The sequence below is a fragment of the Pelobates fuscus genome, chromosome 7 (genome assembly GCF_036172605.1).
Source record: "Pelobates fuscus isolate aPelFus1 chromosome 7, aPelFus1.pri, whole genome shotgun sequence".
NCBI lineage: Eukaryota > Metazoa > Chordata > Amphibia > Anura > Pelobatidae > Pelobates > Pelobates fuscus.
This window is the reverse complement of record NC_086323.1, coordinates 163,049,419-163,193,597: the sequence shown is the minus strand read 5'-3', so window position 1 is coordinate 163,193,597 and position 144,179 is coordinate 163,049,419. Positions and strand designations below refer to the sequence as shown.

At 41.4% G+C, this 144,179-nt stretch overlaps 2 protein-coding genes across 2 annotated transcripts; one reads left to right on the top strand and one right to left on the bottom strand.

The window, feature by feature from the left end:
• Positions 1 to 4,025: 4,025 nt before the first annotated feature.
• Positions 4,026 to 6,522, bottom strand: HESX1 (HESX homeobox 1). The gene is made up of 4 exons (XM_063427564.1): positions 6,223 to 6,522; positions 5,050 to 5,258; positions 4,662 to 4,763; positions 4,026 to 4,244 (listed from the first exon to the last, which is right to left on the bottom strand). Exons 1-4 carry the CDS (start codon positions 6,416 to 6,418, stop codon positions 4,146 to 4,148), a joined length of 606 nt encoding a protein of 201 aa, XP_063283634.1. The 5' UTR covers positions 6,419 to 6,522; the 3' UTR covers positions 4,026 to 4,145.
• A 72,469-nt stretch (positions 6,523 to 78,991) lies between these two features.
• APPL1 (adaptor protein, phosphotyrosine interacting with PH domain and leucine zipper 1) lies at positions 78,992 to 134,072 on the top strand. Its single transcript, XM_063426883.1, has 22 exons — positions 78,992 to 79,111; positions 80,542 to 80,640; positions 87,580 to 87,639; positions 104,136 to 104,207; positions 106,606 to 106,693; positions 109,497 to 109,538; positions 115,245 to 115,303; positions 117,028 to 117,174; positions 118,718 to 118,800; positions 119,402 to 119,560; positions 120,436 to 120,624; positions 121,816 to 121,858; positions 122,827 to 122,883; positions 124,117 to 124,208; positions 126,958 to 127,134; positions 127,304 to 127,353; positions 129,424 to 129,598; positions 129,769 to 129,805; positions 131,579 to 131,725; positions 132,422 to 132,472; positions 132,693 to 132,782; positions 133,480 to 134,072. Exons 1-22 carry the CDS (start codon positions 79,058 to 79,060, stop codon positions 133,627 to 133,629), a joined length of 2,121 nt encoding a protein of 706 aa, XP_063282953.1. The 5' UTR covers positions 78,992 to 79,057; the 3' UTR covers positions 133,630 to 134,072.
• Positions 134,073 to 144,179: the final 10,107 nt, after the last annotated feature.

The window sequence follows — 144,179 nt, the reverse complement described above, 5'->3', positions numbered from 1 at the left end:
GTCAGTAGAAGCTTACATTTTAATTGTAGAATATTGTGCAATGTCAATGTAACAATAGCAGGAGAATATGGATTTTCCAAGTGGAATGTTATTTTTATTAAAGGGTATCTATGAGGGGATTGTGCACTATTATTCTGACAAAAAAGAGGGCTTAATTAAAAGAGTAAGCTGAGCACTGTAACCACTACCGCTCACTACAGTGGTTATAGTGATGCAAGTCTATAGGTACCATCAACCAGTTTCTGTCAGACTGGTTTGTGGACCAGTTTGACAAACAGTGGTGCTTTCCACAGCACCCATAGCCTTCCCCATCTAAAGATGCACTGATAATACAGAAATTATACTTCATACTGGCTTCCAATATTCCAATACATTTCATCCTCATCAAAGTAAAAATATATATTGCATATATTTATAATAATATATTTAAGTTATCTGTAATTATATAAAATACCTTTTAATAGTTTTCATAGCTAATATAAAATTATATTTATCTCATGTTGATTATAGTGGAGAAATATGTCCACAGATTGCCAAAGTTGATAAAATAATTATTAGGAAATGGGAAGGAGTAAGAGAGCGTCAAAAACCTACCCACCTGCCCAAACCCGCAGGAGGGAATCAAATGTTGCTCCCTTAGGCATTTTAATGGGTTTTCATTGTTAGGAACAGATACAAGATATTGATCAAGCCTCAGGTAACTGCCCAAAATAATTTGTTTACAATAACAACACTGCTTTCCCCAGAGCAATGGATATCACTCTGACACTGGGATGTGGGACACTTATAAAGGTGTTTTGTTTACAAGTTCAATTATAGTTATGCATAGAGCGCCAACATATTCTGCAGCGCTGTACAATAGGTAAACAATAAGCACTTAATTCCAACAAAACGTGTTTGACATATAGGAATAGTAGGTGAATAGGGCCCTGCCCAAATAAGCTCACAATCTAATTTGTTTTTTTAACAATAAGCTCACAATCAAATTATTTTTTTCAAGAACTGGTCGCTAAACTAATACCACATACAGTATACAATTTTAACTCATGTAAAAAAAAGTTAAGAATATAATATCATTGAGTTTGTTTTTTCTCTTGTGGTGAATTTAAAACCAATTGTGAAAGGTAGACCAATATGGCTAAAGTGAAAACTTGTTCACCGTTTACTAAATAAACCCTTTCGTTTTACATCCTATGCACTAAACAGTGAAATTACTCAAGCTTAAAGAACAATCTTTTATTTTACAGAAAGACTAAAGCAAACACGACAAAGCAGTGGGAAAAATTGCAGGAAACACATTTTTCCTTTTTTTGAAAATTTATTTGTTGGAGAAACCTGCAGTATGCTGGGAGACAAGGAGTATATATTGCCAAACGAGTATGTTCAGTTCCTGGCAAGCCTTTATTGTTTCCATCTACGTAATTTAATCCATGTATTAACTGTCCAAACTCCACTGAAAGCCACATAGTCCATCCAACATTGGTCCAGTGTAAATGTTCTGACACATTCATTATTGTTTGGCTCTGCAATGTTACAATGTTACATTATTATAGTTACATACATTAGTCCTCAGAATCGGTACATTTATTTTAAGATATGACATTTTTGGGAGATTAATGCTATGGGTGAAACTTCTAAAACTGTACAGATGTCTTCAGATGTACAGGATTACAGTAGTATTTCTTGATAACAGAAACCGTTATCACATATCTGATTGATCCAGTTAATGAACTGATTTTGCTATCTGAAGATTGAGGGTTTATTTTCCTAAAAAGTAAGCTTTTTGTACCACTTGATAGCGAACCTCCGAAAAGTTTTCAATTTTAAAAATGTTGTTTATGCATGAACCACTTCAGCAGCACTTTAATAGAATTCACCGGAGTGAAGGCTTGAGGAGCTTTTAGTTCAGAGAAGTGACTGTTACCCTTTTTCAGACACGTTTTCATTCAGTTGTGGAGAATTGACGGATTTGTAAAATTTAGAGCAATGTATTTAGATTGGAAAAATTCTAATTCTGCTTTTTTTTGTGGCAATTTCTTGATCAGTTATCTGCAGGTATCAGTTTAATGAAAAACTTTTCATCTGTTTAGTGAATAATTTCAATTTGATCAAGTTTGGGAAAAAAACATTTCAAGTTTAAAGTGTATCTGTCATGGTACACACAACTTGGTCTTATATTAAAGAGTATTAATATTCACCAATACATTGTGCTAGCAGAAATGCTAGTAAACATATAGATTTTTATTTCATGCCTTTTAATGTTTTGGGCTCTCCTTACTTTCAATCTCCTTACGTCAATTAAATCAGTAGGCTGGCTGCCAACAGGGTATAATGCTGTGGATTAAGTGAAAGGGAGAGCAAGTGATTCTCTAGCTCCCTGTCACTAAGTTATTCCCCAGCAGGTGTTCTTCATGGTTCCTGGGTAGTGTGGGACACACTGACAATAGCACACCGAAGCCAGCACGTTAGCTTCTGAACGGAGGATGGCCCAGCTTGCAGGGCAGGATTATCATACGGGTTTATGGAGCTGCAGCTCCAGGCCAGTCGCATGGAATAATGTCCAAAACAAATACACACACACACATACGTTCTTGCTCTAAAATGTTGTGTAAAAGGAATTGAATATGGAAACTTAGCAGAAACATCTGACTTTGATTCCCTGGCAGACTGAAAGTCTATGCCGGGGGGAAGAGCAGTGGGTTTGAAAAGGCTACTCTGGAGGTATGGCTGTTATAATGTTTTCTGTCTGTAAGACTCTGTAGTCAGGTCCATCATAATCGGCAGCCCCAGACCCAATAGGCTCTTAATCCAGCACTGCCTGCTTGGAGAGGTGTCCACAAACAGGGTCAATCAGACAGTGGGTTTTATGGTACTGGAGTGAAGAGCTGCAGATAGGTAATTCTATAACAGCTCCAAAAGCAACTAAATGCTCTATAAGAAATGATTTATTTAGTACTGTTATGGGACTGTTATAGCTCTAGGCAAGGTGAACCTTCTGTGGGTGGGCATCATTCAAGGCCTGTCCATCTGTTCCGAATCCATAAATTACAACATAATGTTGGGAAGTATGTAAGGACTTATTTGAGAATGGAAACCTAATTAAAGAGTATTGTTTCCTTGTTCTGGGGATACTGTTGGTTAAAAATAAACCTTCCAGTAGTGGCAGATTTTTAATTAGATTTTGATAGATAGATAGACAGACAGATAGATGTGTGTGTGACACATTGGTGTGATATAGTTTGGGGTTTTGGGAGCCCTTTGTTTTATTGCCACCTAGCAATACCCCTGGTTATTACATTTAGAATATGGTAGGGTAGAAACTGGTTTAATTTAAGGGTTTCAGAAAGAGAGGATATATTTCGTCACAAGTGATGTGGAATTAGATAGTACACGCATAGGCTGGAGAGATTAAATTCTATTAAAAAAATATGTATTTATTGAAATTTAATTAGGAAAAATATTTACAAAAAAGTGCATGAAAACTTGACAATTATATTATAGAATACAAATATTTACAGATTTGTTTAGCTTTCAGAGAACTCTAATATTTAACAATTAAAAGCAACATTAAATATGTTAGGAAATGGAAATGTTTGTTTTATTAAAAGGGAACTATAATATCTCCTGAAATCTCACCTTTAAATGAAACGTTAAAAATCACATATAACTTGTGTTCACCAATTGTACATGATATGCTCTGTATTCTTTTAAATCTATATTACAGATTTAGCAAATTACATCACTGTCCAAGTCAGACAAGGCAAAGGCATGGCAAACATTGAAAAATAAGAAAAATACAAACATCGTTTCAATTCTCCTCTGCTCTGTATCTTTCTCTCTGCTGACTGCCATGCACAAAGGACAGGGCTTATAACAGTGACAGACAGCTAAGGTGGAGGCGCCCAGTTGTAAGAGAAAGAGGTGTGAATTGCTAGATTTTATTTCATATTTCACACCTCTCAAAAACATATTTGTTAAATATAGAAGACATGTAAACATAATATTAAAAGTCCTGGGAAGTGACAGTACTCTTTTAAGCATATTGGATGATTCCGAAATATTAGATTAGGTTTTTTCTATATACATATATTTAATAAATCCATTGGTTTACAGTTTGGCAAAGTAAAACGTGCAAGGGAATGTTCTTATTCTTGAATGTTAGCTGGTAACGTGTCTTTAACCATTAGGAACTGTGACTCGCGATGAGATCTTTTAAGCTTTGCACGGCGATTTTGAAACCAGATCTGGCATTGGAGGAAATAAAAAAGAAAACTCGTTACAAAAAAAGCAATAAAGCTTAGAAAATGACATACTGTAACTAACAATAACAAAGGTGTCTATAAGTTGCATAGCCCATACTCCTTTCCTCCAAACCATTTTTAAATGTGTTCATTAATATTTATCTGTCTTATCTAGCTTAGGATGTTATTATGTTATTTCACCATCTGAAATAATGGGAAATTGAACAGGGAAATAAAAGTTATAGTCAAAATAGCTAAACAATTTTCCTATTTTCCCTGAAATTTACAATTACTTTTTCAAGTCGTAATTTGGTAAATAAAAACTTGTCTTCATATAGTTGCGCACAGTGCGGTGGAGCGTTTATATATGAATATAGATATATATATATATACATGGGTTAGAAGGTAATATTATTATACCTGTATTCTGTCTTCATCCAATGATAATTTATTGGCAAGTTCTTCTCTAACATCAATTCCTGGGTAGGAGTTTACTCTGAAGACGTTCTCAAGAATTTCGATCTGAAAGAGTACAGATACATATATTTACATGATGTTCCCAATGCCCAACAAATAAAGCTTCATAGAAACCCAACTCAAGAGAATCTTAAATGATTTAGATGTGATGATTTAGAAACACTTGGAGCAAAATCATTGCAAAGAAGTATAAACATTGCAAAGAAGTATAAACAGGCATTCTTGTATTTAATCTCAGTATAAGCAAAGCAAAGTATAGCAAAGTTGCCATGTTTAAAAAACGGATGAAAAGCAGGGGGGGGGCTTATTCGCATTTGTATTCAGAACTTACTTGGTTTCTAGTAAAAGCAGTTCTTGGTCTTCTGCCCCTGTACCAACTCAGTTCTCTCTTGTACGTCAGCCGTTCGCCGCCATTACAGCATTTATCGTATATGGCAGCACTTTCTTTTTCCAGTAAATGACGTACTGTGCCAACTTGTATTGGTAGATTGTAGGACATCACAGGGAGTTTCCAGCATTGGTTATCAGCAGCCACTGGAGCTAAAATGGCAAAAGTACATCTTGTTAATTGTTACGTGCCAGGAGAAGGTTCCAACAATGTGACCTACAATTTATCATATTAATTTAACATACATCAAAATGAGACCAAGGGAAAAAGACACTTTATTTATATATGCTGACCCTAGTTATCTTTGCGGTATACATATAATACATCAGTGTGAGCTCCAACTGCCGCCACGTCTCCCTGTATTCAGAGTATGTCAAGCAGTTGGCATAATAATTACATGACACTTGTTAGATTCCATTACTATCTGGTATTTATTTTATATTTATTTAAATATGTATTTGTTATTATGTGTTGTGATTGAGAGTGTGTATATTTTGTTGTTTTCTTTTATATATAAATATAAATAAACACACACACACACACACACACCTACATTATATTTAGCACATTCAAATACCAAAACAATTAATAAATGTGGCTTCTCTGCTCCTGAACCTATAGCCAAATTCAACATTCACCATATATCATATAATTTAAAAAGAGAGTAATAATTTGTTATGTTATAACAGAATGCATATAAACATCATACACACTAATATAACGGTGTGCGAGTGTGTGTGTAATAATTGAAATAAGTAGCAATCACTGGAATTTAACATTTTTAGAAAAAGTTAACATTTATTGATTCATTGTCTTGGCCTAGATTGGTGGGAAATGATCTAATTTGAAAGTCATTTAAGTTTATTTGGGGTTTTCTATTAAAAGCCATAGTGGATTTAAATCCATGTGACAATTTGAGCTATACATTCTCTATATGTTTATTTTTATATTGTAGAGAATTGTCTGGTAATGAAAAGGAAATTCATGCTACTTACTTTACAGCTTGCATGTAACAGTATATCCTTGTCTTTAAAATCTGAACATACTACAGTCCGATTTAGAGCCCTAAAATAATTCTTCTATACATGTTAATGTACCAGGAATAACGTTACATACCTCTAATGTTGCTTTGATCCATCCAAGGCCTATGATGTTTACCGAGGCTTGAAGTAAAAGTCTTTTTAGTTTCCAAACCTAAAATGCGTTCGATGGAAAAAGAACATTTTGCTGGTTTAGACTCCACTAAATGTGATCCTTTCTGCAGGTTTGGAGACATCATTGGGCCAGCCTTGCATAAGGTAGTGCTTGCCATGATCTTCACCTTGTTTGTATCTTGCACAGTGATTGTGGTAAAGTTCTGTGACCCTCCTTATAGCTGTGTGTTGACAAGGGGGTTGGATTTACAACGTCATTAATTAAAATCTTTCATTAGGAAGTTTTAGCATGTGAATGAACATTCCCCCCACCAAGAAGCAAGGGGAGTTAATTGTTTATTTGTTTGGCAAGTAATTAGCCTCTAATGGGGACACTCTGGGAAGTCACCAAGTGAGACAAACTCTTATCTCTACTAACCAGAACATCTACTTAACTTTCTCTAAAGAAACACCACTCAAGCATCTAACTCCTCTTTTATTCGAAACCATTAATGTATAAAATCAACCTCTTTTATTTTAGAATTTAATAGGCACTCTTTATTGGAACTTGAAAGCATTCGAAAGAAAATCAAGAAATTAATAACCTTTCTCAATTATTTTTATTTTTATAGACAGTCCCCACCGCCCCCCCACCTCCAAGGAAAATAAATAAATAAAATAATCTCTTAATGCTATTAGGATAATCCTAATGAAAATGCCTCCATTTAGTTCATATGCATATGTAGTGGGTAATGTGTCCAATAACAAAACAATAGCTCTTAGCATCAGATTCACTGTGGTGGGTTGGTAATGTTGTTAAAATCCAGTGTAATTGTTTTCTGAGGGTCACAATTAGCTGACATGGTAGGCTGCACCCACCCAGTACTTTAAATCTTAATGTGCTCGTTTATTTACCAATTACTACTTAACTACTTGGATGTGAGTGACTTGCATACCGTGATATTTACAATAAATCAAACTGTTATGAAACCAAGTGTGATAATTTGTGTGTTTTTTTTTTCTTTTAACTGGTGTACTATCCACAAAATGGTATTTCATGTACAGGTTGTATAGAATGAAATCTTCTAATCTCCTGACATTATGAATGAATAACATGCACATAAGATATGTTGTTACATTTACAAATCGACGCATAGAATGTATATGGATCATTAGCAGTAAAAGGTAAACTTGTATGTACGCAGTTGATGAAGATAAACAGGCATATATACATATATGAAATCTCCTGTGTGCACAAGGTTTGGAGTTATGGTTAAAGTAATCAGGTAGATATAACTGGCACTTCCTCCTAGGGCATAGAGAATTAAGCCAACATAGATGGATGGGAATTGTATAGGTTATTTATGGGGGTTCCCATCTATCAGTGTATAGCTAAAGCTCATGTATGCAAGATAATAGGTATTAGCACTGCATGTTGGACACAATTTGCAGTTGATTTGGCAGTAAATCTACATTTTTTAATCTCTAATGAAAGTTATGAAATAAGGTAAGCTGTGGAGCCTTAAGGTTGTAGCTGACTAGCCATGTCTTTCCACCCATTTCTCTCTGAACTGGGGTGTTGTTTTTGATTTGTAAACAGAACATTATGCAAGATTTATAAAAGAAATGTTCTAAAATGTAGTGTAAATTAATAAAAGTGGAGCAATCACTATTTTCAAGTTTCATTACTCTCTCCTCCTCTGACGAGGACTCAAGATGGTTCCAAGAAGCCACCATTTCCGGTCGGAGGAGCTAACTTCTGCCCATAACTCCCTCGTGGACACAATGGAAGCTAAACTTCTTAAACTAGAGGACAAGGTGGCGGATCATGAAGATTGCGGCGCAATAACATACATATTAGAAGGATTCCATTGACATTGGGCCACAGGAGTTGTCCAATTATGTCACTCACCTACTCCAATCTCTTGTTCCAGATCTGCTATAGAAAGAGCTACTTCTGGACCAAACACACAGATTGCCCAGGCCCAAAAAGCTGCCACTTTACAAATATTCGTAGACCTCTCATCCCACATAATTCTCAAAAATAAAGTATTTGCTCCCATTCTCAGAGCCTTACGTGAGGCACATTTGATCTACATATAAGGTGAAACGTATTTTCAAGAAGAACAGCGTGGAGAAGATTATTTCAACCCCAGAAGAAGGCCATAAGTTGTCACGGTAATGGAATATTCTGATGGATTCTGAAGCCCCAACTTCCACCTCACCAAACAAGGCACTGAATAAGATGCACCAGGACTGGCAAAGAGTGGCTGCATCCAATAGACAGTATAGGACTTCCTGGTTTGGTATCATACTGCTCTGGTAAATACCCCTATTTCTTATAGCCAGAACACTACAATTAATTTACTATGTGGTTCCTTTGAGAGTTGTGTATTGTACAAATCATTATTGGAATGTGTTCTATACACAGCTTCTAGGGGTAATTTTCCAACTTCAACCTATTCGGTGGGGGGGAGGGGGTTTGTTCTCCAGACGTGCACCAAGGAGATAGGGGTATATTGTAGAGGGGTAACCTGGGTGGAGCACTTTATAGCAGAGGGGTCAATCCTACCATTCCCTCAATGACCCCATAGCTTTTTTTCCCCATACCTATAGATTAAGAGCATTATTAATTCAAGTCATCACAAGAGCACACCTTAACTTTCCATCAGGAACAGCATTCCTCTCTGTGTGTTACAGAATTTTGAAAGACAGGAGTCCAAACACTAGATTCACCTTTATGAAATACTTGGCCTTGGAGTAAGGTTCCCAACTGTCAGAAGGGAGTGGGTTGCCTCTATTAATGCCTTAAAAGGCATAACTAAGTGTTATTACCATATTGACACCTCTCAAATTGGTGTATTACTGGTATTGGAAATCTAGCAGCCTACACAAGATTAACATCTATATCTCTCCTGTGTTGGAGATATGGGAGAGGACAGGGCATCATGACTCACATCTGGTGGTCGCGCACAATGTTGCAACCATTCTGGAACTTGCCCCTCAACTACCATTTGCCCCTTCATGTTAGCTACTACTGCTGATCCCAACAACCTTCACCAAGTAATCTGAAATTATTGGCAGCAAGAAAATTAATGTTGCTTAAATGGAAACAATCCAGCAGATCTACCCTCTCAAACCTAACTGAAAAAAAATAACCTTTAACCTATCATATGAAAAACTGTGTGTTGTTTCTGTAGCTACGAGAATACAATTTGAGAGAATCTGGCAGCCTTTGTGTCATGCTTACCTGTTTCAGCACTTCCTCTCGCCATTCCTACATCGAGTTGGATGCTGCACGCTGCTTGTGTGCGTCTGTTTATATTGATTCAGGTAAGAACGAAATCGCGAATTTAGCAATTCGACAGACTCCCATCATCTGGCGCACTGATATGACGAGATCCTATCAAATTAAAATCACGGCTATCTAATTCTGAGGCACTTCTCGTCCAAATCACCCTGTTGTTGGTCTTGTGTCCGCTAGTAAATTTAAATTGTTGTTCCGCACTGACGTCACCGGAGTTGTTGCCTCGGAACTTGTACAGACAAGTAGTTCCTCCTTACACTAGAATCGGCTGCAAAAGCTCTCTGTGACAGCGTTTAGATGCCAAACAAGCTAGCAGTACCTACTGAAAAGGTAGTCCATGTTAATATTTCTAAAGTTTCAAATTGCACCCCTTGGCTGTAAAAGTATATGCTATAAGGATTAATTGCGTTCATGCTGCTAACCTAAAGATAAGTTGTATATTATTCAATGTTTGTATATGAAGCACTGTAGCTCGGAACTCTGTACATATAAGTTGTATTCCATTAAGGTGATTTGATGTAATTTCGCTGTGTATGCAAGTAACTGAACTCCACTGTATAACTCTGTTTATAATCCTTTCGGTGAAACTCTGTAAGCAAATGTATTTTGTATTCTATGACATTTATATTTTTCACTGTGCTAAAGATATTGACGTGGTGGTGTTCAGAGCATTCCTGCACACTTCAATGCAAAGAATAAAATACTGCACCTGTCAGAAGCTCTCTTCTCCCTTCTTTATTGATGCCAAAGTTCTGCTACAGGCTTGTTTACCGTTCATTCTATTTCCTATGTTCCTGATATTTGGATTGTCTAACGTTTACTCTGTTTTCTCCTGCCCTTGGCTATCTCTCGGACTATTCTTAAGTTAAGCACAACCACTCTAAGGTCTGGTAATACAGTATTGATATATTCTGTTGTAGATTAGGGTACGTGTGTTCCCTTGCACATGCAGTGACATCTGGACTCTCCAACTGACCATTAGCTACAAAGATTAATTCCACTGGCGTAAGACGGGATTCTCGTACCCATAGGGCTCTATTAGGAGATACGTATATATTCAAAAAGAACACGTCATTTTATTTATGATTTTTATTTATGTTCTTGTATAGCTGTACTATTATTTTGTCTTTAAAGAAATAATGGTAAAACCTGTATGCATGTAAAATGTAAAACACAATAGAATCCATATTGGAAAAAAAAGTCAAGGTTGGCTGTACCTCAACCTTGTTGAAGATTTATTAATTGCTTTACTCAGTAGTACATTTTGGATAACTACAGTAAAGATTATATTAGCAGGCCAATTTGTCACCCTTGGTTAATGTTTTATTAATGTATTTTTTTGGTTTGTTTCAAAATGCATTTTTTTTTTGACAAGTTTGACAAGAGAGGCACTACAGCTATCACACAACAGTATCAAATGTTGCATTACACATATATGACTGAAATAATAATAGGGGTTCTCTGTTACAAAACATGTTTTGTTTTAAAGATGTTGGTAACTCATGTCAGTTTTGACTGATAATTCAACAAATAACTAGGGTCGTCTGGAAGGGAAAGCAGGGGGGATACCCACTGCGATTATAACTATGAAATGTGATCCTGCTTCCTATTACAGGGGTGTTACATAGTCACTCCATGGTGCCCATACTTTTTCAAAGGAGGGGATGTTGTTGTGGACTAATGCCATTAAGCGGTCCATTAGGGCACTTTTTCTTGGATTTTGGTCTTTGCGTCACTAACCGGTGGAACCGAGGTTACCAACCAAGATGCCACAAGTGCTCTCCTTGCAACTTGAGTTATCTTATAGAGGAGTTTCTGTGCTCTTTCTTGGAAACCTTCTATGGGGAGAGGCAGAAGGGATAACCAGAGGTCCAGATTAAATTATCTCAGAAAGATTGCTCCTAATAACTCTCCCACCTCTGTGCACCACATGCTATAATCAATTTCTTTCTGGCCACACGTTCTCCAGCAAGCATTAGAGCCCACCTGGTCCATATGATATAATTCCACTAAAGTTATGTGCCAACAAAATAGGATTTTGTTTATTTAGTTAAGTAGAATTTTCCCTTGACTTGGTTCCAAATTGTGAGGGTTGCCAGAATAGCTGGACAATTAGTTCGTTGGAATGCCCTCTGGGTTATTTTCTAAAATGTAAGACATGGGTAGATCTGAACCTGTAATATTGCACTCCAGATCCACCCACCTCCTATTCCCTAGTGGCGCGTACTACATCATCATTTGTGCTACCAAGTAGTACATAAGGAGGTGGGGAAGTTCAAGTCCCCCTCTCCCCTTGGGTCTGTATAGGATGTTTCTCGCTTACCTATGTCTTTCATTATTGCATATTTATGTATCTATTGTTATCTGTATCCCTTCTAAGTCATTATTAGTGATGTATACTGGGAGGGCTTGGAAAAGAAACAGCAATTGTGGGAGTACATTCATCTTTACACAGTGGACCCTACTGTCAGGGTCATACCTGGAGATGGGAGTCCGAAGTGCAAAGATGTACACTTACCCTTGCAGATAAACACAACCCACGGTAACCAGGTAAGAAGTTACCTGGGCTGTGAATCTGTGCATGGGGGCTTAGACAGGAACAATAACCTGGTACAAAGAAACAGACAAGGGCAAATCCAGAAGAGTAGTCAGGCACAGTTCCAAAGGTCAGGGCAGGCAGCGAACAGGCAATAACGAATAATCCAAAAAGCAAGGGTCACAAGCCAAGTCAGTCTGGGAATCAAGGAAACAGAAAACAGGAAACAACGAACTGACACTGCCCTCAGGGAGATGCAGTATTATATACCTGGATAACAAACAGGCTGCCTCAGGTGGATTTAGAGTGACAGACAGCAACCACAGGTGAAGTCCAGCTCGCTAGTGCTGCAGACAAGGCAAGGATAACAGGTCTAGAACCACACTAAATGAATAGGTTCAGCTTGGCTCAGAGGCAAGAAAGCAGGCCCAGGACACCGAAGGATCCAGGAACAAATCCCCTGTTTGGCACCTGTGAGGCTGCCACGCCTAGCCGTCTGGATAGCACGGGAAGAACCCTGACACCTACTATATTATAAGGCTTAAAGTAAAAATCCTGAATTTTGAAATTCAATTTTTATATTAGTACCTAAACTATAACACATCCATAATACTGTAAAATAATTTAGACAATATTCCACAAAAATAGTTTTATTTCTGATGATTCTACCATCATTAACACACAGACAATCAACGATGTATGTGGGTTTTCATTTTGAGGTTTTGTTTTGATGCCCTCGGCCTACGGTACCCCACCCTACAGGGATGTCTGGGAAAGGCCTCACCCTGTGACGTCTATCTGTAGTCAGGAGCTGTGAGTTCTTGGCGTGGTGCAGAGTGATGTGAGGAAGCATGCGGTTGTACAAGATCTCCCAGACTCCCACACACAATCGTTCAAATTCATGGAGAAGCGCCTCCTCTGCTTCAAGTATGTCAGCAGGTCGCAGTGGTGTACAAAACAGCCTATGCCTGCAGGAACCTGACAGTAGCGAACTCAACAATCCGCTGAGTGTTCTGTCAGTGAGTAGTCAAGTTTTGTGCCTTTCGCTGAGTAAGTGCAGTAAGTATTTGGCTTAATAATTAGATTTTTTAAGGAGCTCCAGCCACATGCGACTAGCTTGGTTGGCTGTCAGGCTCCGCGCACAAGTGTTTTGTTTTTTTAACACCTGCATTGACATTCCGTGTATAAGACGACCCCCAATTTTAGACTAGCCTTATACATGGAAAAATTCCATATCATTCGAACTGTACAGAATTTTAATTATACACTCCCCGCACAGGCGTAGCAAGGACATAAAAGGGATTATTCACTAAACTGAGAATTCAAAGTATATTTTATATTTGATGTCAAAATAGCCAAACTGAATAAATTCTATAACTCCGCTTTGCTTCCAGCTTGGCTACTCTGGCCTTAAATTTGAAATTCACTTTGCATTTTCACTTTAGTGAATATAACTTTTTTAAGAAGATCTGGGGTTAAAGATCCAGTTTTTAAAACTAACTCTGCCATCAAGCTAACATTTATATATGTAGTAATAAGAGCAAAAACTTTCTAAAATAAACCATTTTCACGTACACAGGACTACTATATAACAATAAAAGTCCTAATTATAACCATATTCCCTCCATTCCATTTAAATTTGATGTATACATAATTCTACAGCGAAATCTGGTTAATTAACAGTAAAATATATATTTTTTTCTTTTAATTATTTGCTCCTACCTTTAACACTTGGAGAACTTACTAAGAATACTTACTATTTTCAGTCATTAGTCCATATTCTACTCTAAATTGAATTCTTTCCCAAAGCATTTTGCATTAAAGGCATTTGAAGAAATACACAGTTTAGTTTGACACTTGTAGTTATATATCAAACACATTTTAATACAAATAAATAAAAATAAAGAGAGGCTTTGGTTTTTATCTAATGTTGGCATTTCCACTCTATATGAAATAAAATAGAAATACTAGAATTGTGTTGCCCTCCCTGTACTTATGCTCCCAACTGCTAAGAAGATTATTTAAAAGGAAACAACCTAACTAATGGATAACTCTTTGCTAGCTTTGTGTTGGTCTATAGCAGGGGTAGGAAGCATTTAGTAGTACTTTGCCAATACAAGATTTTGAATTCCCTATGGGTCCTATTTTATTTCAATTGAGGTGCGTATGTTGCTGTAATCTGCTTGTCTTATTTATGGGTGCTGCACTTGCTTTGTAGCATTGCATGTGTGTTGTTGTTATATTGTGTATGTTCATGAGTAATTTGTAGTCAAAGGCGTGCGCACGGGGTGTGGCGGGTGTGCCTGGGCACACCCTAATCACACCTCCGTGCGGCACTGCCTTAGGGCAGACTAACATGTCGGGTCCTCGGTCATTTACCGAGGACCCGACACAGGAGGGGGCCCGGCGGTTTGCCCACAATGCCATCAGGTGCGAGGCCCCTCCTGCCAGTCACTGCCCCTCTACCCCCCACCCCCTGACCCTACCCCTCTACCCCCCTAACCTCTGTCACTGCCCCTCCACCCTCTGTCACTGCCCCTCTACCCCAACCCCTGTCACTACCCTACTAACCCCTGTCACTACCCCCCAACCCCTGTCACTGCCCCTCTACCCCCTAACCCCTGTCACTAACCGTCTACCCCCACTACCCCATCACTGCCCCTCCACCCCCCTACCCCCTGTCCCTCTACCCTCCCTAACCCCTGTCGCTGCCCCTCCACCTCCTTACCCCCTGTCTCTGCCCCTCCACTCCCCTACCCCCTGTCGCGGCCCCGCAACCCCCTTACCCCTGTCGCCCACACAGTGCACCCCTCACAATCATACACACTGTACCCCACACACTGCATCCCTCACATTCACACACACACACACACACACACACACTGTACCCCTTACAATTACACACACTGTACCCCCACATACTGCACCCCTCACAATCATACACACTGTACCCCACACACACTGCATCCCTCACAATTACACACACTGCACCCCTTACACGCTGCACCGCTCACAATCACACACACACACACTGTACCCTTCACAATCACACACACTGCACCCTTCACAATTACACCACACTGTACCTTTCACAATTACACACACACACACACACTGTACCCCTCGCAATCACACACACTGCACTCCTTACACGCTGCACCGCTCACAATCACACACACACACTGCACCGCTCACAATCACACACACTGCACCTATGTATATTTGTATTTGTATATATATTTGTGTGTATGTATGTATGTATATATATGTATGTGTGTATGTATGTGTATATAAACATACATATACACGCGGCGTGTGTGTTTGTGCTTTAGGGTGCACACCCTAATGCAACAGGCTGCACACGCCTATGTTTGTAGTATTGTGTACGATGCCTATGAATGTGAGTTTTGTATGGGGGCTGCTTGTGGAATTGTGTGTGTGTGTGTATGTCACATTATGTGTTTGGTGGTGTTTGTTTGTGTGGGGCTGCTTGTAGTATTGTATTTGAGAGGCTTCTTGTGTGCGTGTATGTGGATTGTCAGTGGTGTTGTGTTTGTGGGGACTGTGAGTGTTTGTGTGTGGGCTGTTTGTATTATTTGTATGAAGGGGAGGCTTTTTTTGCAGCTCTGTGTATATCTTGAAGTGTGGGTCCTGTGAGGAATGGGCTGTGGTTCAATAGGAAACAGGCTGGCCAGATACAGGTCAAGGGCTGGAGCTGTAATAGCTGCTGTGGGCTGCTATACTCCATTGCGGATTCCCCTTCACAAGTGCTGGGAGGAAGTGATCTGAGTTCACTTCCTCTAAATGCTGCAATGAGTTAATTAAGGATTGTCCCTCACCATCTGCAATCACTGCTCAGTTTGCACTAGCAGATATTTGAAGTCCGAAATTTTTTTTTTGAAAATCATTAAAAACATACTTTTTTCACAAAAGCATATCAATTATACCGTTAATGGTTCCAAAAAAACCCACACTAAGTCTTCATTGAATACTATTCTACTAATCTACTTCCCTAATACTTACCTTACCATTTGTGTCACTTTACCCCACTCCCTCTAGCATGTAAGCTCATTGAGCAGGGCCCTCAATCCCTCTGTTTCTGGGCATCAAACTTGTCTGGTTACAATTACATGTTTGTCAGTCCACCCATTGTCAAACGCTATGGAATTTATTGGCGCTATATAAATATAATAATAATAATAAACTGCTTTATACTTCAAGGGAGGCTAATTTAGCAGTTAAATGCCAGTCATAACATATGATTAATTTGACATAGTTAAAACCAAAATCTAGAGGAGGTCTGTGTTCTCTGAAAATAATAATTTTGGTTTTGAATGTGGAAAAGAGTTTCTTGTTTGTGTGGCAAATTGTCAGTTGTTTCCATGGAATATGTTCTATTTTAAATCGTTGAGCATCCAGTGGAGGCCACCGGTCTATTGTGATTTGGAAATGTTTTTAATAGCAGATACTGTTTGGTAGACATGTGCAAATTCGGACGAATTTCGGCAATTCATTGGATAAACACACCAGCTGAGCCAATCAGCCAATGTTTTGCATTAAAATAGGTATGGAATTAAAATTGCAAATATTGAAATTATACTTTTGCACTAGATATTTCGGAGAGTAAGCACCAGACTCAGGTGTCCCAGTGACTGCTATTTTTGGACGAACTGCTCACAAATGGTTTGCCCAAAAACTGGGGACAATGCTTATTGCCCAATGGCTCCATAACCACTACACATGCATCAACCTCTAGTTCCTGAATCGTTTTGTAAATTAATTGTTAAAAGACCCCAGATGGTGACAGAGCCGCTTTAAATTATACTATTGTTTTTATCTTTTAATAAATACTTGAATTTTCAAGGTTAAGCATATATTCGTCAATAAGCCAGATATTTTCCAGAACTCGCACATTTTTAGCGGGTAATCATTCTGCTACTTGGATTAGTTAGTGTAACAACTCAATTTTGGGATCTGTTTTTGCAATCAGTTTTCAAGAAATGATAATTACAGTGCCAGGTAACCATGCTCTCAATCTCCTAGTAAATAAAAAAAAAGGAGCTGATATAGGGATTTATTTTGTCCACCCTCTTAAAGAGGAAGCAATATTAAGTTTTCCATTGACTGACGTGGGATTCGAACTGAATAAACTTGGATATATTTTTTTTCTCTGAGTGTCCAAAGATAGGAAGCAGGACAAAGCTTTATTGCAGCAATTACATTTCTCAGTGGACACTAAAATGACAAATATCATGTCTGCTGCTGTAAAATGTACTAGAATAACGCACTCAATGCTGGATATGTACCCAACCGCTGCAGAACTGTGCAATCATCGGTCTACTCGCTCAATCTATAGAAAGGGTAGTGACTGACTGCTTTGCTAACTAGCAGGTATTTTACAAGCCATAGTATTTACAGCATAAATCCCCCATAATAGGCAAGTTACCTCCCGTGGAGGTTCAGACAATGCACACCAGCCAGAGGGACAATTATATCCCTTAACCAAACAGTCCAGTCAGTGGCTTCATAATAATTAGTTTAACCCCTAGTGTAATATTATTATAATTCCTGAGATTTATAATTAATCATTGTTGATAATTATTCCAACCTTTCTTGATCATCACTGACCAGCGGTTCCATATCTCCCAACATTTCAAATGTTCAAAAAGGGATACTTTAATTTTAGGGGTGTAAGTGGGAGAGTGGCCAGGTGCAGGACTGTTATGAGAAATCTTATGGTATAAAGTCAAAAACACCAAGAATGCTGAACTCCTTCAAAAGAGAAGTATTAGGATAGAAAAGAGGGACAGAGGGATTTGGGTTCAAAGTAGGGACTGCCTCTCCTACAGAGGGCCACATGTAATGTATGTGGTTCACAAACCAACACTACTAGATTTAGGTTTACACACTGCCAACTCTCATCTGCAGGATATTTCAAGCGATGCACTGTTTCTTTAAAATTCATTACCCTGTTCTATCGGACTCTCCCCTAGTCTCCAGTCCTTCAAAAAGTCACAGAGAACATACCATCTTCCTGGGTGACGTTTCTCTCATTTTACTGCCCTCACCACTTCCCTTCCCTCTGTATCCCAGCTCACCCTCTCTCCTGCCACTGTTTGGTCCTTCCACATTTGCTAGCTTATTTCATCGCAAACATCTTATCCATCAATCCATAATCCCTGCTTCTCTTGTGTGTCTTTACCCCTTCCGCATGGCCTTCTCTACCTCTTGTTTCTGTTATATTATGTATATAATATTATTTGTTGTCATATATACACATTTTATAATTCTAAAGCATTGCAGAATATGTTTACTCTATATAAATGATCATATAATACATCAGCATCCCATGGTCCATTGGATTGCTGATTTGAGAGTCCGTATAGTAGACATTAAGATCTTGGAACAGGATCCCCCATATAAATGTAGCGTGATTAACTGATCCATTTTTTTTTCCATATTATATCTTTAAATATCATGGGAGCCCTAGGTGTGTGTAAGGGGTTTACCTGGTGTGGCCAGGCACTCCCTAATGTAATGCTGATTTATACCACATAGCCTACTTAGATTACTGTCAGACTTTTTGTATGCATTTTTGGTTGTTTATTCTCTGGTTGAAGATAAGCATTAAAATCGTGACTTTTGATTCTATTATTCTAAATACCTTATTATCAACCGAACCATGGCTAGTATTTGAGATTCATTTTTAAACTTTGTGCTATTCGTTACAATTCAGCTGGTATCTATTTGAGTAATACCTTGATAATACTGCCAGTTAATGTTTGTTCTTAATTGGCATGGTATTTGTAATACATCATATTTTGTAGCATCATGGGTTGAGTTCCTGTTTATCTATGTGCTTTCTACTATCCTCAGAGCTATAACTCTGTTGAATACATAATGTGTTTGAGGATCTTGCTAAGTAACAAAAAAATAAAAAATCCGCTGGCATCTTTTTGTAAAAAAAATAAATAATAAAAATAAATATTTCAGAAATCAAAAATAAATGTTCTGAGTAATTAATAAATATTCAACTTTAAATAAAATTAAAAAAAATCCTGGACACACACTACAATCAAACACACCTATGGATAGAGCCATCATAGTGCACGTTTTCACCAAGGTTTATTGTAAATATACAAACCAAGCTTCCAACATTTGTTTTGGCCTTTGTCTGCATTTATCATCACATCCTGGGTTAAAGGCAATTAATCTCATTCATTAGTTTTATTAAACATCTATGGTACTCTGAACTTATATAACCAGGTACATTATTTTGGGATTAGTTAGCAAAATGACTTACTGCTAACAAAAGATACTATTAGCCCCAATTACTATAATAAATTAGAATTGCATGCATTGCTCAGTGGGTTTGTTTTGTTTTTTTGCTCCAAAGGGGGTTTATTTGTTAACCCCTTAAGGACAGAGGCAATTGTACACGGTCTAATAAAAACAAAATGTAAACAAATGCTAGAATTTGAGCTATATGTCTGTAATTGCACCGACACTTATTATATGTCATTTTGTTCAGGAGAAACAGGACATTCATTTCAAATTTAATTATTTCAATATTTCAATATTTAAATATGGTGAATAATTAGATTTAACTAAAAAAGTTAGAGAAATTAAGAAAGTGCATGGCATTTTAACTGTAAATGTCATAATACTGTTAGCTTTTACTGCAATAAAATACACATATTTGTATTCAGAGATGTCTCATGAGTACAACAGTAGCCCATAAGTACATGTTTTATGGTGTTTTGGAAAGTTACAGGGTTAAATATAGTGCTTGCAAATTAAATTCTCTGGATTTTCTGCCTTGATTGCCAGGCAGGACCTTCAAATTTTAATTAATAAAATAACTTAATTAAGTAAAAATAAAAGATAAATATACATGCAGAATATATATATATATTTACATTTTTATTTTTTATTTAATATATATAATTGTATTTAATATATATATATATATTAAAAATATATATATATAATTGTATTTATTATATATATTTATATATCATACTAAGTGCATTTTGATATCAATATATACATTATATATATATATATATATATATATTAATAGCAAAATATGCTTAGAATGAAATCACACACATATATTTTTTTATACATATTTTTTATTTTGTAATATATTATAAAATAATTAAATAATTTAATTATTATATATTAATATATTATCCATTATATTATTATACATTAATATAGTTTAATTCTAAGTGTATTTTGATATTAATATATATTAATATAAAAAAATACAGTTACAATGAAATTATATATGAATAATATATGGTGTATAAGGCCTGGGGGACAACCGACCCAGACAGTCCCCCATGATTGGGATCGCAGCGTAACGCCACTGAAAGTAAGTGTATAAGGCCTGGGGGCTTTTGATCGTTAGGGTGTACCATGCTGCTCTATCGGCCTTTAAGCCCATTGCATGGTACACCCTAAAGGCGGTGAGGGGTTAAGCAACCAAAATTAAGCACAATTTAAATCTAAATCTGTCCACCTGGAAGAATTCTACAATTTGACTAAATGTATTATACTGAAAAGAAATGCAGTTTGCAACATTTGGGCCAGTTAGGGGATTTGGATAGTCACAGCTCAGCTATATTAACAACATGGATTTTGTAATTACATTTTCCACCCACTTTTTAGTTAATAAACTCACTTATCAAGCTACTATAATAGGACAATAAACTGATGTTAACGATATTGGAAAATGAATACCTCCACTTACAAGGACAAGATAACATAAAATTGCAATATATTACATGGTTTTTGCTCTGTATGGATGGGGGTGGTAATTAGGGGGGATTTTGACAAAGTAACACGTTTGCCTAATGACTGCAGCACATTAGCAGAGACCATTTAGCTCCTCACTCAGGCCTGGGAAAATGACATTATACCAATCTTTTTTTAATACCATAATGAGTGCCCTTACACTAAGCTGCTAATGTTAATGGTACAAAGTGGAACAAATGTAGGCATTGTGCAGCTACGAGGAGCCAGGCAGCAGACTTGTTTACAGAGGACAGTTTATAATGAATCCCATAAAATGCAGGGATTTAAAGTGTATTCAGACTCATGGGAATTTACAGTGAGCTTTAGCCTTTACCTCCTTCAATGTCTAATCTTGTCTTCGTTCCTGAAGTGTCCATTTATACATTCTGTATTTTCAGGACTAGTTTTACCTGTGCTGATTATTTATGTTTTCATACTTAGAGGAACACTTTAGTGTTAGGAATACATAGATGTATTCCCAACACTAACATGTTCCTCTGCGCACACATCCCAGTGTGATGTAAAGGGTTAAATCACTCTTTATTCATTTACCAGATTCCAGCGCCGATGTCACTTTGCGCTGGTCTGGCTCTGCCTCCTCTGATGTCAGCCGATAAAGGGACCTAATGCGCATGGTCGCTAAACATTAGACTTTTCCCATAGGAAAATATTGACTCATTGCTTTCCTACTAAATTTTTCTGGATGCTGGATGTCCTCCTGAGTGAGGACGTACAGCATTGTTTCATGGAGTCAAACTTCGTGAATCTCCAAAAAGCGCCTCTAAAACTGCAATGTTTTACATTGAGGGACTAAGGGGGACAGGTACACCGAACCCAGATCACTTCATTGATGTAAGTCACCTTGTATGTACTTTAGCGGACCGCGCTCCCTTGCAGCATGAGGCTTCAGTCAACATCATGGACGCCGGTCGCTGTGCTCCTGCCCCATTTTATAAAGTGGCACACTCGTGCCAGCGTCATGATGTCAGAGGAGCTCTAATCAATAGAGCTCAGCACACCCGCACCTTTTGGGGGTGTGGTTATGCTAACCACACACCCCAACCATATAAAATCTTAGTCTGCCCAAGGCACAGTGGCCTATTGTGGATCGTAGTGTCACTAGTATTCCAATAGCACGTTCTTTATCTGTTTTCTCTACATTTGGTATTGACCCAGTTTGCGGCTGACTACTGTTTTCTGCATCGCCTGACTCGGCTTTGTCTTTTGTATTGGTGTATTTCTGGCTCCCCTAACTCGATTTTGTTTCTCGTATCTGTGCATTTCTGGCTTCCCTTAACCTTGGCTTGTTCTGACGTTCCTTTTATCTATCTGACCATTCCAAGGACCAGTTTAGGGACCTTTTCATCTGTCTCTATTTCTTCTGGTGGATTTGCATTCTACGTGTTGGGTTATAACATTACATTTGAGATTAAGTGGCCTACATACCTATAGTGTCCCGTTGATAGTCTTCATGGAGTCTTCAACTCTGTGGGTCTTTCTCAACCTTTCAATTATTTTACAATTTAGAATGGTAGGACGTATGGTGTTCTAATTTCTTAATTCTCCCAATGATTACTCTTTGATGAAGCTGTCCTTGTCACTAACTTCACACCAGCCCAACAAGATAAATTGTGCAGGCACAATTGACTGATTGTTAGCCTCCACTGTTTTTCTGCACTGATGCTCATGAACTTTGGCACGACAAGTCCCCTTCTTCACTTATGCTCCAACAGATGACATTAAATAAATTGGCCTCCTTGACTTGCATTTTCTGTTGATGTAATGATGGTTAAACAAGGTTAAGACGATCATCTGGGGTTGCTGTATTTCTTGTACAGAGAGAGCCGGCCTGGCATGCGTTTTGGATCTGTTCTGCCATTTTGGGTGGAATCAGTCTGATATGCAAATGGCCCCGTTCTTGCTGCAATGGAACAAGATGAGCTAAAACCAGCTTGAGATCTAAGCGGGGACCCACCGAAGGGCAGGCTATTTGAGCTGTTGCCCATTCTCAGTACTCTTTTGCGACTTATGTTTTTGCTCTCCCTAATGATGGTTAAATGAAGAATATATAGAATATGTGTAAAATTGGCCTGCATGGTTTTTGGAGTTATTCACTAAACAGTTGTGATGAATCGTGTTTAGACATCAGAAATTTATAGAAACATTGTAGAACAAATATCTGCCCTAAATTCTGGAAATCAATTGTCACCACTAGCTGTTGAATAAGCCTCAGAGTTCATGCTAAAAGTATGCTCATTCAAAAATAGAAATGTAAATGTTTTTTTATGTATGCTTTTGCCATAATTATTGGAGATGGATTTAGATTTTTATAAATACATAAGCAGTGTTTTAAAAGTAATTTTGAATACTTTAAATGCTAAGTGGTAAGTCTGTACTTATCAGCTTAAAGATTCCATTAGTTGCCATAGAAATAGTTCCAAGTATACAACTACTCCTGTTTAGCCTTGATAAATATGGTCCCAAGTGTATATATATATATGTGTCACATACACAGCACAGAAATACATGCATCATGCCAGCAATTTATTTTATTCAATGATTAATGACTGTGCTGTTCAAAAAATTAAAGATTCAGATTTAGCTGTTGTTGAAATGAAACCCTCGGCTGGCTGCTAATCTCAAAAGATGTAGTAGAATAACAGTTAAAGATCTAGACAGGGAGTCGGAGCCTAGCGTTCAAACGGAATGGCCGCAACAGACTAAAGCTCCAGCTAAGGAGAGCAAAAGACGAAATAAAACAACACTCTAAATACCCCACTGAAGGCGCAAACCACACACCTCGATACACCCGGAGGGGGGCTACAACTAGATGCCTTTTTTATTCCCGCAATCTAGTAGGAAAGCCCGATGGAGGCCTGGTGCCTACCCCGAGCAACACACGGGCAACGTGGGAATCACCGGAGTGGCCAGAGGCATACCTATACTCCCCTCCACTTTCCACAGGCCACCGAAGCCATGGGCAGAAAAACCCAAAAGACATCACTGAGCACAAACAAGGACACTCAGGATATAGGCGCAATGCTACAGCGCCCAACTGCCACAAAGATGGCCTCTGAGGGACCCGAGGGCCCAAGTGACTATGAGGGACCTGCCCACAGACACCACACATACTAAACCACACACAGCGGAACAGGCGACAGGACCCAACCTAACCCCAGCCACAAAACAGGACATAGCAGACCTGCTACATGAAATGAGGCAGCTACACGCCGCAGACTTGGACCTCCTAAAGACCGAAATCTTGGCGATTACGGCACGCACACAGGCCTCCGAAGAAAACATCCTGGTTCTAAGAAAAAGCCCTACACCAACTACAAGCCTGAAAGCCCTACACCAACTACAAGCCTCCCAGACTATGCTTCTAACTAGAGCGGACCAGGCGGAAGACCGCCACAGGCGGGTAAATATTAAGATAAGGGGCATCCCTGACTCTGTAGGCCTAACGGAACTACCCCATTACATCAGGCGGCTCACCTCTTCCATCATGCCACACGCACACAAGCAAAGAAGCTCACATTTAAAGGTGTGTTCCGTATCCCGATACCGCGGCAAGCACCATCAGGAGCTCCGCAGGATGTTATAGTCCGTTGCCACTCGACTACTGATAAGATCCAAGTGATGACCGCGGTCCGAGGCAAAACCCTGCTCAACTTCGAAGCAGCACAACTAACATTCTACCAAGATATTACCCGTACCACAATGCTATGGCGCAGATCGATGGGCCCTGTGACTAACCAACTACACAATGTGGGCATTGAATACCGGTGGGCACTGCCGCGCACTCTGCTAGTTATCAAAGATGGGAGCACGAAGAGACTATCCACACTGAAAGACGCAACCGTTTACCTACAAGCTCTGGGACTTCCCGCAACGGATGCGGAGACAGCGACTACCTCAAGCTCACACGCTTGGGACCCAGCGAGAACGGTGCCCTTTACCCCGAGAAGTAACGAACACCCAACGGCTCCAACCTTAACGAACTATGTTCACCAATTTGCAGATGTTCAACAACTTTAAGTTATAAGCACACCGCTTACAAGTTATCGATTTATCTATTTTGTTTTGTTTCAATATGCCTTATTATGTGTTAGCTTGGCTCAATTCTTGACCCACAAAGTTATAATATGATCTGCTCCACGACACATATAGATCAAATGCATGCCTGCACACTCTTAGGATCCACACACAAGGGCACTGGAGCAACTCCAGGGACACACTCCATACACCCTTACAGGGCCCCGACAGGAGAGGGGTACCCCCGAGTAGACACCCCCCCACACACTAGACACTTCCAACCGAGTACACTCTCAAACAAATGACACAGACACTCGATTCCTACCCAAACGGCAAACACATATATCCTTTAAAACAGAAAGAAAGGGTGCGCCTAACTTACATAAAAATATACATAAAAGTCCAAAGTCTTACAGTGAGTCCGAAGTAATAAGTTCCACAAAATATGGAAGGTGCTTGAAGATGAAGATAGTCTTTACGAATTGACACTTGTAATTCGGTGATGATATGTGGAGATAAAACAGAAAGACAAAGTATTTCAGCAGAATAAAAGGATAAAATGGTGATAGTGAATATTACTCACACTTTTCAGAGCTAAAATCCAGCTCTGATATTGAATACGTGAAGTGGAATGATCCCCACTCAAGGATGTATAGGGTAGCGCTGGTCAGCAGGTAGTGTGAATCAGAAGTCCAGCGGTGGTCCGGCTCAGCCGAAAATGAAAAGGAAATAAAATATAGTGCTGTCTGTATAGCGGATAAAATGGTAAAAAGATGAAAATATACTCACGGTATACAGAGCAGGCTATACTGCTCGATGTAAGCGTTTGGGTGGTATAATCTCCACCTATGGATTCTTTGTGCTTCTGTGTTGAATGCATATATCCTTTACTATGCTAAAATGAAGAGGACAAACAGCCTGGCTGGGCGCACGACACATAGACAGCACACACCACCATTTAGCATTTGATCAAACAACTAGTTTCACCCCAGAAATATAACATGCGTGCTAGGAATATTACCACTGCATAAAGTACCTACAACTGTCAATTTATCTGAATGATTATACGGAATGCAAAAGTTGCACCTTTTGTCAAAAGCAGCACGTGAAAAGTGAAAAAAAAAGAATAATAAAAAAAAAAAGATCTAGACAGTTGTAGATCCCTTCAATAACAGTGACTTTTCATGCTCACATCACAAGCTATAATGCCAGAACTTGCCTACTGTGTTACCACAAAAACCTTCCATTCACATTAACAGTCTACAACAGGCATTTTGCACAGCACTTCTCAGGAGTGCCCTGGCCCCATCAGTAAGTAAGTAGTCAAATTGTTTAAAGAACACTCCGGTCAACATAACAATTTCATCAATATGACGTTGTTATGGTGCCAGGGAGCCCCCTCGGGCGTTCTTTTACCTTAAGGGTTTAAGCTGTTCGAGAAAGTTGCATCCAGCGCTGGATCTCCATTTACTACAAAATTATAATGCAGGTTTTTATTTCTATTTAACAAGCTAACATAGAACTTTACTTAACTTTTTTAACTTAAAAAAGGGACAGAGAGTAACATTTGGCCTCTGCTTTAAGGTGTGCTGCGGCACAAATGGCACACTCACTCGTCATGCCTATTCTATTAAATATATATTTAAAGGAAGTCCAAACATCTTGAGGAGCACTTACACTAACCATAATTATAATCAAAACATTAAGCAGGATGCATTTCCATCTCTTAGGGTGATGCCCCTAGTGGGCATTATTCCTTAGGTTTCCCCCTAAACGCTGTTTTTGCTTAACTGATAAGTTGGGCAAAGCTTCTGATGCTGCTATCTACGCTGCCTCCTGATGTCATGCCTGCCGTTGCACAGTACAAGATTCCCCTTGCAGTGCAAGCTGACGACAAAATAAACTATACACAGAATTGACAGGTAACCTGGAACATGGGGGGGTAAGGACCATTAGGGGAGGGGGGGTGTAAAGACCATTAGGGAAGGGGGGGTAAGGACCATTAGGGGAGGGGGGGAGTAAGGACCACGAGGGGAGGAGGGAGTAAGGACCATTAGGGGAGGGGGGGTAAGGACCATTAGGGGAGGGGGGTAAGGACCATTAGGGGAGGGGAGTAAGGACCATTAGGGGAGGGGTGGGGGGTAAGAAACACTAGGGGAGGGGGGGAGTAAGGACCATTAGGGGAGGGGGGGAGTAAGGACCACTAGGGGAGGGGGGGAGTAAGGACCACTAGGGAAGGGGAGGGGAGGGGGGGTAAGGACCACTGGGGGAGGTGGGGGGGGGGGGAGTAAGGATCACTAAAAGGTTTGGGAGAGGGAGGACCACTAAGAAGGGGAAGGACCACCAAAGGGGGGTGAGGAGGGTGGACCACTAAGGAGAGGGGATGAGGGTAAGGATCAATAACGGGGGGGGGGGGGGGAGAGGCTAATGACCACTGAGGGGGGGAGGAGATTACCACTAAGGGGGTGGGGGGAGGAGGGGAAGGTCTACTAAGGGGTTTGGGAGAGGGAGGACCACTAAGGGGAGGGATGGAGGACCACTAAGGGGGGAGTGAGAAGACCACCAAGGGGGGACTGCAGAAGGACAGGGGGCCAAGGGAGAGCACTAAGGGACAGAAGGGGAGAACACGGAGGGACAGGAGGGAAGGGGAAATCAATAATTGACAGGAGGGGAGAGCACTATGAAAATGTGCTGAGCTGCTCCCCTCTCCCATCTCAGTCCCTATCCTACCCCACACTTGGGGCCATCAGGGCTGCCAAAGACAAGTTTGCTGGGGGTGTAACTAGCCCCTGGCACGCATAACTTTGCATGTAGAGTGTTCCAAGCAGAAACACTGCACATCCAGTTTCCTTCCTCCATGACCACTTCAAAAATCATAAGTGGTCATGGATGTTGTTGTGAGCCTTTAATACTACCTAGTAAAAGTTTAGACTAAGAGGTTGGAAAACATAACATAGTATAAAAATATTCGTAAACTAAGATGCATACATAAAATCCTATGTGAAATAGTAAAACAAAGTTAGTAGCCATTCACAACATTTATAGGAACCATGGATCACTGACCAAAACAATGGCTCTCGAACAACCAAGGTTGTCATATCAGACAGAAAGTTTAAGGACGTAAGGAAAAATGTTACACAAGAGATTCAAAAAATTTCTCTAGTTCTAGAGATTAGTTCTACAGTCTCCATTATAATGAACAAACAAAGATTTGAGGACTCTTGAATGTCTATGTTATGGTCTGGGGTTGCTCTGCTGATGACAGAGTGAGCAATCAGTACTAAGTTCATAGTATGACATAGTTCAATCCTAAGGCATGCAAGAACAAGTCAAGTTAGTGACCTGAATGTAGGAACTGCTGGTGGGCCCAAGCCCAATACAAGACAGGGCTCAGGGGTACCAAGGAAGATTCTATGAGTTTACTCTTGTATGGAAATAAAAACACCTTTATTATAGGGTACACGTTCCCCAAAAAAGATAAAGGAAACTTATAAATAATACTAACACATCTAATAAAATAAATCGAGAGAGGTAGTAATATATAAATGAGACAGGAGTGAGCAATAGGGTACCTAAGACCCTTTGACCAGGGTTAACTTATGTATCTGAGAGTTCTGTGTAAAATACAGACACGGCTTGTTGAGGGCAAAAAAAGCCCCTGAAAGAAATAGTATTATATGTAGAGCTATAACTTTGTCAACAGTGCGATAGATACAGTTAGGTAGTAAAACTTAGAACATTGTGTCAAGTGTATCCAGGACTGAAAAAGTCTTATTGGATCTAATACTCAATGCTTCTAGTTGCTGGGCTTCAACGTATGGCTACTTTATTAGGCTGTCCATAAAAAGAGTTTTAAATTACAGGATGGTATTGTGCCTATTGGAAAATAGTATAACCTTCATATGAGTTCCAAACAGTACATTATTCGTATAAGGGGTTTGGATGCCCCAAAACCATATATGAGTTGCTCAGCCCAAAGGTGAAGGGCTATTACTGTGGTATGCAACAGCATAGGCAGCAGAAAAAACACGCTATTACTCTTAACGGAGGGTTATTAGACCTATATCTCTGAGTCTGCGTTGAATTATCTACATACGGGGTAAAATGCCCCAAATGCTAACCACTGGAAATCTTATGCAGGCATCATTAAGCTAAAGTCTCTCCAGACAATTGCAGTACACCCTAGGCACAACAGTGATCACACTGGTACTCTTAATATGATGTAGTCTAGCCACTGGAAATTTTATACAGGCATCATTGAATTATAGTCTCTCCAGGAAATTGCAGCACACCCTAGGCATAATAGTGATCACACTAGTACTCCTGTAACAGAGGTGCTAACCTGAAGTTCTAAAACTGAGAATACACGGCCACAAAACTCGAAGAAGCCCAGAATCACTCTAAACTGATATGTCCATCAGACTCCTATATACTCATCTACCTCCCCCCACCTAGTGAACACACACAAAGTGCTCGGTGATAGTTTTAAAAAAGCATTAACCTAACGCACGTTTCGGCGCTATGCAAGCGCCTTTCTCAAAGGTAAAGAAGACACTGCCGTCGGCTCGTTTTTATAACACCTTCCTTTCGTCAGGTAGCCAATCAGAGGGCGCCCCTATTGGGATACTCTCGCGCCAGAATTGTAGTGGGCGGTCTATGTATCGTAGCTCCGCCCATCCACGTCATTGGGGGCGTGTGTGAGACTGCCGCCCATGTGATCCTGAATTTGCATGACCGAAAAAGGTTATGTGGGGACGAGATAATTGTGTTGCACATTATATCGATCTTGAAGATCGATCCTAGACACAGTTTACTCCCCTAACGGATTGTAGAGAGGGAGTATACATATATTGCTGTCCTATTGCCCTACTTTACCATAATTTATGTCTTCGAGATATCCCATATTCCAGGGAAACAAATTGCTTTGATGAATACAAGTATGATCAGAGGGCAAATTCCTCTGTTAGGAGTGTATAGACATCCTAAAGAAGATGCTGCTAGGGAAATATAGTGTGATGTGCCTAACCTAATTATGAAGGCTAATAGATGCTCACTTAAGGAGGATATGTTTTTTATTAGGCAGGGTCGAGGTGTATAGCGGTAACAGAGGTTATCACCACTTATGGTTTGAATAATTCTGTTATCCACATCTCAGACTCTTATTGCTTAAATAACATATCGCCATTTTCTGTGGTCTGTATCTATGTTATCCCTGGTGATCCTGTATGCTCAATATGAGTCACCATTGGGTTCATGTGCCTTCTTATTAAGTGATGGGAAGTAGATGTGCTGGGCTAGTGTCACATTATGAGTTAGCTTATGTTAAATAATGAAACCCTGTTGTATCTTAGGTGCTAAATGGGTCACGAGTAGACAAATTCTTATATACATATATACATATTTACAATAATGGATTTCTTAGGGTCAATAACTAATGAAGGGTGTAAATGTGAAGCCCTCATTGAGTCCATTAGGAGACAGGGTGTCCAATTTATGGATCCAGTAGCACTCCCTTCTTTTGAGTGCCTGGTCCAGATCACCCCCTCTCCTACCCATAAGAACCTTTTCAATGCCCGCAAATTTGATGCAGCGTGGTGTATCAATGTGGTGAGATCTCACATGTCTGGCTACTGGAGTGTCTCTATTTGTCGTCACTGAATGCACGTGTTCCATTATTCTTTTCTTGAATGGGCGTATGGTTTTGCCAACGTATTTCATCCCGCATTTGCATGTTAGCAGGTACACCATTCCTGACGTATTACAGTTAAAAAACTGTTTTATGGGGATAGTGGTGGTGTCAGTTGAGTCCATAATTGTTTTGGACCCCTTGGCAATAAAACTGCACGCAACACATCTCCCACACTGATATGTGCCCTGCACTGTCAGCCAATTTTTTGATGTGTGTCTGGATGTGGATAGATGACTAGGTACCAGTATGTCTTTTATATTTCTCCCCCTTCTGGCCGTGACCGATACTTTAGAGGGGATAATGTCCCTTAGGTGTGGGTCTTGTGTCAAGAGCGGCCAAAATCTGCTTAGGATCTTTTTCGCTTCCTCCCAGCCGGCATTATACGTGGCTATGCACCTAATTTGTTTGTCCGTATCCTTCTTATTTTTCTGTAGAAGGGTTTCCCGGTCACTTTCCAGTGCCTTTTGGTAGGCTTGTTTGAGGCATCTTATGGGGTACCCTCGTTCCCTGAATCTTTCCCTCAATACCTTGGCTTTCGTCTTGAAATCATCTGTTGATGAACAATTTCTCCTCAGCCTTAGGTATTGTCCCACTGGGATACCTCTTTTCAGAGGGATCGGATGATAGCTCTCCCATCTGAGCATGTTATTTGTTGAAGTGGGTTTACGGAAGAGGGTGGTATTAATTTTCAAAGATTCAGTTATCGTAAAAGTGCAGTCGAGGAAATTGAGGACTTGATCACCGAATTCCATAGTGAATTTCAAGTTTATTTTGTTTATATTTAGTGTTGTCACAAAATCCTCAAAACATTGCTTGGTACCTGTCCATATCACTAGGATATCATCTATGTACCGTTTCCATGCATAGATGAAGTCTGTGTATTGTGAGTTTTGTGCAGAGAATACCACCTCCTTTTCCCACCAACCCAGGTGCAGTTGGCATATGCGGGGGCACAAGATGTCCCCATAGCAGTCCCCTGCACCTGGTGGTAGTATTTCTCCTTGAAAATGAAAAAATTGTGAGTCAATATAAATTTCAAAAGGTTAAGTACAAACTTGGTATGGGTGTCATGTTCCGGACCCCTTTTTTCCAGGAAATAGCCTACATGGTCTAGCCCACTTGAGTGTGGGATAGATGAGTATAGACTCTCCACATCCAGACTGCAGAGTATAGATCCACTTGGTACCGTCAATGAATGCAGGTATTTCAAGGTATCCTTTGTGTCCTTGAGATAGGAGGGTAAGGTTTCTACATATGGTCGTAAGATTTTATCTACGTATATGCTTCCCTTACTGGTCAGATTGTTGGAGCCTGAAACGATAGGTCTAGCCGTAAGTGTTACATATTGTTTGTGAATTTTGGGAAGACCATAAAAGGTTGAAGTTGTTGGATACTTTATAAAGATACTACAGTGTTCTTCTTTTGTCAGGATACCATCATCATATGCTTGATCAAGGAGTTCCTTGTACTCCATTTGATATTTGGTTGATGGGTCATTGGCAAGCACTCTGTAGGTCTTATTGTCCAGGAGAATGTTTTCTATTGTCTGTATGTAATGTGGTTTATTCATTACCACAATATTGCCGCCTTTGTCCGCTGGCTTGATGATGATATTATCATTCTCTTTTAAGCTGCAGAGTGCCCTCCATTCTGTCCTGGATAGGTTTCCTTTGGGTTGCATCGTGAGCATATCTGTATTGATTGTTTTTATCAAATTGGTAGTGGATTCTACAAACATATCAATATTTTTATACTCCCTTAGGTTGGGGGTAAATTTGCTCCTGGGTCGCAGGTTTGTATAGGGGGTAGATATGGTGGTATCGTCATTTTCCTCTAAAAGAGTAACCAGTTCCTGTAGGCATTGGTACTCTCTTAGGTTGAAACCCAATTCTTTTGCCTTTTTTTCATCTTTGATTTTAAAGAATTTGTGTAGGGCTAGTCTTCTGCCAAACAGATTGACATCTTTGATCCATTCAAAATGATTGAATGGGGGGATGGGGACAAAAGACAGTCCTCTCATCAATACTTCTGTTTGGGTAGAGGTTAGAACGATATCTGATAGGTTAACTATTCTCATATCTTCTTTTAATATCTCCTGCGTGCCCTTCCCCTGTTCCTTGTTAGTCTGTAGTTTTGTGTTTCCCCCTCTCGGGGGGGCTGTCCTAAAAAAGTCACACCTTTTTTAAGAATTCCTTTATTGCCCTGTTGTCTCCTATTGCTACTGGTGGTGGGGGTTGGTTCGCTGTCGGTGTCAGACGTTTCATACTCAGATGTCTCATAGTTGTCAGAGTCCATCCTCATAGTTTTTTTGAAGCGTCTATACACATTACCTTTTTTGTAATCATCATTATCACGGATGAATTTCCCGTGTTTACGGCTTTTTATATTGCCCTGATATTTCTTCAGATTTTGTTCTAATCTCTGTTCCTGTGTACTGAAAGAGGGATCATCCTTGCAGCTTTGTATATCCTCTATTGCGGTCTTTACTTTTTCATTGACCGTTTTTAATCTAGCTGCCTCAAATCTTTGCAGGATATCCATAAATTTTTTTGAGCAGGTATCGGCCGCTTCCTCCCATTCTTTTAATAGGGCCGGGTCATCCATTTCTATATTCGGTGTGGTCTGGATTCTTAGTCCCCTCGGTATCATAGACTTACTTTGATATTTTTGTAAAGAGGTTATTTCCCACCCCAGCCTTATCTGTTGTTTACACATATTAGATAAATTCCTGAACTTTGAATTTATATTGTCATGTTCTGGTAGGTATGTTACATCTTTATCTGAAAAAACTGATTCCACATCTGTGCACCATTGATTCGGTTCTTTGAGTTGAGACAAGAAATTTGCCATTGTAAAATATTGTTATGAAAGAGTCATGTATTTAAGAGTTGACACACTGTGATTGGTATTGAAACCTCTATTGGATAGAACGAATAATTATAGTTATAAAGAGATAAGATCCCTGATAGAACAGGGTCTTATGGTGTGTCCATAGAATCTTAGATAGGGGATAACCCTTAATATCAAAATGAATGTAGGAACTGCTGGTGGGCCCAAGCCCAATACAAGACAGGGCTCAGGGGTACCAAGGAAGATTCTATGAGTTTACTCTTGTATGGAAATAAAAACACCTTTATTATAGGGTACACGTTCCCCAAAAAAACAAAGGACACAAAGGATACCTTGAAATACCTGCATTCATTGACGGTACCAAGTGGATCTATACTCTGCAGTCTGGATGTGGAGAGTCTATACTCATCTATCCCACACTCAAGTGGGCTAGACCATGTAGGCTATTTCCTGGAAAAAAGGGGTCCGGAACATGACACCCATACCAAGTTTGTACTTAACCTTTTGAAATTTATATTGACTCACAATTTTTTCATTTTCAAGGAGAAATACTACCACCAGGTGCAGGGGACTGCTATGGGGACATCTTGTGCCCCCGCATATGCCAACTGCACCTGGGTTGGTGGGAAAAGGAGGTGGTATTCTCTGCACAAAACTCACAATACACAGACTTCATCTATGCATGGAAACGGTACATAGATGATATCCTAGTGATATGGACAGGTACCAAGCAATGTTTTGAGGATTTTGTGACAACACTAAATATAAACAAAATAAACTTGAAATTCACTATGGAATTCGGTGATCAAGTCCTCAATTTCCTCGACTGCACTTTTACGATAACTGAATCTTTGAAAATTAATACCACCCTCTTCCGTAAACCCACTTCAACAAATAACATGCTCAGATGGGAGAGCTATCATCCGATCCCTCTGAAAAGAGGTATCCCAGTGGGACAATACCTAAGGCTGAGGAGAAATTGTTCATCAACAGATGATTTCAAGACGAAAGCCAAGGTATTGAGGGAAAGATTCAGGGAACGAGGGTACCCCATAAGATGCCTCAAACAAGCCTACCAAAAGGCACTGGAAAGTGACCGGGAAACCCTTCTACAGAAAAATAAGAAGGATACGGACAAACAAATTAGGTGCATAGCCACGTATGATGCCGGCTGGGAGGAAGCGAAAAAGATCCTAAGCAGATTTTGGCCGCTCTTGACACAAGACCCACACCTAAGGGACATTATCCCCTCTAAAGTATCGGTCACGGCCAGAAGGGGGAGAAATATAAAAGACATACTGGTACCTAGTCATCTATCCACATCCAGACACACATCAAAAAATTGGCTGACAGTGCAGGGCACATATCAGTGTGGGAGATGTGTTGCGTGCAGTTTTATTGCCAAGGGGTCCAAAACAATTATGGACTCAACTGACACCACCACTATCCCCATAAAACAGTTTTTTAACTGTAATACGTCAGGAATGGTGTACCTGCTAACATGCAAATGCGGGATGAAATACGTTGGCAAAACCATACGCCCATTCAAGAAAAGAATAATGGAACACGTGCATTCAGTGACGACAAATAGAGACACTCCAGTAGCCAGACATGTGAGATCTCACCACATTGATACACCCCGCTGCATCAAATTTGCGGGCATTGAAAAGGTTCTTATGGGTAGGAGAGGGGGTGATCTGGACCAGGCACTCAAAAGAAGGGAGTGCTACTGGATCCATAAATTGGACACCCTGTCTCCTAATGGACTCAATGAGGGCTTCACATTTACGCCCTTCATTAGTTAGTGACCCTAAGAAATCCATTATTGTAAATATGTATATATGTATATAAGAATTTGTCTACTCGTGACCCATTTAGCACCTAAGATACAACAGGGTTTCATTATTTAACATAAGCTAACTCATAATGTGACACTAGCCCAGCACATCTACTTCCCATCACTTAATAAGAAGGCACATGAACCCAATGGTGACTCATATTGAGCATACAGGATCACCAGGGATAACATAGATACAGACCACAGAAAATGGCGATATGTTATTTAAGCAATAAGAGTCTGAGATGTGGATAACAGAATTATTCAAACCATAAGTGGTGATAACCTCTGTTACCGCTATACACCTCGACCCTGCCTAATAAAAAACATATCCTCCTTAAGTGAGCATCTATTAGCCTTCATAATTAGGTTAGGCACATCACACTATATTTCCCTAGCAGCATCTTCTTTAGGATGTCTATACACTCCTAACAGAGGAATTTGCCCTCTGATCATACTTGTATTCGTCAAAGCAATTTGTTTCCCTGGAATATGGGATATCTCGAAGACATAAATTATGGTAAAGTAGGGCAATAGGACAGCAATATATGTATACTCCCTCTCTACAATCCGTTAGGGGAGTAAACTGTGTCTAGGATCGATCTTCAAGATCGATATAATGTGCAACACAATTATCTCGTCCCCACATAACCTTTTTCGGTCATGCAAATTCAGGATCACATGGGCGGCAGTCTCACACACGCCCCCAATGACGTGGATGGGCGGAGCTACGATACATAGACCGCCCACTACAATTCTGGCGCGAGAGTATCCCAATAGGGGCGCCCTCTGATTGGCTACCTGACGAAAGGAAGGTGTTATAAAAACGAGCCGACGGCAGTGTCTTCTTTACCTTTGAGAAAGGCGCTTGCATAGCGCCGAAACGTGCGTTAGGTTAATGCTTTTTTAAAACTATCACCGAGCACTTTGTGTGTGTTCTCTAGGTGGGGGGAGGTAGATGAGTATATAGGAGTCTGATGGACATATCAGTTTAGAGTGATTCTGGGCTTCTTCGAGTTTTGTGGCCGTGTATTCTCAGTTTTAGAACTTCAGGTTAGCACCTCTGTTACAGGAGTACTAGTGTGATCACTATTATGCCTAGGGTGTGCTGCAATTTCCTGGAGAGACTATAATTCAATGATGCCTGTATACAATTTCCAGTGGCTAGACTACATCATATTAAGAGTACCAGTGTGATCACTGTTGTGCCTAGGGTGTACTGCAATTGTCTGGAGAGACTTTAGCTTAATGATGCCTGCATAAGATTTCCAGTGGTTAGCATTTGGGGCATTTTACCCCGTATGTAGATAATTCAACGCAGACTCAGAGATATAGGTCTAATAACCCTCCGTTAAGAGTAATAGCGTGTTTTGTCTGCTGCCTATGCTGTTGCATACCACAGTAATAGCCCTTCACCTTTGGGCTGAGCAACTCATATATGGTTTTGGGGCATCCAAACCCCTTATACGAATAATGTACTGTTTGGAACTCATATGAAGGTTATACTATTTTCCAATAGGCACAATACCATCCTGTAATTTAAAACTCTTTTTATGGACAGCCTAATAAAGTAGCCATACGTTGAAGCCCAGCAACTAGAAGCATTGAGTATTAGATCCAATAAGACTTTTTCAGTCCTGGATACACTTGACACAATGTTCTAAGTTTTACTACCTAACTGTATCTATCGCACTGTTGACAAAGTTATAGCTCTACATATAATACTATTTCTTTCAGGGGCTTTTTTTGCCCTCAACAAGCCGTGTCTGTATTTTACACAGACCTCTCAGATACATAAGTTAACCCTGGTCAAAGGGTCTTAGGTACCCTATTGCTCACTCCTGTCTCATTTATATATTACTACCTCTCTCGATTTATTTTATTAGATGTGTTAGTATTATTTATAAGTTTCCTTTATCTTTTTTGGGGAACGTGTACCCTATAATAAAGGTGTTTTTATTTCCATACAAGAGTAAACTCATAGAATCTTCCTTGGTACCCCTGAGCCCTGTCTTGTATTGGGCTTGGGCCCACCAGCAGTTCCTACATTCATTTTGATATTAAGGGTTATCCCCTATCTAAGATTCTATGGACACACCATAAGACCCTGTTCTATCAGGGATCTTATCTCTTTATAACTAAAGTTAGTGACCTGGTCAGCTCACTTTCCAGATCTTAATCCTGTTTGATGGCATCAGATGGCATAAGATTAATCTAAAATGTGACTTTTTTTCTTTACAGTAAATTCCACCAGGTTTTGGAGAAATGTCCATTTCAGAAGATCACCAGATTGATAGTAGCGGGGAAATTCTACCACTTTTCTGTTGCAAAATGTGTCATAAATATTCATAAATCCATTGCAGTGAGGAAAAATGGCACAAATTAAAAAATGACTATTAGGACACGAAAAAAAATCCAACAGATTTAATAAAATGCACCAACAATTATTTGAAAAATAGGTAGAAAAGTTTCGGCAACACTTTGAAAAATCTCCCATTTATGTGTTATCTTGTAAATTGTAGAAAATAGAAGAAAGTCATAAAGCATAAACAATTGTTAATGAGGCGATAAATCTAAATTGTAGCAAGCATGCTTGCCATCTCTCGACTTATAGAAAGCCATTTCCCCCCCACTGACCATTTGTGATATTGGTGACATATCTGATTAGCTGGAGTCTAAGGATGGGTATAGTGAAAGGAGAGGTGTTGGCCCCCCAAAATAAAAACTTTGAGATTTATCACCTGTTTATTTTATTACTGCTTCAAAGGACTCTAATTGTCCTTCAAAGGGATATTCAAAGGGGGTGTTATAATGGTGGCAGGATATAATAATAACAAGGTATTTAACCAGGAAAGGTGCATTCAGATTACTCTGGTTTCCAAGTACGTCCTGGGGATGTTACCTTAGCCCAACATCCAGGGGTTGTTACTATCACCCAATTTAATGGTACTCCATGGTTACTATTACCCAATTTAATGATATCTCCCATGATTCTACTCGCATAAGCAACAGAAAAAGATTCAGGCAATCTGTACTTTTCTTTTCAAACCTATAGTAGATGCATAGACAGTGCATTTACACTTGCAGAACGGTCTATAATGTACACAGTTCTGCAATACTTTTTGGACTCGAAAATTTAGCAAAACCCTGAACTAAACAAGTTGGACAGCATGGATCTAGAGGAAAATTGAAAATGAATACAATACATCAACATGTATTAAATGCAGGCTTTAATAAAATACATTCTAAAGAGACATTTATTTAGTATAAATTATGTAACCCCGTAAGGTTTTTCAACAGCTCAAAACTATTTTATGTCATACTTACTTTCCAATCCAGAACAGACAAGACGACAATTCAAAACGCCTTGAGGGAGAAGACGCCACTCCAATTCGAAGGGATGACACTACACTTTTTCGCAGATCTATCGAGGGGTACCCTAGCATGGCGGCGATCCCTCCAATCACTTACCACGCTCCTCCGCCAAAGAGGCCTCAAATATCGTTGGCAAACGACCCACGTACTTACCGTACAGCAGGGAGTAGACTCCCACCAGATCAGGGAGTTGAACGATGCAACACCGCTATTACAAACACTGGGCTTACCGCCAGACTCCCTCACACAGACAGACCAGCAGAGTGCAACGTCACCTCAACACTCGGGGGACCCGGAGAGATCTGTACCGTTTGTACCGACGGGCCGAACACCCGACCTATACGTGGCGCTCACCACCTAATAGGCAGACTCAATGGCACCGAGATAATCTATAGGACAGAGGGGACATTCCTCAGTTGGAGACACAACGGATGAACACATGCATACAAGTACTCAACCTACACCGAACCTTGCAACGGTCAGGAGGTCCACTTCCTACCCGAAAGCACCTCCTAAATACCTGACTAATTGTCTCAAAGCACATGCCTTAACTCAACATGATGGCCACGGCAATAGGCTGAGGGGACACTTTTCACCCGGACTACGACTATACCTGGTATATACCTGGTACTAACCACTCATAGCTTGCTTCCTCAGATGATTACCCTGTAAAAATATGATTTAAATTTTTTTTATTTTTTTTTCATTATTTCAGTATTATTATTTCTTATTAGATGGCTACACGGCACCATATTTCCTTGTACACTAACACAGGTGAACGCAGTCTGCTATTCCGAGCCATAACACCTCTGCACACTAATAGCGACTGAAGCTATTAGGAGGTCCCAAGACCTCATCTGGTTTACGACTAACTAATCCCTGCGCTAGGATATGTATATGGGTTTGAATCCCAGCACTAAGCCACAATCCCACACGGTCCCGCACACAACACACTAACTTCTAGCTGGCAGACACATAGTTACGCAGCTGCTCAGCTACAAAACCCACTGTATCAAGGTCAAAGCAGCTACAGGGGCTCATATCTGAAAGCAGGCTTCATAACCTGCCTACCAAGCACCATAGCGTTTAACCCTCTCTCACACGAATACCACAAACGACATGTAACACTTACCACTAATATATCCGTTCATGCATTGTTTATTCTTTTTCTCAAAACTGTACTATATATCTACATGCCACAATATGTTGTAACGTGCCTGTTACTATTTTGCTTGCGACTGCTATTGGGGCTGAGCAGGCCTACTGTTATCGTTATTACTATACTATGCAAAACAGAAAATGCAAAAATAAAGAATTTAAAAAAAAAAAAAAAATTTATATATGTGAGTATATATATAGTTTGTATATTGTATTTTTGGAATATTGTAGCCTATTGTAACAATGCAATTTTGTGGACAAAGACCCAGGACATACGAGAGAGATCTCAATGTATCCATCCTGGTAAAATATTTTATAAATAAATAAATAGTGGAACGCCATTGAGCGAGCACTAAATGTGGTGTCTCTAGTAGTGACTGTAGTTTATTAAACTTGTACAATGGCTTATTTGGGATACTCAGAATGTTTTTAACTAATTAATAATGGTTGCAGTTATTGTACTTCTCTTAATCCATTGCCAGTGCATTCCTTTCTATTCTGCACATAGTGGGCAGTTCTGTTCAGGACAGAATAATCACAATGTCAAGGTTTTACAGATAAGCACCCAATTTTCAAATACTGAAAGTGTTGAATGAGAAAGCATTCTTTAAAATATGGAAAAGGAATGCCAAGAATTCCAGTAGTGGAACGTTTCATAAAGAAATCATGCCCTCTAGTGTTCATCCTATAAATATCATGCTGAGACTGATGACAATTAAAAGTGAAAACAATAGATAATTTAATCATGACATTCACTTTAATTACTCTGCAGCCAAAAAGCTACCAGGAAATGCCAGATGAAACTCATATATTGGTTTGGTTAGGCATAAAAAAGAGGTCTCTGCAGCAGCCACAGAGGTTAATGCTCCAATCACATTGGCAATGCAGACTTTACACAGTGAAAGGCTCAGACCAGTATTGAAGTGTTACACTTCAACATTCAACATTCAACGTTTCGGCCATGAGGCCTTCACCATGATTAAGGCCTCTTGGCCAAAACGTATCTCTGCCTTGTCCTTGATTCCACAATAAACCTCTCTGAATATTCACCCTACGCTGTGCAGCCTGTGGCTCTTCACTTTTAGCCGTAGAAGGCTGAGAGCATTGGGGAATGTTACCCCATTAAATTATGTGTTATAATTCTAATCTTACAAAGTTAATGTATTGCATAGTTTGCTATTTAAAAATATGATTACAAATGGCTATAGTTTGGAAACAAAACTAGATTTACTTTTTAATTGCAGACTCTTATAAAAATGCAGCATACAGACCTTATCTTTATGTAAATTACTTTTGTCATCAACATTTCCCCTTAAAGATGTCTCTGGTAACCCAGCAGGTTAATGCCTATATATGTATTTATTTTTTTATTTAATTTTTAAAACAAGCATTATATCCCTCCCTCCCTTATTACCTTTAGCCTGGGAGGGGGGACCGTGCTGCGATCCCTGGTGGTCCTAGTGATAACGCTCCGGATCTTGCGAAAATAACCCGGTGGAGCTGCAAGATAGAGCTCCTATGGGTCCTCTCCTGTGTCCCTCCCCTGCCGGCGGCCTCAATACACTGCCTGTGGGCCGATGAGGGAGATCTTTGATATCCCCACTGGACCGTCATTGGAACGCATAGGTGCCGGCGCTCGGATAGTGCGGGCTCGGCATGGACCGGCCGGGGAGATCCTGTGACCAGGGAATATGCCCAGTGTGCCCGATGACCAGTCCGGGCCTGCACTCCAGTTTTAAGCTACTCTCAGAGCTGAATGTGCATGCAAGGTAACATAGTCTCCAACATTCGTTCTGTAAAACTGGCAGACCCGCAGGACATACTGGTTCATTGCTTTCTGTATCTAATGATGAGCTTGTGCTATGGTTTATGTGGACGGTGGTACAGGAACTGACCAGCTTGTATCTGGACTGCTGGGAGGCTTGGGGTTGTCTCTGTACCGTTTACTTTGCTATGGCGGCTCTTGAGGGTGTGCGACCTGTATGATTGCCCAGCACAGGATACACACATAGAGTGGTTGCCACCTAGTGCACCAATACTGGCTGGTCGTGGGTTTGGAAAACTTCCCAATCAGGATGTAGCCTGGCTGCAGGGGAGGGCTGGCAGCCTTTGGCCTGGGGGGCAAATCCAGTCAAGTGGCCCATTGCACCAAGAGGAAAGTAAAAACACCTTTTCCATGTGATTGAAAGGGGGGGCGGGGGGGAGCAGTCACCTAAACAGACACTCAATGACAAGCATACACACACTTGCTGATTTGGCGCACACTAAAAAACACAAACTCACTGACAGGCACCCAGACACACACAGAAAGACACACTGTTACAGGCATACTGACTCAGACAGACAGACATACTGACACACACACACACACACAGGCATACTGGCTGACATACACACACACAAACTGGCACACACAGAGACATACTTGCACGCACACACAGACATATTGGCGCACACACACACACAGACATACTGACACACACATACACCCAAACTTTACACTTTTAAATCAGTAGACAGTGGCTGAGTAAAGGGACAGGGCTGTAGTGGGGGGACAGGGGCTGTAGTGGAGGGTATAAACTGTAATTGGGGGGTTTAGGCAATTTAGGGGGGATAGGGGCTTAAGTAGGTTGATGGCTACAATTTGGGAAAGGGGTTGTGGTGTGGGTGATATGGGTTGCAATTGGGGGAAGAGGAGCTGTAGTGGGGATGTTATGGGGCTGTAGTGGGAGGCATGGGGCTGAGAAAGGGGGCTGGAGCTGAGAGGGGGAAAAAGGAGCAGGGAAAGGGTGGGACAGAGCCTTACTAAGGGACCAGAGCCTGACTAAGGGACAGGGGATGGCTGAGGAAGGGGACAGGGATTGAGGAGGGGGGGAAGAGGCTGAGGAGGGGGGGATGGGGCTGAGGAGGGGGACAGGGGCTGAGGAGGGGGATGGGGCTGAGGAGGGGGGGATGGGGCTGAGGAGGGGGACAGGGGCTGAGGAGGGGGACAGGGGCTGAGGAGGGGGGTCAGGGCTGAGGAGGGGACAGGAGCTGAGGAGGGGACAGGGGCTGAGGAGGGGGGGCAGGGCTGAGGAGGGGGGGAAGAGAGGGGGCAGGGCTGAGGAGGGGACAGGGGCGAGGAGGGGACAGGGGCGAGGAGGGGGCAGGGCTGAGGAGGGGACAGGGGCTGAGGAGGGGACAGGGGCTGAGGAGGGGGGCAGGGCTGAGGAGGGGGGAAGAGAGGGGGCAGGGCTGAGGAGGGGGGCAGGGCTGAGGAGGGGGGAAGAGAGGGGGCAGGGCTGAGGAGGGGACAGGGGCTGAGGAGGGGGGAAGAGAGGGGGCAGGGCTGAGGAGGGGGGAGGTAGGGCTGAGGAGGGGGGAAGGGGGGGCAGGGCTGAGGAGGGGAATAAAAAAAAACTAAAGTGTATTTCACCCTCCCTGAGTCTTACCTTAGGCCAGGGAGGGGTGGGCAGCAGCCAGCAGCCAGCAGCCAGCAACAGTCAGTGAAGTCTGGAGCCTGCAGTCAGTGGAGTCGGCCGGCCTCTCCTGATGATGTCAGGAGGAGGGGGCGTGGCTTCCTCTGCTCTTCTCCCAGACTCCCCAGCGGTCCTGGGAGACAGGGCCGGACTGGGAACTAAAAGCAGCCCTGGAAAAAAATTCTAGACCAGCCCAATAATGCGTCGCGCCAGCATAGTGTGCTGATATAGAGGGTGAAAAAATAACCTAAAATTGAAAACTATTACTCCAGCGAAAGAACGCATATAGGGCTTTACGGATTACGTCTCCCCATAGGAAAGCATTGAAAAATCATTTCAATGCTTTCCTATGGGGTTTTGAGCGACGCTGGAGGTCCTCACACAGCGTGAGGACGTCCAGCGACGCTCTAGCACAGTAGACAGCCACTAGAGGTGGAGTTAATCCTGCATGGTAATTATTGCAGTTTATGAAAAACTGCAATAATTACACTTGCAGGGTTAAGAGTAGTGGGAGTTGGCACCCAGACCACTCCAATGAGCAGAAGTGGTCTGGGTGCCTGGAGTGTCCCTTTAAGTTATCTTGCTCATTTTGAAGTCCTATGGGTATGCTCTTCACTTTGAATATGTTATTGTGCATGAGTATGCAACTAGCAACAAGACTGGGCCAATACGTGCTCATTACAAATATGTATATATTAATGACATTTATGTGTGTATTATGCATATATAAATGTATATTAATATATTATAGGCATAATTATATATGTTGCTAATACACACATCAATATACATGCATATATAAATATATATATATATATGTGTGTGTGTATTACTGTCAGGATCACATCAATTACGTCTATTACGTTTACCTCGTTTAGTGTATCGTCTCCAATTGTCTCCTTTTTGTCTCTTACAGCGACCCTTGTGTTTCTTTTACTTCATCCCAGTCCCTGTGTGTTTCTTTTTACCCTTCTCCAGCCTCTGTATGTCTCTTTCCCCCAGCCCCTTTGTCTCTTTCTCCCTTTCCAAATCTCATCTGTGTGTCTCTTTCTAACTCCAGACTCTGTGTGCCTTTTTCTCTTCTCCCAACCACTCTGTGTCCCTTTTTCCCCCAGCCCAGTGTTTCCTCCCACAAATCTTGTGTTACTTTGTTCCCCTTCCCTTCTGTATGTCTTTGTTCCCCCAATAAAAACCTTCTGTGTCTCTTTCTCCCCTCTCCTCCATGTGTCTGTCTTCCCCCTCTCCTCCTTGTGTCTCTCTTCCTCATCTCCACCCGTGTCTCTCTCTCTTACCCCTCTGTCTCTTTGCCCCTTCCCCTGTCTCTATTACCCCTCTGTCTCTTTGTCCCTCCATCCCCTGTGTCTCTCTATTACCCCTCTGTCTCTTTTTACCCCCTTCCCTGGTGTCTCTCTATTACTCCTCTGTCTCTGTGTCCCCCCATCTCATGTGTCTCTCTATTACCCCTCTCTTCCCCCCCCCATATCCTGTGTCTCTCTATTACCCCTCTCTTTGTCCCCCATTCCCCTGTGTCTCTCCATTACCCCTCTCTTTGTCCCCCTTCCCCTGTCTCTCCATTACCCCTCTCTTTGTCCCCCTTCCCCTGTCTCTCCATTACCCCTCTCTTTGTCCCCCTTCCCCTGTCTCTCCATTACCCCTCTCTTTGTCCCCCTTCCCCTGTCTCTCCATTACCCCTCTCTTTGTCCCCCTTCCCCTGTCTCTCCATTACCCCTCTCTTTGTCCCCCTTCCCCTGTCTCTCCATTACCCCTCTCTTTGTCTCCATTACCCCTCTCTTTGTCCCCCTTCCCCTGTCTCTCCATTACCCCTCTCTTTGTCTCCATTACCCCTCTCTTTGTCCCCCTTCCCCTGTCTCTCCATTACCCCTCTCTGTGTCCCCCTTTCCCTGAGTTTTTACTTCTCTGTTTGTGTCCCTGCTGTCTGCCCCTTGTCACAGGAGGACTGAGGATGGGGGCGGAGCTAACTACCAAGCTCCCTCGCAGTTCCCATAATTCCCAGCACAGCCACATCATAGAGTAATCACTACTCTATGATGTGTAGATGCTGGGAATTATGGGAACCGCGAGGGAGCTTGGTAGTTAGCTCCGCCCCCTCCCTCAGTCCTCCTGTGCTGACAGCTATGATGCTGTCAGTATCAGTGAGTGTGCTGCTGGATCGCTTAGGCGGCCGCCCGGCACACTCACTGATACTGACAGCAGCATAGCTGTCAGCACAGGAGATGGGGCCGCCGGCCGCAAGGTGAGTAATCACCTCAGAGTGTGCCGCCGGACCGGCCACCCGGCGGCACTGACATGCGGCCGGCGGCCGCGATATTCTTAAAAAGGGCTGCAGGGCTCCCTCTCTATAGGGAGTAAGAGCTCTGCAGCCCCCAGGTGCCGCGGCCCACCGGGAAATTTCCCGGTATCCCGGTGGGCCAGTCCGGCCCTGCTGGGAGAAGAGCAGTGAAAGTCACGCCCCCTCCTCCTGACATCATCACTCCACTGGCTGCAGGCTCCAGGGAGAGTGAGGTAAGGTGAAAAATCTGAGTCCTCAGCCAGAGGCAGGGGATTCAGATTTTCCTTTTTTTGCTGGATGTGGGCAGCCCTGGCCCCTGGGTTTAGGGCTGCCTGGGGGGCAATTGCCTCCCTGCCCCCCTTCCCAGCCCGCCCCTGCCTGGCTGCACACCTTCATTCCCTGTGGCAAACCATGTGCATATCTGCAGTTTGTCCAAGTTATTAGCTTAATAGTTTAACCCCAGGCAATGAGTGGTAGTATGTGCTGAAAAAACTCGGCTTATACTCGAGTATATACGGTAACTGGAGGGTTTTGTGGTTTTGTGGTTTTTCATTCAGGTTGTCTAGCAGGGACTAGAAAGAGTGACGTAAAAAATAAATAGAGAATCTAATCTTAAACTGGAGGTGGTATAGGAAGAAGAGGGGTGGAACAGGATGGAAAAGCCTCAGAGATTCATCTGATTCTAGGCTTTCAGCTCGTCCTATTTGCCATAACAGTTGTCTCAGCTGGTCCAGACCTTGTTGACTTTCTATAGTGTGTCCTGGTTCCAATGTGCCATTTCTTCATATATCTTTGTAGATTTGAATGCTTGTATCACTAGGTCTGTTAAGGGAACCAGGGCCGGACTGGGGATACGAAGCAGCCCTGGAAAAAAAATCTATGCCAGCCCCATAAGTCAGCCTGTGGCTGCTCACTGTAAAAAAAAAAAATAAACGACGGGTGGGGGCCATAAAGATAATGAGGGGGGGGACCTACTGTCCTCCCCCCCGGCCCCCACCCCTGGGCGGCGGGTGGGGGCCATAATGGTAATAAAGGGGGGGGGGGACCTACTGTCCTCCCCCCCGGCCCCCACCCCTGGCCGGCGGGTGGGGGCCATAATGGTAATAAGAGGGGGGGGGAACCTACTGTCCTCCCCCCCCGGCCCCCACCCCTGGGCGGCTAGTGGGGGCCATAATGGTAATAAGAGGGGGGGGGACCTACTGTCCTCCCCCCCGGCCCCCACCCCTGGGCGGCGGGTGGGGGCCATAATAGTAGTAGGGGGGGGGACCTGCCGGCGGGTGGGGGCCATAATGGTAATAAGAGGGGGGGGACCTACTGTCCTTCCCCCCCCCGGCCCCCACCCTTGGGGGGCGGGTGGGGGCCATAATAGTAGTGGGGGGGGGACCTACTGTCCTCCCCCCCCGGCCCCCACCCCTGGGCGGCGGGTGGGGGCCATAATAGTAGTAGGGGGCGGGGGACCTACTGTCCTCCAGCCCCCGGCCCCCACCCCTGGCCGGCGGGTGGGGACCATAATGGTAATAAGAGGGGGAGGGACTTACTGTCCTCCCCCCCCGGCCCCCACCCCTGGACGGCCGGTGGGGGCCATCATAGTAATAAGGAGGGGGGGGCCTACTGCCCCCCCCCCGGCCCCTACCCCTGGGCGGCGGGTGGGGGCACTAAGAAAATTCCCCCCCCCCCATCAAGGTGACTAGGGGTGCCCAAGCCCCTAGTCACCCACCCCCCACCCAAATAAAAAATGCCCCTACCTACCCCCCTCACCCTAAAAAATAGTGAGGGGGGATAAAATTGCTAACCTGTAAAGTAAAATTAAACTTACCATTCGACGTCTTCTTTTTTCTAAAATCTTCCTTTTTCAGCCCCAAAAAAGGCCAAATAAAAAACCATCATAGCCGTCGAACTAAAAATAAAAAAATAAAAAACCCGAGCGCAAAAAAAATAAAAAAATGACGAAAAAGAAAAAACCCGAGCGCACATAAAAATAATCCATCTTCACCCATGGAGGGCCCCGCGCAGACTGAGCTCCGCAGGGCCGGGCAAGGCTTATAAAGAACTTCCAAAGAACTTTCCCACGCTTGTAAAATGACACAGAGCACTGTGATTGGATGGATTTCAAGCCATCCAATCACAGTGCTCTGTGTCATTTTACAAGTGTGGGAAAATTCCAAAGAACTTTCCCACGCTTGTAAAATGACACAGAGCACTGTGATTGGATGGCTTGAAATCCATCCAATCACAGTGCTCTGTGTCATTTTATAAGCGTGGGAAAATTCCAAAGAACTTTCCCACGCTTGTAAAATGACACAGAGCACTGTGATTGGATGGATTTCAAGCCATCCAATCACAGTGCTCTGTGTCATTTTACAAGCGTGGGAAAATTCCAAAGAACTTTCCCACGCTTGTAAAATGACACAGAGCACTATGATTGGATGGCTTGAAATCCATCCATTCACATTGCTCTGTGTCATTTTACAAGCGTGGGAAAATTCCAAAGAACTTTCCCACGCTTGTAAAATGACACAGAACACTGTGATTGGATGGATTTCAAGCCATCCAATCACAGTGCTCTGTGTCATTTTACAAGCGTGGGAAAATTCCAAAGAACTTTCCCACGCTTGTAAAATGACAAAGAGCACTCTGATTGGCTTAAACCCACCAATCAGAGTGTTCTTAGGCTAATTGCAGTGCGGGGCAAGGCTTTATAAGCTCAGTCTGTGCGGAGCCCTCCATGGGTGAAGATTATTTTTTTGTGCGCTCGGGTTTTTTCTTTTTCGTCGGGTTTTTTTTTTGCGCTCGATTTTTTATTTTATTTTTAGTTCGACGGCTATGATGGTTTTTTATTTGGCCTTTTTGGGGGCTGAAAATGAAGATTTTAGAAAAAAGAAGACGTCGAATGGTAAGTTTAATTTTACTTTACAGGTTAGCCATTTTATTCCCCCCTCACTATTTTTTAGGGTGAGGGGGGTAGGTAGGGGCATTTTTTATTTGGGTGGGGGGTGGGTGACTAGGGGCTTGGGCACCCCTAGTCACCTTGATGGGGGGAATTTACTTAGTGCCCCCACCTGCCGCCCAGGGGTGGGGGCGGGGGGAGGACAGTAGGTCTCCCCACCCTATTACTATTATGGCCCCCACCCGCCGCCCAGGGGTGGGGGCCGGGGGGGGGGAGGACAGTAGGTCCCCCCACCCTATTACTATTATGGCCCCCACCCGCCGCCCAGGGGTGGGGGCCGGGGGGTGGAGGACAGTAGGTCCCCCCCCCCTATTACTATTATGGCCCCCACCCGCCGCCCAGGGGTGGGGGCCGGGGGGTGGAGGACAGTAGGCCCCCCCCCCTTATTACTATTATGGCCCCCACCCGCCGCCCAGGGGTGGGGGCCGGGGGGGGAGGACAGTAGGTCCCCCCACCCTATTACTATTATGGCCCCCACCCGCCGCCCAGGGGTGGGGGCCGGGGGGTGGAGGACAGTAGGTCCCCCCCCCCCTATTACTATTATGGCCCCCACCCGCTGCCCAGGGGTGGGGGCCGGGGGGGGGAGGACAGTAGGTCCCCCCACCCTATTACTATTATGGCCCCCACCCGCCGCCCAGGGGTGGGGGCCGGGGGTGGAGGACAGTAGGTCGTCCCCCCCCTTATTACTATTATGGCCCCCACCCGCCGCCCAGGGGTGGGGGCCTGAGGGGAGGACAGTAGGTCCCCCCTCATTCCCATTATGGCCCCCACCCGCCGTCCAGGGGTGGGGGCCGGCGGGGGTGGACAGTAGGTCCCCCGTCCCCCCCTTATTACCCTTTTTTTTTTTTTTACAGTGAGCAGCCACAGGCTGCTCACTGTTTAGTGGACATGCCCCTACTCGCGGTATAGCGAGTAGGGGCATTGGGGAGATTTTAATCTCCCTTGTGCTATTATGGGGGTCATATTGAGGGGGGGCATAGGGGCATTTGGGGGTGACTAGGGGGTCGATTGGATGTAGTTGAGGCGGGAGGGGGGTTAAAAAAAAACCGGAATTCGGCATGACAGTGCCGCTTTAAGAAGACCTGTGAGTGCATTTTGATTTTTCATTTTTCTGTATATATTTGACGCCAGCAATTTGCACCCAGGCATATTAAGACACGTTTATTGTCTTTGAGGAGAGTGCCAAGCTTTCACTTGTACATATATATATATATATATATGTTATTGATACATTTCTTCTTCTAATTCAAAATATTAGTTCTTTCAGGGTAATTAAATTATACAGTAAAGTATACTCACACACACACACAGACAATCCTACTGATGCACACAAATAGGCTCATTGACAGACAATCTCAATGACACACACAGACAAAGTTACTGGCACACACACAAATTTAGTACAGACAAACTCTGATATACACACACTCTCCCTACAGACAAGCCCATTGACACACACATGCTCTCTACATACAAGCTCACTGACACAAACAAACTAACTAGCAGGCGCACACACACAGAGGCTCCCTCACTAGAAGATGCGCACACACACACACACACACAGAAGCTTGCTTGCTCACTCACTAGCAGATGCACACACACAAAGGCAGACAGTCACTGACAACGAGGCAAACATCCACACATACAGAGACAGGCAGACCACCACCCACACAGGCAGACCGTCACACACACAGGCAGACAGTCACACACACGCAGACAGTCACACATAAAGGCAGACAGTCACACACACAGGCAGACAGTCACACACACACACGCAGACAGTCACACACACACAGGCAGACAGTCACACACACAGGCAGACAGTCACACACACAGGCAGACAGTCACACACACACACACACACAGACAGTCACACACACACACACACACACACAGTCACACACACACAGTCACACACACAGAGTCAGACATTCACACACACAGTCACACACACACAGTCACACACACACACACACACAGGCAGACAGTCTCACACACACAGAGGCAGACAGTCACACACACACAGTCACACACTCACAGGTAGTCACACACAGACACACTGACCTGCTTCTTACCTCCACATCCCTTGGAGCTCCTGGAGGCTGGGTGTTGGGGAAGCAGGGACTCCTTCCTGCTTCCCATGCTGCATTAACCAGGCCCCCGCCGCACAGCAAGCTCCGCCCCTGCCGCAAATGTATTATTATTTTTTTAATGATCCCGGCCGGCCATGTGTGAGGTGTGCCGGCTGCCTGGCTCGCCCTGCTCCCATGGGGTCCTCTGTGGCTGCACAGCTCACACATGGCCGGCCGGGATCACAGGAGCCTAATCACTAAGCCTAAGCCCCATCCCCCCCGTCTACCCACTTGGTTAGGGGTATCTCACTCACTAAATTACGCGACTGGGCTCAACCACACTAGTGACGGTGCCACACAACAAATTAACCTGGCTTAATCACTGAGACTACGACACACGGTCAGCGCAGGAAGGTCAAATAACATCCTAACCCGATATGACACGCCAGTCACGCATGTGGTACCCACACCCAACAAGACTACATACTACCAAACACACAGCACACTCCCACAGCCACACACAAAGAAAAAAATTAAAATAAACGAGGCATACCGCAGTTGAATGTTTTAACCTGCAACAATCACATATATATGTTATATCTCAATTCATGATGTGAATATTTCATGTTTATTGCAAAATGTCTTAATAAAACAAAGATTGACAAAAAAAATAATATATCTTACCATAATTGGTCAGGAAGGAGAGGACTGCTGGGAGATATTCTGACAGGTTTGCGATGGAAGTAGGTCATTCGCAAAAAGGGTATGAGTTGCATGTCGATGCAGGAGGGGATTCCATTAAATCGAGGAGTCAGGCATCGTTCTAAGGCCATAATAAAAATTTGTGATGCGAGGGGACAGTCTTGCCTGGTCCCGTTGAACATGTCAAAGAGCTCAGAGAGACATCCTGAGTTAAATATTTTCGCTGAGGAGTTTGTATAAAGGACTGCTATAGAAAAGAAGAAGGAAGGCTGAATTTAAGGAGGACCGTTTTGAGACATTGCCATTTGAATCTGTCTAAGGCCTTTTGTTCTGATCTCTATCCAACACTTGGCATCCCGGTACGAACTCAGATTGTTCTGGGGATACCAGGCTAGAGAGACATTTGTTTAAGTGAGTAATGTTTTTTGTAAATGGTTTGGTGTCTCATTTAGCTAAGATTGACCTAAAGTTGGCACTGGTAATGGGTGACTTCCCTGATTATTTGGTGTGGGTTTAGAGGATACCACACAGCTGTTACAGTGTGTCACATTACACACTGGGATTTTGTATACAATTAATTTTACTAAAATGGCCCAAGCTTTGCCAATTTTTTTAGGTAGATTGGGAAGGTTCCACTATCTGGTAAGATTCTAAATGGAAGAGAAATTTGGTTTCATATAAGAGATATATCGACGACTTATTATTTATCTGGAAAGTCTCAGAAAATGACATTTTTATCTATCGTAAATAACAACAACAGAGGCATCATTTTAAGCTTAGATTTTAATCAAATGAACGTTAATTTTCTAGATTTGGAGATTTACATTGAAAATAACACTCTCAACACTAGAGCTCATTTTTAAAAAGTACATACTACTTCTTTTATTGCAACAAAAACAGAGAATATGAGAGCTCTGAGAACGGACAAACAAATTTGAGGAACTTAGTAGCTTGCCCTTCGGGAAATCCCCGCTCAGGTCTCAAAACAGTTTTTGCTCACTTGTGCCATTACAGAGAGAACCAGTTCCAAGGCATATCAGACTAATTTAAACATACCCAGTCCAGCATAGAACTCAGAGCTCCATCAGCTGTTCCATGGCCATTTAAAACAGTCTGATTTTTAAACATACCCAGTCCAGCATAGAACTCAGAGCTCCATCAGCTGTTCCATGGCCATTTGAAACAGTCTGATTTTTAAACATACCCAGTCCAGCATAGAACTCAGAGCTCCATCAGCTGTTCCATGGCCATTTGAAACAGGTAGCCTTCTGGAAGACTCACACTTCATTATATTTCTACATAACCTGTTAATTTGGTTGTATGTGTATGTTTTTATATTTAGTGACTATTATTTAGTTTTATAATTTTCAATGTATACATTGTCATGTCTTTGTAACTATAGCCTGTGCTAATCATGCAAAGTATTTTATCACCTTTGTCTTTGTCCATCATGCTAAAAGTTAGTTTAACCAGCTCAGGCCCATGTATCTTTCTTGTGCCTTGTTTAATGATTTTATTTCCCTACTTAAATACATCCATCTTATCTCTGTAATTCTCAATCTTAGCTTTTGTTTTTCCTTAAATTACCTTAAATCAAATGTCCATCTATGTAGCTCCCCCCCAATCTCTTAGCCCATCTGACCCTAATATACATCTCTCTCCCACAGTCTGATTTTTAAACATACCCAGTCCAGCATAGAACTCAGAGCTCCATCAGCTGTTCCATGGCCATTTGAAACAGGTAGCCTTCTGGAAGACTCGGTTCCCGCCCACCCACCCCATGCTTAACTCCACCCCATGCTTAACTCCACCCCATGCTTAACTCCACATTTATAGATAGTCTCCCACACAACTTTCAATCTCCTGAAATTGACAGGTGCAAACACTGATCAGCACACCCTTCCAATCTCTTAACCCTATAGAAAACATACCCTCTCTCCCTACAAATATATATATATCACACACCAATACTATATACTTTTTGTTTAATTTTTGTTTTTCACAATTTCTGTTTCAGTTTCATTTTCAACTACACACCTCATACCACTAACATGAATCCAAATATAACCATACTGATATTCTTAATAACCCTTTTTTCAATTCAATTTTGTTCACACCACTACCAGCATAATCACACACCTCAAATTGGAACACAAATTATCATACACCATGGCATGCTTTGTTCCTGTATCTTATCTGCTGAGTGCTGGTGGAGAGTTCTACAAAATAGCCCTCCTACCCACACCTCACAAAATTATAAAGTATCCCATTCACTATATGCCCGAACAAAAATGATGTCCAAATTCCTATTCCTTATGTTACTTGCCCTTGCAAATGATGTGGAGTCTAACCCTGGTCCCCCAGCTAATTCTAGTCCTAATCTCCCCACTAAAAAAGGCCTATTTTTTGTGCACTGCAACATCCGTAGTTTACTCCCTAAACTGCACTGCAAGCCCATTACAAACGAAAAATCATTGTGCTCTCAGAATCATGGTTAACGACTAAAATACCAGACACCGCCATTGCAATACAGGGGTATTAATGTTTTAGAAATGACAGAGCAAAGAGAGGAGGAGGTATTGTTATTTATGTTGACAATTCCATAAAGTTTACCCCTTTACAAAACCTTAGTCCTCCTGCCACCTTTGATTTCCTCTTGTCACGTTTAACATTTGTTATGAAGGAACACAACTGCAGATTTCTTAGAGCTTGAATATTTATTAGAACAATTATAAGATATTGTGACTTTAAGTCCAGAATTACAGGCACTGTAGCTTTAAATAATAAAAGGTTTCTTAAGTCCAAAATTACAGGCACTGTAGCTTTAAATAATAAACGGTTTCTTAAGTCCAGAATTACAGGCACTGTAGCATTAAATAATAAACGATTGCTTAAGTCCAGAATTACAGGCACTGTAGCTTTAAATAATAAACGGTTGCAATTAGCAGGTTCTGAATCCTTTAGAGTCTGTTTGTTGAGTTAACAAGTTAGGTGATAAGCAATTACAATAGTTTGTTCTGAAGCAAGACAGGTGCAGCTAACTTGAATAGTGGATAGGTTGAAGATAGCTGTAGCTGGGTTGATTGATAATAAGACTTTGGTAACAGGAAATAAAGGCTTTAGATATGTAACTCTTATCACAGAGGTTTAATGTTACTTAGCTTCCAGTAAAGAGAAAACAGGTTCCCAAGTTCTCCTCAGAGGCGGTTATATCCGATGATATGTGTGTAGAGAGTTCAGGCTTTAGTCGAGGATGAGGAGAGGAGAAGGGGAAGTGAGTAGTCTTCCAGTCCGGTAACAGATGGCTTTCACAGAGAAGTTTGTAGCCGGTTCGTGAGTGCGGTACGTAGTTCAATAATCCAGCGTCTATCAGCTGGTGCGGTCGCATTAAGTAAGGAGACCGTGTCATAAGGGGGTGTGGCTAAGCTCCGTGGAACCCGGAAGTAAGAGGATACCAGAATTAAGGCATGACAGTACCCTCTCCGTAATGAGCAACCTCTGGGTGCTATTAACATGGTTTAGAAGGGTAGCGTTTATGGAAAGCGGAAATTAATTTGTCAGCATGAATGACAGAGGAGTTTTCCCAAGTATCTTCATCAATTCCATATCCTTTCCATCTAATGAGGTATTGTAAAGAGCCACGATGAATCCTTGAATCCAGAATTCTTTGAATTTCGTATTCTTCTTCACCCTGGACTAATACAGGATCAGGAGAAGAATTGACATCTCTATGGAAAGGGTCAGGATGATGAGGTTTAAGCAAGGACACATGGAAAACAGGATGGAGTTTCAAAGTAGGTGGAAGCTTCAATTTAACAACATTACGGTTGATAATCGATATGATTGGAAAAGGACCAAGAAAAAGGGAACTTAACTTCTTTGATGGACGGGTTGTGGAGATGTTTTTTGAGGAAAGCCAGACAAGATCACCAATTACATAAGCGGGAGGAGGTTGTCTTTTTGTATCAAAAAACTTCTTTTGATTGGATGACGCCAATTCCAGATTTTCATGTAATTTCTTGAATAAAGAGGACATGTGAGAGATTTGATTCGAAACGGAGGGGTTAGATGAAGAAACTGTCTGAGCAGGAAATGAGGAGGGATGAAATCCATAATTGGAGAAAAATTGAGTCATTTTGCTACTGGTATGAAAAGAGTTGTTGTATGCAAATTCTGCCATGGGTAACCATGTTATCCAATCATCTTGTAAGTGAGAACAATAACATCGTAGATATTGCTCTAAGCATTGGTTGACTCTTTCAGTTTGTCCATCAGTTTGAGGATGATATGCGGATGACAGTTTACGTTGGATATGAAGAGAAGCACATAATGTGTTCCAAAATTTGGAGGTGAACTGAGTTCCTCGGTCTGAAATGATTTCGTCAGGCAGTCCATGAAATTTGTGTAAAAATTGAAAACACTTTCATAGCGTAAAAAAGTAAATATAAATGGTGTTTAAAGTGAGATTAGAAATGCACTCACAAACAAACGGTTATTCAGGCCTTTCACCCTCTCAGGGGTAGTGTGATGAGTACAGATGTCCTCCGACACGATATATGTGGATGTAAAAAATGCAATATAGTGAAGTTTGTTTAGAAATATATAAATTCACATTTATTCATTGCACTTACAAATTTGCAGCATAAAAAGGCATCTCTCCATAAACATATGGAACTCCTGGTGGTGATAGTCGAGTATCCACAATCCAGAGTCAGGGAGAAGATACAGCATTCAAATAAAAATAAATAAAAACAAATATAAGTACATAAGAAGTGTAGAAATATCCAACGCGTTTCGTCCTATTGGATGTCGGACTTCTTCAGGGATAATTGTGGATCCACTTCTGAGGGTTTTTATACCCTTCAACATCATCTTCTTAATCCGGTACAGCTGCAAACAAATATGCGTTTCACTGTGAACCGCAGAAATCCAGCGCGGAATACAAGGAGCTTCTCAGACAGTTCCGGGTAGTAGTGCGCATGCGCGTAATGACCGCGCATGCGTCAACTGAAAAGACCATTGCCTGTAGGGGACCCTACAGGCAATGGTCTTTTCAGTTGACGCATGCGCGGTCATTACGCGCATGCGCACTACTACCCGGAACTGTCTGAGAAGCTCCTTGTATTCCGCGCTGGATTTCTGCGGTTCACAGTGAAACGCATATTTGTTTGCAGCTGTACCGGATTAAGAAGATGATGTTGAAGGGTATAAAAACCCTCAGAAGTGGATCCACAATTATCCCTGAAGAAGTCCGACATCCAATAGGACGAAACGCGTTGGATATTACTACACTTCTTATGTACTTATATTTGTTTTTATTTATTTTTATTTGAATGCTGTATCTTCTCCCTGACTCTGGATTGTGGATACTCGACTATCACCACCAGGAGTTCCATATGTTTATGGAGAGATGCCTTTTTATGCTGCAAATTTGTAAGTGCAATGAATAAATGTGAATTTATATATTTCTAAACAAACTTCACTATATTGCATTTTTTACATCCACATATATCGTGTCGGAGGACATCTGTACTCATCACACTACCCCTGAGAGGGTGAAAGGCCTGAATAACCGTTTGTTTGTGAGTGCATTTCTAATCTCACTTTAAACACCATTTATATTTACTTTTTTACGCTATGAAAGTGTTTTCAATTTTTACACAGATCCCATTCAAGGGAATTTGACCTAATTCAGGTTGTCCTTTTGTATTTTATTCATTATACGTATTCTGGGTGGTTTCCACTTTTGTCTTTTTGTTACATATTTCCACAGGTGGTTGTGAAGTTCACCTGGAACTATCTCAGTATACGTGTATTCTCTTAGTGTATATACTTTATTTCTTTGTTTCAGTCCATGAAATTTCACTATGTTGTCGAGGAATATTTTTGAGAGTTCAGAGGATGAGGGTAACTTCTTTAAAGGAATATAATGAGACATTTTCGTGAAGCGGTCCACTACCACTAAAATGGTGGTATGATGTTGAGAAAGGGGTAGTTCCACCAAGAAGTCCATAGAAATGGATTGCCAAGGCCTTTCAGGAATCGGTAGATTCAATAATTGACCGAATGGGTGATGATGTTCATGTTTGGATCTTTGGCAGGTAGAACAAGATTTGACATAAGATTCAATGGTTTTGTCTTGGCGAGGCCACCAATAGTATCTTTTAGACAATCCAAGGGTCTTTTTTATACCTGGATGACCTGCCAGAGGAGAATCATGAATAAATTCGAGTATTTTAGTTCTGAAAGAGGGAGGTACGTAAATCCGGTCCTTGAAATAGTAGAGACCGTCTTTCTTGGATAATTTAACTGATTTAGGAAGTTCAAGAGCATCTTCACTGAGGTCTTTAATGTCGTCAATTAGGGAAGATAAGATTCCAACGACTGTATGCGGAGGAGGTTCCAATTCAGTGTCTTTATGGATCCTGGAAAGGGCATCTGCCTTTTTGTTCCTAGACCCAGGTCTAAAGACGATTTGGAAATTGAACCGGGAAAAAAAGAGATTCCATCTTACTTGTCGAGCAGAAAGAGTCTTGTTGGAGTGAAGATATTCAAGGTTTTTATGGTCAGTGTACACAATTAAAGGGGTTTGAGCACCCTCAAGAAGGTGTCTCCAAGTTTCTAAAGCTACTTTGATACTTAATAATTCTTTTTCCCCTATAGGATAATTATTTTCGGCAGGAGATAATGAGCGTGAGAAGAAGGCGACTGGATGAAGAGGTTCTTGAGGAGTTTTATGTTGAGAGAGGACAGCTCCAATTGCAGTTTCCGAAGCATCCGTTTCAAGGACATAAAGATATGAGGGGTTTGGAAGTTGAAGAACAGGAGCTGTTGTAAACTTTCTCTTTAATTCATCGAAGGCAGTTTGAGCCTTCTCGTTCCAATTGAAGGGATGTTTTTTACTGTTAAGTTGATTGAGTGGGTAAGCTACCTCCGAGTAGTTTTTAATAAATTTTCTGTAGAAGTTGGCGAACCCTAGAAACCGCTGCAATTCTTTTACTGTAGAGGGAACAGGCCAATTGATGATACAATCGATTTTTGAATTATCCATGCTTATTGAATGAGGGGAAATAACGTAACCTAAAAAGGTTATTTCATTGACGTGAAAAATACATTTTTCGGGTTTAGCGAATAGTTTGTGAGTTCTGAGTCTGGATAACACCCATCTGACATGTTTTCTGTGTTCATCAGGAGTGTTGGAGTATATGAGAATGTCATCTAAATAAATGATAACACAGACGTCCAATAGATCTCTAAAGATGTCATTTATAAAATGTTGAAAAGTTGCAGGGGCCTTGCAGAGGCCAAAAGGCATCACCAGATACTCGTAGAGGCCATATCTTGTTCGGAAAGCAGTTTTCCATTCATCGTTAGCCTTTATTCTGATGAGGTTATATGCCCCGCGAAGGTCAAGCTTAGTGTAGATGGTGGCAGTTTTTAATCGTTCAACCAGTTCATTGATCAGGGGAAGAGGATAACGATTTTTAACTGTTATTTTGTTTAAAGCTCTGTAGTCAATGATGGGACGTATAGTCTGGTCCTTATTTCTCACAAAAAACATACTTGAGGCAGCAGGTGAACTGGAGGGTCTAATGAACCCTTTCCGTAGGTTTTCATCCAGGTATTCTTTAAGAATTTGTAATTCAGACTCAGAGAGAGGGTAGATGTGCCCGAAAGGTACGGGGGCACCAGGTATGAGGTCTATAGGACAATCGTAGGAACGATGAGGTGGGAGCGTTTCAGCTTCCTTTTTACTGAATACGTCTGAAAAGTCTGAATAACAAGAAGGTATAGTTGGTTCTTTGGAGATCTGAAAGATTGGAATTTGTTGTAAGCATGTTTCCTTACAATAATTGGAGTTAAAGGTGAGAGAGAAGGGCGACCAAGAAATTTGAGGGTTGTGGTTCCTTAACCAGTTGATCCCTATTATAACGGGATAGAGGGGTGATGGAATAACATCAAATATTAGATATTCAGTATGAATATGATTGGTGGTTACTTTTAGAGGAACGGTTTCATGAAGAATCGGTCCCGAGGAGATAAGGGAGCCGTCAATCACTCTAACAGGAACAGAAGTGTTTTTACGAACACAAGGAATTTTATTCTTTGTTACAAAGGTTGAATCGATGAACACCCCATTTGCACCAGAATCGATAATGGCCTCAGTCATAATTCTTTCCTTATCCCACTGTAGAATGAGAATTATAGGAGTGAATTGAGTGGTTGGTGTAGAGGGGAGTGCACTTAGGATAGCAGAGGCATAGACTTGCCTACCGCCCTTTGTCCGTTTCAACAAAGGACAATCAGGGACCAAATGATCTTGAGAGGCACAATACATGCAGAGGTTTAATAGACGTCTTCGGTTCTTCTCTTCAGGAGTGAGAAGACTTCTTATTACCCCTATTTCCATAGGTTCGCTTGGTAAGGATGGTTTTTCAGGAGTCTTTGAAGGAGTGAAAGGTTTTCTTTCTTTTGAACTTGAGAGGGCTTTTTCGGCCTTTCTTTCTCTAAGTCTTCTGTCAATGCTGATTGATAGGTGAATCAGAGCGTTCAAAGTAGTAGGGAGTTCTGTTCTGGATAGTTCATCTTTTACAGCTTCCGATAAGCCAATTCGAAACTGGTTGCGCAATGTGATGTCATTCCATTGCGTTTCTACTGCCCATCTTTTAAATTCAGCAATGTAATCTTCAACGGGTCTATGTTTCTGCTGTAGGGTTCTGATTGTTAAATCAGCTGTAGCTTGTTTGTTAGGATCTTCATAGAGAAGAGACATGGCTTCAAAAAATTCATCCAGTGAGTCTAAGATGGGGTCATCGTTTTCCAAAAAGGAATGGGCCCATGACATAGGTTCACCTCTTAGAAAGGAGATAACCGAACAAACTTTAGTTCTTTCTGTAGGATAAGATCTAGGTTTTAAAGCAATTAATAATTTGCAAGAATTAAGGAACTCCCTATATTTAGAACGATCTCCAGAGAACTTTTCAGGGTTACATACAGCAGGATCGCTAGCTGAGTGCAGAACAGTATGAGGAGTATGAGTTTGTAAGTCTCTGACATAAGTGAGAATTCTTTCATTAGTAACTTGCAGGTCTTGCACACCTTGGGCTAGTGTATCGACTCGTTGATTCAGCGTAGTTATCGTAGAATCGAAATCTGCTGGATCCATTACAAGGGCTGGATTATTCTGTCACGTTTAACATTTGTTATGAAGGAACACAACTGCAGATTTCTTAGAGCTTGAATATTTATTAGAACAATTATAAGATATTGTGACTTTAAGTCCAGAATTACAGGCACTGTAGCTTTAAATAATAAAAGGTTTCTTAAGTCCAGAATTACAGGCACTGTAGCTTTAAATAATAAACGGTTTCTTAAGTCCAGAATTACAGGCACTGTAGCATTAAATAATAAACGATTGCTTAAGTCCAGAATTACAGGCACTGTAGCTTTAAATAATAAACGGTTGCAATTAGCAGGTTCTGAATCCTTTAGAGTCTGTTTGTTGAGTTAACAAGTTAGGTGATAAGCAATTACAATAGTTTGTTCTGAAGCAAGACAGGTGCAGCTAACTTGAATAGTGGATAGGTTGAAGATAGCTGTAGCTGGGTTGATTGATAATAAGACTTTGGTAACAGGAAATAAAGGCTTTAGATATGTAACTCTTATCACAGAGGTTTAATGTTACTTAGCTTCCGGTAAAGAGAAAACAGGTTCCCAAGTTCTCCTCAGAGGCGGTTATATCCGATGATATGTGTGTAGAGAGTTCAGGCTTTAGTCGAGGATGAGGAGAGGAGAAGGGGACGTGAGTAGTCTTCCAGTCCGGTCCGGTAACAGATGGCTTTCACAGAGAAGTTTGTAGCCGGTTCGTGAGTGCGGTACGTAGTTCAATAATCCAGCGTCTATCAGCTGGTGCGGTCGCATTAAGTAAGGAGACCGTGTCATAAGGGGGTGTGGCTAAGCTCCGTGGAACCCGGAAGTAAGAGGATACCAGAATTAAGGCATGACACCTCTCTGACACAATTGAGATCCCGTGCAGTAATGCAATCATTGTTGCAGGAATCTACCGTCCACCTAGCTCCCCTGTGCATTCCCTTTCTGACATAGCCCATCTCTTTAGTGAACCCATTGCTCAAAACCCTAAAAGTGAACTGTTGGTCTTTGGAGATTTTAATATTGATTGGCTGAATCCTAAAAATAATAGTTCTTGCACGCTGTTTAAGACTTTGCAGCTACCGCAATTAATCTCCTCCCCAACTCGCATAAACATTAAAAGCCTTAACCATACCCTGCTAGATTGGATTCTCTCCACTTCTCCTGATAGAATGCAGGAGGCCGGTGTTCTCCCAAACACTTTCAATGATCACTGTTTAGTGTACTGTGTGCGCAAAATAAAGGCTATTAAATCCTCTCCCAAGGTTAAAATAACTAGGTCCTTCAAAAAATGTAATCTTGAATCCTTTCTAAAGGACATCAAGAACCTCCCATGGCACAGATTTAACATTTCCCAGATCTAGACTGTGCTGTTGAATTCTTTCAGTCTGAACTCCTACAAATTTGGAATCTGCATGCCCCGCTGCGTAAGGTGAAGGTAAAAGGAGCACATATGAACTGGATCACAGCTGACCTCATCCAAATGTACCAGTTTCGGGATTCTTTGTGGTCAAAGTTTAAGCGTACTGGCTCTATGAATGATAACTGTGCGTATAGACAATGGCGAAATATATGCACAAAACAAACAAATTTGGCCAAGGCCCAATATTTCTATGAAAATCTGAACAATAACATCTCAAACCCTAGAAACTTTTGGAAAGTCATAAATAAACTACAAACTCACCCAATCCACTCCCAACCCTCCACTGTCAAAGTGGATAACCAAACCCTGCAACTTCCCTTAGATGTAGCAAATGCCTTTAACAATTATTTTGTCGGATGCTCTACTGCCCTGATTGCCAAGCTAATAAATGGCACACATTCTGAAACTACAAATGTGGATCAGGTCTCACTAAATTTGCAAAGGCCCAATATAGACAAGTTCATTTTTAGACCTGTACCTGTTAGTGTCATTGAAAAACATCTTAATAATCTAAAAATGAAAAACCAGTCCGGACCTGACAAATCCCAGCAATGCTGTTGAAGCTCAGTGCGCCGGCAATTGCTAAACCCGTCGCAACTCTAATTAACGAATCCTTGGTGTCTGGATACATACCCAAACTTTGGAAGACTGCGAGAGTAGTGACACTACTTTGGTTTCTAACTATCGCCCTATATCATTGCTCCCAGTATTGTCAAAAATCTTAGAAAAATGTGTCCATACGCAACTATGTGAGTATTACTAACAATCAAACTATCTGACCCCTGATCAATCGGGCTTTCGCCAGAATCACTCCACTACAACTGCCCTATTAAAAGTCTGCAATGACATCCAAACTGGCATGGAACAAGGAGACCTAACTGGAGCTATTTTCCTTGATTTTGCTAAGGCCTTTGACACAGTAGACCACGACATTCTACTGCACAAACTCAAAAACTCAGGTATTGGTGATCATTCGCTAAACTGGTTTCGATCGTATGTATCGGATCGCTCGCAATATGTGTCCATTTCTGACAGCGACTCCCTCCCTCTCCCAGTCACGTGTGGTGTTCCCCAAGGTTCCATTCTCAGCCCCCTACTATTTACATTATTTATAAATGATCTGCCTAATGTCTGCAAATCCTCAAATGTACACATGTACGCAGATGACACGGTAATCTGTGTGAGCAATTCCGATCTACCGCAGCTTGAGGCTGTGCTCCAAGACCAGTTTACAGAGGTAGAAAAGTGGATCGCAAAAAACAAACTGTTCCTGAACACTGACAAAACTGTCACAATGATCTTTGGAACAGTACCTAAATTACACAAATTACACAATTCCCACCTTTCCATCAAAACAATTTCAAATGGCACACTGACCGCAGTCCACTCTTTCAAATACTTGGGTATGATGTTAGACCCCAATCTATCTTTTGGCCTGCACATAGAAAAGCTTGCATCTAAACTTTATCCAAAACTAGGTGCCCTGTACAGAAACAAATCCTGCCTAAGCCCTTCAGTAAAGGAAAAGATTGTACAGCAAATGCTGATGCCAATCATTGATTATGGGGATGTAGTATATGCACCTGCATCGCAATCCCACATTAATAAATTCAACACATTGTATAACTCGTTCTGCCGATTTGTGCTACAATGTAATTACAGGACCCACCATTGTGACATGCTAAAAGAACTAAACTTGCTGCCGCTGGAATCCAGACACACCCTTCATCTTTCCAGCCTTGTGTTTAAGAGCTTTTCGGGGAAACTCCCACCCTACCTGAACGCAATGCTTTCCCCGGCTGTTCCCACTTCCTATAACCTCCGATCCAGTACCAACACTTTACTTAGTCTACCTCAATACAAAAAGAAAGCAGCCCGATCCTCCTTCTCCTACAGAGCACCGCAATTGTGGAACGACCTCCCGCACAAATTAAAATCTTCCCTAAGCTTAACCCCTTAAGGACACATGACATGTGTGACATGTCATGATTCCCTTTTATTCCAGAAGTTTGGTCCTTAAGGGGTTAAAGTCCTTTAAGAGATCCCTCTCTACATACCTCAAAACAGAATGCACCTGTCATGGTTTATTATATATTTCCTACCTGTTCTATGTTAAATTTTGTATATATTGTACATTAATGTTGTTTTTGTATTTTATTGTACACTAACTGTAACAATGCAATGATTTGTGGACCCAGGACATACTTGAAAACGAGAGAAATCTCAATGTATCTTTCCTGGTAAAATAAATAAATCCCATTCATAAGGCGAAATGCCGGCAAGTTCTCTCTGCACGAGAGATACAGCAACCCCAGACAATCATTTTGACTTTCTTCGGGTCTTGTCAGTGAGGTGTAGCTGATACACCTATAGGCACAATGAGCATGGGATCCACATCTGGATTACCCTTTTGAGAGCCAAGTTAATGCATTGCAACAAAAACAGAGAATCTAAGAACAGACAAAAGGAACTCCGTAGCTTGCCCTTTGGTAAATCACCGCTCAGGTCTCAAAATAGTAGCGGTGTGTTTGTATGTAGTGTTGGTGTTTGAATGCAAGCATGCATTTGTGTGTTGTGTGGTATTTGAATGCAGTGGTATGGTGATATATAATGGTGGGGTTTGTATGTAGTGTTGACGTTGAAATGCATGAGTGTATTTGTGTGTAGTGTTGGCGAGATTTTTAGATGTCTGCATATATACAAATACACACATGCAGATATATATACACACAAACACAGTCACACACAGATACACATTGACACACATGCAGACATCGTGGCGACTCTAGGAACAATATATATGGGGGGCACATAAGATACCACAGTCAAAACAGGAGGGGGAGGGGGAGCAGTAAAACGTCTCACTAGGGGATGGGGTAATATGCTGCTATTGGCTGTCTGATGCCAGCATGCTGTGTTCTGCATGCTGGCATCTGACTACACATTTGCATATAATTCACATTAGCCACCCAGATTTCTTGTTGTGGGCTGACACCTCTTAACTTCAATCTTTGTTTAGCAGATAACTCCTCTATTTGCTATCCTTTGTGGGATTGCCATATTTAAGGGATCGGATGAGCACAAGCAGTAAACAGCAGCCTGCCAAGCATGTCCCACTATAGCCGATCCTCCACACCATACCTTTGATCACATGAACTGCTCTTTGCACATTAACTAATCGTAAAGGCCCCAGGGAGAGTGCGCAGCTTAGCGGACAGGGGCACATGTATGAGTGTGGGATGGATAAAGCATGATTGGCTATATGCTACATGTGGGAGTGTGAGATGTGAGGAAGTGGGTGGTGACAGATTAGACTGGCCTCATTGCCACTTAGGAGCCGGGCCAGCAACAAGTTTCCTGCCTCCTCCTGTTGCTGGGCCTGCTGGATTTTCTGCCTGGGGCCCTGGATGCTGGATCCTGGTTGTTACAGCCATCCTGTCTGCCCTCAGGGCTGGAACTGCTGCTGCAGACGGTGGCCTCCTCCTTCCCCAGCAGCCTGGCGATGAGGTTCCCCTCCCCAGCGGTCTGGATCCCCATGGGCACCCTACATGGGCACCCTCCCTGTGGCTCCCTCCCTGGGCTCCATGGGCACCCTGCCTGTGTCTCCCTCCCTGTGTCTCCCTCCCTGGGCTCCATGGGCACCCTGCCTGTGTCTCCCTCCCTGGACACCCTCCATGGGTCTCCCTCTCTGGGCTCCCTCCCTGTGTCTCCCTCCCTGGTTTCCATGTGCACCCTGCCTTTGTCTCCCTCCCTGGGCACCCACCCTGTGTCTCCCCTCCCTGTGTCTCCCTCCCTGGACTCCCTGCCTGTGGCTCCCACCCTGGGCTCCCTCCATGGGCTCTGTGTGCCAAAACTCTCCTCCTCGGGCAGGATATGCAGCCCGAGTCTTCAACTGGGCCGCGAGCCTGGACCACGTGGCGCGCGGCCTGCTCCGCGCCCGGTCCTTCCACCGCCCCTGCTGTCCGGGCGGCGGCATCTGAAGTGGACCGCGCCCCCCCCGGAGGTAATGGGGGGGCGGAAGCACGGCAATCAACCCGGGCGGCATGTGGGATGCCGCCCGGGGTCCTCCCCTCTCGGCCGGCAGTGGTAAGTGGGCCCCCTGTGGGGCACGCGGGGTGGCTCTCAGCCACTGCCGCCGGGTGGGGAGGGGTCCTGGAGTATAGGGGCTATACTTGCTCCCTCCCCCTCCCTCACCTCTATTATTATTGTGTCCCCCTTTATTCTGTGTCCCCCTTTATTACTGTCCCCCCCTTTATTACTGTCCCCCCCTTTATTCTGTCCCCCCCCTTATTACTGTGTTCCCCCCTTTTTTCATTGTTGTTCCCCCTCCCTATTATTGTCCCCCCCCCCTCCTCCTTGCTGTCCTTCTTTGCCCCCCACCCCTCTCTCCTTCCCCCCCCCCTCTCCTTACCTGTCTCGGCAGCCTCCTGTCCTGGAGCGTTGGCCTCATCTCTCCACTGCTGCTTCAGGCTTTGGGTGCAGTTGCCGGATCCGTCCAGCAGGTGGCGTCTGAAGCTGTTAGGAAATTGGGCTGACTGGATGGGCCGAATGGTCCTTATCTGCCGTCACATTCTATGTTATGTTTCTAAGTCTGTGCTCGACTTCCCGCAGATGGTGCTGGATACGCTCCTGCGGGAGGTAGCTTTGGGGTGGTTCGCGGGGTCAGTTGAGGCCCTGTCGCTCCCCAAGTTGCAGGTCCCCCTTGGGCCTGGTGCCCAAGTGGGAGGCGGGGGATTTTCGTCTATTCATCGTTTGCCCTGCCCTCAAGGGGTATTGGTGAAAGATGTCGGGCTCCTAGGCATCCTTCGATGCTGCGGTAGGCATGGTCGGGGCAGTGGGCCCTGGGGCTTTGCTAACGAAGGCCGACGTCGGAGCCACGTTTCGCTTGTTGCCAGTTCATATGATTGTCATCAACTCCTGGGTGGTGGGTTTGTGGTCGGTATTGTGGATACGTGCTTCCCGATGGGTTGTACGTTACCTGCTTTTATGGTGAGTGCGTCGGCTCTTTCCTGGAGTGGGTGGTGCGGCAGGAGGCAAGGATTGGCTCGTTGCTGCGTTACCTTGATGGCTTTTGTGTGTGGGTTTTCGCTGACTTGTTGACTCTTGCTCGACTCGGTGGAGCTTTGGGGTCCTCTTGGAGCACGATAAGACAGTGGGGCCCAGTGACGTGCCTTAGCTCCTTGGGTATCGAAATTGACTCTGTGGCCATGGAGTGCTGGCTGCCGCGGGATGAGGTTGAGAGGGTGTGGTGATGGCCAGGGGTCTGGGGAGGATGCAGCTGTGCAAGCTGCAGTCCCTGTTAGGGAGGTTATCTTCCGCTGCCAGATCAGGCCCATGGGGCAATTGTCCCGCAGGCGCCTGGTGGCCGCTACTACCGGGACCGCAGTATTTTATCCGGCTCTGGAGGTCTGGGTTTTCTTCCTGACCGAGTATATTGGAAGGTCACCTTGGCAGGCGCCGGAGGTGTCCAGTTCGGACTTGCCCCTCTAAACGGATGCGGCTGGCTCTGTCTGGTTGGGGCGATTCTGGGATCGCGCTGGTGTGCTGACATGGTTGGCGGCGTGGTCTGCCTCCGACTTGACGAGGAATTCTTGCCTTCCTGGAGCTTTTCCATTGTGGTGGCATTGGATTTGTGGGGTCGGGAGCTACAGGACCGTCGGGTTGTTATTCACTGTGCCAACCTCAGGGTTGTCCAGGTGATTAGCCAGCTCTCGGCCCCCCCTTTTCTCTTTTGGCACTTCCCCTGCTCCAGCGTCTGGTGCTCCGGTGCCCGTGTCTTCATGTGTCGTGTAGGTCCGGTTCCTCTTGGGCCAAAGTACTCCAGGGTACGGGTGAAATGGCAGGCGCGGGAGTCAGAGGTGGGTGTATTTGCGGGTTCGCCTGTTTGTTACAAGGTCTGTTGGGACTGCTGGAGCATTTGGGTTTCGGCGGATATGTCGTCCTCCGGGGTGTCCTTACGCGTGTCCAGTTTAGTTTTCTGGTTAAGTCCCAGGGTTGGGTGGCTGTCGCCACGGAGTTTCTGGTATGGCATGCGGTGTGGGGCCCGTGCAGGGGTCGGTTTTTGTGGATCCAAAGAGGCCGGTTTTGGGGGCCCTATGGGCACAATTGTGCCAGGTGCTCCCGGAGGTATGCCTCGTCGTTTCTTCATTTCTTTGGGGCCATGAGGATTGGGGTATTGATGGGTCCGAACTGGTCAGCAGGTAGGGGAGGATTCTGTTTGCGGATGTCCGGGATGGTCAGGACCTGGTGTCCTTCAAGACTCGTCCATACAAGACCGACATCCTTTGCAAGGGCAGGTGGGTCCCGCTGGCAGCGGTCCCAGGATTGGACGCCTGTCTGGTCTGGGCGCTCAGGGAGTCCGCGGTACGGCCGTACCTGGCTGGCCCAATCGTGGTATACGAGGAGGGGAACTTCCTCTCCTATTTTAATTTGTTTGGCGGTCATTCTTTCCGCATTGGCACTGCGACGGAGGCCTCTCGGCTGGGTATGCTGAATCGGGATGTGCGGAGGATAGGAAGGTGGGACTCTAGGAGATTTGTTCCGGTGTGTGGGACGCTGTTTTGCTCCGTTGATTGTTTTTTCCTTCTCGGGGCGGATGATTGAGCACTCGACAAGGAACTATTGGCGGCAAGCATACATCTGGAGTGCGTTGGAGTGCTGCCGCGAAGGGTTCATCTGTTGGGTTTCACGGTTCGTTATAGGGATTTTGGGGGATGCCCATTTCATCAGGTTTTGAGAAGGAGGCGGCAGATTGGTTGCGGCCGGATGGGGTTCATTTGTCTGGGGTCGGGCTCGACCGTTTTAATCTGGCCATTCGAGAGACGGTGGAACAGGCCATGGTTGGTTTGTTTGGGGTCCCCCGCTGATTTTAGGCTTAAAACAGCGGGGTTGTGGCGGGGGTGTGTCCTTGCCAAATAAGGGATGGTTTCGTAGATTAGATGAAAAAGGGGGATAATGGCCGGGTCTCATCCTCCCCCTGTCTCTTATGGTGAACCTGGAGGAGGTACCAGGTTGGACGTGTCCCCACCGGGTTGTAAGTCGACCAGTGGGGAGCATTATGGTTGGGCCCCACCGAGTGGGTGGGGATCCCTGAAAAGGAAGATGTTTTTATTATGCCGAGGGGGGAGGTGAGAGCCTTGGGGAAGTTAGATTGGCAAGGACGGTTTCTTTGGTTACTGTATGACTATATGCAAATTGTTTATGTTCATTTATAATAATTATTATTTCGTTATATGTTAAAAGGAGTTATACAGTATTTGGTTGTGTTAATAAATGCTGTGGCCTGTTTTCTCCAAGAAGTTGTCTGTCGTTATTTGAAGGGGTAGTTATGGTTTTATGGGGGATGAAGGGAATGCTATCCAATGCCCACTACGTACATACAAGTAGCAAGCGTTTCAACATGTCATCATTTCACCTCCTAAAGAGTTTATTGTCGTAGTTCCTTACATGCCTTTACCTTAACCATTCATGTATTATGTTATTCACTAGTCTCATCTCATGGGGCGACTCACACTTGATTTATAACTAGTGGTGGAGCTGCTGATATAAATACACAGTTGATAACGTGCAAGCTACACCCTAAACATGACAGCCATCTTTCTCAACAATGTACTGCTATATACTCATACCCTCAGTGCAACTAGCCATGATATACGCACGTTCAGCCTAGCATGCTCAAATATAACACACTTCTGTCTAAAAAAAAGAATGCAGCTTCCGAATGAATCTAAAATGGAAGCTGTCCAGGAGGTGGGAGGGTCTGGGAGGGAGGGTCTGCTGCTGATTGGCTGGAATGTGTCTGCTGACTGTGAGGTACAGGGTCAAAGTTATCTCAATGATGACGAATAGGGGGCGGACCGAACATCGCATATGTTCGCCATCCGTGGCGAACGCGAACAAGCTATGTTCGACAGGAACTATTCGCCAGCAAACTATTCGGGACATCTCTAGTCAGGATAGATGCCTCTGGAATGGGAAGTACAGGTTGAGATGGTACGCATACCAGTGTCTCAGGGGCCAAATAAGCATTTCTGGACAAAAGTGTCTGATGGGCCTGGGCAATCTGGTCCATACGGTGATTCTGTTCTTAAAATCTTGCCTCATAGGAGGCCATTTGCTGTCCTAAACCTGCAGGGCCCATGGTCCTATCATAATGTCATGATGTAATACCCCAACACGCAGAGTTTAGGATAGCAAGGGACAAGACTAGGATATAACTTATTACCTGGACTTAGAATGGCCAGACTAAATGTCAGACAGAGATAAAGCGGAATCAGAAACGAGACGAGGTCATGGTAACAGAGAGACTACGAAAACGAGAACAAGCCAGAGTCAGGTAGATGGTAATCAGTCACATGGGCAAACAAGACAGGAAAGGGTTAAAGATAAATTCAGATTCAAGAACAAAGCCATGGTCAATACCAAAATAGACAAAATAGATCAAGGAACGCACTAAAGGGTACTGACACAGAAACCACGATAGGACAAAATGGATAGGGCTAGGGAAGTTAAAATATCCTTTAACATTTGATTGGCCCACGTCATGCCTACGCCCCCAAAACGTTCGTGTGTGGGGGTGCTGGAATGACGTGGGCCAATGGGCCAACTTTTGGCTCCCACTGCCCCTTTAAGAGCGAGCTTGTGACTCGAGCCGTGCTCCTAGTGCCAGGCGGGCCACGTGACCGATCACTGCGGTCAGTGCACGCGGCTAAGTCAGAAGAGGAGATCAAGCCGCATGCGGCTCGTGTGGAGGCAGGAGTGATCCAGCCACGCGCGGCTCAAGCTTAGGAGCCAGGTCGGTCCCAGGATAAGGTAAATACAGCCACAACCACTTATCCCAATCCCACACCTTTCCTAACGTCCTATCCCATTAAAAGCATATTACCGCGTATTTAATAAAACAGATAGACCCCCTACTTCATCCAGGTTACCGATCGATGGTTCGATATTCTGAGCCCTCTCTGATTTACTGTACACGACTATTCGATATTCCCACAAATTTTATATAGCATTTTATGTTTGTTTGAGACCACCTTAAAAATATTGGATATCGCTAAAAATCATTATCACTATATACTTTCTCTACAAACCTCTAAAACAAAACAAACTACTCATCCATCCGCTATACCACTTTATCCCACCTAGAACTAGTGCCCAGTTAAAATACTTGACTCTTACTTACCCACACTCAGTCATGCCACACACATTTCACCACTACTCTCACTGAATCCCTCTGACTACGGCTAAATTCATCTTCTACATCAGAACACTACTCCTAAGATTGGGTTGTATCCATATCTCGGGTCTTTCATTTAGAATAGGGGCAGCTTCGGTCTCCTTCAACACTGACACTCCAGTGCATATTATTATTTTTTTTTTTTTAAATTCTTTATTTTTGAGTGCTTGAGTGAACATAAGCATCTCACAATGCCACAATAGCATATGCAAGATTGGTATTATTACAGCATTTTACAGTTATGACATTTAGGTTTTAGCACATTTTTAGGTATATAGTTAGTCAGGCAGAACATACACGTCTTATGATTGTACACAGAAATGAAAGTAAAGCGTATAAACAAGGCGTGGCGAGTAACAGGTAGAAATAAAAATAAAAAGGTCAACAATTATACTGCGTTAGCAAACTATTAACAGGAGTTAGCATCCACTGGGCATGAGTACAAACGAGGAGGCACCGACAGGCAGTCTGCTTCCCTACCCACATCAAGCTATATACAGTAAGCTTTATATCGCTCTCACCAGGGTTAACCTATACCCCTCATGGTTTATGCTAGAACAGAACATGTTTATGAACGAGTAGGAGGTACATTAAACTACTAGGGTTCCATTATCAAAATTATCTAAAATGCTTAGGAGTGTTTCTTGGGGGCTTTGACTTGTCAATGCTGTATAGTAAGGCAGTTTAGCCTAGATGAGCCTACTATTATCCCCTCAGCCCACCCCCACTTCGGGCTCAGCGTGGCTTGTGTGAGGCTGAATCCTCGCTCTCCTCACGATATCCCACCAGTGCAAGGTCAGAGCTTCGAGGTCACTTGGGTTGAGGTGGTATGAAACCTGGATCGTGTGCTGGTACTCCTTGTGTGAGTTCCATTGAGTATGCTGTATGGGAGCCGTTCGAGGGAAGTAGGGGTGCTTAAGTTGGTTTTCTCTGGTACGCTCTGGGCCAGGGCGGCAGCGTTGTGTAGTAGGGCACAGCATTCGGCGGCGAGGCTTCCGTTTCCGCCTCCCCGTTTTAAGCGCCGCTCCAAGTCTTCTCCCGATGAGTTTCTGTTTGGCTGTAGTGTGTGGCCGATCAGGCTGGGGTAGAGATGCGGCGGGTGGTTTCAGCGTTGGGCACTGTGTTTTGCTTTCGAGTTGCTCCCAGAAGCGCTCAAAGGCCTGATTGATGCGTTCCTCCAGTGATGGCTGGAGTGGCACAGGCTTGTTTTCGGCCACCATTTTAGCTAGCAGTGAGCCGCTGCCTTTGTGTTGTTCCGCGGTGTATGTCAGATCTGTGAGAGGTGAGTGTATAATCACCCCAGTGGGGACCGGGATAACCCCTGCCGGTCCAGAGGGGGGGGGACAAGGGCCAGGATTGCTTTTCACAGCCGTTTGTGGCAGCGGAGGAGCGGCCGTCGCCTCCGCGCCGTCCATGCTTGTAGGCCGGCAGAGAAGTACAGGGGAGTACCATGGGGAAGGTTGCTTGTTTGGTATCATTTTAAGCCCCTTATTGTCACCTCTCAGCAGGTGGCCTTTATGAGTCTATTTATCGCCGTGTTTCTGTAGATTTCCCGTGTTTTTGCCTCTTTGAGCAGGAGCTACAGGATTCAGCGTCCGTTTGGCTCCGAGGTCAGGCCCCGCCCCCCCAGTGCATATTATTAAAAGATTGGGCAGATGGAAATCCTCAGTCTACAACCGATATATTCCTCATCCCGAGAAAGAAATGAGGAAAGCTTTTAAAAGTTTGGCTTTGTAAATTTGATGCAATAAGTGTGTTTTTCTTTAATACCTTTTCACCCTCTTTGCATGAACCCGATTTACATATATTACTAATATGTTTCTGAACATATATTTTATATTATTCACTCACTTACTCACTCTCTGGGTCGGCCTAAGACATCATGCTGCCTAGGTCCAACGATAAATGACTATGGGGGATAATGTATAATAAACACAGGTTACTGGCTATGGGAGGGATAATGTATAATAAACACAGGTTACTGGCTATGGAAGGATAATGTATAATAAGCACAGGTTACTGGGTATGGGGGGATAATGTATAATAAATACAGGTTACTGGCTATGGGAGGATAATGTATAATAAACACAGATTACTGGCTATGGGGGCGGGGGATAATGTATAATAAACACAGGTTACTGGCTATGGGAGGATAATGTATAATAAACACAGGTTACTGGCTATGGGAGGATAATGTATAATAAACACAGGTTACTGGCTATGGGGGGATAATGTATTATAAGCACAGGTTACTGGCTATGGAAGGATAATGTATAATAAACACAGGTTACTGGCTATGGGAGGATAATGTATAATAAACACAGGTTACTGATTATGGGGGGATAATGTATAATAAACACAGGTTACTGGCTATGGGGAGGATAATGTATAATAAACACAGGTTACTGGCTATGGGAGAATAATGTATAATAAACACAGGTTACTGGCTATGGGAGGATAATGTATAATAAACACAGGTTACTGACTATGGGGGGATAATGTATAATAAACACAGGTTACTGGCTATGGGGAGGATAATGTATAATAAACACAGGTTACTGGCTATGGGGGGGATAATGTATAATAAACACAGGTTACTGGTTGTGGGGGGATAATGTATAATAAACACAGGTTACTGGTTGTGGGGGGATAATGTATAATAAACACAGGTTACTGGCTATGGGGGAGATAATGTATAATAAGCACAGGTTACTGGCTATGGGGGGGATAATGTATAATAAACACAGGTTACTGGCTATGGGAGGATAATGTATAATAAACACAGGTTACTGGCTATGGGAGGATAATGTATAATAAACACAGGTTACTGGCTATGGGAGGATAATGTATAATAAACACAGGTTACTGGATATGGGGGGATACTGTATAATAAGCACAGGTTACTGGCTATGGGGGTATAATGTATAATTGTGGTGGAAGCTCGGTAGAAATTAAATTTAGTAGGCCGAGATTTCCACGTGGCATATGTGTATGTTGGTGTATCAGTTAGTCGGTTACATGTAGCTAAGATACAATCAACAGTGTACTGAGCAAGTGTAGGAATACAGGATATACGAGTATTTCCCCTCCTCCATTGTGCTGGGCAAGCTATGTGGTCAAACAGGAATTTAGTCTCTATTCGGTTGATGGATAAGAGTATGTGTAGGTTGAACTGATTATGGGAGGAGCTACATGCCTATATAAGGGACCTACACTGTATGATCAGGGCTCAGACTTTGCTGTTTTTTGGTGACATTAGTCCCTCTGAGTCCCGGTCGGTGAATCCAATAAAGAATCTCTTCCTTCCTGAAGAAACCTGTGTCCATCTCTCTGTGCTTGGCTTCCGTCAGTTTCTCCGGTATCATAATAAACACAGGTTACTGGCTATGGGAGGATAATGTATAATAAACACAGGTTACTGGCTATGGGGGATAATGTATAATAAACACATGTTACTGGCTATGGGAGGATAATGTATAATAAACACATGTTACTGGCTATGGGGGGATAATGTATAATAAACACAGGTTACTGGCTATGCGGGGATAATGTATAATAAACACAGGTTACTGGCTATGGTTGGATAATGTATAATAAACACAGGTTACTGGCTATGGGGGGATAATGTATAATAAACACAGGTTACTGGCTATGGGGGGATAATGTATAATAAACATAGGTTACTGGCTATGGGGGATAATGTATAATAAACACAGGTTATTGGCTATGGGAGGATAATGTATAATAAACACAGGTTACTGGCTATGGGAGGGATAATGTATAATAAACACAGGTTACTGGCTATGGAGGATAATGTATAATAAACACAGGTTACTGGTTATGGAGGATAATGTATAATAAACACAAACACACACACACACAAAAAAAAGAATGCAGCTTCAGAATTAATCTAAATTGTATGCTGTCTATGAGGTGGGAGGGTCTGGGAGGGAGGGTCTGCTGCTGATTGGCTGGAATGTGTCTCCTGACTGTGAGGTACAGGGTCAAAGTTTACTCAATGATGACGAATAGGGGGCGGACCAAACATCGCATATGTTCGCCATCCGTGGCGAACGCGAACATGCTATGTTCGCCAGGAACTATTCGCCAGCGAACCGTTCGGGACATCACTATTCATATGAGCTCTCCCGAACGGGGAAAAGGCAAAAGACACACTATATAACAGATACACGGGGAAACAGAATACAATTAGCAGTGGCTAAGGCCAGTAAGGTATTGTCATGCATGAAAAAGTGCATTCATTCTCGTGATGAGAATATCATTTTGCCTCTTTATAAAGCACTGGTAAGAACGCATATTGAATATGCTGTGCAATTTTGGGCACTTGTTCTAAAGAAGAATATTACGGCACTAGAAAAAGTCCAGAGGCGGGCTACAAAATTAATAAAAGGAATGGAACATATCAGCTATGAAGAAAGAGTATACAAATTTAAACCTCTTTAGTTTAGAAAAACGTTGCCTGAGAGGGGATATGATAACATTATACAAATATATTCAGGGCCAATACAAACCATTGTGTGGAAATCTATTCACAAGCCGGACTTTACATAGGACACAAGATAATGCATTTAGACTGGAATAAAGAAGATTTCGTATAAGGCAAAGAAAAGGTTTTTTTACTGTAAGAACTATAAGGATGTGGAATTCTCTGTCTGAAGAAGTGGTTTTATCAGAGTCCATACTCAATGTAGGGTGATAACTTATTGATCCCAGGATAAATCTCACTGCCATTCTGGGGTCAAGAAGGGATTTTATTTACTGGTTTGTTGCAAAATTGGAAGTGCTTCAAAACAAATATGAGAAAGGCTGAACTTGATGGACGCAAGTCTCTTTTCCGCTATGTAACACATAGATAAGCAGTGAGCATGGTACTGAGTGACGGCGGACCATCACACATCTTCCCCTTGTCTACCTCCAGCAGCCTCAGCATGACTCACACTAGTCAGAATGCTGCTGCCAGGAGGGGACACGTAGTCTTTTAGTGCCATGCCCCCAACAGTACTTGTCCCCGACCAGCCCCTACAGTCCTGGGGTCTGGCCGGCATTGCACCTTGCACCCTTCTGGGTACAGGGTGACTTAGACATAAAGAGTCTTTAGCCCGGGAGGCCATGGGGTCTCTGAGCGCATAACATCCCCCACCCAAACAATAGATACATACATTAATAGGTAGATTATACATATATATATATATATATATATATATATATATATATATATATATATATATATATATATAATATAGATAGATAAATGAATCGATATATGTTATATATCATATAGATAGTTATATAATTAGATAGACAGATTCATAGATAGGTCTATATTGATAATTTGAAGTAATCATTGTGGGAGGTATTTTTTTAAACTTGAAAAGTTCTCTGTTGAAATAGTTGTGTGAACAGAAGCCCCCCCAGAGCTAACCTGGAGATATTACACCATTCACATGTCAGCTGTTTATGGCAATACTGAGTCTGACAATTAACCCCTTCAGGACCGCTGACGGTTCAGGACCGTCAGCGGTAAAACGTGCGTTTGGACCGCTGACGGTCCTGAACCGTCATAACGGTTTTGGGCTACTTACCTGATCGCCGTCGGTCCCACGGCGGCGATCAGCTCTCCTCCCGGTCCAGGGGGACTGCCTGTCTGCCCGGGCAGTCCCCCCTCGGCAGATCAGGACCCCACGGCCATGTGATCACTCGATCACATGACCGCAATAGGGGTCTTTGTATCTGCCTGCAGGGGGACTGTCTGTGCTGACAGGCAGTCTCCCTGCAAGTGTAAAATCAGAAATAAAGTTAAAAAAAAAAACAATCAGTGTAAAAAAAATTATAATATGTGTATATATATATGATATATATACATGTATTATATCTATATATATAATATATGTATATGTATCATATATATAATGTCACACTAAGTGTATTTTTATATTTATATATACGTATATTAATATAAAAATACACTTATATTTAAATTACACACGAATATATACAATATATATAATAACTATATATATGGTATATATATATTATTATAAAATACAAATAATATGTTAATAAAAATAAATAACAAAAAATAAAAATAATTTTTAATAATTAAAAAAAAATTATATATATATATTCAATTTTATTCTAACAGTATTTTGATATTGATATATATATATTTATATCAAAATACACTTAGAATGTAATGATATATATATCTATGTATAAATAAATAAATAAAAATAATACGAAATATACATATGTCCACATACAAAATTACATTAATAATTTCATAAATATACACGTAGACGTCAAATATATAAATATGTATATATATTAAAATTCTACGTGCATATTTATGTAATATTTTTACCTAATTAAGTAATTTTAATGATTGCAATTTGAGGGACCTGCCTGCCAACCCAGGCCAAAAGTCCAGATAATTTAATTTGCTAGCACTGTGCTTAACCCTGTAACTTTCTATGACACCCTAAATCCTGTACATGGGGGTACTGTTTTACTCGGGAGACTTCGCTGAACACAAATATTAGTGTTTCAAAACAGTAAAACATATCACAGCGATGATATTGTCAGTGAAAGTGAAGTTTTTTGCATTTTTCACACACAAACAGCTCTTTCACTGAGGATATTATTGCTGTGATATATTTTACTGTTCTGATACACTAATATTTGTGTTCAGCGAAGTCTCCTGAGTATAACAGTACCCCACATGTAGAGGTTTTATAGTGTTTGTGAAAGTTACAGGGTCAAATATAAGGCTTGATTTTTTTTATTGAAATTTGTCAGATTGGTTAGGTTGCCTTTGACAGCGTATGGTAGCCAAGGAATGAGAATTAGCCCCATGATGGCATACCATTTACAAAAGAAGACAACCCAAGGTATTGCAAATGGGGTATGTTCAGCCTTTTTTAGTAGCCACTTAGTCACAAACACCGGCCAAAGTTAGCGGTTTTTGCATTTTTAACACACAAACAAATATAAATGCTAACTTTGGCCAGTGTTTGTGACTAGGTGGCTACTAAAAAAGACTGGACATACCCCATTTTAAATACCCTGGGTTGTCTACTTTAAAAAATATGTACATGTTAGGTGTGTTTCGGGGATTTATGACAGATAACGGTGTAACAATGTCACTATTGATACATTTAAAATATATATATATTGAAACAGCAATTTCCTACTTGTATTTATAGGCCTATAACTTGCAAAAAAAAGCAATAAAGCATGTAAACACTGGGTGTTTTTAAACTCGGGACAAAATTTTGAATCTATTTAGCAGTTTTTTTCATTAGCTTTTGTAGATAAGTAAAAGATTTTTCAAGTAAAAGTCCAAAAACATGTTTTTTTTTTTATTTTTCACCATATTTCATTATTTTTTTTAAATACAATATATGACATAATATAAATACTGGTATGTAAAGAAAGCCCTTCTTGTCTTGAAAAAAACAATATATAACTTGTATGGGAACCGTAAATGAGAGAGCGGAAAATTACAGCTAAACACAAACACCACAAAAGTGTTAAAACTGCTCTGGTCCTTAACGTACAAACATCGCAAAAACAGGCCGGTCCTGAAGGGGTTAATGACCCTCTGAAAGTTTTACGTCATTTTGGTTCACCCCCTCCCAGTGCACCCATAACCCCGCCCCCACTGTCACCTGGGGTGAGTGACATTCCCACGTCATCTCGTCATTCAGTGAGGGCGGGGTTACCATGTTGTGGGCCGTGCAGTATGTTTGACATTATGGGCGGAGTTACGTTGTGGGCGGTGCTGTTACCATGGAAGCAGGCAATGGAGAAGCAGTGTGATTGGAGGAGGAGAGCTGGAGCGGACATGAGGGGGCGGAGCTCGATGATTGCCGAGAGCGGAGGAAATAGATCTCGAGAGGAATTGATCACAACAGGCCTGACCGTCTATCACCATGCCCATCACTGACAAACTGCCCATAGAGGAGACCCTGGAGGACAGCCCGCAGGTCAGTGCACCCCGACCCCTCCATACAGACCCCGACACCAATACTGCGGGCTGTCACCACATACTGCACCCGGCCGGACACCGAGATTCCTTCTTTAACCCCCCAGCTCCCCGTACCCCAGCTCTGACAAAAATACCCCCCCCCGTACCCCAGGTGTGACAGAGATAGCCTCCTGTACCACAGGTGTGACAGATGATAACCCCCCCCCCCCAGCCTCCTGTACCACAGGTGTGACAGATGATAACCCCCCCCCCCAGTACCACAGGTGTGACAGATGATAAACCCCCCCCCAGCCTCCTGTACCACAGGTGTGACAGATGATAACCCCCCCCCCCAGCCTCCTGTACCACAGGTGTGACAGATGATAACCCCCCCCCCCAGCCTCCTGTACCACAGGTGTGACAGATGATAACCCCCCCGCCTCCTGTACCACAGGTGTGACAGATGATAACCCCCCCCCCCCAGCCTCCTGTACCACAGGTGTGACAGATGATAACCCCCCCCCCCCCCCAGCCTCCTGTACCACAGGTGTGACAGATGATAACCCCCCCCCCAGCCTCCTGTACCCCAGGTGTGACAGATGATAACCCCCCCCCCTCCTGTACCCCAGGTGTGACAGATGATAACCCCCCTCCTGTACCCCAGGTGTGACAGAGATACAACCCCTATACCCCAGGTCTGTAGTATTACAAAAAAAGTATGTTGCTTTAAATGCTAGAATAATTAGGACTACATTTATGTGATTTTAGTTTTTTAAAATATAACCATATATGCAAATAAGTATGAATTGCACACTGTTACAAATATTCTCAAAATGTAGTCTGCTGCTTCTAAAAGAATGTGTAAATATTTTCTTCAGGATGGCTTTCTACCGTATTTTCTACAGGATGCACCTTTTAGATAACTTTATCTGGAAAGGTATCCATAGTATCTTCCAATTTATTTATTTTGTTTTTTAACTGATGTTTTTGTAGAGCTCAGACTGGTGCATATGGTGGTTCCTATGACTCAACATGTTGATTGGTGACTGAGTCACTACTCGATATTTGATTAGTACACAAACATATGCAGTGCCAAATTTGGTCATTATCCTATAACCTACGTATTGCATATACAAGTTCTAGAGTCTTTGGTTTATAAAGGTTAAAAAAACCATTTACAATGCCAGGGTTGGCCTTCACGGGGCTATCCAGTGTCATTCACAATCTTAAAAAAATAATATAGTTTTAATTACTGTGTCGAAGCACAAATATTTCCAAAATGTCAGACTTACTCTCTTCCACTTCTGTTATAGATATTTGGAGGAATACTGATGATCTAGTTGCCACCGTCAGACACCCAGTGTCTTGCATGACAAACCTTTGAATGATCTATGCTTTTTTTTTTATGTTTGTCGATTAGCCGCGTTGACGTTGTCATTTTATTCACAGACTCGATCTCTCCTGGGTGTATTTGAAGAGGATACTGCTGCTATTTCCAATTACAGCAATCAGCTCTATCATGCAATGCGAAGGATTTATGATGCCCAGGTATAAACCACAATGCTAACTATCACAAACTCTAAAGAATACTCCGCCTCAAGCTGATTATTTTGTTTTTAAACCTACACTGACAAAAAATATTCTATAAATGTTTACACAGTGTGTAATGTCACTAAATTCTTTTTACTGCCATAAATGGGAATGAACCTACCGGCTTTTGAATGTGGCACAAACACAAGTATTGGATCATTTGAAATACATTTCTATAAACTGACTCTTTGAAAATTATTAGCCCAACTTCAGTTTTTCCTACCCATGGAAGAAAGTATAGGTTATCTGGAATAGGCCACGAGTACACTTTTTTTCATTTTGGTTAAAAGAAATCAAATTTTGTTGGCATTTAGAGATTTGTTGGACACCTATACTGATCTTGAGTACACATGTTTCAGCATCATAAATTGCTAACAGGTACATAAAATCCCGCAAATTGCCATGTATTCTTAAAAGACAAACAAGAGCAGTCCAGTAGTCTGTACGAAATGTGGCACTGTTATGCCTACTTTGCCACAAGTAAGTTCAGGAAATATCTGCCTTACTAGATCTACCCCAGTCAACTGTAAGTTCTATTATTGTGAATTGGAAATCTCTTAAGAGCAACAACAGCCACAAAGTAGTTACCCTCACATATTCACAGAATGTGGGCTCCAAGTGCTGAAGCACGTAAGAGGTAAAAAATGTCAACTTTCGTGAAATGGATTTCCATGGCCGAGTAGCTGTGCCCAATCCTCCCATCAACATGTGCAATTCCATGTGTTGGCTGTCGAGTGGGTTAATGTCAGGAACGGACAGATAGTCTTCTGGGCCCCCGGGCAACATTATATCCTGGGCCCTTTGAAGACCGAATATTGATTATTAAAAGGGATGTTATAGTTACCAGAACAACTACAGCTTAATGTATTTGTTCTGGTGTCCACAGCTAATCCTCGCAGGCTTTTAAATGTAAACCGTGCCTTTTCAGAGAAAAGGCAGTGTTTACATAAGTGCCACCACCTCTAGTGGGAGGCACTGATGTTCAATGTCTTTGGGCATTGGGTTAGCTGAGATCATGAAGATTTGATAATCTCAGCCATTGGGGTTGGACCAGCCGCGGCAAAACTGGCATGGTGTGGGGGAAAAAGGCAGTAAGAGCAAGCAGGTACCTAAACACGCACACACACTCTGACAGGCTCACACACACACACACACACACACACTCTCACTCTGACAGGCTCTCTCACACACATTTTTGTTTTAATAAACACCCACTCAGCCTCCCTACCTTTGGGATAGCTGAGTAAATCTTAACCTGGGGTCCAGTGGGGCTGCTCTTTAATCTTACTGCAGTTCCTCTCTGCTCCCTCTATGCAGTGATGCTGGGGCCAGAGTGACGTCATATTCCAGCTCCTGGCATCATTAAACTGCGCGAAAGAGCAGAGAGGAGCTGCAGTAAGATTACTGTTCCCTCGTGCGCCTCCTACAATGCTCCCGCGGGCGGCCAGCTCCATGCTGCCTCAGGCAGTCGCCTCCATCCTCCTCAGGGTGGTCGGCTCCATGTTGCCTCAGCTCCCTTGGCGGCTACATTAACTAAAGAGCTGGCAAATACCAGGCGCCAGGGTGAAATTGCTAGTCGCCGTGGTGACCTGGGATTTGTCAAGCCCTGGTTTAGATCACCAAATTTGAGGATCTCAGTCAAGAAGGCGGGCTGGCTGGAGCCAGCTTCGACAAGACCAGCGCGGCACTGGAATAAAGATGAGTAAAACACCTTTTACTCTTTTACTTCTCTGATAGGGGGGCTGATCACCTAAACTATTTTTTCAAAACTATAGTGTCAGAAATACACATTTGTATTCCTGGCACTATAGTTTATATTTAATCTTTTAACCCCTCCTATTATTATTATTTTTTTTTTTTTAAAGTAATCTTTATTACATTTTATACCATATAAAACATTAATGACACATTTACATATTCATAAGCATAGGGAATTCACTTAAAAAGCAAAAGTGATATATAATGGGCTGTACAAAAAAAATCTGTAAGCAGGCAAGCCATATAAGGTAATGACACCTTAGCTAAACCAATGATCCAAAAAAATAAATCCCCTAATAAGTGGAAATCTCATGGGTTCCCAATTGAAGATAAAAACACAAAAATTAGACAAACATATAGAAATAAACACAAAGGAAGAACCAACAAAAATATGTAGTAAATAAATAAATGGGGGAAAAAAAACACATCTAGCCCACATCTCTACAAAGCCCCTGTGTGCCTCTGCCCTGTCTCACCCCTTCAACCCACATATATATTAGCCCTTTTCACCCCTGTCCTTCTTACCTGCACCAGACTGAGTTTTTTTTCCCCTCCCTCCAGCTTGGGAGGAATCTGCTGTGCCAGGCTCTTGTTCTCACCTCTATGCATGCTATGAGTGCTCCGTGTGATGTCACTTCCTGCCCCCTCCCATCCTACCAAGGAGCAGTGTCTATTGATTGCAGGGAGAGGAGACCTGGCAGTGAAAGGAGGTATGCTGCCAGGTCTCACGCTGAATGGGGGAATGGAATTGCAAGATGACAGGTCGCTGGGGCCCCCGGTCTCATCATGGCCCCTGCAAACGTCCTTCTGGATGTGGAGATCCCTGATCTCTACAGCAGAAGCATGAGTGCAGCCTTTCCTGACTGCTTCGGCCCTTAAAAGTTTGAGTGGTCAGTCCGCCCCTGGTTAAAGTATGCCGACACTGGAGCAGTGGAAATGTGTCCGCTGAGTTATGAAACGCTTCACTATCTGGCACTCTGATGGAAGTATCTGTGTATGAGAATTCTACCTACTGTAATGCATAGTGCCTACTTTAAAGTTTGGTGGCGGAAGGATAATGGTCTGGGGGCTTTTTTTTTTTTTTTATGTTTGGGACCCTTAACCCCTTAAGGACACATAACATGTGTGACATGTCATGATTCCCTTTTATTCCAGAAGTCTGGTCCTTAAGGGGTTAAGCACTGTAACTGTCTGAGGACTTTTGCAGAGACCCCTGACACAGATATCGCTGTTGGCAGGGGGAGGCAAAGGTTTGTTCTACTTACCTGAACCTGTTCCTTGCGAGCATTAACATATTCTCACTGCCAACGTCACTGCCGAACTCTCGCTCATCCGGGAGAATACAACATTGAAGTCAATGGAGGATCCAGGAAGCCCACGGGATCCTCAGTAGATAAAGCTAATTCCCTGCAGCCGTCACTGGGAGGGATTGACACTGCAAGGCGGTAGGTCCACTGAGTGTCTAGAAGTGTCAGGCGCAGGAAATATTCAGGCACATGGTTGTCCCTACTTTGTCTCAGTATATTTCTTTACTGGATTGTAATTTTAGTGGAATTTCAACATGGTCAATATGGGTATTTCATAAACATTCTGTCCTTATGAAATACTCTTTGGGGGGGGGGAGTACAACTGCAGTTTAAGCATGACTGACTGTACACAAAGCAAGGTCAATGTACACATGGTTTAATGTGGTGGGACTTGAGTGGTATGCATGGAGGCCTGACTTAAACCAATTAAAAGTTTGTAATGCTTTGGAACAGAAATTGTGAGCCAGAACTCATCATCCATCATCAGTGCCTGACCTCACAAATGCCCATATACACAATCCAAAATGTTGTGGAAAGCCAACGCCATATTAAATAGACACTCCGTGCACCACAACTAGAGTGGAATGAAGTTGTTATGGTGCAGAGAGGTCCCATGCACTGGCATTACCTCGTTTGTTAACAATCATGCACCCGATCTCTCTGATCCTTCACTTCTGTTCCAGCCCAAGGTGTCAATCAGGAAGCCTTGGACCTGGAGCTCTATGCCTGTCAGTAGCTTCATATTCACAAAACTGAGTGGAAAAAGGCATGTTTAACCCCTTAAGGACACATGACATGTGTAACATGTCATGATTCCCTTTTATTCCAGAAGTTTGGTCCTCAAGGGGTTAATTGGTAGTATTACAACAAAAACTATGTTGCTTTAAATGCTAGAATAATTAGGACTACATTTATGATTGCGTTCTACGAAGAAGTAAGTAGAAGTATAGATCAGGGTGTTGCAGTGGATGTGATCTATTTGGATTTTGCCAAGGCATTTGATACAGTTCCACACAAAAGATTAGTGTTCAAACTCAAGGAAATCGGTCTCGATGAAAATGCTTGTTCTTGGGTAGAACATTGGCTTAAAAACAGAATACAAAGAGTTGTCGTTAATGGTAAATTTTCAAGCTGGACAGAGGTGGCAAGTGGTGTCCCTCAGGGGTCTGTTCTGGGACCCCTTCTATTTAACATTTTTATAAATGATCTTGAAGACAGCATTGAAAGTCATGTTTCAGTGTTTGCAGATGACACAAAACTTTGTAAAATAATACAATGTGAGCAAGATATTACTTTGCTGCAGAAGGATTTAGATAGACTGGAGGACTGGGCACTCAAATGGCAGATGAAATTTAATGTTGAAAAATGCAAAGTTATGCACTTCGGCGTAAAGAATACACAAGCAACGTATACCCTTAATGGAAGCGAATTAGGGATAACAACACACGAAAAGGACTTGGGAATTGTTATAGACAACAAACTATGCAACAATGTGCAATGTCAATCAGCAGTGGCCAAGGCCAGTAAGGTATTGTCATGCATGAAAAAGGGCATTCATTCTCGGGACGAGAATATCATTTTGCCTCTCTATAAATCACTGGTAAGACCACATATTGAATATGCTGTGCAATTTTGGGCACCTGTTCTAAAGAAGGATATCATGGCACTAGAAAAAGTGCAGAGGCGGGCTACAAAATTAATAAAAGGAATGGAACATATCAGCTATGAAGAAAGGTTAACAAATTTAAACCTATTTAGTTTAGAAAAACGTCGCCTGAGAGGGGATATGATAACATTATACAAATATATTCGGGGCCAATACAAACCATTGTGTGGAAATCTATTCACAAACCGGACTTTACATAGGACACGAGGCCATGCGTTTAGACTGGAAGAAAGAAGATTTCGTCTAAGGCAAAGGAAAGGTTTTTTTACTGTAAGAACAATCAGGATGTGGAATTCTCTGCCTGAAGAAGTGGTTTTATCAGAGTCCATACAGATGTTCAAACAGCTACTAGATGCATACTTGCAAAGACAGAATATTCAAGGATATAATCTTTCAATGTAGGGTAATAACTGCTTGATTCAAGGATAAATCTGACTGCCATTCTGGGGTCAATAAGGAATTTTTTGTCCTAGCTTGTTGCAAAATTGTGCTTCAAACTGGGGTTTTTTTTTTTTTTTTTTTCTCTTTTGGATCAACAGCAAAAAACAGGTGTGAGGAAGGCTGAACTTGATGGACGCAAGTCTCTTTTCAGCTATCTAACTATGTAACTATGTAACTATGTAACTATGTAACTATGTAACTATGTAACTATGTGATTTTATTTATTTATTATTTTTTTTTAATATATAACCATATATTAAACTGGAGTGGTTCTTTGAAGGCTCATAGTTTAAAATGGGATGTCCAGAAAGTCCACATACACTGCTCAACCACAACATTAAAACCACATACCTAATATTGTGTAGGTCCCCCTCTTGCTGCCAAAACAGCGCTGATGCGTTGAGGCGTAGACTCTACAAGAACTCTCTGAACATGTCCCGTGGTATTTGGCATCAAGACATTAGCAGCAGCTGGTTTAAGTTGGAAGGTGGGACCTCCACCTGATCTAAAAGAAAACTTAATTTATCAGACAATGCAACCTTTTTTCCATTGCTCCATGGTCCAGCTCTGCTGCTCACATCCCTATTGAAGGCACTTTTTTCAACAGACACCTTTCTATCATGGTCAACATTAAAGCAGTACTGTCATTCCCACCCTCCCCCCTGAAAAAAACCTCATTTTGACTGTTTTGGATCCTAGTCAATAGATAGGGACTACTTTGTCTGTGTATTTCTTCGCCGTGTGACTTTTTGAGACTCAGGGCGGAGTCTGTGTCAATCCCCCCCACCCCCAACTGTCACCTTTACCTGCCGCACTGGACCACCCGTGGCGATGTGACTGTCGGGGGTCTTTGCGAATTTGGCTAGTGACAGTGCCACTTTAACTTTTTTAACTTCAGCATTTTGAACTACAGTAGCTCTTCTTTGTGATCGGACCAGAAAGGCTAGCCTTTGATCCCCATGCTCCCATGACCCTTTTGCCGGTGTACCGGTTGTCATTCCTTACAGCACTCTCCAGTAGGTAATAACGACTGCATACAAGACTTGCTGTTTTGGAGAAGCACTGACTTGCTTGTGTAGCCATCACTATCTGGCCCTTATCAGTGTCATTTCACTTGGCCATTTTTCCAACAGGTGAAATTAAAGAACTGACTGTTCAGTTGCTGCCTAATATATCCCACCTCTTGACAGGTGCCATTGTAATGATATCCTCAACATTATTAATGTTATGACTGATCAGTGAATATCACATGGTAAAAAGTTACCGGTAATCACAGCTCTATAGTGTTTTTGGGGTTTCTTTTTTCTTTTTTTTTTTGTTCTACTTCATAAATCTAAGGGACAGCTGGTGTCAGTCGGTTGGACTGTTTGATTGCATTGCTCCACAAACCTCACATTCCATCTAACAGGTTCAGCTAGGTTGACCAGCCTTTTACTTTGCGCTGGTTGTCTGAATGGAAATAGGGCTGCCTTAATCTTGGAGCTGTATTTTATAACATTACTTGTTTTTTTTTTTTTTTTTTCCCTGCGCTTTCTTGTCCTCTTATCACCAGCTCTATCTATAAAGCTCTTGCAACAACATTTATATATAAAAAAAAGCCTGAAATCAGCCAGTACCAGTTACTTTAATGTTTTTGTTTTTTTAACTTGTCAAAGTGGATTACTGTATATCACCTATTTCTGTTAATAACCATTTTTATTCCTGTCTCTTTGCTCTCTGTTTTAGAATGAACTGAGCGCAGCCACTCACCTGACTTCAAAGCTTCTGAAAGAATATGAGAAACAGGTATGTGATGAGGATTGTCACTACAAACATCCTGCCTTAAAGGGAAACTATAGGCCCGGAATGCAATTTTGTATTCCTAGCATATGTTATGGTACTTTTTAGCAGTAAACCAAAATGTTTAAATGTCTATCTGTTCCTGTCCAAATCAATAAAATCAAATTGCGTATATACGCTGAAGTAATTAAGTCTGACACACAAGGTTCAGGTTAAAATAACTTCGAGAAAATTTATTGGCAAGTGAGTAAAAAGCGGACGCGCAGGTCCTTTTAAGAGACATTTTCCGTCATCATTGATTATTAGAATATCAGCAAATAAACATCATTAATTGGATTAATTGTTAAGTGTCGGGATTAGTGTCCTCCTATCAATATTATTAATTGGTTCAAAAACTAAGTGGTTAGTCCCGTGTCCACCCACCAAGAGGTGGGATTGTTCTGGACACGGGTGGGGGACAAAGGGTCTTGAGCGTCATTTTACACGGTCGGTGATCTCAGGCCTCGTGGCCAGGTGCAAGGTCTCTTATGAATAGAACATTTCATTACTACTGTGTTCTCATGGCCTTCAAACTATACTATGTTGCAAATCTTAAGGAAAAGTCAGCAATTCCTGTGTTAATCATGTCTTTATAGAAAATACAGTCTTTGTTCTATTGTATTAGATGTGCTGGGAAATTCTGTCATGTAAGGTAGTTTTAAAATGAACAAGTTAGGTTATGAGGACAAAATGGAGGATTGAAGAAGTCAGGTTAGGAGGACAAAATGGAGGATTGAAGAAGTCAGGTTAGGAGGACAAAATGGAGGATTGTCACAGTATAAGGTTAAAATGGAGTTAGTGCAATAATTGAATACACATACAATAAGGATTTTTAAATAATCCCACATCAGTCCCCCCTATGAAATGTTAGATTCTAAGAGATAAAACTTTATTAAGTTAGTACCAGGAAGACGTGTTAACCCAAAGGCACAGAAACCCCGTGGCTGCTAGCTAGGTGTTAATGCAAAGTGCAAGACTGTCCCTAGATCTGACCCTAATAGGCTAACTCATCCGTCAGTATGGCTCTCGAACACTTCACACCCACGGGTATCCCATGGCAGCTAACCCACCACTTCTCCACACGGGGCCTTTACCATTCACTGACAGATGCTGTCCCTGAGCTAGTCCCTTCCTAGAATTCCTGCACTTTATCAACAAAAGGGATTGTTTGCAACGGCAGACAGGGTGAGTTGATGTCTTGGAAATCTTGGTCATCAACTTCGAGATGGGTGAAGGTGGGTGCCGCTTGGTCAACAGTCTTCATGAGGGATTTTCTCAAACATGGGAGGATACAACAAAAGAGAAGAGCAAAGATAAAAAGAAAAATTAGTATAGCCATACCAATATGCATTAAAGCCTTTTGCCAGCCTGTCATCCAACCAAACCATCTTTCCCAGGGATCTTGTATCCCAGAATTCCTTTTCAACTCTATAGACAGGTCATTTAATTTCTCTATGGCTAATGTAACTTTACCATTAGGGCCTGTGTTTTCTGGGATATAGGTACAACATGTGAAGGTGTCGGGCAAAATTTTACAAACCCCTCCTTTTTCGGCTAAGATCATATCTAGGGCCATTCTATTCTGAAAAGCCATTTGGGATGTGGCCTGCAATTGTTCGGCCAATCCCTGGAGGGCGTCTCTGGTATAATTAACAAAACGCTGTTGATTATAATAAATGTAATTTATCCAATTTAAATTCTTGTTTGTGGTAACTATGGCAAAAAGTGATTCAAATCCTGCAGCAACTTCATCTCTTGCTTTAAATTCATTGGGCACCCCCCTAGGCACCCCAATAGCATCAATATAAACATGAGGATCAAAACTTCCTTTCACTGGGGCGTCACGCTTAACCTTAGTGTGCCTGGACTCATGGGTGACGAGGTGTGTGTCAGAGATGATATGTATAGGCATAATAGCTTTAGCCAAAGTACACTCCCCCCACCATTCCTTGTCCATTCTGGATCTCAGCTGTAAATCCCCACACAACCAGTAGATATCTCCTAATGACCTGGTGTGAAACTGCAACAAGTTCATAGAGACACTCCTGTAGGTAGCACAATACCCCTTAGAAAAGTTACCCAAGAATCTACCAATTCCATCATAATTAGCATAACAAGTGTAATTACCTTTATACACGGTAATACCATCTGGGGGTTTGACATCCTTGGTTAGGAGAGGATACTCCTTTGTCCATGCAATACATATGGACCTGTTAAAATCATAGTGATAGGCAAAAAGGCTTAAAACACATTCCTCTACATCTACTGGCAGGATTAGAGGTACAGTACCCAGGTGGGGCCGGGCACCACCACACACATAGCATGCAGTCTTATTATGCTTATTAGCATTATATTTCATCCATTCTAACCATAAATTTACATCATTAAAACCTGTTTCAGCGGCCATGGTATCTTCAAAGGTGGGGTTAGCAATGGCCATCATGTCTTGAAAGGTCTGGATATGAGGTTTTAATGGGTTAGGGACCATATGGGTGGCCCCTTGCCACTCGGAAGAGTTGCACATATCTTTTAAGAAGAAATGCCCTAATTTACGGTAGGAACCCTTTTTCCAATACATTCCCATCACATACTGATCTGCATCCGTTGGGCTTGGATGCCAATGTTAAGGATCAATTTCATTGGTGTACCCCCCCCAGGCTTTCTCAAAGTCATTCTCTGGAGAAGGGATCTACCTTGATCATCTACTTTAGATAAGGCACTTTTTGGTTTGTAACCCCAGGCAGGCCCGGCATTCCATCCCGCCGCCCCCCAATGATTACAATTGTGCCCCCATTGCTTGTCAACTACACAAACATATGGGTCTTTTGAATGAGGGATATCTCTGTAAATACTCTGGATTTGTGATGTGGGGAACGGGCATTCTACAATGTCACAATAGTCAAAGGTGTAAGTAGCCACATGGGTGCATGATGAATTGTACCAGAAGGTATACCCACTAATATCTTTGGTGATGGCTACTTGTTGGGCCTTTATAAGACTGATTAGGGAGAAGGTGTACCAGAGGTACATGCTTGTGCGGTATCTGCTTCCTCGGGGGCTGGAGATTTCTTGCAGTGGGAAGCGTGGATCCAATTTGGCCTGCCGGCCAGTTTGACGGAGGTTGCGGTAATCAGGAGAACTTGGAATGGACCGTCAAATCTTGGTTCCAGGGTGTTTTTCCGCACAAACTTCTTGACCAGAACCCAATCTCCGGGAAGCAGGTTATGGGTACCTGTATCCAAATCGGGATCTGGAATTGAAGAGAAAACTTGGGCATGTATTTTGTTCAAGGCACTTGCAAGTTCAGTTACATAATCTACTAAAACATCTGATTGGAGCTGTAACTGCTGCGGATAATAACAACCTAGTCTGGGTGCTGTCCCAAATAGAATCTCATATGGGGACAGTGAATGCTTCCCTCTAGGTGTGTGCCTAACGCTAAATAAAGCTATTGACAGGCTTTCTGGCCAGGGCATTTTTGTTTCTTGTGACATTTTTAACATTCTGGCTTTTAGAGTGCCATTCATGCGCTCTACTTTACCACTACTTTGTGGGTGGTAAGGGGTGTGGAAGGCTAGGGTCACCCCTAGAGCAGTCCAAATTTCTTTAGTCACTGTTGCTGTGAAGGCTGGGCCTTGATCACTTTCAATGACTTCTGGGAGTCCGAACCTACATACTATCTCTGTAAGTAGGCGTCTTGCGGTTGTTTTTGCAGTGATATTGGCCACTGGGTAGGCCTCTGGCCATCCTGAGAACATGTCCACTATGACTAGTGCATATTCATGGGGCCCACTCTTGGGCATTTGGATGTGGTCAATTTGAATTCGCTGGAAGGGGTACATGGGCTTTGCCAGGTGTTTTGCAGGCACCTTGATTGGTCTTCCTGGATTGCATTTTGCACAAATGACACAGGCCTTACAGAAGCTGCTGATCAATGTTGTGATTCCGGGTGCTTCATAATACTTCTGTATGAGGGCGGCCATCAATTCCTTTGACAGGTGTGCAGGCCCATGTGCCCACTGGACAACTGCTGGATATAATTTTTTTGGAAGACAAAATTTGAAGTTGTTGTAATATACTCCGTCCTTTTGGACGGCTCCTTTCTTTTTCCATTTCTGGATTTCTTCAGGAGTGACTGCAGCTTGCTGTTCTCGCAAAATTCGCAAATCAGTAGGAAGAGTTTGTAGAGCAAAAATAGGGACTTCTTCTTCTTGTCCGGACACTTCTTCATCCACTTCCTGCAGATCTCTGGCTGCTAGCTTAGCAGCCTGATCAGCCAAATGGTTGCCCTTTGCTTCATCTGTATCCAATTTCCCATGGGCCTTTACCTTCAGAACGGCCACTTCTTCAGGGAGTAGGAGGGCATCCATTAGCTCCTTGATTGCAGTACTATGTTTGACTGGTGTACCGGCGGTGGTAAGAAATCCTCTTGTCTTCCAAATTAGGCCGAAGTCATGTGCCACACCCAGAGCATATCTTGAATCTGTATAGATGTTGGCACGTTTTCCTTCGGAAATTTTGCATGCTGAAGTCAGAGCCTATAATTCAGCTTCTTGCGCAGACATTGCTGGCGGTAAGGATGATGATGATTTGATAACTTCGTCTGTTGTGGTTACGGCATATCCTGTATGATATCTTCCTTCTTCATCAGCATATCTTGAGCCGTCCACAAACAGGGTAAAATCTGGATCTTGTAATGGATTCTCATGTACAGTTGGTAGGTGCACTGTCTCCATTTTCATCTGTTCAAAACAGTCATGAGGTGTTTCGGGGTCATAATCATTCACTATGACCAGATCTTGAAATTCTTTTTCTAGGAAGTGGCGTGGCCACGCTTCCAGAAGGTCAGTTGTTGGCCATTTTCCTGTAGTTGTTCTTCATCCATGGTGGCCCATAGCTTTGCCATGGGCCCAAGATCATTCCATGACCTTGTCTTCAATTTGGTAACAGGAATATGTGGGATAGCAGTATCCCAATGGCGGTAGAGGTAGTTAAGTTGTTGAGGTAGTTGGACCAAGACCATGCTATTGCCTTCAGAATCACAATAGAAATCTTGAGCAGTGAGCTTCACATCAGTCCAGTGGTAAAGCTCGTCTTCATAGCAAGGTTCGGGAGTAATGTCTGGTTTGTACCACATGGTACAGAAGGCGTAATCTGGGCCTTCACAGAGAGGCTTCTCATCTTCATAAAATGTCAAATGTGGATGCATGACTTTCTTGATACATCCACAAAGCAGGTAAATGTAGGTTTCATCTGTGATAAATCCATAATAGATACCCCCCTCAGGGAGTGGAAGAAGAGTGGATGGGTTAAGAACTTGACATCTTTGGATGGAAATATTGTCAGGTAGAAGAAGATGGCACTGGAGGCGTAGGTGTCGGGCTGGAGACACGTGCTTGAGCTGGACTTGGTTGATGATGGCAGAAATATCATGAGGGGCCAAAACAACCAGAGGGTGGCCAAGGACCAGGTCTGAGGTTCTTTCTATGAGCTCTCTTGCAGCAAAAACAGCCCTGAGACAGGAAGGAGTCCCTCTGGCCACAATGTCCAGTTGACATGAAAAATATCCAATAGGCCTCTGGCGGCCTCTTAAGTCATTAGTTTGGGTGAGAACTCCTGTTGCGTGGCCTTGTCTTTCAGAGACAAATAATTTGAAAGGTTTGGAGTAGTCAGGTAGGCCCAAGGCAGGAGCAGAAGCAATGGCACGTTTGAGAGCATTGAAATTGTCCAGAGCTTCATTAGTCAAACAGAAAGGGTCAGACTTAAGTGCGTCATAGAGAGGTTGCATGAGCAGGGAGGCTTCTGGGATCCATGCTCTGCAGTAGGAAATGAGGCCTAGGAAGGCGTGGAGAGATTTTGAAGTCCTTGGAGTTGGAATATCCAGTACAGCTCTCACCCGGTCCCGGGTAAGATGTCTGGTACCTTGAGATAGGCAATGTCCAAGGAAAATTACTGAGGTTTGGCAGAACTGTAGCTTAATGAGCGAAGCTTTGCATCCTTGTTCTGCCAAATAACAAAGCAGACTAATTGAGCACTTTTCAGTAGTGGGTATATCATCTCCACAGAGCAGCAAATCATCCACATACTGGAGCAGAACAACTTCTGGGTGCTCAGCTTGCCATGGGTCAAGGATAGTGGCCATGGCCTTTGCAAATTGACTTGGTGAATTTTGTGCCCCTTGGGGCATGACAGTCCAGGTATACTGTTGTATCTCATGGGTGAAAGCAAACAGGTATTGGCAGGATGGGTCCAGTGGGACACTGAAAAACGCATTTGCTAGGTCAATGACTGTGAAAAATTTTGCAGATGGTGGGACTCCAGAGAGCAGAGTATGGGGATTTGGTACAAGAGGGGTGTCCAGGACGGTAGCTTCATTGACAGCACGGAGATCCTGAACCATCCTGTACTTCTCTGGCTCACCTTTTGGAGTTTTCTTTTTCACAGGGAATAATGGGGTGTTGCATTCAGATTTACATTTCACCAGGGCACCCTTCTCCAAGAGTGCCTTGATGTGGGTAGAAATGGCAGCAGCCTGTGCTGGTTTTAATGGATATTGTGGTTTTCTTGGTAACTTAGCTCCTGGAATAAGCTTTACCACCACAGGGGGAACATTTAGGTGACCTATGTCCTCTGGGCCTGAGGACCATAACTTGGCGGGCACCTGTGTTTTTAATGCCTCTGGGAAATTGGACCTTAATTCTGCTGCTTTCTCACGGGGCTTTTCTAAATGCAGCATTAGAGGCAAGGAGCACAAGGCTGAGGTGTCTGATTCAGATAGAGGTGTGGACATCTCTACCTGCCCATCCGGGGTGAAGGTGATGGATGCTTGCAGGCGTGAGAGAACATCAGCACCTAACAGGTTAATTGGGCATGTGGAGGATACCACAAAGCGAGCAAGCAGGCTAGAGCCAACTCGTAATGGAGTTGTTAAAGAGCTATGTCTTGGCTGGCCATCTACTCCAACGCAAGAGACATCAATATTTGACAGAAAGGATGGGTCTGGCAGGTCTTGTTCTCGCAGAACACTACGGGCTGCACCTGTGTCAACTAGAAATGTGGTAGGGTGGCCTTCAATGGGCAAAGTCACTGTGGCAAGTGGCCCCCCCTTATCCCCTGTAGACACTGCCATTACAGGGGTTACAGACACAGGCTTGCCAATTTCCTAACCATCCGGTTCCTCAATTATCGGAACCTGTTTGGTGGCTTTGGGAGCCGGGGCAGGTTTGGAGGGCTTTCTGGGCTCCCTTGGCTCCTTTTTAGGTTCTGGACAGTCACTTCTAAAGTGCCCCTTGGCTCCACAATTAAAACAATGTCCCCCCTCCTCCGGTCTAGTACCTTTTGGGACTGGGGTGGAGCGGGATACCATGAGAGGAGCTGAAGTGGGTCTTCTTGGGGTCTGAGCGGATTCCAAACCTCTAGCAACTAAAAGTAGGGTGTCCAGGGGAACAACCTTATATTCAGGGCGTGCAGCAATGATTCCCTTGCGGATAGAGTCTTTAACACCTTGGACAAACGCACCTGACAGCATTTGTGAATGAATCTTGTCAGTAAGATCAAAACCCAAATCTGTAAACATTTGATACAGTCTTGCATGAAACCTTTCCACTGATTCTCCTTTATCTTGAATAACATCAGTAAGGCCAGCCGCCTGATCTGCAAGTTTGTCCTTAGCCCATTCTCTTAATTGGGTGCAAAAAGTTACTCCAGAGGGGTAGTCAACATCACTGTTGAGCAGATCTGTACTGAGGTGTCGGGCCATGCTTGGCCAATATGCATCCCCTGCTTTAATAGCACAAATGCTCAGTAGATCACGCCATGCGGCGGAATAAGTCTTTTGAATTTGAACTATCCCTCGGTAGAAGGGCATAGGCTGTTTTTCTGGGTCAGGGAGTGATTTCATCAGAGCACTAGCTTGAGTGGGGTTAAAAGCAACATACTTAGGAGGGGCCCGTTCTCCCCGACCCTTGTGGCCGAAGGGATCATCGATAGAACGATGAGTTGGGGCTCCCGCAGCAAGCTCCGATGAGACATGGGACACCCTGTCCTCCTCGTCATCATCGAATTCTATGATATTGACTCTTCTACGCGGTGCAGGGCCCGCGTGAGGTGAAAGGATCGGTGGTTGGGAATGAGCCCCAGATGCAGGGGTGGCTAGCGAGTCATAACCTGGGGATAGGTAGTCACCGGGGATTACCGGCATCAGGGCTGAACTGGGGGCCGCCATATTGGAGGCGGGGAAAGGAGTTGCTTCAGGATTAAGGGAAGAAGCGGCGGCCATATTTGATATGGGCACTTCCGGGGCAGACTGGGCCGGATTGGGCATGACCGGAACCTGGGGAGTGGCTTGGGAAAAGGGAGGGTAACCGGGGTAGGGCAGGGCCATGGGATACGGGAAGGGGTAGGGCCAGGCAGTGGAGGGCAGAAGAGTAGGGTGGGCAGGTACGGTTAAGGAGGTAGGATATTGGACTGGGGTGGAGCTGGTTATGGGAGGAGACAGGACGGGATTAGTAGGGATGGATGCAGAAAGAGGAATCGTAGCAAGGGAGGGAGGGGTAGTTAGTTGAGCGGGTGCTGATGGAAGGGGATTAACCATAGAGAGGGATTGCAGGGAGGAGGTGGCAGATGAGATGTTAGGATTAGGCATGGAAGGGAGTGTGGGGATGGCTGAGGATGATGGGACCGTTAGAGAAGGGGAAGGGGTAAAGAAAGATCCATCAGAATTCAGGACCGGGCAGACAGGGGAGGTGGTGGGATAGGATTCGGGAGGGTCGGGAGTGGGGAACATAGTCAGCTGGCTATTACCTATTGCTGACTGAACCTTGGGGATAGACATCCCCTGGGCGCCATTTTGGGGCGCCGGCTGAGGGTAAACCCCAGCAACACAATTCTTATGATACACAAACAATTTTACACCTTTGTGATTTATTTCTTCCTCAACCCAACCTTCTAGCTGAATAGCCTTCGCTACTCTGTACCATGCTTCAGCAGTCTTCAATAAATCATTGTCTGTAAGCCTGCCTTTCATTTCTGCCAGTAACTTGCGCCAGCTTTCTGGTTGCAATCTTCCACAAGTCGGTACAGCAATTTTACATACTTTTGCAATCTTCTCAACACCTTTAACCATCTCTTCACCCTCTCTGTTCTCTACTAAATCACATGCTAACCAGCCCTTGCTGGGCTTATCTAAATCCTGTCCCATAGTCCCTTTACCCCTATACCAGCGTCCTAGATATAGAGAGAGAGAAGGAAAATTGAACAGGAACGTCTACAATGCTCGACTGCCACCTGAGAACCGTGGGACTTTCTCAGGTGCGTCTTCCCAAAACGTAGACCAGTCACTGAATCCGCCTACCCGGGGTGGTAGACACGGATTGGAGCGAGGTGAGAAGTGTGTGACCAATCACTTCTCTTTTAAGAGGAATGGGAGTGGATAGTATAATAATATAGAAAGTGTAGAAAAGATGAAAGGCAAGGAAAAATCCTTAGAGACAGACACAGGAGTACATGAGACTCCTCATTAAACAAACAAGACAACAATACAGTTGAAATACAGTGCATGCATCACAGTTCAGATAAAATCAACAGTAATTCCTTTCCTTTACTCGTGTGCTTACTCCAAAGTCACCTCCCTCAACCCCGTAGTGTCTCCGCTCGGAGAATGACTTTCATAAGTCTCACTACCAGCGGCCACGGAAAACAACTGACACCGGTCCGAGTTCCGTCAGCCTCCTTCTGCACAGCAGTCCACAAGAATGTGGCCACCTCTATCCTCACTCCCGCAGTGCCCCTATAAAACCCACTTATAAGTCTCACTACCACGTGATGCGGAAAACAAGCAATGCCTACTCGAATCCCCCCTGGAAACAGAGTCCCCTGCCACAAGACTAAGTCCCCTACCACAAATAAACAGAGAACTGGAATTCCACCAGCCCCAGCGCTCAGGGCTGTGGTTACCAAAAGAAAAGTGGAATCCCCCCCAGCCGAAGCTGAGGTTTACCAAAACTGGAATCCCCCCCGCCTCGGCACTCGGGACAGTGGTTACCAAACTTGGAATTCCACTAGCCCCAGTACTCGAAACTGTGGGTTACCACGTGCACAATGAGGCTAGCTGGGCTCTCAAAGTGTCACCAGAAGGATCACAGGAGATTATGAGTCTACACAAAATCCACAGTTCCAACAATCCCCTTTTTCCCTACAACCACAGCACCGTGGTTCCTAAAAGGAGTAAAACAGGCAACAGAAGACCCAGGCAAGTCCCCTCAGGTCCACCCCCCTTTATCCCAAAAGGGGCAAAATACAAACAGATAGACAGATATACTGAAGACCCAGGCAAGTCCCCTCAGGTCCACCCCCCTTTATCCCAAAAAGGGGAAAACAAGCAAGACAGAACCCCAGGCAAATCCCCTGCAGGTCCACCCCCCCTTTATCTCAAAATGGGGAAACAGGCAAACAATTCAAACACACCCAGGCAACAGATAGACTAAAATGCAGGTAAACAAGTGAGTAACGAGGCACCGGGCAAGATATTACCTGTCTTTGATGTCCTCCCGGGAAGCAGTCACAGACACGTGGACGGGTCAATCAAAGGGGCCGGAACATACCGGTGGCTCTGCAGAAGTCTCTACCGTGTACCTGGAGGTGATCAGTCTCCTTTCCTTCCCCCTGGATTCCTCCGTCCACCCTTGTCTTCCTTAGGACGGCTCACCGGCCGGACATAGCCCGATGCCCCACGTTGGGCGCCAAGTTGTTATGGTACTTTTTAGCAGTAAACCAAAATGTTTAAATGTCTATCTGTTCCTGTCCAAATCAATAAAATCAAATTGCGTATATACGCTGAAGTAATTAAGTCTGACACACAAGGTTCAGGTTAAAATAACTTCGAGAAAATTTATTGGCAAGTGAGTAAAAAGCGGACGCGCAGGTCCTTTTAAGAGACATTTTCCGTCATCATTGATTATTAGAATATCAGCAAATAAACATCATTAATTGGATTAATTGTTAAGTGTCGGGATTAGTGTCCTCCTATCAATATTATTAATTGGTTCAAAAACTAAGTGGTTAGTCCCGTGTCCACCCACCAAGAGGTGGGATTGTTCTGGACACGGGTGGGGGACAAAGGGTCTTGAGCGTCATTTTACACGGTCGGTGATCTCAGGCCTCGTGGCCAGGTGCAAGGTCTCTTATGAATAGAACATTTCATTACTACTGTGTTCTCATGGCCTTCAAACTATACTATGTTGCAAATCTTAAGGAAAAGTCAGCAATTCCTGTGTTAATCATGTCTTTATAGAAAATACAGTCTTTGTTCTATTGTATTAGATGTGCTGGGAAATTCTGTCATGTAAGGTAGTTTTAAAATGAACAAGTTAGGTTATGAGGACAAAATGGAGGATTGAAGAAGTCAGGTTAGGAGGACAAAATGGAGGATTGAAGAAGTCAGGTTAGGAGGACAAAATGGAGGATTGTCACAGTATAAGGTTAAAATGGAGTTAGTGCAATAATTGAATACACATACAATAAGGATTTTTAAATAATCCCACATCACATATAGTGCCCCCCTCGCTATCGCGCCTCTGCTCCTCCTCGCATCGCATTAGGACAACCCTGTAGGAAAACATTAAATCAATGCTTTCCTATTGGGTTTTAGCTGAAGCTGGATATCCTCGTGCATAGCGTGAGGATGTCCAGCATCAGTTAGGGGACAAGTCGCCGAACGATCCGAAAGTGCCTCTGTTGGCTGTCTGGTATACAGCCACTAGAGGTGGAGTTAACCTTGCAATGTAATTATTGCAGTTTCTCAGTAACTGCAATAATTACCATTGCAGGGTTAAACTGACGGGCACTGCAAACAGACCACTTCAATGAGCTGAAGTGGCCTGGGTGCCTATAGGGTCCCTGTAAACTGCAGCAATTTGCAGGGCAGCCTGCTGTAAAGGATCAGTTTGGTATATTCTGCAAGTAGAGTTCCTGTTATTTACTTTTATTTTTTAGTATATATTTCTATGTTGCGTATCTGATCTGTTAGCCTGCCAGAATGAAATCAAAGCACATGGTCTGTATTTCTTTTCCATTTGACTTGAGAATACAGAATATCTCTGTCTAGCCAATATTTGATTATGTGTGGTTTTGTTTTATCATCAAACTTTTTTCTTTTGCCATACAAAAAAAATGTGCAACTATTTTTTAAAGTAAAAATTTTCTTCCGTCAGAGAAACAAAGGCTGTTGAATGAAGGTACGGAGCAAGACTTATAGTAGGGTGTGCAAATAGAGTTGTGTACAGTAGATTCTGAAAGTAGTGAATTGCAGATATGAGAAGGCTTGGCTGTCCTCTATACAAGGAGTCAGATCAACTCCGACAATCTGAGGACATTGGCACGTGAGTTGTGAAAGGAAAGCCAGTCTTCAATATAGAAGGAGCTAAGGTTATGCAATGAAATGTAGATCATATTGTGTACTGTATTCTACTGTACTGTATAGAGAGAGTTGGTGGGTGGTCGGGTTTTTGTTCCCTTTCTTTCTGGCTTCCCACTTGGTTGGAGTTATCTGCTTTCATCTGAATCATTTGTAATTTAATAAAGTGGACTGCAGAAATGGAGTGCGTATTTCTTGAAGTCTGCTCATACATTTTTACTATGTTGAGGTGGAATTCCTCACCAGTAGATGTCATGAACGTTGAGATTTTTCTCTGGTGTGTAGGTGGGAGGTGACAAGTGAATGCCCTCAAGGCTGTAGGATATCTGGAGTTTGTAGCTGAGTATTGTTAACTTGTAGGCATCACCTGCTCCAAGAGTGAGTTGAGAGTAGGGGTGTTTATGTACGTTCTGGAGATTGTGGCCCAGTGTAGGAGACTGAAGGGTACCATACTCTGTGTATTTTCAGCTTTTGAATTTTGACTGTTTTAATATTTTTGAGGGGATAAGAGACAAGGAGAAGCCTGGACTGGCTGTAGTTTCTGATCTAATGTGTTTTGTCTGCTTCGAGGTGTGCGTATCCTGTATAACCTACATTTGGCCAATTTTATGAGATTTGGCGAATATTGCTGCTTGTAACTATTCAGTTGTCCAGTAAACCTGTAAATTGAATTTAATTAGTTCTACAAAATGTGTTTTTATATACTGATTTAATTATAGTTCTGAAAGTTAATTTACAATTGGCATCACGGTTTAAAATTTGAAATGCTATGCTACTGGCCATGCCTTAAAGTGGCTCTGTCACAGTCTGTGACAGTGCTGCTTTAAAAGTTACTGACCACTGCAAGTCTGGAGAGTCCATGTCATATTCACCAGGGTATAATTTATACAGGGACTACATTCTCACCATTGGCGAGTGTAAATCTTGAGCCCTGATTGGCATGATACCGGTAAATGGTATGCTCTTTATTGTTTTGAATAGTAACATATACCGGGATGTCACACATTACTTTCTGATATATAGTGGAAATGTGTCCCCTCAGTCTAGAATTGTGTTCATTGTTGGAAACTACAAAAAGAAAGAGTTAATAGAAAATATGGTGACTCCAGAAATCTATAATCTTCAGAAACCTCTGCACTTCATCTTTGTTATTACACACGTAACATACAATCTATTTCTCAAGATCAGTCCTACAAAATGACCTTTGCTGTAGGTATTCGACTCTTGAACTTCTGCATTCTATCTTAAGCATATTTTAACTACGGTAAATATTCTCTGAACCAAAATAACATTAGTGGGTTCGTACTCCATTGTGCCTTCACATATAATAATCAGATGCAATATAAATGATAACAAGCAGCAATTCAAGAAAACATTTGTAGACATGCAGATTGGGTTTAAAAAGATTTTCACCTGTCTGTTTTGTATTTTTCTATTATTTGAAATTCATTAGGATTTTTACCATTTGTACAACAATTCAGTAGGGTTTTTACCAGTTTCAAGCTGCAAAATAATTTTTATTCTGACACAAAAGCCAGTTTAAAAAACAAAACAAAAAACACAACCTGCATTTATTTTGGATGAAAAAATATACACCTCTGAGTCCGCTAACTTGCTACTCTAGGGAGAGCCAGAGGTTCCAATGTGATTCCGTTACATTTTTAGATGTTTAAAGGAACACTATAGGGTCAGGAACACAAAAATGTATTCCTGACCCTATAGTGCAAAACCCACCATTTAGGTTGCTTGCTCCCCCCCTCCCCCTTTAACCCCCTTAAAAGTTAATAAAACTCACCTTATTTCCTGCTCTGTGCCGGTCTGCCTCATTGGTGACATCATATTTGCTGATTTATTTATTTTTTAGCCAATCCAATGCTTTCCCAATCCAAAGCTTTCCCATGGGGAAAGCGTTGGATTGGCTAAAATCGTCGGGTGGGCAGGGCCAAACACTGTTTTGGCCAATCAGCACCTCCTCATAGAGATGCATTGAATGAATGCATCTCTATGAGGAAAATTCAGCGTCCTCATGCAGAGCGTGGAGATGCTGAACGGCAGTGCTGCCTACTGTGCAGTACTGAGCCAGGAAGCACCTCCAGTGGCCACTGGGATGTGTAAACTCTGAAAAGGCAGTGTTTACATGAAAATGCCTGAAGGCAATGATTCTACTCACCAGAACAATTACATTAAGCTGTAGTTGTTCTGGTGACTATAGTGTCCCTTTAAAGTTTTGAATTTTTGATTATAACCAAAACCTAATGGGTACTTCTCCAGAACTTAATCTTGAACTTATTGTAATAGCTTCTTTGAATGTGTGATGTTGTTTTGTTTACTTATATATTCACTTTATAAACTGGTGACTTCCAGAAATAGGTGTAATTGTTTTGATATTGTATTTAACTGGCCTTCAGGTGAGCTCCACCCAGTTACGTTGTACAAACAAAATAGCTTCTTCTAGCTTACCCTCCGCTTAGCTTAGCACTAGAAAGCATTTGGGGGTCTTTGTAAAATATGACATAATAAGTGGCTGTGCCACTTTGAACACACCGTAGATAATTAATACATAATTTGGCATTAATTAATTATATATTTAGTTGCCATTTTTTAGATAAACCCATTGCCTTTACCCCATGTCTGCCTGTGTCACTGACACACTTGCTTGATTGACAGCAAATTGGCATCTGAACAGAGTGACATGAGTCACTCTGTTTTTATTCTCCTCCAACCAGCACAAGGGTTAACCACAGTAAACAGACAAGTTGTAGGTTGATTTGCCTGTCATTCAGTTGTCAATGTAGTCTAAGCATACTCTAGGCTTCTTTTCCCACCCACACCTTTGCTAGCACATGTGCTGATGAAATTTAAGTACAAACCCATGTGAACTTTAATTACTAGAGTAGTTTGAGCACATTATGAAGGGTTAATAAAGGGAATTCACAAATGGGAGCTAACAGAAAATAACTATAATAACCATTCTGCAGGCTGCCTGCAACAGGGCAAGGTACAAGATAATTACACAGTATGAACAGGGATGTTTATATATGCTGTTACCCTAGGACTGGTTGTTAAGCATTTGTCATTCTCTAAGATATATACCTTTTTATAACATATATTCTGTGAATTGCACGACAAAGCAGTGTTTTATTACCATTTCATTTAGGACCACTTGTAAAAATCTCAACTTCAGAGGTTAGATGAAAGTGTTTTTACATGCCTATTTAATTCCCACACCACCTGTATTAACATTTAATGAGTGCCAGAATGTATTAAAACTATTGTGCAGTAATGGTCTTTACTGTAGGTTTTTCTGGTTGCTAAAGAGTGCTTGCTAGAACCAACTTTAAGGAAACCATACTGAAAACATTGGATCATTTGTGTCAGTAGTGTAATGGTTTGTATTCGAACACACTCCATAATTAAAATGGTCAACAACAACAACAAAAAATCCTTAAAGAAGCGCTCCGTGCACTAGAACGTCTTAATCACAAGTGGTCATGGTGCCTGCAGGTACTAGGCACTGTTTTACCTTAAGACATTTAAATGTTTATGAATGGATTAACCCAAAGTACTTTCAAAGGCACTTGTCCTCCAGGCCCCTCTGCCTTCTCCTTTGGCCACCAAAGTAAAAACCTGGGAACACATTGGAGAACGCCCAAGGCAAATTTATTGAATAAAAAACAAACTTTTCACCTCTGAAGGATCATTTCTCAATCTCGAGAAAGGCTCTTTCAGGGTCAAAACATTGTTTGTATTTATTCAATAAATATGTCTTGGACTTTCTGTATTATGTACCTAGACCTTTGCTTGTTTGATTTTGAGAGTCTGCTCTCGGGTGGTCGTTTGATTTGTGCCTTCTTACTTTTCTGAATTAACCTTTAGCCACGGCTTCAGTATGGAAGTTTAGCAATAGGTGCCAGTGGTAGGATGCAGAATAGCCATTTCATGTGACATTTCCTCAATATATATTTTATAGTGAAAGGATAATTACCACATTGTATACAAGATTGCCTTCCACAGCAAGAATGAATTAGGATTAATTTTGTTTCTTTTACAGCGATTTCCACTAGGTGGCGATGATGAGGTTATGACTTCAACACTACAACAGTTTTCAAAGGTCATTGATGAGGTAAGTCTTACATCATACGTGTATTTAAAAAAAACAATGATGAAAGTATGATATCACAACTTTTGTGACCTCCTTTCTGCTATTCTTACTATGTTGTTAATTCATTTGGGTGATATAATACTAATGATAATTGCTTAGACAAACAGGTTGCATACAAATAAAACCCATTTGGAATGATCATAGTAATCATTAACATTGCATTGAAACTCCAGACCTTTAACCCCTTAAGGACCAAACTTCTGGAATAAAAGGGAATCATGACATGTCACACATGTCGTGTGTCCTTAAGGGGTTAAAGCACTTGACCTTATTGATGTGCTCTGTGTGAAGAGCATGTCCTCATTTTCATTTTATAAAAACTGTAGATTTAAATAGAAATTTACACTTTTATAGATTAACCTTGTTACACCCCCTGCTGTCAATCAAACAAGCGATTCTGTTTACTTCCTGGTAGTTTAGCTCAGTGGACCTCCATATAAAAGGCAAGCAATTGCTCGGAGCACCTGCTTTGCAAAGACTTTTAATTGAGCTGCATTAGGAAGTCTGTGATTGGACAGACACCGAAAGTCTGGTTAGGGTTAGAAGGGGAGGACTTGCAGAGGCTTCAAACAAAAGATGTGCAGTTTTTGCAAGTGGGTTTTAGTTATAATTAACCCCTTAAGACCGCAGGGCTTTCTATGCTGTCCCTATTTAGATGGCTCTAAACGCTGCAGGGCGGCATAGAACGCCCTGCGATCTTATGTACTTACCCGGGAGTCCCCCTCCGTCCTCTTCGGCCCCCCTGGGCCATGTGATCGCGAGGTCCTTTTTTTAGTAGCCACTTAGTCACAAACACTCAAATATTAGTGTTTCAAACTGGTAAATTGTATTACAACGATGATATTTTAAGTAAAAGTGAAGTTTTTTGCATTTTTTACAAACGAATGGCACTTTTATGGACTATATTATTGTTGTAATATGTTTTACTGTTTTAAAACACTAATATTTGTGTTTAGTGAAGTCTCCCGAGAATAACAGTACCCCCCATGTACAGGTTTTATGGTGTTTTGGAAAGTTAGAGAGTCACATATAAGGCTTGCATTTCATTTTTTTTTTTTTACATTGAAATTTGCCAGACTGGTTATGTTGCCTTTGAGAGCGTATGGTAGCCCAGGAATGAGAATTACACCCATGATGGCATACCATTTGCAAAAGTAGACAACCCGAGGTATTGCAAGTGGGGTATGTCCAGTCTTTCTTAGTAGCCACTTAGTCACAAACACTGGCCAAATATTAGTTTTTTGCTTTTTTCACACAAAAACAAATATGAACGCTAACTTTGGCCAGTGTTTGTGACCAAGTGGCTACTAAAAAAGACTGGACATACTCCATTTGCAATACCTTGGGTTGTCTACTTTTGCAAATGGTATGCCATCATGGGGGGTCATTCTTATTCCTGGGCTACTATATGGTCTCAGAGGCAACGTAACCAATCTGGCGAATTTCAATGTAAAAAAACTGAAAAATGTAACACGCTATATTTGACCCTGTAACTTCCCAAAACACCATAAAACCTGTACACAAGGGATACTGTTTTACACGTGAGATATCGCTGAATACAAATATGTGTATTTTATTGCAGTAAAAGCAAACAGTATTTTGTCGCGTAGAACTAAGAAAATTTAAAAAAATCTTATTTTCTCCCATTTGTTTATATTTTATTCATATTAAATTATGTTCCAGACCTAAATATTTGATGTTAAATGAAAGCCCTGTTTCCCCTGAATAAAATGACATATAATAAGTGTGGGTGCATTTAATATGAAAGAGGTGAATTACGGTTGGACAGACCTATAGCGCAAATGCCAGGTTTTGTTTTGATCACAACTTGGCTGCGGTCTTAAGAGGTTAAATGCATTTATGTTTTCATTTGCTTTGTTTACTAAACAGTGGTTTTTATTTTTATTTTTTTAATTTATTTATTATTATTATTATTATTATTTTGCGGGCATTCTTGTGTCCATTTAACATGCCTTAGATTTTAAGATGTTTAATTTCCAGACTTCTAATTTGTAGTATTTCTCTTTTGCTTGTAAATCTACTATTGTAAGATTATTCACTTAGGTGTTCACTATCAAGATTTCAATATGAATTTAGGGACAATTTAACTGAAAAGAAAAGAATGTCAGATATATTTCACTTTGGCTGTTTTATCCTAAAAATTGTAATTCACTACAAATGTCCAACATATCATATTTAAGTGAATTATCCTGTAGCAATTTCACATATTACAGTGTGGACATTTAGTTTTTGACCTGAAGAGTAAATATTTGCTTTGTCCAGCGTTAACAATTATATATTCAACTGTTGTTTTATTTATAGAATTATTTTTCTAATCCACTGACATTTGTTCCCACAGCTGAGTTCATGCCATGCCGTACTCTCTACACAGCTTGCAGATGCCATGATGTTCCCCATTAACCAGTTTAAAGAAAGGGATTTAAAAGGTAAATACGTATATTATTTGTTAGACCCCTTAAAACTCACCTTAATTCCAGCACCGTGCGGGTCTGCTGGTGTTGGCCCGCCCCCTTGGTGACATCATCAGAATGCAGATTTTTAGCCAGTCCAATGCATTGGATTGGTTAAAATCGTAAAGGGGCGGGGCCAAATGCCATTTTGGCCAGTCAGCATCTCATAGAGATGCATTAAATTAATGCATCTCCATGAGGAAAATTGAGTGTCTCAATGCAGAGCTTGGAGAAGCTACATGGCAGTGCTGCCTACTGTGCAGCACTGAGCCAGGAAGCACCTCCATTGGCCATCTGAGGAGAGGGCACTTGGAGGAGTCCCTAGGTACAATATAAACACCGCCTTTTCTCTGAATAGGCAGTGTTTGCATGAAAATGCCTAAAGGCAGTGATTATACTTACCAAAACAACTACATTAAGCAGTAGTTGTTCTGGTGACTATAGTGTCCCTTTAACAGTCCTAGTGGCTGTCAATAAGACGGCCACTAGAGACACTGCCTCTGTTCTAGATCAAATGCTGCTTCTAGAGCAGTATTTGATTGGTGCAATCTGGCGGTCTGCTGCGCATGCAAACTTGCCTCCCAGTGCTTCCCTTTGTGGATTGAGGCGGAGCGACTAGGGCTGAACGATAAGCAACACCTTTCAAACCCCCACACAGGGGGAATGGACACCTATTGGAGATAAGTCTCAGAATACTATAACTTTAGGATTACACATTTGTACTCCTAACGCTAGAAATTTTCTGTTCACTAATCATGTTTGCAAATAAGTTGTAGTTGTAATGTTACAAGTGATACAATCTGATTGAAACATGCCTTTAAATTTTAGCCAAATACTCAAGATATATTTAAAGATGAGATTTTAGTCCTCTGTCATCCAGTATTTCAGATGTTACAACTTTTTATATAGGATCAACTTGCAGAGAATTTGATCTGCAAGCTTTCAACTCCAAGTGTTGCTCTGCCAGTAAATACCAGTCAGTTTAATGTGACCAAAGCCAATCCTTTTCATATTCATCCACTACAAACAACACACACAGCAGCCTCTTGCTCAACATAATGTTTCTACTGCAGTCTTAACATTCGGTTATATAATTTCCCCTCGACAGTGGCTACTAAAATCTGTGTTTTTTGGTGTTCATGAAAGTAATGTATAAATGTATTATTAAATATGCATGAACAGCATTTATTTAATGAAAAAGAAATTATATATTTAGAGCTTTGCTTAAGCCTTTAAAAAGACACCATAAGCATCGAGACCACTTCATCCCATTGAAGTGGTGTGGGTGCAGTGACCCTGTCTGTTCAACCCTGCAATGTAAAACATTGCACTTTTTTTCCACCACACTGATAGAGTAAAACTCCCACGTGATGTAGAAACCCACATAGGAAAGCATTGAAGAGCATTATGTTCCCAATGCTCCACTATTGCGAAACTGCTCCCTAGTGTTGGTTCAGTCTGTGAAATGACGTTGGACGTCCTCAGGCTTTGCATGAGGATGTCTAACGTCTTCAAATTCCCCATAAGAAAGCACTGATTCAAAACCGTGCATGCACATTGGGTTCCACAATCGCCCTGACTTTCTAGGAGGAGGAGACCGAGCCAGTGCTGAGGAAGCCTAGGATTACAGGTTTGTGTTAATGACATAAACAAGAGTGATTTTGCTAGCTAAAGCAGTAGAGTGGTCTGTAATCGCCATGATGCAAATTGCCGATAAGGAGAGAAAAATGTTGAATAGCAACATTTCTAACAATGATTGACAGGGAGTCACGGTGGAGTCCTCTAGTTCTGGAATAGTGGTAAATACATCAGTGTTAATTTCTAAGTTTCATTTTATCTTTGACACCTTGCTATGGGGGATAAGTAAACATAATATTTAGTCATTGGATGTAACCGTTCATCCTTAAAGGACCACTATAGGCACCCAGACCACTCCAGCTTAATGAAGTGGTCTGGGTGCCAGGTCCATCTAGGATTAACCCTGCAGCTGTAAACATAGCAGTTTCAGAGAAACTGCTATGTTTGCAAATGGGTTAATCCAGCCTCTAGTGGCTCTCAGTCTCATTGACAGCCGCTAGAGGCGCTTCCGCACTTCTTACTGTGATTTTCATAGGGAGAAGACGCCAGCATCCATAGGAAAGCATTGAGAATGCTTTCCTATGAGACTGGCTGAATGCGCACGCGGCTCATGCCGCTCATGCGCATTCAGCCGAGTACCAGAAAGGAGAAGGAGTCTCAAGCGCCAAGGGAGCCCGGTGCTGGAAAAAAGGTAAGGGATTAACCCCTACCTCCCCTCAGAGCCCGGCAGAGGGGGGCCGTGAGGGGGACCCAAGGACCCTATAGAGCCAGGAAAACGAGTATGTTTTCCTGGCTCTATAGTGGTCCTTTAATCCCTAGGTCTGGAACTAAAACTAGGTTCCTATTTTATTTACAATAGATGCCTTCTTGTAGAAGTAGGCATATCCATCAAGTCTCTTGCAACTGAGCACTCAGAATAGTTTACTGCGTACTTCTCTGGTGTATCGGGGACTCCTTTGACACTAGGAGACCCTAATTAAAGGGTTTTGCCAGGTACATAATTTGAGTCCCTATTACAAATGAAAAAGAGATGATGGGTTAAAAGAATGTTTGTTTAATGTAACCATTTCAGTTTTCTAAATCCTACCTTTGTCGTATTTTAATAAAATGTTAGTTTCAAATGAAACTGACACGCATTGCCTATGTTTATACTTTTTATAATGAGATTTTGTTTTTCGTATTCCTTTGTTTGTCTTTACAGAAATACTGACTTTAAAAGAGATTTTCCAGATTGCAAGTAATGGTATGTATTCCTGCAGATGTTCTTCTACTGGAATAATATTTTACTGAAGGGAATTTATAGAAATTTGTAGCTTCAGAAAATAGTTATTTTGTTTTATAAACTTCTCAAAGTACCGTATTTACCTAGACAAGTTGCATGAGATGAGCCTGGGATGGATAGCTGTAAAGAGAGGGGTAAACCAGTGCTTCCCTGTAGACATAATTATTCCCTGCATTTTTTTGTTGTTGTTTTCATTCTTTTTGTTGTTTAGTCATGAGAATTTACAGTATGAACATAATTGCGTAAGATACAAGAGGAGCTTTGTAAAAACGGTCATATGAGGGAGATCTAAGCGACACAGCCTCATTTTATGATTATAATTAAGTACGAGACTAATACAGCCTATGTGGTGTGAATGCTTGTTTGTGATAATAGGCAGGTGTGAAAAGCAACCCACACTAGGCAATAGCATAAAGACAAATAGTAGAACAAGAAAATAGGAACATGAAAGGGAATCAAGAACGTTCTCAAAACATACACTGTTGACCCATGTCACTCTCCTGTTTTTAAACTAAAGTAAGTGTCAGGAGGGACCATGAGAAATGCGAGTGAATTAATGACCGAGTTTACCTATGGTCTTTCTGGGTAAAGCATTGCTGGTTGTCTCAGGATGGGTGCCTTATGTGCAGCACCACTTGAAATCAGCGGCCAAGGAGTAAAGTAGGCCTCAGGGTGTGTTTTTGTCAGGAAGCTAAATTATGCCTGCCTCCGTATACATGAGGTCCTTGAACCTCAATACGTGGGTTTAGGTGCATTTCTAAGGGTCAAGTCAGGGTACATTAGGTGTGAACCTCTTCATGTGAGTTAACACAAATGGGTTAATGGAGCCCCAGAGTTGGCAACGTGTTCTTGAGTAAGACATAGGCCATTTGTGAGATTTAGTTACCCCTAGCCAAGGGGGGAGGAGGTTTGAATATCTAACTGCAATGTAATTATGTAGCTGCTTGGAATGTCTTTGATGCCGCCTTAAAGGGACACTATAGTCACCTGAACAACTTTAGCTTAATGAAGCAGTTTTGGTGTATAGAACACCAATGCCATTTAGGAGTTAAATCCCTTTGTTTATAAACCCTAGTCACACCTCCCTGCATGTGACTTGCACAGCCTTCCATAAACACTTCCTGTAAAGAGAGCCCTATTTAGGCTTTCTTTATTGCAAGTTCTGTTTAATTAAGATTTTCTTATCCCCTGCTATGTTAATAGCTTGCTAGACCCTGCAAGAGCCTCCTGTATGTGATTAAAGTTCAATTTAGAGATTGAGATACAATTATTTAAGGTAAATTACATCTGTTTGAAAGTGAAACCAGTTTTTTTTTTCCATGCAGGCTCTGTCAATCATAGCCAGGGGAGGTGTGGCTAGGGCTGCATAAACAGAAACAAATTGATTTAACTCCTAAGTGACAGTGAACTTGAGCAGTGAAATTGCAGGGGAATGATCTATACACTATGTAATGGATCGACGGGCCCCCCGACTGGGTACCTCCGTTGAAGGATGCTCCTAGCGCTTCCTGAGGACTCCAAGCACTCTAGCAGACACCACGACCACCGAACCGGAGAAGCATTTGAATGCTCTCAAGCATATGAATGCTGTAAACAGCTGAACAGGAAAAGCATACAATCAGCTTACACTCCTGGCAATCAGCATACAATCCAATTCCCCCAATAACGAGACGACACTTAGTTTTGAGGTCAAGCAGAACTGACTGTACTGGCACATACAGCCTCTTTTATTCACAATCCACAAACCTAGTACCGCCCACAGGGTTTTACAGAACAACCAATCAATACGTACAATACACACAGACACTCCCACACAAAATCCTCCCCTCTGCCTGTGATATGATTACTGAACACAATGGGTAATATAATTATCACAGACAGAGAAACAGTTTTGTAAAACATATCACAGGGACCCCAAAACATGCAATAACCCCATATAAGTATATCATCAGAACCGGGGGATCTGGGTGAACCACATATCCAAAATTCACCCAGATCCGTTCAGTAGTTTGGAAGATACAGTTTAATGCAGATTCCACAGAACATATACAGATTATATAAAAAATAATTACTGCATAATGTATCCCCTGTTGTATAGTTTAAAAACGACTACACGATGTCTTTGTGTACCAAATACCGGCGAGATGGCACCGTGTAGAAAAGTCACAACAGTGTCTGTGAGTTCAAATGGCCGACATCTATTGTTCTCACCATGTGCTTCATCCATTGTTCTCACCATTGTTCTCACCATGTGCCTCTGATACATGAAATGGTGGCCACCCAGGAACTCCACAGTATGTCCCCAGATGGTTCTTAAAGGGCCAGTAGCAGCATAATACAATACAACATGCCCAAATCCTGTATTTAAAGGGTCAAATCTCCCAGGGGCCATAGTCAGCAGGCAGGAGGCGGGCAAACAGGCTTCTCCAATGCCCAGGGGCGAGGTTGGTTCCGCCACACACTAAAACTGCTTTATTTAGCTAAAGTAATTTAGGTGACTAGTGTTCCTTTAATAATATCCACATTGTTTATGTCAAGGTGTTAGTAGATAATTTTTTTTTTTTTAAATTCTTTATTTTATTTGCACAGTGTAACAAATCTGCTTGAAACGCCACAATAGCTGTGACAAGCATGGTATATCAATCAACATAAAACAAATACATGGCTAGTGCTTGTATTGCGCATTTTTTAGTTATATAAACTTGTAACGTTGTGCTGCAGCCCTACGTGTAGTGGGGTACAAAGTGATGTGGCAAAGGCTATATCCCCGTAGGGGTGTTCGGCTTGCCTTTAATGCTTGCCTGCGCAGTGGTGTCGTAGCAGTGAAATCGCTCAGTGTGTGTCGCGCGGGTGTCAGCATTGTAGGCGTTGCGTGTCTTTCAAGAGGAGTGTGAGTCGTGTCTTGCGACATGATAAACCTCGGTTGGTGCCCTATAACCCTGGGCAGGGGGGGGGGAGGTGTACCATAGGCCTGTTCCCTATCAGGGACTAGCGTGTGGGGCCCTGGGGCACAGGGCGCTGAGGGTGCCGTGTGGGTGAAAACATTCTTCCGTCCTCATAATGAGGGAGTGAGTGCTTATTGGTGCGGTCTCGCTTAAACCTTAGGCGTGGCCGGGCGGCAAAGAGTGACCATCATTAAGTAGATACATTTTTTATCTTTCCTCTCCTGATTTACTAACTCGATCCGGGGTGAGTTAGTATGAGCTGGGGTCACACCTGTGGCACAGAAAGTGAAGTGATATGCCTCCAGGAAAACACGCTGGATCAGGCAACCTTAGGGGTTATACTAGCATTTGGCAGATGTACCGCAAATGGGAGGGAAAAAGCTACCATTTAGAAGTTGCCAACATATTCAGCTGCTCTGTGCAATTGTGCAGAACAATACAATATACACAGATCAATACAAAAAGATCAGGAGGCTGAGATCTAGCCATTGAAGCTCTTTTGTACAAAATGATTTGATAACCCAGTTTGGATGTGATGAACAGAGAAAATTAGAGAAAAATTGCAGCTACTGATAAAATGTAAAGGAAATGTGGATATTTCTGAGAATGATCTGAAACTGCTGGATAAGCATGTTATAACTTTAAAATGAAGCTGGGTGGGTAGCGTTTAAATAAAATGGAGAGTCTGAGTATTGCTGTGAGCAGAGTTTGTCGATTTTGAGGCCTAAAGAACCATAATAGAGATGAGATATAATTATATGAAGTTTTTTTTGCGGCTAGGATGGGCAAAGGATGGAGAGTGGTGTTGGGTAGAGAAAATATTTTTTGTGTACAGTTGAAAAGTTACCCAACCACATCAGCCAAAATATTTATTAATTATATGTACATGAAATATTCGTGGAATTCATTTAATGAAAATAACAATGTAAAACTTCATGTACAGAAAACAAAAGTGGTAAACATATTCCTCAGCGGCGACAATGGTAACAAGAAATATTAATAGGCTGACAAAGGTAGAAAAAGTGAGGTGGAGTATCTTTCAAGCTTCAGTAAGTACCTGAAAGTTGCAAATGAAGAGTCTTGGTATGTGCAGCTGTGAAAGCTTTATAAATACCATGGGGATAGCTGACATGCTAGCCCACATCCTCTGAGGGTTCCAATTGGAATATGATGTGAATAAGGTAGACCAGGGGTTTCCCAAAGCTCATAATATTAAAATACAAACTGATGCACAGTGGCCTTAAATTGCTGCTAGGTTCATGTGTTCCCAAGCCACCTGTCTCAAATACTATGACTACAGCCTCCTTAATAACCAAGTTATGTGCAATCACAAGCGCCTAACCTCAGTTATTCCAGTATATAAAGGTTCATCTAAGCCACTGGCTGTGTGACTGTAACACTGTTCTACTGAATAATTTCTTATCAAAGTTTAATCAGGGAATTTTAGACCATAAACATACAGGGTTATTCACTATAGTGAGAATCTAAACTGAATTTAAAATGTAAGCTACCTCGGTACTGGGTTGTGCTCCCTCCTCCGCAAACGTCAGACAGTGTGGGTCCTAATACGTGAGCGCTATGCGCGCATTTGGCCTTTCCCATAGGAAAGCATTGACCCAATGCTTTCTTGTGGGGTGATGCTTAACTCTGGTGGTCTTCCAGAGCGTGAGGACGTATTGCATAGTTTCACAGAGTCACTCCGTGAAACGGCATGAGGCACCTTTTAGAGGTAGTCTTAAACTTGCAATGTAAACATTGCTGTTTCTCGAAAACCACAATGTTTTACATTGCAGGGCTAAGGACAGGGGCACGGCACCCAGACCACTTTAATGAGATGTATAATATCCCTTTTAAGGTCAAAATAGCCAAGTTGGAAAATTCTGTAATGCTTTAAGGGGACACTATATAGTCTTTAAAACATCTGTAGCTTAGTGAAGCAGTTTTGTGTATAGATCATGCCTCTGAAGGCTCACTTCACTGCCATTTAGGAGTTAAATCACTTTTGTTTCTGCCCATGCAGCCCTAGCCACACGTGCCCTGGCTGTGACTTGCACAGCCTGCATGGAAAAAAAAATGTTTAATTTTCATTTAGATGTTAACTTACTTCATACTCTGTAAATTGAACTTTAACCACACAGGAGGCTTCTGCAAGGTCAAGCAAGATATTAACGAAGCAGGAGATAAGAAATTCTAGATTAAAAATACTGTGCAATAAAAGTGTAAACTTTAGATCTATCTTTACAGGAAGTGTTTAGTTAAAACATTGCTAAACATTTGGTATGTGCTCAGGAAGTGATTAGGAAGGCTGTGTAAGTCACATGCAGGGAGGTGTGACTAGAGCTGTATAAACAAAATGATTTAATTCCTAAATGGCAGAGAATTGAGCCGTGAGACTGCAGTTGCATGATCCTAACACCCAAACTGCTTCATGAATTGATTTAGTGTACCTTTTAACTTTTTAACTCACTTTGAATTCTCACTTTAGTGAATAAACCTGATGGTCTTTGTTTAGTTGTTATGCTTTTTGGCTGGCAAAGAGCCTGGATCTTTAGATTAAACTATTAAATCTTCTAGTGGGAGATTGGATATTTATTTATTTATATATTTTGCCTGGACGTGGAGTTTAATTTCTTGTTTTAGCTATGAGGCCATTTCACAGATATAATAGCAATCGTTCTTACTATATGTTGTTGACTGTATTTGTTCTATGTATTTAATTTAGATCATGATGTGGCAATAAATCGATATAGCAGACTGTCCAAAAGAAGAGAAAATGAAAAGGTGATTACTCACATATTTATTTACTTACTTACTTATCTTGAAGGGTCATTCCAACCCGTTTGCTGGTGGGATGGGGACATTTTCTATGAAAATGCCATACTGGGCACTATTGATTAGGTCTCCAACCTGCAAACAAAAAGGTTTTGCTTACCTGTAATCTAGTGCTGGGTGAAGAACCTGGTGCCCACTTCCATGCCCCTCCAGCCAAGGCCTCATGCAGTTCCATCAAAGCACAATTTTATTGGGCGGTAGGGTAGATAAGCACTTGCCCTTGCGTCCTTTGCCAGCGTGCTGTACGCTCTGATGACTGATGCATTTTATGTACAGAAAGGACTCTAGGTAGCCTGGAACAGAGTTCCTGGCTACCTTAGTCACGTGTGCCAGGGTGCAACTAGCCTTTCAAGTTGAAGCACTGCACATAGATACTCCTATCACCATGACCACTTCAAATCACTGAAGTGATCATTGTGACTGGAGTAACCCTTTCATGTGGTCATGGTCAATGAGGAAACCATTACTTCTGCAATAAAGCATCCATCAATTGAAAACTCTGAATAACCAGAATTCTTTGCCGCACCTTCTCCTCCCATCTTCTCTTCCTGAACTCCTCTATTTGACATTTTTGCATCTCATTTATTTGTTTGCTTTGTACCCTGTCCCTGTTTAGTACTTTTATGTCAAAAGCAAGAAGAATAGAAACCTGGGTCTGTGAGAGACCTCATTTGCGGGGGAAGTTGGGACCCTCAATGGACTGGTGGTCATAGGGCATCACGTAGCCTTTTTCAGTGAAGTAGCCAGAATGGTGTAAGGCTCTAGTGGTCTCCAGAGGAGTAACTGAAAATTTGGAGCTTGAGGGCTGAGGGTCTGTGGGTTGCTAAGGGAGGGGGGGAGCTCCTGGACTAGAGATTAAGTGTCTTTCTCTGCCTTGCTAGACTGCTATGCTTAATTAAATTAATTCATTAATGCTGTATCTAGCATTATTTTAATTCTTTTAAGAGGTCAACACGATAAATACTCGGATTGGACATTCCTCAGCTTGTTCCCTGGACTCCTGATATTATTCTTAAGAAACTTGTTCTTTACAATAGGAATCCTTCCAGAATGCTCGGCAAGTGTTTTGGTGTACTTTCAATACATGCAATGTTCCACACATACCTGCCGGTCCACTCCCTCTGATCTCTCATAATACTTGGATTTTATTTATTTTATTTCTTCTCAATTTTTTTTTCACTCCCTCATACATGCATATTGTGTTTTTGTATTAAGATTTTATTACATACTGTAGTCTTAACTGGAATTATTAGTAGTCTGCTGCACTCATCTTCTGTGACAGGGAAAATAATTCAACTCTGGTTTCATGATGTAAAGGTAGCCTTCTTCAGGTATGTGTTCACTGAGCCCTGCTGGTTCAAGATAATAAAACCTTATTCAAAACATTTCTTCTACTGGTTAACTGGGTCCTTTGGGAGCTGGAGGTGGAACAAAGAATATTGGGTGTTCTGCTTGAATAGTTGGTGGGTGCTTTTTCCTATTTTCTTTTCTTTTTTGTTTTGTTAATATTATATATTCTGTACATATAGTATAATCATATTGTTAATAGCCATGATTTATTTTGCCACATAGCCATTTCTCTGTATTTTACTGTAGTCCTTGACCTTTGTAAGTGAAAACCACATCGAAAAAGTGCCAGCCAAAATCACCTATAACTTTTGTTTATGTTCTAGACTAAATTTGAAGCCACAGAAGATGTGTACACGTCCAGGAAAAAGATGCACCAGACTATGATGCACTATTTCTGTGCATTAAACACAATTCAGTACAAGAAGAAAAGTGCTATTCTGGAGCCCCTACTGGGATACATGCAGGCTCAGGTACGTTGCAGTCTTATTACATTCATTACACAGCTAACTACACAACTGGTCCAACATCTCGTAGGAATATTTATGTAACCCACCATGTGTCAATGTGATCTTGAGAAGGGGCAGTAATAATCCAATTGTTGTGTTGATCCAGTTACATTTATACAATTCATTATATAACCATATCAATTTCATAGGAATGGAAATAATACATGATAATATTGCATATAAAACTAGAGAGAGAAAAATAAAACAAAACATTGTGATGAATGTTGTGATTTGTTCATACAGTTTGTACAATAATCGTGATACATAAGAAATATTAAAGGAGCACTATAGGGTCAGGAACACAAACATGTATTCCTGACCCTATAGGGTTAAAACCACCATCTAGCCCTCCTGGGCCCCTCATGCCTCTATAAATACAGTAAAATCTTACTGTATGCAAGCCTGAAGCTGTAGCTCTGCATGCTGTTTGCTTCAAAAAATCAAGCAGTCTGCTGACATCATTAGAAGTGGTGGCATGATTCAATCACAGTGCTTCCCCATAGGATTGGTTGAGACTGACAAGGAGGCAAATCAGGGACAGAGCCAGCATGATTCAAACACAGCCCTGGCCAATCAGCATCTCCTCAGAGATTAATTGAATCAATGAATCTCTATGAGGAACGTTCAATGTCTGCATGCAGAGGGAGGAGATACTGAATGTTTGGATGCATTTTAGGCAGCCATGACCCAGGAGGGAGATCTAACAGCCATCTAAGGAGTGGCCAGTAAAGTTATCACAAGGCTGTAATGTAAACACTGCAATTTCTCTGAAAAGACTGTTTACAGCAAAAAGCCTGCAGGTAATGATTCTACTCACCAGAACAAATTCAATAAGCTGTAGTTGTTCAGGTGACTAAAGTGTCCCTTTAAATATGGACACCGACAGTACACAGTTCTCTATTAAGAAGTTGTCCTCAAATTTCTGTTAATAAAAATAGACAATCAATTGGTTTTAGGGAATCATGTTGTAGTGTGTGTGTGTGTTTGTTTTCGCAGCTGCCTAATGCATGTGTTGGCAAATCTGCATACAGTTTTTAAAAACCTTATTGCTGCACTGGCAATCGTAATATGGAAGTGAATTACCTACAATGTAGTCAAATCAAAATTGGTCACTGATGCTTAACATGAGATCATTTTTTGTTTTTTCATAAATTGTTTAAAGTAAGCCCTCAAAGCTAAGCATCATCTAGTGCAATGGCAAATTATTTTTAGCAAAGACGTCAAACAGACTTGCGGAGGGAGCACTCAGTTATTGCTTTACTCTGATAAAATGCAATAATGTTTGGATCATTACACCACAAAGTTACGGGTTCTATTATTATTATTTACATAGCCCATCAGATTCCATAGCGCTGTACAATGGGATGATCTAGATGTCTACAGGGTGTTATAGGTATGGGCTAAAGTGTTGAGATTCACTCCTATTTAGGATAAATAATATTTTTATTTAAAGTTGTCATTACTGAATATTTTATGGTTGTGTTTTTTTTTTTTGTTTTTAATAAAGATAAACTTTTTCAAAATGGGCTCCGAAAACCTAAACACTCAGTTGGAAGAGTTTTTGTCAAACATTGGTACAAGTGTACAAAAGTAAGTAGCTGTTACCAACTGCATGTGTGGGAGGGGATGTTTTTGTGTTTTTGTTTATCTCACATTTGTGCTGCTCAGTGATCACTTTAGTGTCCTCTGTTTCGTTCACTGAATGGCTTGAACATCATGGCTATTTTTTGTGCATAACCTTAGACTGTCATTTGTGTGGATGAGAAGGTTTCATTCAAGTAGCTATTGATTGAAACGTTCCCAGCACAATACATAAATTACAAAGTATGCTTCACGGATGCCCACTTCTGCATAGGTTTACCACACACAGCATGGAGCCCTGGGTTGGATGGAGGGGTTTGACACTGTCTCTCAAATATATCTATCTCTGCTATTTCAAATCTGGTCTTGCCATCTGGTGAACCTTTCTAAATTATATTCAGTCTATACCATTGATACTTTGGCCAAGATTGTATTGCTTCTAAATACATTGATGTTAGACAAAGGGAATTCAACGTGTAAAAAAACAAATATTAATAATCTTTTTTTGTTTATTATTTATTTATTTTTTATTGCATTTTTGTTGTGTAGATCTGTTGAAGAATCTTTTGTTTTTTTTCTCGTTTTTTTTTTCTTTCCTTTCCTGCTTTAGTGTCCGTAGAGAAATGGACACGGATGTTGAGAACATGCAACAGACAATTCAGGACATGGAGGTGGCGAGTGAACTGTTATATATACCAGATCCTGACCCAAAGAAACTCCCGATCAATCGCAATCTAACTCGCAAAGCTGGCTACCTCAACATCCGCAAGTAAGTGCTGGCATTGCCTGTTTACACTGTAAATGTAAATACCTCAGTCCAGTTAGACTATGCACAAGAAAAAACCCAAAATTGATTTTCAGATGCAAACGGATCTTTCTGGTTGAGGGTTTATTTTTTTTATTTTTTTTGCAATGCTTTTTTCCTCATGAATTGTAATGTTTTTGTTTTTTTTCTTAAGAACCAATTCTTTAGATTTCATGCAGTGATTGTATTTTTGCAGGCTGTATGACAATATTTAATCTATTTTTTTTTTCCATCTATTAATTTATTATGTATCATTAGCTGTTTGTTACTTTTTTTTTTTTTGCAAACCACAATTTTTATTCATTTATTTTCTTAGATTTTCTAAGCACTCTGCCATCAGCACTTTTGCCGACCGAGTTATCCATTAAAGTATGAATTGACAGGAATTCAAAGTCAATGTAAAATTTATGGCTGTTTATCTGCTTGGTGTAAAATTTGAGATTCGATTTAAATTCACTTTGTAGTTTATTCACTAAACAACAAATTGTATGAAATTCAAAGCCATTGGGTATCGTTTAGGCAGATATAGCTGTCCTGGAAAAATCTTCAATAGGGTATTGTCATAGTTTGGCTTTTTTTAGCTTCATTTTTGCAATTGGGACTTTAATTCACTACAATTTAGAGTTTCGTTCACACTTAAGTAAGTAACCATGTTTTTCTTGAAACTGGTTATGCTTCTGTATTTATGTAACATGTTTTGAAGTGGCCAGTGATGATGATGTGTTGGAGCAATGAGAGAAGAGGGCATGCATTCTAGAGATTACTACTCCATGTAAGTTTTAGAAACCTATGATCACTCTCTTTAAATGTCAGTTGAACTCTTTTATTTCCTGTTTCAGTAAAACTGGGCTGGTATCCTCGAGCTGGGAGAGATACTTTTTCTTCACTCAGGGAGGTAATCTCATGAGCCAAGCCCGAGGGGACGTGGCGGGAGGACTCGTCATGGACATCGACAACTGCTCAGTCATGGCTGTGGACTGCGAAGACCGAAGATATTGCTTCCAGATTACAGCTTTCGATGGCAAAAAGTTTGTATTGTGTACATTAGTTCAGTGATTTTGTAGTAAATGGTTGTGAGCCATGGACCTCAAGCTGTTGCTTTTCTACATTTCCCATAACAACTGGAGGGCTATTTTTCTTTAATATTTTTGATATAGCACACTTATCCAGTGTACCTGACAAATTACTTAAAACAATACATGAGTGGCTTTACAGACACAGGGATAAATAAATAGAAATACGGGCAGAAATGTAGTAGACAACCCTGCCCATGGTTTATTGTGTTTATTTTATTCTTGTGGGCCATTGTAAAGGCAGCTGTACAACCAAGCCAAAAATGGTCGTACCTGGACAGGATTATTATTGAAAAAAACCTGGGGACTTGGCCAGTTCCAAAGTAAGGGAAATCCAAGACTTTGTTGTATTCTACAATTACTCTCACCAGGTTTTAAAACAGTGAGTTAGCGCACAAAAGTAGGAAAAATTGAAGAGCAAAGAGTTAAAGGAACTTATTTGAAAATGTCCCTCTGTAGGGAATTACTGAGAGAATACAGTTGGTATAATCCTGATATAAAAGGCACTCCAGAATAGTACAGTCCACACCAAAATATTTAGTATCCTGTTCTGGTCCCTCCAGCACTCCTGGGGTTAAAATTCCAAATGGCAATCTAAAGGAACAAGAACTGGAAATGGTGTAATATTGTTGGGTGAGAGTGACACCTCCACCATATACACCCCATGTGGAGCTCTCACCTTATTGGAGTGCATTTGCACTGAATCTGTATCTTGTCCAGATTAATATCTAAGAAATAAAGCAGATCTATCCTCCAATAGTGCCAACACTGTGTATCAAGGGGTTAACAGCACTCACCTGGTGCAGGGACTTGAACTAGATAGAATGGAAAGAGCAGCACGGGGTATATAGGGATTTAAAGACATATTAGATTAGATTATTGTGTATTTTTTAAAGGGAAAGCGCCTCACATTGATATTTATTAATTACTCTCACCAGCCTAATAGGGAAACAGTAACAGATGGACATGAAACATACCTTTTAATTGATGTTACAGATACAATTACTGTTTTATAGTTTTAACTTTATAGGCTTAGCTGCTTCATATATTCTGGTACATACACCACATACACTTTTTTTCATTATCAGAAATGTTTTCTACCATCAAATAATGCATGTTTTTTTTTTTTGTTTTTTTTTTTAATAGGTCTGTCATTTTACAAGCAGAAAGCAGGAAAGACAGCGAAGAGGTGAGATTTAGTTTCCAATTTTGTTAATTTGCTAATTAAAGCCCATAGCGAAGTAACTTTCCTGGCTTACAAATATGTTCAATGTTGAAAATTATATTGCATACAGCCTAGCTCCGGCCCCCTGATCCCTGACCTTCAACAAGAAGTGAGCGACTCTTATCAGAACCTGGTTTTCTTTACTTTGTCTGTCTGTAAATGACAAGCCTTTTAGGCCATAATTAAGGCAAACAATATCTCATTCACTTTAAAAAAATGAATATAGGAAATGCTCACGGATGTGAATGGAAGTGGCCTCAACTACATTGCACAAGCATGAGCCGCAAGTCATTCATTCAGAACGGTTACATGGATATTCGTAACAGATCTTTTAAATGGCTCCCATTATACATATCCAGTTGTTCCTTCGCTGTCTGCTGGTAGCACATCTTCTGGTTCTTCTGCTCTCTTTAGGCTACCTGTTCTTGGACTGCTACTCTTCACCCTTTGCACTTCTTCTTTTGGCAAACTTATAACCTCATTACAAAATTTCTTCTGACTTTTCACCTTCCATTGTACCTCAGGTTACCAACTGCTTCTCTGCAATCTCCAATTGAATGTTACACCTTTAACTGTAACAAACAATGTACCCTTCACCCTAATCCTCTAACAATCCTTTCTCCTCCTTCACTTCCTTCCTAGTATCAAAATCTAACACCTATGTTTGATAACATTATTGTATTTCCATCTAAACAGTCGCATAGGTCTTATTTAAATGTTTTCTCTCTTGGACTTTGTTTAAAATGCAAAATAAATCTCTCTTGGCATTTTCTTTATAACTCGCATAGGCTTCTGTTTGTATGTGAATAAACCCCTGGGCTTTTAACTCTTTGGTTACCAACGGGTAAATCATTTCTCATTTCTTTCAGCCTAGAGGTTAAAATTAGTAATGTTTTATTTATTTTTTTTCCTATTTATTTTTTGTTTCGCAGTGGATTGCTACAATAAATAACATCTCTAAACGGATATATCTAACTGAAAATCCAGAGGTATGTTTCTGTTAAGAATTCAGGTCACTTTCTAGACCTTTTTTTAACCCATTCTAACCTGACCCATTTCTGTAGGTGATTCTTGGCATAAACACAAACCTTTTACATTTTCACCTGTTTTTAGTTTATTTAATAGTTATATTCTACATTGTTTAATGAGATCAATAAGAACCAGGTATTGGCGGCTTTAAACTATGGTAGATTTGGTAGGTTCAGTGGAGATGACCCTGAATGTAACAGTCTATTTTTATACTGGACAAACTGCATCCATTATTTATGGGATATTGCATCCCTCTACATGGAGATGGAGAAACGTTGTTATATAGGATAATTATCTGGTGGAGGCACTAAACAGAAAAAAGGGGGAATTGTGGACACCTCTTGAACATGCATTTCACAGAAGTAGTGCTGCTGTAAAGACCAAAGTTTATAGAAAATACAGATTAAGGAACAGCTCACATACAAAAAAATATGTCTTTAGATTTTATACGGCTACTTAAAATCGCTAATATCAGCAAACAAATATGGGGATCCAGTTCCACCATATGGCCATATTGTGTTAAGTCCACTACTATGTCACAGTACCCCAATATTGGTGGGTCCTACACTCCTTTTAACATGTTAACTGCAATACTTAGCTCTTAAATGGCTTCCAGAGAATCTCATTAAATGTATGCTTTTTTTTTTTTTTTTTTGTGGTCACCTCTAAGGGCACCTATAGTGGAAAGTTGGGGTGCTAAACCCAAAATGAATCTGTTCTTGATTCCAAATATACACAGAAAAAAAGAATTGGGGGCACACACAAAACACATTTCTCGCATATGGTTCTGCCCTAAAGCCCAAAATGTATACAAACTACAGGTTAAAGAACAGCACACACAAAACAATACAGCTTTAAATTCTTAATATCCCCTATCTTGCCAAACAAATAGGTGTTTTTTGTTGGACCATATGACCATATTGTGTAACGCCCACCACAAGAAATACCCTGTTACAACTTGTCTTGTAATAGAAATACAGTGCATCTTCTCAGTATGCAAATATTTGACCTCAAGTACTATATTGGGTCATTGTGTTCAGGACACTTGCAGAGCTTTGTCACTTGGCTCAGACATGGAGACGGCTTTAGGTTGATATGCATGACCTTTTTGTGTCTAGGGAATAGAAATCTAATCTCACATTTCAAAGCAGTTTAATAAATGCCTAAGTGTAGACAATCTCTTTCTGACCTAGGAAACCGCTGCCAGGGTGAATCAGTCTGCTCTGGAGGCAGTTACCCCTTCTCCTTCCTTCCAGCAGAGGCACGAGAGCATGAGACCCGCAGCGTAAGTGTCTGGCAAAAGCTCAATCACACTGTAAGCATCAAGATCTTCAGAGTCACTAACTGCCCTGTTAGTGGTTTTATTTTAGAGATAAACGTTGGGGCTGTTCTGCAAGTCATTACAGGAGTAATTCAGTAAATCCTACATTTACCAAATTTGAGAACTTCTTGCCAGTGAGTCGAGAGTCCTGCTGTGTTTAGCCAAACGCTTCTGAATGTATTCACTTACCATGTCAGTTTCCTAGCCTGAGAGTGTGGAGTATGGTGGACTAGGAAATGCACCTCCAGGAGAGTGTTTTGCGTTTTATTGACTATGTTATAGGGTTGTGGGTTTAATGGACATGCCCAGAGGATGTATTGCTTGTTTAGTAAATACGCCTGTGTCGTGGGTTTAGAGAATACACCTTGAGGATGTGTTGTTGTTTTAATGAATATGCCCGAAAGATACGTTGTGGATTTAGTTCTTACAACCTTACCATGTGTTTTCATATTGTAGGTTTTGTCAGTATAGTTCAGAAGTGAGTTTTTGTAAATCTAGTGAATAAACCCCAAAGAAAGGTTTGTGCGTTTAGCAAAATAAGAAGGGTTTGTGGGTTCCAGAGAATACGCCTGAATGAGGTAGTTGAGAGTTTATTAAAGAATCCCAGAGAATAAGGTCAAGGGTTTAATTAAGGGACACTTCAGGCATTGATAGAGCTGTTATACACTGAGGGGAAAAAAAGTATTTGATCCCCTGCTGATTTGGAACTGACAAAGAAATGATCAGTCTATAATTTTAATGGTAGGTGTATTTTAACAGTGAGCGACAGGATAAAAAATTTGTAAAAGTCCAGAAAAACGCATGTCAAAAAAGTTATGAATTGATTTGTATGTCAATGAGTGAAATAAGTATTTGACCCCTTCGACTTAGTACTTGGTGGCAAAACCCTTGTTGGCAATCAGAGGTCAAACGTTTCTTGTAGTTGCCCATCAGGTTTGCACACATCTCAGGAGGGATTTATGCCCCAGATCCTCTCCAAGTCATTAAGGTTTCGAGGCTGATGTTTGGCAACCGGAACCTTCAGCTCCCTCCACAGATTTTCTATGGGATCAAGGTCTGGAGACTGGCTAGGCCACTCCAGGACCTTAATGTGCTTCTTCTTGATTCACTCCTTTGTTGCCTTGGCTGTGTGTTTTGTGTCATTTTCATGATGGAATACCCATTTTCAATGCCCTAGCTGTGGGTAGGAGGTTTTCACCCAAGATTTTACGGTACATGGCTCCGTCCATCGTCCCTTTGATGCAGTGCACTTGTCCTGCCCTCAGCAGAAAAACACCCCCATTGCATAATGTTTTCACCTCCATGTTTGGCGGTGGGGATGGTGTTCTTGTGGTCATTGGCATCAACTCAACTCCCCATGTTTGGAGGAGGAGGAATGCTGCCTAAGAGCTCAATTTTGGTCTCATCTGACAACAATACTTTAACCCAGATCTCCCATGAATCATTCAGATGTTCATTGGCAAACTTCAGACGGGCCTTTATGTGTGCTTTCTTGAGCAGGGGGATTTTGCGGGCGCTACAGAATTTCAGTCCTTCATGGCGTAGTGTGTTACCAATTGTTTTCTTGGTGACTATGATCCCAGCTGCTTTTGAGCCATGTAGTTCTGGGCTGATTCTCATGATCATTGAAACTCCACGATGTGAGATCTTGCATGGAGCATCAGACCGAGGGAGACTGACAGTTATTTTGTGTTTCTTCCATTTGTGAATAATCGCACCAACTGTGGTCACCTTCTCACCAAGCTGCTTGGCGATGGTCTTGTAGCCCATTCCAGAGTTGTGTAGGTCTACAATCTTGTCCCTGACATCCTTGGACAGCTCTTTGGTCTTGGCCATGGTGGTGAGTTTGAATTTATTGATTGCTGCTGTGGGCAGGTCACTTTTTTGACATGCGTTTTTCTGGATTTTTGTTTTTGTTATTCTGTCTCTCACTGTTAAAATACACCTACCATTACAATTATAGACTGATCAATTCTTTGTCCGTTGACAAACGTTCAAAATCAGCAGGGGATCAAATAATTTTTTCCTCACTGTAGATGTTTCAGACGTAAGCCCTCCTTCCTCACCCTTCTATTCTTCACAAATTGGTCCTTCTTCTTTACAGGCCTAACCTGACCATCTGTTCCAGCACACGTCAACCCACTTTTACCTCTAGGCTATTGGGAAGGTCGCAAGAGATGAGGCAATATAGGGAGCTGTAGTGCCAGGAAAACAACTTTGTTTCCTTTTAATATCACATTCCAGTTACCTTTTCACTTTCTTTTCCAGTGTGTTTAAACTAAAAACAAGCTGCTTAAATCCTGGGCTATTTCTGAGTATGAACAAGAGTTTTGGAAATTCTCCAGTTGGGACAGATCTCCAGTAGTAATAAGACACTGCTTGAGATTCTAAAACCATCACTTAATCTTCTGTCTTGAAGTTTTGCAAAGTTCCTCTTGGAATAGTTGAGTTATTTTTGCTTGTGACAAATCTCCTGATCCTTAGATTTACGAAGGCTAAGTGTTAAATCTGTGCAGCTGGCCTGTTGACCTCTACTTTTATTTTAAAATATATATATATGTAGTTCAAGATCAAAATACAAGTCCAAACTCAACACAAAGAAAAGCGTGTACTTATATCCAATTGTTAAGATTGTTAACACATTACCGTATGTGTAATCATTTTTTTTTATTATTTATTTATTTATTTATATTTTTCTCTCCGTTTCTCGCAGACCATCTCGGCCCCACACTGTGCGCACAAATAGCACTGGATCTGTAGGATCAGATAACTCTGTTCTGACCGCACTCTCCCTGGACTCCATTGTAGCACCAGACACTCCCATCCAATTTGATATCATTTCTCCAGTTAGCGAAGACCAGTCAGGTCAACAGAAAACCCAATCCAACAGGTACAATATGAATTAGCTGCTCTGCAATTTTGTTGTATTACCTATCTATTTGTTATAGGCTTGCTGACTCTACTCTCGTATATCTGGATAGTTGCTTTTACTTATTTTCTTTTTGCTTGTTAATGGGTAAAGTTGTTCAAGTTTATTTACTTTTTCTGTCTTTTCATAGACGAACAAATCCATTTGGTGAATCTGGAGAAAAATCAGAATCATCTGAAGGTAACGAGTTCTAGAAGTTATGGGATTTATTTACAAATCAATGCTTTGTAGTTTTCCTGATTATGGCTGCAATCTCTCTTCCTTCACAATAAGGAGAGAGCCATTGAAAATGTTCCAAGAAAAACACACACAAAAAAAACACAGGAATGAGAGAGACGCTGAGAGGAATCTCAATGTATCCTTCCTGGTAAAATATTTTACATAAATGTACATATATAGAATTTGTTTACCATACCGGCACTCTGGGTTTTATTCCATCAATCATAAAAAGCCGACGTTTTAGTTCATAACAGAGATTTTCATCAGGATATTAATAAGAAAACAGGACAAATTCTATATATAGAAATCAAACTTACTTCCCAAACGCTCCCACGAGCGCATCCCCCTGTGCCGTGTGCTCTTGTGTGACCAGACAACTCCCCCTAGCGTGATCAGCAACTCTGGTTGCCATGGAGACAAGTGAAGCTGCATCCTGGCGACTGTATTATGCTATGATAAAGTTACTAGTGATTTAAAGTGCAATGTGTTTAAATTGTGCAAAACTATGTGCATGTTCTCACAAAGACAAAGTGCTAGTGTATTCCATAAAAGAAATAAGTGAGTAAAAAAACAACAATAATTGGTTAAAATATTCTAAACTAAGACATTACTCCAAATAGGATACCAATGCACAAAAAAGTAAGGATGATCAAGGGGTAGTAGCGTTCATGTGTTATGTTTACTTTTTAATGTCCTGATGAAAACTCCTGTTGTGAATTGAGATGTTGATTCTTTTTTTTTTTTTAAATGCATGATTGAATAAAAGAACAATAAAATTGATTTGTATTTAAAGACCCAGAGAACTGGTATGAAATAGTAAAAATAACAAAAAACATATTTTGTGTGAACAACTGGCATTTTTTCTACTGAGAAGTTAGTGAGATTTTGAAATTACATATATAGCATTCTATCTACCTTGGAATGAACACTGAGTGCTCCAGATCTAGTTATTCTGTGTTATTTGCTCACATCATACTTTTTTTTTACAGTTTAAAAATGTGTGCTAGCTACACCAATCAAAGCTTAAAATAAACTCCAACATGTCTGACAGTTATATGGCTTTCCTGATACCTTTTTTACTGTAGCAAGAAGGCCTGCATTTTAGAGAGTGATGGTTCTGGGCGAGTGGGGACATGCAGAATTTGAGAAAGCTAATCCATTTAAAACCTAGGCTTGATCTTGATAAACAGACCAGAAATTCGCTGTTAATGATGAAACCACAGCCACCAATTGCCTGCTAAAACATTTTATTTAAAGGGACACTTTAGTCACCTGAACAACTTTAGCTTAATGAAGCAGTTTTGGTGTATAGAACATGCCCCTGCAGCCTCACTGCTCAATCCTCTGCCATTTAGGAGTTACATCCCTTTGTTTATGATCCCTAGTCACACCTCCCTGCATGTGACTTGCACAGCCTTCCATAAACACTTCCTGTTAATAGCTTGCTAGACCCTGCAAGAGCCTCCTGTATGTGATTAAAGTTAAATTTAGAGATTGAGATACAATTATTTAAGGTAAATTACATCTGTTTGAAAGTGAAACCAATCATAGCCAGGGGAGGTGTGGCTAGAGCTGCATAAACAGAAACAAAGTGAATTACCTCCTAAATGGCAGTGAAATTGCAGGGGAATGATCTATACACTAAAACTGCTTTATTTAGCTAAAGTAATTTAGGTGACTATAGTGTTCCTTTAAGGGACACTGTAGGCACAATAACCCATTAATCTCATTAGTTACAGTGCCTGGAGTCCTCTGGTGCTGTGCCTCCATACAGTGTTAATATTTTTTTATTGTGCAGTGTAACATTAAATAAGGGTCCCTGGCCATCCGAAGCCCAGCCCTTACAATTAATGCAAAACTCTCATTTAGCTTTAAAATGGTTTCCTATTGAATAGGAGACCACCCAGCCTTAAATGTACCAGCCTGAGCCTGATTGTAATTGTGACAAATAAGTCACAAAATACTAAATCATTGTAGATGTGATAGCTTGAGCATGTTTTGCTATTCTCTTGTCTATTTTCATTTATTCAGATTCCATCCTCCACCAATTATTCATTGTACGGTTTCTTGGCTCAATGGAGGTTAAAACAGATGAGAGTACAGAGGTTGTATACGAAATAATGCGCCAAATCCTAGCGGCCCGCGCCATCCATAACATCTTTAGGATGACTGAATCACACCTTCTGGTGACCTGTGACTGTTTAAAGTGAGTGACACAATTGACTCTTTATGCTTTCTTCTTAAAGGAATTCTAACACAGATAGGTAAACGTTTTTTTATTTTTTCCAGATATGCGCCTTACTTTGTTTCTTGTGTGTGTTTTGTCATTGTCTTGTCTGTTTTCGTTATTCTGAATACCTTTTTATTTATTTTTAGGCTAATTGATCCACAAACACAAGTCACAAGACTGAGGGTGAGTCATTCTTCGCAATATTGTCTGTACAGCATTTCTTTTTCCAGACCCCAGATATTTATTTACGTGCCAGTATCACTGAGCATTTGGCAAATTTTCTGTCTAAATATATTTACCAGACCTTCAATTATCCTGTTCTACTTGTCACAATCTGTGAAGTCTTTCTTTGTAGCATTATGTGTGGTGACAGCAATGTTTGAAAGTGCCTCTTTTGTACTGCTACCTCGTTATGTCATTCTCAGCAGCTCTTATACAGGGAGTAAGAAAGAGCTGTAATTTCCATAGTAAGCTTTTACACAGATTTGGCAATAAATATAAAATTGGGTGCAGAAATGGTAAGTATGAGCTAGAGAAAGTCTTTGTATATAGCCATAGGGTAACCGCTAACACATGAATTGTTGGGGCCTTGTAAGGTAATGCGTGTGTCATACCTCTACCCTGCTAGTCACTGCCATATCCACTTCAGGAATTTTCCCTTATATTTTCATGGGTTTGGAAAGGAGGGCACCTACCTACATATATGTACGCGTGGATCATTGGACTGGTTATGTCATGTTTGTACGTCCACTTGCAGCCGTTTGGTCCGTGCTACTCAACCCAGATTAACAAGTTCTGCCTCTTTACTCGATTAGAGAACAGGCTGATGTGGGAAATCTGTGCAGCAAAGTATATGGTTTTCACCAAGAAGTGGAATGCCTCCACCTTCCAAAGTGACTCCTGCAGTGGAGCCATATTAGGGTTTTTAGTTTACTTTATGATACAAAATTAAAGATTTCCAATAAATAGTTAAGTAGAATAAAATTAAAGGGACACCCCAGACCCCTAAATCATTTTAGCTTGCTGAAATGCTTTATAAGTGAACAGTGTGTCTTCTTTATTTCATTTTACAAAAAGTGCATATCTGAATAGAAATTGTCTCTTTTATACATTAATTGTTGTTACACAACTCTGGCTGTCAATCAAACAGTCCTGTTACTTCCTGGTTGTTTAGCTCAGTGGTGCTTAACTTAAAAATAGGCGATTGCTCAGATTGCCAGTCTTGCAAAGACTTCTCATTGAGCTGCGTTGGAAAATCTGTGATTGGACAGCCACATAAACTCTGGGCTAAGGGGTACACTCTTATCAAGCTTTAGTGGTTTTGTTTCTCAGAGTGACCCTTTGATATTCACTTTGGTAACACGGAAAATGTTCAATCCATTTGCCTGCCCTATTGATGAATTGGCAAATTGACCAGATATAATGCATAAACACCAGACAATCAATCCCAAATGTGAACCACTATTTTCGTAATCACATTTAAGACTAATTATTCTGCATAACTAAAGTGTACTTGTCATGGTGCACACACAGATTTAAATGAAAGTTAACAATTATAATCATTGTACTACCAGCAAATATGTACTTTTTCTGTTGTTGTCTATATTAAATTACAAACTCTTTCCTCACATGTCAATATTGTGCAGAGATTTGTCCTAGACCTCAATGCTGAGGATGGATTGACAGGGGAAAGCAGGAGAACCCACTTACATAGTTTTCTAGTTTATCATCAAAGCATCTACAATGCAAGATGTTCCAGAGATTAGAAACCAAGTGAAAGATATCACACTATTCTGCCACGATTGTGGGGGCAATGAAGCCAGTGTGTTGGCTTTGTGGAGTAGGAGTGCTCTGTTTGTGGAAGTTTTAATTTTAACTATTGCATTGCTCTTTAACTTTTTTAGAACATTTTTGCTCAGCTCATTCTTATATATATATTTTTTTTCTCGATCTCAGTTTCCTTTACCCAATGTCGTGTTATATGCGACCCACCAAGAAAATAAGCGTCTCTTTGGGTTTGTGCTCCGTACAGCAGGAGGGAGATCAGAAGGCCGACCAGTTTCCGTTTGTTATATTTTTGAGTCCAACAACGAAGGAGAAAAGGTACACATTTTTTTTAAAGAAATAAATAAATATATATATGTATATATATATATATATATATATATATATATATATATATATATAATTTTTTTTTTTTTTTTTAATTTATGATGTCTTACACTTTAACCCCTTAAGGACACATGACATATCTGACACGTCATGATTCCATTTTATTCCAGAAGTTTGGTCCTTAAGGGGTTAAACACCTACCTGTCAAGAATAAAAGAAACCCTATTCCCTACAAGGATTCTTAAAATGTTTTTTTTCCCCTGTATTTAACAAATGTATATTTGTAAAAGGCGATCTAAAAAAATAAATGTATACATCAAGATCTCTTTCTGCAATTGGGCACCTCCAGTTTAGCTCTAGTCAGTCATTGTTATAAGCTCTATACTTTGCACCTGGCAGTCAGCATAGAGAACGCATACAGATAAGACTAGAAATGTAACAATGTTTTTATTTCTCCTCTTCATCTGCAGGCTGTGCCTGAACCGGATAGAAACGTAATTTGCTAAATCTTTAATATAAATTTTAAAAATGTATCTTTAGTTATAATAATGTAAGTTATAGGCAATTTCAACATTGCTCTATGCCTATCCATCAATTACTTGTTAAAAGAAGACTGTCGTGTGTGTGTGATATGTCACTATATTTCTGGAACATATTGGTAAACATTTTTCTCTCCTTTATCAATAGATTTGTGACTCCGTCGGATTGGCAAAGCAGATAGCACTTCACGCAGAACTAGTGAGTTCTCTTATGTACAGCTTCAGATAATATAGATGTTAAAATATCAAAGAGAAGTAAAGTAAAGCCGACGCATTTTCTGGCAAATTAAATCTAAAATGCAAGAGCTTGCTCTCTAAATATGCTTTGGCCCCCCAAAAATTGTGTATCACCCTTTTGCTGTATTGGACCGTGGTAATGTGTGATCTGATGCACAAATGGTATTCCATCTCTTTCCCAGGATCGTAGAGCATACGAAAAACAAAAAGAAATTGAAAAAGTGAAAGAAAAACAACAGAAAGAAATCAGCAAACAGAAAGAAATTGAAAAGGTAGAATTAATCATTATTTATTTTCCTCTCCATATCATTATGTAAGCATGTAATAGAATATAGCTCTACATGAACAAGGACAAGTATGAACCGTTTAAATTTGTTTGAGGTCACTTAACCTGGAAAAAAAGACCAGATCAAAATGTCTATTGTGGTTCCCATCCTGCACTCAGGATTTCAAAGTGAATGTGAAATATTAGGCCAAAATAGTAGAACTGAAAATAAAGCGGATTTGGAGAATGTTTCCAAATTGGCTCTTTTGGCCTAACATTTGCGGAATTATTCACCAAATTCCGTATTTCTGGTAACTAAAAAAATGAGGCAGTAATAGCAGATTTAAAAAATGTCTCCAACTCCGTCATAGCCAAAACTTGGCTGATCCTTTCTCACAGGGTTATTCCGTAAGTGAGAATTTAAAGGGAATTTCAAATTTACGGTCAAAATTCTCAGCTATGCTTTCCATTTAACTGCTCTGGTTTTTACATTTAAAACTCCCTTTGATATCTCACTTTAGTAAATAACACAGTCAGTTTTGCATTTTGGATTTAATTTGCAGAATTCATAGTCTGTGCACAACCATGTTTGAGTTCTCTTTAAAACCCGAATCGTCCACAATTCAGCTTATAGCATTGCATAAATTGGCTAAAGTACATATGTTTTGTAAGTTGAGATTATCTAAATTAACTCTGTTTTTTAGGACTTAGAGGAACAGAGTCGTTTAATAGCTGCATCAAGCAGACCCAATCAGGCTGGCGCAGATGGACAGTTTGTAGTTCTCAGCAGCAGCCAATCAGAAGACAGCGACTTAGGGGAAAATGGGAAGAAAAAGACAGAATCCGAAGCATGATACTAAGTGCAAGCAGAGACTGGTCTGCGTCAGAATGCTCACTTAATGGCACAAGATGCATGCAACAACAACATTGGAGACAAAGGTTCTTTTTTTTATAATTCTGAAAGCCTTTTTAATAAATTAATGCACTGTTATTTTTGTCTTTTAAATAAGATCTGCCATTTTTTTATTTTATTTTTTGCGAATGGACACAGCAAGTGATGCAGCATGGCAATTTTGCCACTTGAAAGAACAGGGGATACTCACAAATGCACGAAGTGACAACATAAGTGGCCTTTTCCCATGAGCCACTGAAATGTAGCAAACCACTGTATAACGTTTCCTGTTTTGATGGATTCAGCATTTGTCATGTGATTGGTATTATACATGCTTTGTATACTGTAATGAAGTAACACTGATCCACATTTGAAGAAGCAGAGCAGTGGAGACCGTATGATGTATTTTTTTCCCCCCCAGGACTTTGGGTGGAGAAGTGTCTTGAGCAGAAGGTTTATGTTCACAATGCAGTGTAATGCTGCCCCTATAAACCTGTGCAATACACTATTTGGCGTTTATATTTAAGGCTGAGCTCTGCAGTGGTATTATACATGTGGCTGACACAGTGTACTGAATTGTATGTTCTCTTCTTCGTTTTACAGTTTGTGTCTTTAAGAATAATTTGAAGGCAAGCAAAATAATCCAAAAACTGCAACCTTCAGCCTGTTATCTGCTGACACCATTGAGTCTGGCTGGAGTTGTAGTGAAGTAATGGCTAGACATTGGCAGAGGATGATCATCCTTTCAGTAGAAACATATACTTTATATAGGGGGTGCAAAAAAGGAGGAGTTTTAATAGTCTAATCTTTGCAGGATGAATATAAAGAGTTTGTGTGGGTAATATTTCACTTAATCTTTCAAATAACATTAAACTGTGGAAAATGTTAAGTTTGCCTAGAGCCATTTTTAAGGAATCAAGCTTTGGCTTTGAATGAAATTGTAATACAGCAGGTGACGTTTACACATATAGGTCTTTGAAGAATTAGTTCTCCAGTAAAAAGTGTCTTATTTTGCATCCAGATGGGTTTCTTATTGATTCAATGTTCATCCTACTTGATCATTGTAGTTGGATGTTTTTCTTCTGACTGGCAGGGGAGCACACTCTGATGCCTAGTATATATTAATACATGTCTGCTTATTAAGTCAGACCTAGATATATTCTCTTTTACGCCACACTCTTTCTCTTAGTAAAAGCTGCACATTTTACCAAGAGGAAATAATTCTATAGCCACAACAAATTCCATAGCACTATATACTTTAATAATAAACACCCTTACTCCACAGATTTTGATAGCCCACCTTGCAATTGTACATTCTAATAGAATAAGCAAGATGAACATTTTACATGCGGTTACTGATCAGCATGGTTAACAAATTCTTTAAAGAAACACTTAAGATATATATTTTTAATTAATTTAGATAAATCCCCCAAAGAAAACATGCACGTATTTTCTGTTGTACGTTTTCTAGGAGGTATATGAAAAATTATCTTGAACTCGCTGTAGATGTGCACCTGGTATTGCACCTACTGTAACCCCTCCCCCCTTCCGTCCCGACACACTTATTAAGAAGCCTGGGTGGTTGAGCCGTGAGCTTGCATGTTTCTTTTCATTCACAGGCTCGCCCTACCAAAACTTCTCAATGGCAGTAGTACAGCACATGTATAATTGACAAGTTTTACGGAGAGTACATTTACAGTAAGGGGTGGAAGAAGAAAACCCAGCTGTCTTATAGCCACAGCACTTTTTGAGGGTGCGGCGATTCACACATAAACTTCAGCAAGCTGAACTGCTCAATGTGTTTACAGTGTTCTTTTAGGGGGGGACACTGGGCTTCAGTTGAACGCCGTTTCTGATTTATTTTTTGTAATTATGCAGAAGAAAAAAAAGGCTACTCACTTTTTCTGCCGTTATCCAATGATACGGCTGCAATGAGCTCTTCCCAAACCAGGAATCAGCTGAAATGATTTTATCCAAGCCTGGCACTTCTATTGTAACTCAGCAGGGGATTATGAGATAAGTACTATTGCATTATCCAAGCAATATGAATAAAAGCTGCTTCTTTTTATGATTTTTCATGCCATGAATATGTCATGACAACCGCATGTTCATAGAACTCTGACAAAGAGTTGGTTAAAGGGACACGCCAGGCACCCAGACCACTTCTGCCCACTACCCTTAACCCTGCAACTGTAATTATTGCAATTTTCATAAACTGCAATAATTAACTTGCAGGGTTAACTCCACCTCTAGTGGCTGTCTACTAGACATCCACTAGAGGGCACTTCCTGCCTCATAGCACAGATTATTTTTTCCTATGGAGAGCTTTAGGTCTCATCAGCCGGCGGGCGGGATCAGTCTCCCCCGCTGGCTGACGTAATGAAGAGAAGGCGACCTGAAACCACCGCCGAGGGACAGCGGCGGGGGTCTCAGGTAAGTCACTGAATGGGGTTTTCACCCCTTCAGCAACCGGGGATGGGTGGTGGGAGGGAGAGGGGACCTGCAGTGCCAGGAAAACAGATTGTTTTCCTGGCACTGGAGAGTCCCTTTAAAGGGACACTCCACTGCTCAAATACAAAATAAATAAAAGTCACTGTTTAATAGATATACCCCAAATGAAAACGTGCATGCATTTTATTATGTATTTTTTCATTGGGGATATATCTAAAATCCGCTTGCAAAACCTGCAGTTTTCTTGTCAGCTGCCTTTGCAAGCTCCCCCTTCTAATCCCTCCCAGACTTTCTGTTCAATCACAGACTACCCAGTACAGCTCGATGAGAAGTCTTTGCAAGACAGGTGATCTGGGCAATTGCTGCCTCTTAGGTTTAGTGCAAATAAGCTAACTAAGCCAGGAAGTAACATTACCTGTTGTTTGCATGAAAGCCAAGGGGTGTAACCAGTATAATTTATAAAAGTGTCAATTTCTATTGAAAGCTGAACTTTTTTCAAAATGGAAAAAAAGAGGACACACTATTCACACATAAAGCTTTTCAGCAAGCATAAGTTGTTTAGGGGTCTGGAGTGACCCTTTAACCCCTTAAGACCAGAGGGCGTACTATTACGTCCTTTTTAAAGCGGCTCTAAACGCCGCAGGACGTAATAGTACGCCCTCCGTTTTTTTGTTTTTTTTTTACTTACCCGGTCGCCGGCGAACGCGGTTGGGGAGACTCCCAGGGAGCCCCCCGCGGCACCTCCGTCCTCTTAAGCCCCCCCGGGCCATGTGAGAGTGAGGTCCTTGCGAGGACTTCACAATCACATGGCCGGGATAGCTGGCTGCAGCAATGCCAGCAGGGGGACTAACTGTAATGACAGTTAGTCCCCCTGCTGGCTGAAAATCAAATTAAAATAAGTTAAATCAGTGTAAAAAAAAAAAAAAAATTATATATATATATATATATATATATACACACACACACACACACACACACACACACACACACACACACACACACACACACACACACACACACACACACACACACACACACACACACACACACACACACTGTCTAGGTGTATTTTAATATTAATATATATATATATATATATTATCAAATTACACGTAGACTGATACTGATTAAATATATATATATATATAATTATTGTTATATATATATATATATATATATATATTTATATATAATAAAATAAATAAATATGTAAATACGTAAAAAAATAAAATAAAAAAATAATTAAAAATAAAATATTAAATATATAGATGTGTTTTATTTCGATCTAACTGTATTGTGATATTAATATATATATATTTATATCAAAATACACGTAGAACGAAATAATATATATATCTATATACATAAATATATACGTATATATCACTATATATATATATATATACCTATATATAAATAAAAATATTTTTAAAAAATTATATATGTGTGTGTATATATACACATATGTATATATATACATATATTAATTCTACACATATATTTATGTAATAATTTTACATAATTAGGTATCCTAATTAATTACAATTAGCGGGACCTGCCTGACAACCCATGCCGAAAGTATAGGGAATTTAATTTGCTAGCACTATATTTAACCCTATAACTTTCAAAGACACCATAAAACCTGTACATGGGGGGTACTGTTTTACTCGGGAGACTTCGCTGAACACAAATATTAGTGTTTTAAAACAGTAAAATGTATTACAACGATGATATCGCCAGTAAAAGTGAAGTTTTTTGCATTTTTCACGCACAAACAGCACTTTACACAGACGATATTATTGCTGCAATACTTTTTACAGTTTTGAAACACATATTTGTGTTCAGCGAAGTCTCCCGAGTACAACAGTACCCCTCATGTACAGGTTTTATGGTGTTTTCAAAAATTACAGCGTCAAATATAAGGCTTGCGTTTCATTTTTTTCACATTAAAATTCGCCAGATTGCTTACGTTGCCTTTATGACCCTATGGTAGCCCAAGAATGAAAATTACCCCTATGATGGCATACTATTTGCAATAGTAGACAACCCAAGGTATTGCAAATGGGGTATGTCCAGTCTTTTTTAGTAGCCACTTAGTCACAAACACTGGCCAAAATTGGTGTTTTTTGCATTTTTCACACACAAACAAATACTAATGCTAACTTTGGCCAGTGTTTGTAACCAAATGGCTAATAAAAAAGACTGGACATATACCCCATTTGCAATACCTTGGGTCGTCTACTATTGCAAATGGTATGCCATTATGGATGTAAATTTATTTCCTGGGCTACTATACAGTCTCAAAGGCAACGTAACCAATCTGGCGAATTTCAATTTCAAATGTAACATGCTATATTTGACCCTGTAACTTCCCAAAACACCATAAAACCTGTACATAGGGGGTACTGTTTTACACGTGAGACTTTGCTGAATACAAATATGTGTATTTTATTGCGGTAAAAGCAAACAGTATTATGACATTGACAGTTAAAATGTCATGTAGAACTAAAAAAATCTTATTTTCTCCCTTTTTTTTTATATTAAATTATGTTTCATAGCTAAATATTTGATATTAAATGAAAGCCCTGTTTCCCCTGAATAAAATGATATATAATAAGGGGGGTGCATTTAATATGAAAGAGGTGAATTACGGTTTGACAGACATATAGCGCAAATGCCAGGTTTTGTTTACATTTTGTTTCGTTCACAACTTGTACATTTGGCTGCGGTCTTAAGGGGTTAAATGAAGTGGACATGCATCCATAAATAGCTCACTACTGCGAGTGAGGAGGTAGTATTCTGCTGTATTGGTTTTATTTATTTTGCTTAATCACTGCAGTTACAAGTAGTACAGGCACTGTACAGGGGAAGAGGACATTTTTGCACTACAACTTAATGGAACAAGTGTGTTTTTAAACCACTTGAAATGTACGTTTCACGGTATGCACACGGCTAAAGAAAAAAAGGGGAGGGGGTATATAAACTTCATCTGTTACTCATTTAACAGCATAGCATCCTGAGTATGGGGGAATGAAGCAGAAAATACAACGCATGTGCTGTAGTTTATTTACCTCTGGCAACTGTCTTGCCCTTGCTTGAAAATTTTTGAGTGAAGTACCAGATGTCCCTGCTTACTGATACTGATGCACTAGCAGCAAATACATCATGTCTGTATCATTACAGAGCTGCACCATGTTTAAGGAAATGCTCCCAAATCTTGACAGAGTGAAGTGTCACACTATTGTAACATCCACAAACCCAAGATCATGGAGTTTTGTGAGGATGTATTTGGTTGAGAAATGATGCAATTAATTTACAAGAATATGTGAGGTAAAGAGTAAATCCTAGTTTTTGTTTGCTTGTTTTTGTTGGTTTTTAAATTTATTATATAGATAAGCATTCATTCATTTTTCTAATGCATTATCCTCAAAGGGTTTGAACCCACACATCATAGGTAATCCATATTCAGAAAGACCACTGCTTCACCAAGTAGAAACTCTACCAACCACAATCTGGTCTTTGGGGTCTGATCTTATCCCAGAAGATTCTGGGCAGCTGGAGTTTATGGGGTAAGTAGATTATCCCCCAACAGCAATTCCTCCTATCCCATAGGATGAGTGGAACGGCTCACTAAATTTGTAAATTCTATACTACTGCTTCTATTGGTGTACACAGCACCATACTAACTCTGGATTATTACAAAGTTAATGGTGTATGTGCAGATAGTGACAACTATAGTCTTTTACATGACATGCAAAAAGCAGAGTTTACATCCTTTTTGGTTGTCCATTTCCCATGATCACCCTCACCCTGTCTGCAAGTTTCCCATAACGCTCTGATTTCACATTAGATAACTGAGCGGCTTCTCCCATAAGCACAATTCTGCAGTAAATTTCATAGATAAATTATTCAGGCAAGTTATTGGAATATTTTGAAGCCATCAGCAGCTTCCATATACTTGTGCTTTACATTGTTTATTCAGTTTTCCTAAATAAATAATAAATGTTGGTGGCTGCACATGTGACAAACATGCTAATTTAGCGTTGGAGATTAGCTATGAATTGGCTGAAAGATCCTGATTAAAACTAGGGCATATAAAGATAAACATTTATTTTATAATACAGATTATATAATCCATAAAAACACTAACTGGTGCATTCTCATTGGAGTACCTCATTGTGGAGAGGAGTTTTAAAGAAGGAACTTTGACAACCATTGGGTTTATATAGTAATTAGGACTGATATGTTAGAGAGGCCAGGGGGCTTTTAAGCTAAAAGGTAAAAAATAAAAAGGATATTTGGTGCATCTCAACGTGTGACCTAACTTAAGTAATTTCACCATCCAATAAATATGAAACAATAGGTAATTGTTAGGTGAATTGTGTTCAAGTGATTTATTTTTTTGAGTGTGAGTTAATAGCTTAGTAATGGTCTTTAACTAAATATTATGATATTTTAAATTGTAAGTAACATATCTTAATGAAGCTACTGTATAGACTAATATTGGGGAAGGGCTCTTGCATATTTCCAGGACTTTATTGACTTTCGGAGCAGAAAAACCTCTGTCCAGCCCCGAGTCCTGTAATCTGAAAGGTTTAACCCGTGAATGTAGCCTTTTGCACTAATTATTGTAAATAACTCATTTATTTACCAATGATATGGGAAACTTAAGTAAAACCAAAAGATTGTTTTAAGATTTGAGACTAGATTATTAGTGGGGGGGGGGGGGGATTTTGATATTGTAGGGGCCATGGTGGGAAAAAAACATTGTGGATTTTTGTTAATTATGTTTTAACAGATTGTATAAATTGTGATTATATCATTTTGTTTTTTGTGTGTGTTTTTAAACACCAATACGTGTTGTGTCTATGATGTAACATGGCCAGCAAACTCCATTGTTAAATGCAGTAAAGCTTATTGCAAGACTTTGTCAGACAGAGACAAAGTCACCAGGCTTTGCTGTATTCAAAAGACTTGCAAAGTTCAGGCCAAGTTGGAGAATGGTTTCAGTTTGCTTTTTTGGGTTAAAATATGTAATTCCCTAATTAAAAGTTTTGATAAGTAAAACTAAAAGCACCATAATCACTGTTTTGGTGCCTCGAGTGACCTGACTCCACACTCTCCGTGTAAGTAATCCATTTATTCTTCTCTTGTGGTACCGAGAATTGTTGACTGCTGCTAATTAGTTGCTCTGATTAACTTTCTAGTACTTAACCCTGAAATTAAAGTGCAGGGCTAGCTCATTGCTCTCGCCCAATGCGACAACCCCAATCTGAGCTTTGCTTCACTCAAGAGTTTTCGGCTCTCTGTCTGAAGTAGTTGAGGCAAGCCGCAAACCCTGGGTGATGAATCAAACCATTCCAAAACCGAGGCACCATAAGCACTACAGCGTGCTTTTGTGGTTATGGTGCTTGGAGGATCGCTTTAATGAGTCACCCCTTCATATTATACATCATGTAGCGATCACTTGCACCTTCATTAAAAGGAACACGCTCAGCTTGAGTGGATCAATTTTTGTAATGCTTTATAGAATGTATTAAAACATGTAAATGTCTCTGCATTTGGTTCAAATCTCAGGATTTTGCCGTTTTCAGTGAACAACTCCCCCAAGACAATCAATATTAAACACAGCATGTACAGTTTATATCCACTATATATAAAAAAGGAATCCTCCAGGGACCATAACTTCATCTTAATGGCACTGTTTTACCTTGAAGTATTAATTTGTTCTTAAGAAGTGTCCCCAGGCACTACTCCTCCACTCTCCTCTTCTGCTCCAGGCTAACACTGACGCATTTGTGCAGGTAGCAAGGAGACCGCATTATCTTTCCTAAGATTAGAACTAGACAAATAGATCTTGTGCCTTCTTGACGATTTATGTAGGATATTCTTGTCCTGTTGTCTTATTCTACTTGAACCCAAACATCTGAGTAGGGTTTAAAAATTGGATAGCTTTTAGAACAACCTTTAACTCTCTCTAAAGTTTGAATACGATAGTTTTTGTTCCAAAACCCTCTTGTCGTGTGAAAGGGGTGGCACCCCATCCCGTAATTGAAGCATCTGTAGTGAAAATGACTTTTGATAGAAAGGGGGGTATTCTCCATCACTCAGATCTATTTTGATAGACTGCCAAATTGTCATTGGACTAGAGTTAGAAATTAATAATTCTATACTTGAAGAATAATACTTTGGAGACATTACATATATGCTCTTGCACAATAACCTGCTGGAATGTAAGATGTTCAGAGCTCCAGAAGGCTCATGGCCTTTTCTTTGAGAAAGAGCACACATTTTCCTGTATTTTTAGTCTATGAATAGACCCACTAATGAGATGGACTTGTTGAGAACAAAGCCTGACTTTTGTCATTGTTTTAACCAACCATGGTATTTGATAAAAGATGTTATGGTATCTAAATCTTTTTGCAATTGTTCTTCTGTTCTTGACAGAATAAGCCAATCATTTAGAATAAGGTATAATATAAATCCGTTTTCTGAGATGAGCTGCTTAATAGTGTTTTGGCTATCTTCCACCCCAAGAGCATTTACAAAGGTCCTAAGGGTAGAACTATGAAGTGAAAATATGTCTGGATGCATCTTTTAAGTCCAAAGATGCCATGTAGTCACATTTTCTGATTAAATGAGTCGCAGATGCTATGGACTCCATTCTGAACATTTGTTTCTTTAAGAGTCTGTTCACATATTTCAGATCTAAGATGTTGCGAAATGTTTCATCTGGCAATGTGTTGGTTCTTTTGTGTGTGTTTTTTTTTGTTTTTGGTTTTTAACATGAGCCTTGAGTAAATTTACTTGAAATTGTTCAAGAAGGCACCTTTACCACTGCCTTTTCTTTTAGTGGCAATACTGTATTCCAGAGTTCATATTCTATCAGAGCTGAATGGACTAGTAATAAAATTAAGTAAGTTTTCCTCATCCTCACCTAATAAGTAATAATACGTTTTTTTTTGTTTGTTTGTTTTTGTTTTTTAATAATATATAGAACCCTGTAGTCTTTTTCAAAATTTCTAGAAAAAGATCTTCCTCTAACCAGCCTGGCATCCCCATTTTATAGCAGAGGAGAAAAATGCTGATTTCTTATTATTTAGATTTGAAGAAATGGCAAAGGATTTTGTTGAGAAACTGGAATATCGTCTTTGAAAAAGTTCCTTCCAGGTACGATTCCTGTGGGAGAACAAATTTCTATTCCAAGACTGGTTACGTTTGACTTTTTACTATCAGCAGTTTGCTTTTCAAGAGCTGAACCGAACAATCTTTCTTGCTCGAAAAAGTAATTCACAAAGTGAGTATTTTTAAAGGGGCATCTCCAAACCCAGGACCTGAGCCATACGGCTGTACATACTCCAGTAGTCAAGCCCATGGATCTGACTGCAAGCTTCAGATGTAGTGTCATATTAAAAACTGAGGCTATTTTAATATTTAGTAGTAACTTTAAAGGGTCTTCATTATATTCCTTAGATAGCACCTTGCCAAGTGATTCTAACCATAATTTTCACTGGAGAGCAGATGCAGTGACCAACAGAAAGGATATCCTAGAGTCTGGACAGGAAAAGGTAGGCAGACACCTACAATGTTAAGTTAGGCTCGTCCTAATACTCTTCCTCCCTTCGGTATAAATTGGCCAACAATTTGCAAAACCCCAGTTCTCTGCCTGCCTTCAGCAGGATAGCAAGCACTCACGTTTTGTCTTCTTCCAGGCTAGGTAAGTTGGCTGAGGCCAAGGCGGGCTGTGTCCCAGATGCTTATGAGGAGGCTCAGGGAGCCTGGATCTTTTCTTTTCATACTTGGGTGGAATGCAAAGATGTAAACAAGACCACTTTCAGTTTTTTTTTTTTTTTTTTTAAGATTTTAAAATGTACACTTTAGTATTACACCTAACTTCATTATGATCTCATTCAATCATCCAATATCCATATTTCACACTGACCTCTCGCTGTCTGCTCTATTCTTTGTCGCACCATTAGAAAAATCATTAATAAAACAAAAGAACCAATAAATAAATTTTATTGACAAAATGTACAGAAATCTGAATTCCTCCTGAATTAC

Bases quoted from the DNA above. Each gene is read 5' to 3' on its own strand.
- HESX1 (XM_063427564.1), bottom strand. From the start codon at position 6,418: ATGGCAAGCACTACCTTATGCAAGGCTGGCCCAATGATGTCTCCAAAC. The intron at 5,259-6,222 runs GTATGTAACGTT...TTGCCATTTTAG, and splicing joins GGATCAAAGCAACATTAGAG to CTCCAGTGGCTGCTGATAAC. The intron at 4,764-5,049 runs GTAAGTTCTGAA...GTACTCTTTCAG, and splicing joins CTGCTTTTACTAGAAACCAA to ATCGAAATTCTTGAGAACGT.
- APPL1 (XM_063426883.1), top strand. From the start codon at position 79,058: ATGCCCATCACTGACAAACTGCCCATAGAGGAGACCCTGGAGGACAGC. The intron at 104,208-106,605 runs GTAAGTCTTACA...TTGTTCCCACAG, and splicing joins TTTCAAAGGTCATTGATGAG to CTGAGTTCATGCCATGCCGT. The intron at 115,304-117,027 runs GTGATTACTCAC...TTTATGTTCTAG, and splicing joins AAAGAAGAGAAAATGAAAAG to ACTAAATTTGAAGCCACAGA.